This window comes from Chiloscyllium punctatum, chromosome 27, assembly GCF_047496795.1.
Source record: "Chiloscyllium punctatum isolate Juve2018m chromosome 27, sChiPun1.3, whole genome shotgun sequence".
Classification (NCBI taxonomy): Eukaryota; Metazoa; Chordata; class Chondrichthyes; order Orectolobiformes; family Hemiscylliidae; genus Chiloscyllium; species Chiloscyllium punctatum.
In genome coordinates this window covers 18,503,577-18,647,755 of record NC_092765.1, presented here as the reverse complement: position 1 = coordinate 18,647,755, position 144,179 = coordinate 18,503,577, and the positions used below count along the sequence as shown (strand labels likewise).

At 44.0% G+C, this 144,179-nt stretch overlaps 2 protein-coding genes across 2 annotated transcripts; one reads left to right on the top strand and one right to left on the bottom strand.

The window, feature by feature from the left end:
* The first annotated feature begins 38,621 nt into the window (after window positions 1-38,621).
* LOC140453502 (DNA-binding protein inhibitor ID-3-B-like) lies at window positions 38,622-41,851 on the top strand. Its single transcript, XM_072548238.1, has 3 exons — window positions 38,622-39,102; window positions 39,207-39,264; window positions 40,080-41,851. Exons 1-2 carry the CDS (start codon window positions 38,788-38,790, stop codon window positions 39,252-39,254), a joined length of 363 nt encoding a protein of 120 aa, XP_072404339.1. The 5' UTR covers window positions 38,622-38,787; the 3' UTR covers window positions 39,255-39,264; window positions 40,080-41,851.
* A 23,216-nt stretch (window positions 41,852-65,067) lies between these two features.
* On the bottom strand, window positions 65,068-133,730 carry LOC140453501 (beta/gamma crystallin domain-containing protein 2-like). The gene is made up of 21 exons (XM_072548237.1): window positions 133,622-133,730; window positions 125,060-126,054; window positions 120,625-122,530; window positions 112,311-112,358; window positions 103,527-103,645; window positions 101,655-101,829; window positions 96,979-97,118; window positions 93,736-93,862; window positions 92,524-92,559; window positions 90,790-90,926; window positions 88,145-88,271; window positions 87,224-87,366; window positions 85,011-85,137; window positions 82,286-82,318; window positions 81,751-81,863; window positions 77,747-77,876; window positions 75,479-75,618; window positions 73,358-73,481; window positions 72,747-72,905; window positions 70,039-70,201; window positions 65,068-67,744 (listed from the first exon to the last, which is right to left on the bottom strand). Exons 2-21 carry the CDS (start codon window positions 125,317-125,319, stop codon window positions 67,656-67,658), a joined length of 4,296 nt encoding a protein of 1,431 aa, XP_072404338.1. The 5' UTR covers window positions 125,320-126,054; window positions 133,622-133,730; the 3' UTR covers window positions 65,068-67,655.
* Between the last annotated feature and the right edge of the window lie 10,449 nt (window positions 133,731-144,179).

Below are 144,179 nucleotides of genomic sequence, written 5' to 3'. Positions count from 1 at the left end.
GCAAAGGACAGGAATCCTCTTTTTGGAGGATTGGCAGAGGAGGTCAGACACTGGCAGCTGGTCCAATGTCAAGACTGTAGTGCTGGAAAAGCACAGCAGGTCAGGCAGCATCTGAGGAGTAGGAAAATTGATGTTTCGGGCAAAATGTTGCCACCCGGATCAGTGGCATTTTCACAGTGCAGAGGAACAGCCAGCAGAGCTACAAAAAGGTCAATAACCTTCTCTGCTTTGTCAGAGTAAGTGCCGCAGTCTTCTTGCTGTACTTCACACTCACTCTTATCTCTGTTACTGCACCCAGCTCCCATCAAAGCTCAGAACCTGCCACCCTATAAAGCAGGCTCCCTCCACTTCAGCTGCAGTACCCACGGGATACATTAAGACAGAGTGGGAGAGTTAGGACAAAGAAAGTCAAATCAGGGCATTTTGCATATAGCACGCCCCCCCTACCCCTTTCCATCTTCCCACCGTCTCCCTACCTCTGCCCCCTTCTCTGGCTGCAGCAACAGTTCAATGAGTACCAGGCTCAAGTAGACCTCTGCGTCCAACCCTGCCCCATACATACTTTTCAAATGGACCTCTTCCCCGACAGCAATAATGTATGACTGGCCTATTTTCATCCCGGGCCCCCTCCCCCAGTGCAAAATGTCTCAGCTGCTCAACTTCCTCCTGGGACCTGTTTCAAAGGGTTCTGAAGAAGACTCATATTGGACTCGAAATGTTAACTCTGTTTCACTCTCTGCAGATGCTGCCAGACCTGCTGAGTTTCTCCAGCAGCTTCTGTTTTTACTCCTTCTAGACCTGTTAATTTCCATAGAAACCAGGCTCAATCTGGTGTAGCTGCAGGTTCACATCCAGTTTTCTCCATCTGGGTCACGTGATGGGGGTGGCCGGGGATCTGTCCTCATTTCACTGTGCAATCAATGCATAGGTGTCTCTGCAAAAATCCAACTTCACATTTTGCATATCATACTTAGCTTTGAACAGAATAGAATTAAACTGTAAGAAGAAACCACAATTGTCACTTGACCTTTGTTTAGACAGCTGTATAACATTAACATAACACCTGGACATAGCATTGACTGCTCATTATTAACGTGTTCATAAAGACTAGCCTATGCCTTGAGGAAAATGTACAGTCTAGGTCAACGGTTCATCTTAAACTCATAGCGCTAAGCTGAGCACTTAACAATTCTAGGTCAAGCTTCGCAGGACTCTGTGCATTTAAGTTAGTTATATAAATGCAGCCTAACAATTATATGCCTCTAACAATGTCAGATTGCCCTATTAGTTTCTTGCTAAGTCTAGAAATAATACCAGCAAATAGCGATTGTGCGCCTTGCATTTCCCTGTATTCATCAAAAGGTTTCCTCAATGCAATAACTCTTTTATTATACTCAAAATGCAGCAGCTGCCCACATATCCCATCGAAACGATAACAGATCCAACTGAGCAGCAGTCCGTCAGTACTGTACTGTGAGTGTTAGCCTCGATTATATGCTCCAGTCTGCAGTGGGGCTCAAACACACAATCTCCTAATGCTACCCAATGATACAGAGCTGACACTTTAGTTCATTGTCCACCACACCTATGTCATGGTTTGAAGTAGCAGAGACTTAGAGGGAACCTCATATTACACAGTTAGTTATTGTATTTCACCTGACCCTCCATTGCTAGGCTCACTGTCAATCAATAACACAAACAAGTTCTTTGCTCGGCATTAAACAGGCTGGAAATGATCTCTCTTCAATGAGCTGATGTTATCTGTAGCAACACCTGCAGTGTTACAATTGGCCTCAGTATTCCAGAGATACAGAGAAAAGAAGATGTTGGGATTGTGGGAGTGGGGGAGGGGCCAGTGGTATCAAGAATTCACACTTCTCAATCCTTTCAGTACCCTCTTAGTTACAATGCCAAGTCCAGGCATTGAAAGATGACATCCTGAGTATGATATCACAATCTGGCAAAACACTGGAAGCAGGTGGAAGAGGAGAAGAGTGGGTGGAATTTGAAATGATTGGAGAATGAAACTGAGAGCTTTGTAAAAATTGGGGAAATAGAACTGAAGAATTCCTAAGAAGGGTCACTCAGCCCGAAACGTTAACTCTGCTTTCTCTACACAGAGGCGAAAGTGGGTACTGCAGATGCTGGAGATTAGAGTCAAGATTTCTTCATTTCTGATGAAGGGCTTTTGCCCGAAGCGTTGATTTTCCTGCTCCTCGGATGCTGCCTGACCTGCTGAGTTTTTCCAGCAGGTTCTGCTTTTGTTTCTGATTTACAGCATCACAGTTATTTCAGTTTTTTGGAGAACTTTAGGATCTGGTACACACATTGATGACTACTCGAACGTGCACTGCCAGTTGAAATTTCCATAGTTTTGTTTTCTTTTGATAGAATTTGTCTTAATTCACTTGTTTCAACAGGGTAAGTGTTTAGCACTGCTATCTCATAGTGCCAGCGACCTGAGTCCAATTCCAACCTTGGGTGACTGTCTGTGTGAAGTTTGCACATTCTCCCTGTGTCTGCGTGGGTTTCCTTTGGGTGCTCCGGTTTCCTCCCACAATCCAAAGTTGTGCAGGTTAGGTGAATTGGCCATTCTAAATTGCCCACAGTGTTCAGGGATGTGTGGGTTAGGTACATTAGTGAGGGAAATATGGAAAAGCAATAAGGGTAGCGGAATGGGTCTGGGTGGAATACTCTTCAGAGGGTTGGTGTGGACTTTTTGGGCCAACTGGCATGTTTCTGCACTATGATTCTATGACAGGAACCAGGTATAGAACGGCTTCAGTTTTACAATACAAATGTCATTACTTGGGCATCTGATTGTACAGGGAATAACAAGTTATTGATAAACTCACACCAATTAACCAGCACTCACACACCATAGCTTAGAATTTCTGGTCAACCCAAGGCTGTTTGTCCTTTTCATTTTCTTGAATTGTAAGACTAATCAAAATAATAATTTGTCCCTTTGAATGATACTGTAAAATCCATATGTCTGAAGTTGTGTTTGATAATGCCCGAGAGTAAGAAAGCGGTTTCCAAGGAAAGACACCAATGAAGCGCTGAAGTGTCCTGGCTTAGCTATAGCACTTTAATTGGCTCTGAATTAGAAGATTATAGAGTGAAGTTCCACTTGAGGACTTGAGCACAAAATCAAGGCTGACCTTCAATGCAGTACTGAGGGAGTGTTGTAGGGTCTGAGGTACCATCTGTTGATGACACATTAAACTGAGGAAATGTCTGTTTTCTCAAGTGGATATAAAATGATCCTATGGCACCATTTGGAGAAACAGCAGAACTTTTCTGAGTGATCTTGTGAATACTTATCCCTCAACAAACTTTAAAACGGATGAACTGCTCTTTCCCACAATGCGGTTTGTGAGAGATCATTGTGAAAGATCACTGCTTCATTTCTTGTGTTAAGACAGTGACTTCATTTAACCGGAAAGCAAATTGAGACGTCCGATGATCATGAAAGGGGCTACAAAAATGCAAGTGGCTTGGTTTTCTCTTTAGCAAAGTGGGCAAAAAAATGACATAGGTCAACAAAGGAGAATTATCCCATTCAGATCTACAAAATGACGAAACAAGTTCATCTGACACCTGTATCTCCTCCAAGACCACTATGAGTTTCAGAATGAGCAACATTTCTGAATGCATTGCTGATATTACAGCAGGCATCATTCATTAGCTTCCAGAACACCCAGACCATCCAGAGAGTTGGTTAAAGCCTGTGGAGCTCTGGAATGGACAAATGCTGCAAACAAAAACACCAGCTCTGAGTAAAATGTCACCATGTCCTGCAATAAAAGAATATGGAGGCTCTTGTTCAACTTGGCAAATTCATAGCCAAACACTTTCCTTTTCAAAACAAAAAAACTCTGTAGAAAACTCACAACACATTGATGAGAGTTCCAGTTCAAGACTGCTATCTTCTCATGACACCAATGTGAAATTAATAGTAAAATGTCTGAAGGTCTCTCACAGGAAGATTGCTGGATAAAGGGTGACATTGAGCCACTTTGGAGATATCCAGACAGAAACTTGGTCAAAGGGTTAAATTTTGAGAAATGTCTTAAAATGGAGGAAGAGAGAGATTTGAGGTGCAGAGAGATTTCAGAGGGAATTCAAGATATTTTACACAGCAGTTTTACTGACCTGGGAGAAGGTCATATCTACACATTGTCTTCTTCAGGGATCATCACACAGTGTGTGACTGCCTTGTCCAGGCTTACGATACTCATACATTCGTCCTATTCAATATCTCTGTAGCTTGATTCTCAGTTTACATGGTAATAGGCTGGCGGTGATATTAATAGTGTAAATCCCTCTGATGCAATGCCAAGGATTTTTTTTTCTCCCTCAAATTTCAAAAGGAAATTTAAAGTAAAGATGACAGGGCTGTCAGTACACACAGGATAAACTGGACACGTGTCAGTTCCTGATTAGAACTGCGCTCAGAGAAATTAGAGAGGACGAATGCTTCACTGGTCAATCACCAGCGTAAACATGTTCATTAAATCGAGCCCATGTCAGCTGCTTGTAAGCCACAGGAGGAATAGAGATAGCCAGCAGATCGTGAGAGAAAGAGGCAAAGAGAGCTCATGCCACAGGAAGCCGATTATCAGAGGACAGTGCATGACTCTCCTGCCTAGCACTCCAAGGTGAGCTAGTGAGATAACAGGCTAAAAGGATGCAGCTGTCAGCAAGATGATGAAGCAAGTTTGAGAGCGACTGACTGCATTGATTCTCCGCTTATACACTTTTGAAAAAGCTCCCTTACTTCTCCTTGCTTGACAATGCAGCTTGTCTGTCTGTTAAAGGGACACTAATACTTTAATCAGTTATTAATAGTCACCACCAACCTCCACCCCACTCCATCCCCAACCTACAACCTTTATTTCACTCAGAGTGTCCACAGTGCCTCAGTGAGTCCCGCTCATCTCTGAGACCGGTGTAGGCTCAAGCCCAGTGCCAGAGGTTTAAGTAACTAACCCAAACTGACACTTCCAGTGCAGCACTGCAGCTACACTGTCAGAGGCCCAGTCTTTTGGATGAGGCAAAAAATTGACACCTCTCAGGTGGATATGAAAGACCCCCCCCATGTCAGTGTTGAATAAGCAGGAGATTCCCCACTATCCTGGACCAGATTTGGCTCTTAGTCCAAATGGATTCTCTGACAATTATCTTGTTACTGTTTGTGGGACCTTGTCTATTTATCCCATCCAATCCCCTCATGATTTTATAAACCTCTATAAGGTCACCCCTCAGCCTCTGATGCTCCAGGGAAAACAGCCCCAGCCTATTCAACCTCTCCCTATAGCTCAATTCCTCCAATCCTGACAACAATAAGTCTTTTCTGAACCCTTTGAAGTTTCACAACATCCTTCCAATAGGAAGGAGACCAGAATTGCACGCAATATTCCAAAAGTGGCCTTACTATCTTAACATTGTTATGTAAGGCCTTAAAGATGCTGGAGCAATCTTGTGGTTGTGTCACGGAGGTGTCCATTGCCGAGGATAAATATCACGGTGTGGGTGGAGTTGGGCACAAACGAATATACTGGAAGACACAATAGAGTGAGGCTTTCTGGAAGAAGCACAAAGAGCATGTGGAAATGAACACAAGAGACCTTGGAGTGCAGGTTCATAGCTCCTTGAAAGTGGAGTCACAGGTAGATAGGATAGTGAAGAAGGCATTTGGTATGCTTTCCTTTATTGGTCAGAGTAATGAGAACAGGAGTTGGGAGGTCATGTTGCAGCTGTACAGGACATTGGTTAGACCACTGTTGGAATATTGCATGCAATTCTGGCCTCCTTCCTATTGGAAAGATGTTGTAAAGCTTGAAAATGTTCAGAAAAGATTTACAAGGATGTTGCCAGGGTTGGAGGATTTGAGCTATAGGGAAAGGCTAAATAGGCTGGGGCTGTTTTCCCTTGAGCGTCGGAGGCTGAGGAGTGATCTTATAGAGGGTTATAAAATTAAAAGGAGCGTGGATAGAGTCAATAGACAAGATCTTTTCCCTGGGGTGGGGGAGTCCAGGACGAGAGGGCATAGTTTGAGGGTGAGGGGGAAAGATATAAACACGACCTAAGGGACAATTTTTTCTCACAGAGGGTGGTGTGTGTATGGAATGAGCTGCCAGAGGAAGTGGTGGAGGTAGGTAGAATTACAACATTTAAGAGGCATCTGGATGGGTTTATGAATAGGAAGGGGTCAGAGGGATATGGGCCAAATGCTGGCAAATGGGACTAGATTAGATTAGGATACTTGGTTGGCATGGACAAGTTTGACAGAAGGGTCTGTTTCTTGGCTGTACATCTCTATGACTCTCTGACTCTATGAATGAAAAAGGCTAGTTTTTACCTGAAGCAACTATAAGATCAGAGTATATCAAAGAGTACTGTATATCACAGTATTTTGTATTAATACATAGTAGGGTTGGTTTGAAGTTTAAGCATGAAGACAGTTCTTGACTGCTTTTTCCTTAATCAGTCTAAGGAATCCAGACACATCGGCTGAACCTTATGTTCTTGGCTAAGTAAGAGTTGTGTTGAGTTTTTGGAGGGATCCTCACAATGAGACACCATGTGGTAATTACCAAACTACCTACTTGCCCCATGGCATCCCTCACATCTGATTTTAGTACCATCTTACCACAGTGTTTCTGGACAATACTTCACTCACTGAGTATCCATCTAAAGACCAGCATTCCTTGCAGTGTGCCAACTTTAGAAGGCCACTGTACATTGGCAGAATAATGGCACAGCAGTCATACAGCCATACTGCCTATGACACAAGACCAGCATGGCTGACACTCCCTCACATGCAGCCCATTCTCTCACCCTAGTCATCGTTTGACCAACATGTCACATGCTTTGTCTGTCTTGAGATACATCCTGTCTAAACATCTTCTCTAAGCATCTGCAACTGTTTCCCAATGCCCTGGGCCACTTGCATCTTGTTACTGTGCAGCAGGGGAACTTCACATAGTAGACAAACATTCAGACCAACAAAAGCCTTTAATTACAGATAGCAAAAGAGAACACAAAAGGAAACAAATACAGACTGCAGTTCCCACCCAGAATGTGAACCAAATATTGACCATCCATGATACTGTCACCAACTGAAACAGATGTCAATCAGATCCTCTCAGCCCAGTAGCACCCGACACGTCAGAGCTCTATCATCCCTGTGGAGAGTTTTCTCCAGCTCAATGTCCTCATCCTTGTTCTTGGACAACTTCTCTCATTCTTCTAGCTCTTCAACATTTCCCATATCGCCTTGTTGCCTGTTCCAATTGGACCACAAACAATTTGTCAGGGTGGTGCTATGTCCAAACTGTATTGAATGTTCCCTTCAAAATGCTCCAAGCTGTGGAACTGCACCTTCAGCGGCCCTATTGCAGCATGGTGACTCAGTGGTTTGCACTGCTGCCTCACCCATGTTCCATTCCAGCTTCAGCGAGGTAAAAACAATGACTGCAGATGCTGGAAACCAGATTCTGGATTAGTGGTGCTGGAAGAGCACAGCAGTTCAGGTAACATCCAAGGAGCTTCGAAATCGACGTTTTGGGCAAAAGCCCTTCATCAGGAATAAAGGCAGTGAGTCTGAAGCGTGGAGAAATAAGCTAGAGGAGGGTGGGGGTGGGGAGAAAGTAGCATAGAGTACAATGGGTGAGTGGGGGAGGGGATGAAGGTGATAGGTCAGGGAGGATAGGATGGAGTGGATAGGTAGAAAGGAGATAGGCAGGTAGGACAAGTCCGGACAAGTCATGGGGACAGTGCTGAGCTGGAAGTTTAGAACTAGGGTGAGGTGGGGGAAGGGGAAATGAGGAAACTGTTGAAGTCCACATTGATGCCCTGGGGTTGAAGTGTTCCGAGGCGGAAGATGAGGCGTTCTTCCTCCAGGCGTCTGGTGGTGAGGAAGCGGCAGTGAAGGAGGCCCAGGGCCTCCATGTCCTTGGCAGAGTGGGAGGGGGAGTTGAAATGTTGGGCCATGGGGCGGTGTGGTTGATTGGTGCGGGTGTCCCAGAGATGTTCCCTAAAGCGCTCTGCTAGGAGGCGCCCAGTTTCCCCAATGTAGAGGAGACCCCATCGGGAGCAACGGATACAATAAATGATATTAATGGATGTGCAAGTAAAACTTTGATGGATGTGGAAGGCTCCCTTAGGGCCTTGGATAGAGGTGAGGGAGGAGGTGTGGGGGCAGATTTTACAGTTCCTGCGGTGGCAGGGGAAAGTGCCAGGATGGGACGGTGGGTTGTAGGGGGGCGTGGACCTGACCAGGTACTCACGGAGGGAACGGTCTTTGCGGAAGGTGGAAAGGGGTAGGGAGGGAAATATATCCCTGGTGGTGGGGTCTGTTTGGAGGTGGCGGAAATGGACGATTTGGTTTATGCGAAGGTTGGTAGGGTGGAAGGTGAGCACCAGGGGTGTTCTGTCCTTGTTACGGTTGGAGGGGTGGGGTCTGAGGGCGGAGGTGCAGGATGTGGACGAGATGCGTTGGAGGGCATCTTTCACCACGTGGGAAGGGAAATTGCGGTCTCTAAAGAAGAATGTCCTCCAACGCATCTCGTCCCGCAATTTCCCTTTCCACGTGGAGTTAATAAGACATTATCAAAGATATAATCCACCTAAACTGGCAGCTCTCCACTGCCTAGCAAGAAACTTGCCTTGCCAATGATAAAAAACATAAAAGATTGGAGTCAGGTACTTGCCATTGGACTTGCCAGGTGTCTCATCTGATTCTGCCACAAATCGTGCTGTAGCCCATGTCACTCAGACCCCTATAAAATTCTATCATTTGGTGTGGCATCAAACCACATGATAAAAGATTTCCCACATTACGGCATTGGCTGTGAAGCATGTTGGAATGTTCAAATGCCGTGAAAGGGGCTATACACGGGCAACTTAAATATTTTCTTTCTCTTCCAGTTTCACCTATTGAACTGGAATGGGTGTCCACTGGGCGTTGATTCAACTGAGGCTTAATGTATCTCTTTTCTGTTCCCCAATATTAGGACAACTATGGAATGTTCATTTCACTGCCTGTAGTTTATAATGAAAGGGCCACTCAACAAATCTCCAGAGCAACATGACTGAAAGCATGAGGCTGAGCTGAGAAGAAGTACAAATGCCAAGCTGCATTGCGTCACTTTGTGACACAGCTTGTTGATGTACAATGGGTTCCCAAGCGAGCATTGCATCCTGGGACATGATGACCCTCAGCAAAGCCACACTAATAATGATTTCTGGAAAGAGGAAATGGCACTAAAAAAAGATGGGCACATTTTCACAGACACTAGACAGGAAGTTTCTTTGGAGGAATAGAAAATACATTGGGAATCAACATTTTATATTTTGACAGAGCGATTCTGAGGCATTTCTTAAAGCTATGTCTGTTCAGCAAAATACTGGTGATGTGTTGTTGAATCAGACCAAGCAAACCTATTAATTGTAGGCAAGTGCTGTGCAATAAATAGGGATTCACTTTGTGCCATTGTAAACAGTCACTGACGAACCTTGCAATTGTTGGGTTAGAAGGTGCTTGGTTGTATTTGGAACTGTGTAAATAAGTGTTTTAAAAAATGTGTCCAATTAGATTCTTTGCCAATTGTTTCTGGAATACAGTAAAACTGATCACAGCCAAGATGCTTGATAGGCTTAAATACAGCATTGATCCAGAACTTGTTGGTTATAAGTTTCAGTCCTCAAACAATGGAAGAAGCTCTAAAGCACAAATACAGGCAATAGGATTAACAGAAATCCACTATATACTGTTAATTATTTTAAACAACATCCAAACCCCTTCAAGCTGAAGATGGAACAAGCTGTCTTGATGATGATAATGAAAACCAAAGCTAACCTAAGTAAGTAAAGCTGCCCTGGCCCCTGCAGACAACAGGGCTGCTCCCTCATTACGGTGAGATGACTGGTGGCGAGTTTAACCTGAGGGTCACGATGGTATGATTGAGGTTACTGTGACAGTCCCACCTTCTCAGTGCAGGAATTGAACCCATACAATTCATACAGTCATAGAAACCCTACAGTGTGAAAGCAGGCCATTAAGCCCATTGAGTCCATACCGACCCTTCTAAGAGCATCCCACCTGGATTCAGCCCCCTACTCCATCCCTGTGACCCAAATTTTCCATGGCTAATCCAGCTAAACATCCCTGGACACTATGGACAATTTATCATGCCAATCCATCTGATCTGCACATTTTAGGGCTGTGGGAGGAAACTGGAGCACCTACAGGAAACCCACACAGATGCAGGAAAAATGTGCAAATTTCACACAGTCGCCAGAGAGTGGAATCAGACCTAGATCCATGACACTGTGAGGCAACAGTGCAAACCACTGAGCCACCATGTTGCGCATTTGGTCTCACTCTACTTTGCAAACAAGTCATCCAAGCTAACTAACCCGATACAAACATCAACTGCGCCTGGAGGACTAGCAACTCAGTGAAAGAAGGTCTTTGGTCTGCCCGGAACTTGTTGGTCTCCCAGAGTAAGCAGTTGACCTTGACTGAGTGTTGCAGACTGACACCTTTCCAGGTTGAGGACTACGTGCTGAGGGATGCAGTAAAGCGTGGGTCAGTTGCTGCCAAGGCGAGGTGGGGAAAAACCACCAACCAAGGACTTTCTGCCAAAGTTAAATGGGGTTTGTTCAGTTATTAGATCCTCCTGGTGCCTCAAATGTATGTAAATATAACCTTGTACAAGTAAGAAATATCTTGGATTTGTTTGTTCCCCATATATAAAAACGATACAGAATCAAAGTGCTCTAGTGATTATGCATCCATATGGTAATTTTTTAATGAATAAAGTACATTTTTAGGTAAAAAAGAAACCCTGTGGCACTTTTGAAATGAGCAGTGGAATTATTCCTGGTGTTCTTGATAATTTTATATCCCTCAATCAACATCACACAACACAGAATCTCTGATCATTGCCACATTGTTGCTCATGGGAACTTGCTGTGTCCAAATTGGCTGCCTTGTTTCTTACATTACAACTGCGATGACATTTAAAAATATTTCATTGGCTGATAAAGTACTTTAGGACATGCCGAAGTTGTGAAAGACACCATTGAAATGCAAATCTGTTTTTAATGACAATGAGACGACGACCCTGCTATGTTCCTGAAGATACAAAGCACAACTGATGAATCAGCAATTGAACACTCTATGAGCATAGCCTGGCATTGACCATTCATGTTGGACGTGTTCAACGTGATACCAGCTCTCCTCATGTGAAACTCTAGGCAGCAGCTGCTGAGTTGTAGGAAGTGAGACAGGCCACTCTTTACACTGACAGTCACTGTCTGGTGACTTTGACTCTTCCCAGAGCAGAAGCGGGACTTTGGTGATGTATGCTGACTGACCACAGCTGCTGAAGTGGGAAACAGCTAGGCAGGACGTGGTCACATTACAGGCAGCACTTAAACTCATTTGAGACACTTGAGTAATAGTGACCCTTCATAAACAGCATTGTGTTTCCTGGCCTATTAAACTGTGCCTTTAAATATATTCCAGGATTCTCTTAATCAGAATGTTAGTACAGGGCTTTTCACATGCGTTGCAACATTCCATTGTGTTTGTTTTGAACCACATACATTTCAGGAGTACAGCTTTCATAAACATTATCCCTGTAACTCCCTGACTGGGTTTCAGATCCACAAATTTCAGATTTCCAGATGTTTAACATGGGCAACTTCTTAAATCTACACAAACATACACACGCTCACGGACTCACACACTTAAACTCATTTTCCGGCAAGATCTTTGAATGCTCATTAACTTTCTCTACCTTGCCCAATTGCACCATTAAAAACATTGGCTTTAGCCATACTGGAAGGTGAATTGAGAACTTCTGTATTCTGTTGTGCCTAGTTATGGAGTCATAGCGTCATGCAGCACGGAAACAGACCCTGTAGTTCAACTTGTCCATGCCAGCCAAGTTTCCCACTTTCCTGCATTTGGCCTATATCCCTCGAAACCTTTCCTATTCATGTGCCTATCAAAATGACTTTTAAATGTTGTAACTGTACCTGCATCTACCACTTCCTCTGGCAGCTTATTCCACATACGCACCACCCTCTTTGTGAAAAAGTCAGTTTTAAATCTTTCTCCTCTCACCTTAAAAATGTGTCCCCTAGTTTTGAACTCCCCCGCTCTAGGGAAAAGAATTCAGGATGGTTATACCCAGGAGATGAAATCTTTGCAAACTGAGCCCATTATGGAAGCCTCAGACATATCTTGGTCATCATTCTTTGTTTATGTTTCGAGTGAGAATTGAAATAAAATTTAGATCGAACACATGCAGCAGTGAACGTCCACCATATGTGCTTGTAGGAGCCCTGAGTTCTGTGATAGGGCTATAAATGAATGAGATGCAACAGACGCACCAAATGTCTTCAGAAAGAAATGATTGACCCTTGGTATGAGCCATTGGAAACCAGGAATCTTGGGTTAAATGAAGAGAGATCAATTCCTCTAGTGGGCAAATTCAGGAAAACAGGAGTATTCTTAAAGTTCGAGCGATGCCAATTCAGACCTGAGGTTGGTAAACAGAGCTTTCACAATGGCTAATGGCAATCTGGAATTCCTTCTCCAAAAATACTGGTGAGAAAGGGATTAACTGATGATTTCAAAAATGAGATTGGTAGTTTTTTTTCTTAGACAATGTTGTTAGTGAGTAGAGACCCAAAATGGACCAATGGAGTTAAATTTCAAAAAAGCCATGATCTAACTGATTGGCATAACAGACTTGACAATGTGGGAGGGCCAACCTGACCTCCAATTTTAATTCGCCACCCATTTTAATTCCCCTTCACACTCCCTTTCTGACATGACCATCCTTGGCGTGCTCTTTTGCCACAACGAATCAGACTGCAAATTGGAGGAACAACACCTCATTTTCTGCCTGGGCAGCCTACAGCACGGAGGACTCAATATTGAGTTCTCCAATTTCAAATAAGCTCCCTTCCCATCTCCCGACACCCTTCCCAGTTGCCCCACCCCGCACTTCTATTCCTCTCATTGACCCTTCCTTCCAGCCACTCACTGGATTCATTCGTTCCATCGACCAACCAGGTCTTACCCTGTACGTGTGTTCACCTCACCTCCACCCCTTCACCCTGCTCCCCAGCCCCTTTATCTGCAGCTCCCCTTACACCCACCCCAGACCTGAAGAAAAGTTACACCCAAAACGTTGACTTCTCCACCTCCTGATGCTGCCGGGCTTGCTGTGGTTCTCCAGCCTCTGGCTTGTCTATAATAGACTTGAGGCTGAGTGGCCTCCTTATTACCATGACGTCCAATGCCTCTGGTGGATTCAGATAAATTTAGCTCTCTAAATGAAGCACTAAAATGGACTTTATATCTGTCGGAGAAATTTGCCCAGTAGGTTAGAGATCACAAAACACAGCGAAATTGACAAACGGTTTATTGCAAGCGATATCGCTGGAGGAGAAAACAGACCAGCTGACACAGAACTGACAGTCTGCACAGAGAATTTGATTTCTCCTCCCAGAGCTAAGGATGAGACCAATGCTGCACAATGACACTGATTAAGAAATGGGAAACTACAATATTTCTGGATATGGAGTCATTTAGTTGCAAGGATGTTAATGGGAAAAGAGTTTAGCAGATGAATGTCCTGTTCCTTCACACAATGCAACCTCCTGTCAGTATCATGGTTCCAGTCATCTTCACAGGTAGGTGTTAAGTCTTTTCTGAAGTGGTGAGGTGCTTCCATTGTCCTGTGGTACCTGTCTGTCTGTCCTGCTCTTTGTGTGGCTTTGGTGTTGCTGGGTTGTGAAACTGCCCTTAGGGCTTTGAGACCTCTGTCATGTCCAGGGGAGCTTAAAGTGTATTCCATTGTCTGCGTGCCGTCTGACCCTGTTCGTGAGCTGCCCGGGCATTCTGGGTGTCCTGGTACAATTTGGCAAATTTGCTTTTGTGGGCCTATTGTGGGTTAGCAAATCTTTTCCCACACTTACCAAGCCTGAATCAATCCAAGAGAAGGGATGGAAGTTTATAATCTCCAAATCTAACCGCTATCCATAGAGTTCTATTTCAACTTGAGCTGAGCTTCCTGCCTGTCAATCACCAATTTTGCCTCCCTTAACATTTCCCATCTCTCTCCCTGCCTCAGCTCATCTGTTGGAATCATCACCTATGCTAAATATTATCTCTTAATTTGACTACTCCAATGTTTTTCTCTATTGTCTCCCATCTACTGCCTTCTCTAATCTTGAGTTCATCCAAAATGATGCTGGCTGCCTAACTTGCACCAACTCCCATTTGCTCAATCCCCGTGCTCACTGCTGACATTAGAATTCCTGTCTTTTCTCAAATCCCTCTCTATCAGTGCAATTGCCTCCAGCTCTACAACCTAACAAGATCTCTGCACTCCTGCAATTCTGGCCAGTTAGTGCAACCTCAGTGTTAATCACTGAATGATTAGTGGCTGTGGCTTCAGCTACTTAAACCATTTGCTCTGGATTCTCACCCTAAACATCTCTGCATCTCTATCTCAATTGCCTCTTGTAGATGCTCCTCACGGACTAACACATCTGTCTTAGTGGCCTTCCTTTATGACCTGGATCAAATGTACTCTCTCCTTATGAAGCTTAGTGTCAAACTTGATCTAATAAAAACCCTGTGAAACTGTTTGGGATGTTTTGCAATGGTAAGGATGGAATATAAATGTAAGGTATTATTTCTGTTGATGAGGCAGCTGAAATCAATTTACCAAAAGTCTACTACAAGCAGGAGCGGTCAGGAGAAGTACTTACGTGATGTATAGCCTCATGAGTCATGAAGAAACACAAAATGGGAAATGTGGACCACAGGCCCTTAACCAGTGTCTCAGTTGTGGTCCCTTGCAAGCTCCACTACATGGTTGTTTCTTTGGATGTTATTTCTAAATGAGACAAACATTTCATAAGTGTGAGCCAGCTATTTCTGTAAATGTCTGTCCTGAAGCCCACAGGGACTTAGTCCTCCAACAGATGGCATTTGGTGTTTGCCAATCCTGATCATTTGCATTATACTCACCTCTGGACTGGCAGCTTCTCTTTATGAGATCTGTCCCAGTCATGTGTGTATGTACCATTGTGATAAGTGACCCCCATACTGATTGTCTCTTTCAGAGGGGCTACGGCAAGAGTAATGGACTCTCCTTCTCATTTACTCCAATGGAGTTTGAGCTGCACTTTCTCAAATGGGGCAAAACCATACTGAAGTTAAAATTAATGTAGGAGAGACTGGTGTTGACCCTTAGCGCTTTTAAAATTTCACCCTTCAGCATACAAGTTCATAACCTTGAAGTTTCCAACAATTTTTAAAGTTGGGATTAAGACTGCTACTCATTGGTTTCATATTGAACCGACAGCCATTTTTCTGGCACTAACTCCTACAGAGCTGGGAGAGACTTGTCCATGTTGAGTTAGGGATACCATTGAGTTCAGAACTTTGAGACATGATCTTGATCAAAATCTTTAAAAAGGTAAAGGCATTTGATTCATGAAATAGAAACTAACGGCCCTATTGGAGGAGGTCATATCATGGGGGAATAACTCTGAAAATCAGAGCTCGACTACTTGGGGAATTATGTCAGGAATCGTTGTCCCAACAAAAGACAGTGGAAATCGCCCCAAAATGTTGTGGCTGCTGTAGGTCAATTGGAACTTCCATGACCTAAGTCGATGGATTCTGATAAGTGATGTTATCAAGATAAAGAAAGTTAAGACGGACTGTGGAGTAAGATGCAGATCAGCCATAATCTACAATGGTAACTTCAAGAGGCTCCTTTGACTTAATAAATGGTCTCTAAACGCTTTGCAGGAGCATAATCAAACAATATTTGACACCAAGGCACATGAGGAGATATGGTAGTCAAAAAGTGGAGTTTTTAAGGTAAGTCTTAAAGGAGGTGATTGTGATTTCAGGTGAAACCTCTAGAACGTAGGCCTTGGTTGGCTGATGGTACAGCTGTCAATATTGAAGTGAAGGATATTGGGATGTACTAGAGGCCCGAATTTTAGGAGCGCTTCAGGAATCTTAGGAGAATGATGGAACAGATTCAAGTTACACCTCTTGACGGCCCATTGGAAAACTTCCGTGTGCCAAACGTTTCTGGCCACCAGTAGAATTAATTTTAAAGGCGTAGCTGACTGCACAACATTGTACATAAGGCGCTGAGCCAGTGACAACATGTCCTAGTAGAATATCACAGCAGCTGCAGATGCTAGTTCATGCTGGTCTTGGAGACAATCTGAATACTATTAACTCGCATTACAGATCTGGATGGTGGGGGAGAGCGACGGGAAGGGTGGAGAGGGGGATGATCGGAGCAGCGGGTTGGGACATCCTAACCTCCCCCAGGAGGAGCACACAGCACACAGTCAGATTTCCCTTCCTGTATGACTTAACGGCTGAAAACTGGGTTGTGGGAGCTTCTTGCTGGCGCTGGGAAGATTATCGCGTCCATCATCAACATATGCTCTGCAGTGGAAAAGGATATTCCCCTGTCATCATCCAGGTGCTTGAGCAGGAATTAATTCTGGACAGTACCTTAAACAGGCAGGATCCCTTTCTTTTCCTACAAAGCACAGTTTTCTCAATTTGCAATGCAGTACTTTGCTGGAGATGGGTAGAACCTGATCCATAACTGTGGGTTTAAGTCCCATAGGGCATGTAATATTGGGGAACTCACCAATTGGAGAGCTGTGGGAATGCTGGCTGCTATCATTCTGATGAAACCTTAAACTGAAATTCTGCTGACCATCTCAGGTGGACAGGAATGGCAATATTTAAGAAAAGCAACTCCCCCTAATGTCCTGGCTGATATTTATCCCTTCACCAATTGTCTGACCTTTATCACAGTTCGGTTTGTGGGAGCTTGCTGTGTGTTGTGTTTCCTACATTGCAGTGTTACTGCACTTCAAATGATGCCTTGCAATTATATAACAAAGTTCACAACTTCAGGAAGTGCCTATTAAGTAGAAAACATCTGAAGTGTGGTGACCTATCTAGTGTAGAATTTCATAATGATTTCACTGTTTGCAAAGTACTTCATTTGGCTGAGACATCTGGTTGGAGAAACAAAAAATAAGGAGCATTCTGTCAAAATTAGAGCTGAACCTTTCAGAAGCAAAATTTGAAAACCCTTATCAATGCAAAAGATGATAAGAGATAGGATTCTTTTCCTCAACTAGCAATTGCTACTAAACCAATTGTAATTTTGGAACTGATATTGATGTTTTTTTTTAAAATGACAGCATTAAGGGATATAGGGCAGAGGTGAATATGAGTTGTTTAGGACACAGATCAGCCAATCACAGATCACAGATGGGCGGCATGGTGGCACAGTGGTTAGCACTGTTGCCTCACAGCGCCAGAGATCCGGGTTCAATTCCCGCCTCAGGCGACTAACTGTGTGGAGTTTGCACGTTCTCCCCATGTCTGCGTGGGTTTCCTCCGGGTGCTCAGGTTTCCTCCCACAGTCCAAAGATGTGCAGGTCAGGTGAATTGGCCATGCTAAATTGCCCGTAGTGTTAGGTAAGGGGTAAATGTAGGGGTATGGGTGGGTTGCGCTTCGGCGGGGCGGTGTGGACTTGTTGGGCCGAAGGGCCTGTTTCCACACTGTAAGTAATCTAATCTAATCTCACTGAATGCTGAAACAGGCCAAAGGAACGAAATGGTCTACTCCTGGCCTCATGACCTGAGGTCATGAAAGGCATAAAGAAATGTAAGGTTTCTTCCCTTTATTCTCATGGAGCAGTTTTATGGATTCTGTGTGATCTTGTTGTCTTGCTAAAGAGGTGACCCTCAGAATGACTGCAGGCAGACTGAGATTGAGAGGTGGGGGAAGTGCCAGGTTGGAGCCATTAGATATTTCCACCCCATCTGATAATCACCACATCATCTCGGGCCCAGTAATCAACAGACAACTACAACCAGCATTTACACAGCATTTTTTAGGCAGTGAAATACACCAAGATTTTTAATAGGAGTGTTCTAATCCCCGTGTTGCATCAAGCCAAAGAGGGAGATGTCAGGATTAGTGATTATACGCTTTGAGGAGCATATTAAAGAAGGGGAGCAATGTAGCGTGAGAGGCTTAAGGCAAAATTCCAGAGCTTAGGACAAAGGCATCGGCCGCCAATGGTGGAGAGGTAGAGAGTGGACGTGCCCAAGAGGCCAGAATTAGAGCACAGAATTAGAGAGGATTATAAAGCTGGCACAAGTTGCAGATTGTTTTTATATTCACTGGTGGGCATTGCCAGGTGTCCCAGCATCTCAAGCTCCTCTTGAAATGTTGGTGAGCTGCCTTCACGAACTGCTGCAGTCTACATGCTGTAGGTGACCCACAATTCCCTTTGGGAGGGAATTCCAAGATTTTGACCCAGTGACAGTGAAGGAATGATGAGTTACTTCCAAGTCAAGATGAGTGGCTTGGGGAGAAACATGCAGGTGGTGGTGTTCCCATGTCCTTGTCCTTCTAGATGGAAATGGTTGTGAGTTTGGAAGGTGCTGTCAAAAGATCTTTGGTGAATTTCTGCATCTTGTGAATAATATACTCTGCAGCTATTGAACATCAGCCAGGGATGCTTGTGGATTTTGTGGTGATCAAGTGGGTCACCTTGTCCTGGATGGTGACAAGTTTTTTAAGTGTTGTTGGAGCTGCACCCATCCAGGCAAACAAAGAGTACTTCATCACACTCCTGACTTGTGTTTTGTAGACAAACGTTGGGGAGATGAGTTACTCACTGCAGTATTCCTAGTCTCTGACTTGTTCTTGTAGCCATTGCATTTATATGGCAAGTCTAGTTGAATTTCTTATATTAGAAGACTTACCTGGTATACGCATAACTCAGCATCACACCAGGCAGTGCAGACACAGTTGAGCCAGCAAGGAGCTCAGCATCAAGCTGGGGAATGGACTTGCTTCATTAAACGTTGGTATTGCATGGGTCCCACTGTTTTGGTTGGCGTACATGTTATAAGACACTTTGATTCACAACCAAATAATGGTAAGAAGCATAAATATTGGACCACCTTTGTCTTCTACATCTTATAAACTGAGATTAACTTTCCCTTAGTGCTGGCTTGGATGGAATCATAAAGAAAAATGAAAGAATGTGTATTTTCAAAGCTCCTTTGACCATTTGCTTAAAGCCATTGAAGTATTTTTGAAGCATGGGTGTTTTTGAAACATGAAAAATGTAGGAACCAATTTGTCCATGCTGTTTTTTTTTAAAATTGTGGCCATGGGATCTTTCCCATCCACCTGCAAGGACATGATTTGGCACTTCATCTGAAAGCTGGCGCTTCCAACAGTGCAGCACTCCTTCACCGTGGCACTGAGAATATGGGAATGGGTGTGCACAATCAGGCTTTTTGATATCACCCACAATGGCCCAACAGGAAACCCCCTCCCATGTGCGATCATGCCACCCATCAACTTATTGTTGAGACAGAGTGCCATGCGACAAGCATGTGCGTGCAGCAGAGAGGAGAACTGACTGTATGCGCAACATGCCTCAGTTTTCCTGCTTCAGCCTGAAAACATGCAAGTAACTGGGAATGTCAACTCAGGAATCACTGGAAGGAATCCAGCATCTGCAATTATGCAAGCCTATGCACATTGGAATTTAATTTATGCAGTTTGAATTGAGTAAGAGGCTTGTTTTATTTCTTCCAGGAAAGTATTGTGCTGGAGTTTTTAAGACAGGATGATTACGTTGAACTGTACTTTGGCGGTGGGTGTGAATGATAATTTCTTAAACTAGGGAGGATTTTGAAGACTATTTCTCTTTTGTGATTGCAGGATTCTCAGCACTGCAGCTATTATGCACATTCCAAGATCTTTCCCACACACTGCACTCAAAAGATCCCCTCGTGACGGTAGGGTATATATGTTTTTTTGGGTCTAGGCGCCACTCTTTTCTTCATTGTGCAACTTTCATCTGGCGAGGGAGAAAAGGGACCCATTGTGCAACAGGGCATTTGAATGAAGGCGCTGTGGAAAAAAGAAGGGGGAGCCGCTTGCAAATTATAAACGGTGCTTGTTGATAGCTGATTGTCTTGAGTGCAGCTGCACAAAGCCTGAACAACAGGGGAAAGAAAAGAACTGCAGACTAACTGACGCCGGGCCTTCAATTCTCCCACCCAGGCTACAGCAACTCTAGCATTGTTTCCCTGCCCTTGTCCCTACCACCTGATCTGTAACTGTGTGGGAAGTAATGGAATCTGAAAGCTATTGAAAGTTATAGGAGCTGCACTGTTTACAGATTAAAATCACTGCAACTGCAAGTAGAAAGGGTTCATTTTTGTTTCAACGCAAGGACCCCAGTTCGAAGCTCTCTATGTAGCTCGGTGAATAATTGCATTGCCTGACATGGGAATAGGGAGATCCCAGGCATATCCTTGTGGTCTATGATGGTTTAACTGTTCTCAACTAAGTATTAACTGTGGGATGGGTGGAGGGTGTTGAGATCCTGAGGTCCTGAGTTAAAAATCGCACAACATCAGGTTATGGTCCAACAGGTTTGTTTGAAATCATAACCTTTTGGAGTGTCAGGATTTCAAATAAACTTGTTGGGCTATAACCTGGCGCATGTGATTTTTGACTTTGTCCACCCCAGTCCAACACTGGCACCACCACATCTGAGGTCCTTAAGCAGAGGTAGAGATGGTAAAAAAAAAAGCCAGTAATGACTATGGTTTCTGATGATTAGCAACATTATAACTTTCCCAGCTATGATCAAGGCCACTCGCTGGACCAATCACCAATCACCTTACACTCTATTCTCACAGATTTGGCCATCTCTGGCCACTTCCTTATAGTCCCCATCTTCAAACCCCCTTTTGTTTGTATTTCCCATTGGAAAATAATTCTATCCTAAACTCCCAGCTGTCTAGCATTTGGTCAACTCTTTTCCATGATATTTCTGCAGTTATTGATCTCCTCAGCCATGACCTTGAAGCCCTTTCCTCAAAAAGACTCTTAATCTCTCCCACTCTGGTTATTTTTCCCCTGTTCACAGGTGTGACAAGGTTAGGGTTAGGATTCAGACCTGCATATTGCTGACTGGGTCAGCATTTATTGCCCATCTCTGGCTGCCCTTGAGAAGATGGTGCTGAGCTGCCTTTTGGAGCCGCTGTTGTCCGTGTACTCCAGTAAGATCCTATTGTTTCTTAATTTGTTCTCAGGATGAGGGCATTGCAGCCAAATTGTCATTTCCTTGCCATCCCCCTGGTTACCCTTGTGAAGATGGTGATGAGCCTTCACCTTGAGCTGCTGCAGTCTGTGTGGTGTTGGTGCACCCACAGAGCTACTAAGAGGGAGTTCTAGGTTTCTGACCAGTGACAATAAAAGATTGACAAGATAGCTCCAAGTTCTTTGTTTGTGATTTAGAGCCAAGCGTAGAGGTGATAGTGCATCCATGCACATGTTACTGTTATTCTTACAGTTAGCGTACAGTTAGGTTTGCAAGGTGCCGTCAAAGATAATGTGAGAGTAACTGCAGTGTAACTTGTACATGGTTCACACTATTACTGCTGTGCAACTGTAGTGGAAGGACTGAATGTTTAAGGTCCAAAAAGCAGACTGCTTTCTCCTGGATGGAGTACTCTTGGCTCACCATACAAGCAAATGCTGCATTGCCTCGAATTCCTGATTTTTGCCTTCCAAGTAGTGGAGTAGTGTCAAGTCAAGAGTGTGAGCCATGTTCTACAGGATATCCAGCTTTTCGCCTGTTTTCGGAGCCATGTAATTCACAGGGCTGATACTGTTTTGTTTCCAGTCAATGGAAACCCTTCAGGATACTGATGGTGGAAAATTGGGTAGTGGAGTTGTTATGAAATGTCAAAGTTAGGTGGTTTGCTTCTGACTTGTTGAAGATGGTCATTGCTTGGAGCCATAGAATCATAGAGCTGGACAGCATGGAAACAGACCCTTCGGTCCAACTCATTCATGCCGACCAGTTACCTAAACTAATCTAATCCCATTTGCCAGCATTTGGCCCATATCCCCTAAACCCTTCCTATTCATATATCCATCCACATGCCTTTTAAATTTTGTAATTGTACCAGCATCCACCACTTCCTCTGGCAGCTCATTCCACACACGCACTACCCTCTACATGTAAAGGTTGCCCCTTAGGTCCCTTTTATATCTTTCCCCTCTCACCCTAAACTTATGCCCTGTAGATCTGGACTCACCTATCCCAGGGAAAAGAAAACTGTCTATTTATCTTATCCATGCCCCTCATGATTTTGTAAACCTCTGTAAGGTCACCCCTCAGCCTCTGGCAGAACAGAGAAAACAGCTCCAGCCTATTCATCTTAACAGTGATGCAGCAGCAATTCCCAGCAAAGACAGGATCCAGCTTTATTGAAACCAAGGGCATAGACTTCAATTGATCGGAAGATACAACCTCTTTACCCATTCATCATTAGATCTGATTGGACCATATCAAAACACTATTGGGTACTTCTCTTCTCTGTTTCAACTACTCAATGTTCCAGGATCATCCTGAGATGAGTCAATTTCTCTTCCTCACCGTCAACTATTCCATCATATCACACACAAAAATCTCCTGCAATCAATTTCTTCTCACCCTGCACCATTTTCTCTGGAATCCTCCAAGGGTCTATCCTTACTCCCCATCTGTATGCTATCCACTAGGAATATCATCGGAAAACAAAACAACAGAAACCATGGAGGAACTGAAGGAAATCAGAATTAGCAGGGAAACAGTGTTGGGGGAAATTGATGAGATTCGGGCCGATAAAGTCCTTGGGACTGATAATCTACATCCTGCAGTAGTTAACAAAGTGGTCTGCGAAATAGTGGATGCATTGGTCGCCAACTTTCAAGATTTCTAGACTCCGGATCAGTTCCTATGGTTTTGACATTTGCTAATGTAACCTTGCTATTTAAAACGGTGGTAGAGAGAAAACAGGGAAGTTTAGATCGGTTAGCCTAATAACAGTCATGGGGAACCCACTGTAAAGATTTAAAAGCAGAGAACTTGGAAAACAATGTCAGGAGGAGACAGAGTGAACATGGATTTATGAAAGGGAAATCATGCCTTTCAAATCTACTGGACTTTTTTAGAGGATGTAACTGGTCGAGTTGATAAGGGGAATCCAGTGGATGTGGTTTCCTTGCAATTTCAGATAAAGTCTAACATAAGACATAAACATGTAAAAATGAAGCACATGGGGTTGGAGGTTGTGTATTGACATGGATAGAGAACTGGTTGGCAGACAAGAAACAAAGAGTAGGAATAAATGTGTCTTTTTTCTGAGTGCCAGGTAGTACTAGTGGGGTACTGCAAGGATCAGTGCTTCTCTATATGTATTACAGGGATCCCCAGTTCATGAATGCCTGACCTGCAAGTACTCAGACTTATGAATGTGATCTCATACAGGGGTGTGATTTTAAGATCCAATGTAACAATATTTGCTGTATTTATGAACAGCTCCTTTACATTGTCCTATGTTGTGTTCCAACTTGCATTCAAGTCAACTTGTGAACAGACTCAAGAATTGCCTAAAATGATATATAGGTGGCAACTAATTATAATAGTTACTAATTATAATTATAAGCTGGTTGGGTGGGTGAACTGTGAGGATGTTGCAGAGATGCTTCAGTGTAATTTGGATAAGTTGAGTGAGTGTTCAAATACATGATTTGGAGGTGCCGGTTTTGGACTGGGGTGTACAAAGTTAAAAATCACACAACACCAGGTTATAGTCCAACAGGTTTAATTGGAAGCACTAGCTTTCGGAGCTCTTCTCCTTCATCAGATGGTTGTGGAGTACACAATTGTAAGACACAGAATTTATAGCAAAAATTTACAGTGTGATATAACTGAAATTATACATTGAAAAAAACCTTGATTGGTCGTTAAGTCTCTCATCTGTTAGAATGACCATGTTGGTTTCACTTCTTTCATATGTAAATCACAAAACGTTTTTTAAAAATTACACTCTCAGGTGAACTTTAACGATTGGTGTCAGCCAAATAATGTGTTGAAGGTGTTAGTCCCCTGTGTGCTGCTCTCTGTGCCATAATGTTTAGACTGATTCTAATCTAAAAAATGAATTAACAGAATCTTACATGGATTCATGCAGTTTTTGAGCAAAGTACAATGTAACTCTGCAGGTACAAATTCACCCCATAAACATATATGTATATGTGTGCATGTGTGTGTGCGTATGTGTGTGGGGGGTGTGGGTTGTGAGTGTCTGTGAGAGAGAGAGTGTGTGTGTGTGTGAATGTGTGTGTGTGTGATAAAGGAGGAGCCACCGTCATTCAGAATAGAACATATTACTGCAAGGAAGTGTACCAACAACTGAACAACCAGGAACACTACAGGTAACTACCAGCTGATCCGACCAAAGAGCACACCCATGAACTAGACGTACTGATCAGGACTTTGGATCCTTTTTCCACCAGTCATTGAAAATAAATAAGTGAGTGCAACAGGCCATGAAGAAGGCAAATGGCATATTGGCCTTCATAGCGAAAGGCTTCAAGTACAAGAGGGATGTCTTGTTATAATTGTACAGGGTCTAGGAGAGATCGCATCTGGAATATTGTGTGCAGTTTGTGTCTCCTTATCTCAGGATGGACACTCTGGTTACAGAGAGAAAGCAATTAAGATTTATCACATAGATTCATGGGATGGCTGGATCAATTGGGAAGAGAGCCTGAATTGGTTAGGTTTATATTCACCACAGTTTAGAAGAATGAGGGAAGAGTCCATAGAAACCTATAAAATTCTAACAGGACTACAAGATATCTGGTCAGCATAGACAAGTTGGACTGAGCTGTCTGTTTCTGTGCTATACATCCCTATGACTCTATGACTAGACTGGGTAAATGCTGGAAGGATGTTTCCAAAGTTTAGGAAGTCCAGAGATCCAGATGTCTGGCTGTATCCTAAATCACAAATCCTAGTTAACCATCACCAATGTTCCACCTAAGTCATGAGGTCTTGCAGCCAATCACCTACCTAGAAGGTTCCACAGAGGCTGATCACATGATGGACCTTTGAACTTAATTCACATAAAACCAGACATAAAATCATAAAGGGTCCATGCACTTAAAAAAAATAGGCTTCACAGTAGCAAAATGAAATTAGAAAATATGTTGCTATCAAAATGCAGTTACTGATGTATATTAGGTACAAGCCCAACAACATCTTGATTTATAATTCTTATCCTTGTTTTCAAATCACTTAATGGTCTCACCTCGCTGTCTATGTAATGTTCACTAGCCCCTTGTGTCAATCACCCCTATAAATCCTTTCTCGTCACCTTGCAATCCATGTGGAGATACATGTCCGAAGTCACCTGCTGATAATAAAAATAGAAGGTGCCGGAGAAATTCAGGAGGTCTGGCAGTATCTATGGAGAGCAAAACTGTGGATAGAATGTTGTGGGGTTTTGAGCAATGTGGAACATGGCAAGATGTGGCAGAATGGGTGACAGGTCCAGCAAGACTCATCTTGATGTTGACGTCATTTCTCTCCATGTTATATGCTTTTCACAAGCAACATTTGTGAGATTCTTAGGAGGCAAATGGCGAGATGCCAATTGACAGGGATTAATGCTTAGTAAACATCTTGTAATTGGCATAACTTGTGTCAGAAATATTCAGCCGCCCATTTTAGCAAATTCGCCAAACAAGCTTAACATTGGGAAAAACTGTCAAGGAGTGAGTACCTGGCCACTTGGTCCAAATGATCTCCATTGTTGGAAACTGGGCACCACCATCTGGTGTCTCACTCCATGACCAAGGTTGCCTTATGTCCACTGTTATTGGTATCCAACATGTGCCAACTTCTCTAAACCTTCATGGAACATCTCTAATCCACTTCCAGGATGCTTCTGTATTTCAATGCTGCAGCAGAGGCACTGTGCGCTCAGGGACATACATTTAGCTCATGGACCAGGCTGCATCGCTGGGCTGTTTGCTGGTTTTTACAGCACTCACTCATTCTGAACCTACCTGGATATTATAGCATTTCTGCCTTGCATTTCCTTGCCTTGCCTTTTTCAGTTTTACCCACCCAGCCAGAATTCATGGCACACATCATTGCTGTCCTGCCTTGCTGTTTAGCACAGATACAAAACCAGGAAGCTTGTCATAGTGTCAGCAGTCCTGAACGAAGTCAAGAGGGATAGCCTTTGCTTGAGACTCCCCAACATAGTAGGTCAAGAGTGGCCTCTGATTAACTGTCTAGGGCCTGTTGAGGTCAGTCAGAGTCAGAATGCTCTCTATATAAAGGTTAAGGATCTGAATGTCAGGCAGCCCATGACTTATCATGACTCTTTCTTCACTATTGTGGCCTGTTTTGATCCTGGAATGAAAGAGAAATGGGTATTAACAAGGTGAAATTGGATGGCACAGCTCTTGCTTTTGGTGTAAGTGGGGAGGTGTGCTGAGCAAGTGAATAGGCAGCATGGAGGCCATGCGAATTTAATAGTGTAGGAAGTTGGGATGGGTCACAGCAAGTGGGGCAGATGTTGCAGGCAGATGAGAGTGGTATAGTCTGAGCCTTTGTGGGAGTATGATACAGGAGCAGAGATACACTGAATAAGAACACAAGATCAGAGGAGTAGAAATTAGGCCATTCGGCCCATCAAGTCTTCCCCTGCTTTCGATCATGGCTGACACATTTTTCAACGTTATTTTCCTGCTTTCTCCCCATAATCTTTGATCCCCTTAGTAATCAAGGTATTATCTATCTCTGTTTTAAATATACTCAATGACCTACCCTCCACAATCCTCTCTGACCTATCACCTTCACCCCCACCTCAATCCACCTATTGCATTCACAGCTATCTTCTCCCCAGCCCCACCCTGCTCCCATTTACCTCTCCACCCCCCGAAGCTCCCAGTCTCATGCCTGATGAAGGGCGTTTGCCTGAAATGTCGATTTTCCTGCTCCTCGGATGCTGCCTGACCTGCTGTGCTTTTTCAGCAGCACTCTGATCCTCCATGGCAATAAATTCTTAACTCCCTGGGTCCTCATCTCTCCTGCCAATGTAAACATCTTCCAAATGTTCACTGTATACATGCCATCAGTATTCTGTAAGTTTCAATCAGATTCCCCCCACCTCATCCTTCTAAACTCTAACAAGTATAGTCCCTGAGTCCTCACATTAAGCTGCTAGGTATCAGAGAAAAAGTAGTGGCTGTTATCATGGCAGAATAGAGAAGGTCATTAACAGTGCTGGGCACTCTTCCAGGTGGCTCAGACTATATTAAGCCAAGCTGAAACCTGGGACGAGGCTGGCATGGTCTCGTGCTGTTGGGGAAGAGGACATCCTGCATTGGCACCACTCTGTCCACCACCTGGTCCCTGTCCACAAAGTGGGGGATGGGGGAGTGGGATAGGGGTAGGGTGGGGAGGGTGGGGAACGCATATCTGGGGCAAATGTCAGCTACCATGCAGGGCAACTCTGGACTAACAGTTATCCTCCGGTGCCCAACATGTTTTTCAAGGTGGCACAGGCACAGGGGATATTGGAGACTATCCACAATGTGTTGTTCCAGGAAATCAGATGTGACAGATAACATTGGGGTGGGGTAGGCAATTAATAAGTCAAGTTTCAGAAAGATAAGATGAGAAAACCTGGTTGCTTTGCAGCAAGAAACCTTCCAAAAATCTTCGACACAATTCAGACTCAGCCAAAAAACATAAGAGTCAAGATTAGAGTGGTGCTGAAAAAGCACAGCAGGTCAGGCAGCATCCAAGGAGCAGGAAAATCGACGTTTCAGGCAAACGCCCTTCACCAGGCATGAGGCTGGGAGCTTCGGGGGTGGAGAGGTAAATGGGAGGGGGGTGGGGCTGGGGAGAAGATAGCTGAGAATGCAATAGGTGGATTGAGGTGGGGGTGAAGGTGATAGGTCAGAGAGGAGGGTGGAGCAGGTAGGTGGGAAGGAAGATGGTCACGTCATGAGGATGGTGCTGAGTTGGAAGGTTGGAACTGGGGTAAAGTGGGGGAGAGGGGAAATGAGGAAACTGGTGAAGTCCACATTGATGTCATGGGGTTGGAGGGTCCCGAGGCGGAAGTTGAGGTGTTCTTCCTCCAGGCGTCGGGTGGTGAGGGAGTGGCAGTAGAGGAGGCCCAGGACCTGCGTGTCCTCAGCAGAGTGGGAGGGGGAGTTGAAATGTTCGGCCATGGGGCGGTGGGATTGATTGGTGTGAGTGTCCCGGAGATGTTCTCTGAAGCGATCTGTGAGTAGGTGTCCAGTCTCCCCAATGTAGAGGAGACCACATCGGGAGCAATGGATACAGTAAATGACATGATTAGATTAGATTACATTACATTGCATTACAGTGTGGAAACAGGCCCTTCAGCCCGACAAGTCCACACCGCCCCGCCAAAGCGCAACCCACCCATACCCCTACATTTACCCCTTACCTAACACTACGGGCAATTTAGCATGGCCAATTCACCTGACCTGCACATCTTTGGACTCTGGGAGGAAACCGGAGCACCCGGAGGAAACCCACGCAGACACGGGGAGAACATGCAAACTCCACATAGTCAGTCGCCTGAGGTGGGAATTGAACCCGGATCTCTGGCGCTGTGAGGCAGCAGTGCTAACCACTGTGCCACCGTGCCGCCCACAACATGTGTGGAAGTGCAGGTGAAACTTTGAAGGATATTGGAAGGCTCCTTTGGGGCCTTAGACGGAGGTGAGGGGGGAGGTATGGATGAAGATTTTGCAATTCTTGCGGTTGCAGGGGAAGGTGCTGGGCGGGGAAGTTGGATTGGTGGGGAGCGTGGACCTTACTTGGTAGTCACGGAGGGAATGGTCTTTACGGGAAGCGGATATGGGTGTGGAGAGAAATTTCTCTCTGGTGGTTGAGTTCATTTGTAGGTGGCAGAAATGGCGGAGCATGATGCAATGTAAATGGAGGTTGGTGGGGTGGAAGGTGAGGACCAGGTGGGTTCTGTCCTCGTTGCAGTTGGAGGAGTGGGGTTCAAGGGCGGAGGTGTGGGACGTGGATGAGATACGCTGGAGGCATCATCAACCACCTGGGCGGGGAAATTGCAGTCTTTAAAGAAGGAGGCCATCTGGTGTGTTCTGTGGTGGAACTGGTCCTCCTGGGAGCAGATGCGGCAGAGGCGGATGAATTGGGAATAAGGGATTGCATTTCTGCTGGAGGTAGGTTGGGAAGAGGTGTAATCCAGATAGCTGTGGGAGTTGGTGGGTTTGTAGAAAATGTCAGTGTTGAGTTGTTTATAGTCATAGAGATGTACAGTACGGAAAGAGACCCTTCGGTCCAACTCGTCCATGCCGACCAGATATCCCAACCCAATCTAGTCCCACCTGCCAGCACCTGGCCCATATCCCTCCAAACCCTTCCTATTCATATACCCATCCAGATGCCTTTTAAATGTTGCAATTGTACCAGCCTCCACCACTTCCTCTGGCAGTTCATTCCATACACGTACAACCTCTGTGCAAAAATGTTGCCCCTTTGATCCCTTTTAAATCTTTCCCCTTTCACCCTAAACCTATGTCCTTTAGTTCCGGACTCCCCCAACTCAGATAAAAGACCTTATCTATTTACCCTATCCATGCCCCTCATGATTTTATATACTCTGTTAAGGTCACCCCTCAGCCTCCAAACCTCCAGGAGAATAGCCCCAGCCTGTTCAGCCTCTTCCTATAGCTCAAATCCTCCAACTCTAGCATAATCCTTGTAAATCTCTTCTGAACCCTTTCAAATTTCAGAACTTCCTTCCGATAGGAAGGAGACCAGAATTGCATGCAATATTTCGACAGTGGCCTAACCAACATCCTGTACAGCCGCAACATGATCTACCAACATTCTGTATTCAATATGCTGACCAATAAAGGAAAGCATACCAAACACCTTCTTCACTATCCTATCTATCTGCAACGGGGACATGAGATAGCTTTGGCAAATAAAATTAAGGAGAATCCAAAGGGTTTTTACAAATATATTAAGGACAAAAGGGTAACTAAGGAGAGAATATGGCCCCTCAAAGATCAGCAAGGCGGCCTTTGTGTGGAGCCACAGAAAATAGGGGAGATACTAAATGAGTATTTTGCATCAGTATTTACTGTGGAAAAGGATATGGAAGATATAGACTTTAGGGAAATAGATGGTGACATCTTGCAAAAGTCCAGATTACAGAGGAGGAAGTGCTGGATGTCTTGAAATGGTTAAAGGTGGATAAATCCCTAGGACCTGATCAGGTGTATCCGAGAACTCTGTGGGAAGCTAGAGAAGTGATAGCTGGGCCTCTTGCTGAGATATTTGTATCATCAATAGTCACAGGTGAGGTGCCGGAAGACTGGAGGTTGGCAAACGTGGTGCCACTGTTTAAGAAGGGCGGTAAAGACAAGCCAGGGAACTATAGACCCGTGAGTCAAACCTCAGTGGTGGGTCAGTTGGTGGAGGGAATCCTGAGGGACAGGATGTACATGTATTTGGAAAGACAAGGTCTGATTAGGGATAGTCAACATGGCTTTGTGCATGGGAAATCATGTCTCACAAACTTGATTGAGTTTTTTGAAGAAGTAACAAAGAAGATTAATGAGGGCAGAGCAGTAGATGTGATCAAATGGACTTCAGTAAGGTGTTCGACAAGGTTCCCCATGGGAGACTGATTAGCAAGGTTAGATCTCATGGAATACAGGGAGAACTAGCCATTTGGATATAGAACTGGCTCAAAGGTAGAAGACAGAGGGTGGTGGTGGAGGGTTGTTTTTCAGACTGGAGCCTGTGACCAGTGGAGTGCCACAAGGATTGGTGCTGTGCCCTCTGCTTTTTGTCATTTACATAAATGATTTGGATGCGAGCATAAGAGGTACAGTTAATAAGTTTGCAGATGACACCAAAATTGGAGGTGTAGTGTACAGCGAAGAGGGTTAGCTCAGATTACAACAGGATCTGGACCGTGTATGGAATGAGCTGCCAGAGTATGTGGTGGAGGCTGGTAAATTGCAACACTTAAGAGGCATTTGGATGGGTATATGAATAGCACCTCACATTTATGTAAATTAAACACCATCTGCCACTTCTCAGCCCACTGGCCCATCTGGTCCAGATCCTGTTGTAATCTGAGATACCCTCCTTCACTGTCCACTACACCTCCAATTTTGGTGTCATCTGCAAACTTACTAACTCTACTTCTTATGCTCACATCCAAATCATTTATATAAATGACGAAAAGAAGTGAACCCAGCACCAAACCTTGTGGCACTCCACTGGTCACAGGCCTCCAGTCAGAAAAACAACCCTCCACCACCACCCTCTGTCTTCTACCTTTGAGCCAGTTCAGCATCCAAATGGCTAGTTCTCCCTGAATTCCATGAGATCTAACCTTGCTAACCAATCTCCTATGGAAAACCTTACTGAAGTCCATATGGATCACATCTATGACTCTTGCCTCATCAATCCTCTTTGTTACGTCTTCAAAAAACTCAATCAAGTTTGAGGGACATAATTTCCCAAGCACAAAGCCATGTTGACTATCCCTATTCAGTCCTTGCCTTTCCAAATACAAGTACATTCCTGTTCCTCAGGATTCCCTCCAACAACTTGCCCACCACTTTCTGCAGTCTTTCATCTAAATAATATTCAGCTCCTTTGTTCCTCCTACCAAAGTGCATGTGTCACATTTACCCACACTTTATTGCATATACCAATTTCTTCCCCACTCACTGAACATGTCTATATCCCTCTGCTCGCTCTGTCACACTTAGACATTTGTTTGGCATGACCATCTGGTTGTGTGTCATTCACAAACTTGGCAATAGTGCATTCAGTTCCCTCATCCAATATATAGGCACTCAATTTGTTACAGGCTACAATCCTGAAAATGTGCCCCCTTATCCCAAAATTCTCTCTCCTATCGATGTTAATATACTAACCTAAACTCCAATGGCTCTTATTTATTAAGTAGCCTTAAGTGTGGCGCCTTGTCAAACACCTTTTGGAAATCCAAACAGATTACATTTACTCGTTCCCTTTTAACTACAGTCCTTGTTATCTCCTCAAAGAATTCTAAAGAATTTGTCAGGCATAAATTTCTCCTTCGTGAAACCATGGTGATTCTGCTTGATTAGATTTTGTATTTCTAAGTGTTCCGCTATTACATTCTTTATAACAGATTAACATTTTTCATCGTTGATGGAGATGGAGAGGTCCCAAAAAACATAAGATTCAGTCCAGAGTTAATGTTTTGAGTCCAATATGATTCTTCTTCTAATCCCCAGTAATTCCTCTCGAGCTGGCAATGTGCTTCCTACATTACAACAGTAACTAAACCGCAAAAATATTCAACTGGCTTGAAATACTTTAGGACATCCTAGAGTTATGGAATGAACTTTATGACACTTCCTTTCTAACTTACGCTATTCCAGTGCTCAATGCATTCAGTGATTATTGATCATGAAAATACTGTATTCTCCCTGTTTAAGCACCTTGTCATTTCACAAATAAACAATTAAAAAGAAAACTTGTTCATATAAAAATCTGACATATATTAATTAATTACAAACAACTTAGGTGCTGAGCACCCACACATTGTGGTGGCTTTCACTTTCAATTTCAAGTTTCCGTCCGGAGAGGGTGTTGGATTGCTACGTGAGTCATTCTTCATATGTTTCCATGGCTGTATTTGGAAAGGTGCAGGAAGCTTTCCTACTGTCCTAGCCAACATTCCTCCGAAAGCCAAGAACACAAGCAAAGAATCACGTATAAAGAACAACCACTTCCATTTATACAGCACCATAATGTCCAAAGGTGCTTCATATGAGGAAAGTCAACATTGAGTGTATAAAGGAAACGTTAGGACAGGAGATTAAGAGCTTAGACAAAGTGTTGGATTGGTAGGGACATCTATAAACTGTGCTTCCAAAAGACCTTTTGTTTGAAAAGTATATTTTCAACTTAGTAATCATGGAGAATGACTCCCAGCACCTCAGTGACCGAAACTATAATGCTATATGATGTAGATAATATAAAAATGGTGCATATAAAGAGTATTCTAATAATGCTCAATAGCGTTAATTCTAATAATTGTATCATGATTTTAAACGTTTCATCCACTGAATTCCCTTCACATTCTATCCCCTCCCTAATTCTGCAATATTCTCCAACATCACAATCCTCAGGTATATCTGATTCTTATACAACTCCAAATTTAATTCTCTTGGGATTGAGCATGACTTTCTGCCACTCTGGGGTTGTGGGTCCTGATGTGATTAAACAGTCCAGTGCTGAAACTGTGCACACAGCTACAGTAGTATTTGTAAAGGCATAGAGTCATACATCATGGAAACAGGCCCTCTGGTGCAATTCATCCATGCCGACCAGGTTTCCTGAGCTGAACTCGCCCCATTTGCTTCTGTTTGGTCCATATTCCTGTAAGCCTTTCTTATCCATGTACCTCCCCAAAATGTCTTATAAATGTTGTAATTGGAGCCAGCTCTAACACTTCCTCTAGCAGGTCATTCCATACACACAACATCTTCTGTGTGAAAAAGTTGCTCCTCAGGTCCCTTTTAAATCTTTCCCCTCTCACCTATGCCCTCTAGTTTTGGAACCTTGGGGAAAAGACCTTGGCTATTCAAAAACAGAAATTGCTGGAAAAACTCAGTTGGTCTGGCTGCATCTCTGGAGAGAAACCAGAGTTAATGTGTCAGGTCCAGTGACCCTTCTTCAGAACCTTGGCTACTCACCTTATCAGAACCCTCATAATTTTACAAACCTTTATAAGGTCACCCCTCAGTTTCCTATGCTCTAGGGAAATAAGTCCAAAACTATCCAATTTCTCCTTATAACTCAAACCTTTCAGCCTCAGTAACATCCTTGTAAATCTTTTTTGCAACCTTTCCAGTTTAATAACATCTTTCATGTAGCAGGATGTCCAGAATTGTACGCAATACTCCAAAAGTGGCTGTATTAAAGTCTGTAGAACTGTAGCATGACATCCTAACTCCTTTACTCAATAAGTAATCAATAACGTACTCAGCAGGAAGGTGACTGGGATGCTCAGGCATTTACACATTCCTTTTGTATGTTGTTTATACCTGACCTCCATCTGGGCCTATCATAGAGTCATAGAGATGTACAGCATGGAAACAGACCCTTCGTTCCACCTCGTCCATGCCAACTAGATCCCCTAAATTAATCCAATCCCATGTGCCAGCATTTGGGCCATATCCCTCTAAACCCTTCCTAAACATATACCCATCCAGATGCCTGTTCAATGTTGAGATTATACCAATCTCCAACATTTCCTCTGGTAGCTTGTTCCCTATACGCACCGCCCTCTGAGTAAAAAGGTTGCCACTTAGATCTCTTTTAAATCTTTTTCCTCTCACTTTAAACCTATGTGCTTTAGTTTTTGATTCCCCCAGCCTGGAGAAAAGACCTTGATTATTAACCCTAACTATGCACTTTATGGTTTTATAAACCTCTATAATGTCACCCTGCAGCCTCTGATGCTCCAGGGAAAACAGCCCCAGCCTATTCAGCCTCTCCCTATAGCTCTAACTCTTCAACCCTGGCAACATCCTTGTAAATCTTTTCTGAACCCGTTCAAATTTAACAACATCCTTCCAACAGCAGGGAGACCAGAATTGAATGCAGTATTCAAAGTGTTTGGCATCTTCATGAATGATTCTTCTCCAGCTTGGGCAGCCATGACTAAAGATTGTCAGAAGTCACTGGGGACAGTAAGTGTATCCTCTGCCCTCCTGGTAACCGCTTGCCATGACAGAGCTCGGGGAAGCTGCATTCTGCTCACAACTCTCCAGCTCGTAAACAAACTGTTCACGTATTTCACCTTGTCCGTGGTTCCATGGGCAGTTACACAGCCTTCAGTTAAACCCTGCTCAGTTCACCCTTTCACATCACGTTTTGGATCCCTGGTCAGTGTGCATGGATTCTCTGTCATCCAACGCCACAGATTGAGAATCAATGTCTTAAATGAGGAGCGATAATTGGAGTGGCAAAGAAATTTGGGATGGGAATTCTAAGGCTTAGGGCAATGTTTCCAAAACTGTTTCCATTGTGAAAAATGGGCAGGGGGAGGAGATATTTATGATTGAGGGGTGGAAATGATTGCCTGTAACAGCAAGAGGGAGCAATGGTAGGCGAAGGATTGAGAGACCTGTGACAGCAGCGTGAGAGAGGGAAGGGAATGCTGTTTAATCTTCATGGATTTTGAGTGAAAAGCACCATCCTTCTTTTGAGATTGTTCAGGGTAGGATTCAGGCCTATATGATCTGGTAGTTAGGCCACGTTCATGATGAGCAATAATTGTGAGAGTTAAAGAAGCCTTGCAGCTGTTAGACTTGGAGCTCCACAGCTGTCTTTGTTATATCAGAGTATTTAACCTTAAATTTCTGGCTGGTAATGCACTCCCCCTCCCCCACCCCACCCCCAATAGGGAGCTGTGACCCACAGTTTGGGAAGCTCTGGCTTTGGGCCTAGTCGACTTAAGCTACAGCTGCCAATGGTTCAATAAAGAGATGCAGAAGAAGCTGGATTTGGAAGAATGCAGATATCTTAGATTATGGGACTGGAGGAATTTCAGAGATAGGGAGGGGTTAGGCCATGTGAACAGAACAAGTTAGATTATGAGCAGCACTTAGGACGGCCAGACGGCCATTTTTGTATCAGGCAATCTGGTTTATAGCAAATCTGGTCATTGCCTGGTAACCAATGACGTCACATCCAGTGTTTTGACCTGCAGTGCAGTTGCTCTCGTCAAACACCAAAACGAGTCAGTGCTCATTTATTACACAACCGATAGCAGCCTGTGTGACAGACATCCAAAAGTTAGGCATATTTTGGTACTTCTCTCGAATTCCCCTATCTCCAAAAACTGTGGACTCTCCAAGCGAGATGTTGTTACTATGTACATGTTGTTATCAAGACCAAACATGCTGATGCCATCTGATGCATTTTGGTAGAATCTGGCTCTGGTTACCAAAGTCTTAACGGAACTCAAACTTACAGAGAGTAGAATATAGGAGGTTGGCCAGTCCAGCATAAATAGATGGCAGAGTTGGAATTGCACAGCAGATCAATCCGTAACTAAAAAGCAACAGCACAGGCCTGTGGGCTAGAACAGGTTTTGCTGAAAGGGCTAGTTTATAGCAGCTGTGGTTAAATGGGGAGTTCTCAGAAAATGGTAGATTTATTGTCCTATTTAAGGCATGCACGTACAAAACCAGGGTGGACTGCAGTACTAAGAGAATGCTACACAATTTTAAGTGCTATCTTTCAGATGAGATTTTAAATGATGGTCCTGTCTGCTCTCTCGGGCAGGGGCATACATGGAAGCTATAGAACTATTTTGAAGACAGCAAGGGGCAGAGGGGAGGTGTTTTCTGGTGACTTGGACAATAGTCTCCCATCAAACAACTACTAAAACAAATTATTATCATATTGCTGTTGGTAGAAATTTGCTGCACAACTTGGGTCCTGTGTTTCCTACAATAGTGACGATGCTTTAGAAAATACTTCATTGGCGTAAAGGTTTTGGGGACATCCTGAGTGAGCGAGAGATGGGGCAGAACTTATAACTTTATTTTCACATGTTGGCCACTGTGTCAGTCACAAGTTAATGTTTGCAAGGTAAAAACAATGACTGCAGATGCTGGAAACCAGTTAATGTTTGCAGAAGAGTCGCAATCAACATGGACTGTTACCCATAATCCAAACCTGAACAAGCACCAGGCATTACCAAAGTCAGCAGAAATTTTGCTTTTATATCAGTGTTCTCTCTAAAAACTGTTTGAAGAAGGCGGACCTAGTACACGAATGAATCAAAACGATCATCAGATTGCCCTGTGATTGCAAAGCACCAAAAGTAAGCTTTATTGTTGGGGAGACCCAGGATCTCATGACTTTTACAACTTGCTCAGTCGCATAAGACTTGTCGCTTCTTTAAAAGAGAAAAGATGCAAATATGCAGGTGGCCTCGTAGTAAAATCATCCCCATTTGAGATGGGGGGGGGCGGGGAGACAAACACATTTCCTGACTGATCTGACACCTCTAACAAACAGTTTTGGAGTAATCCCAGAGCACAAGCTGATCACTGCAAACCAACACCCAACCCGGGCTTTGATTGACAGCGGGCGCCGGCCTCGTGGTTCGGCCTCCGGCCGCTGTTGATTGGGCACCGCGCTGACGGGCCGGCGCTTGATTGACAGCCAAGGTCCAAGCGCCTGGTTACAGTCGCCAAGGAAACCGCCGTGGCGGCGCCAGCGCTGGCTCTCATGAATGGGTGACGTCACGAGGCTGGCGCCAGGGAGTCTGGAGTTGAGTCTGCTGATTGCTTCTTGTTCCTGCCAATTCATCACCTGTCAAAACTAGCCCTGTTTGCCTTGAGAAAACGAATCTACCTAGATCAACACAGCTGGCAGGGACAGCCAGATGTGCAAAGATCAGATTTTTAAAAAAGTTATGACAAAGTGTGCAAAAGTTGAAACTTTTGAATCGTTCAAAACTTTTGCAGAAACTTGAAAACAAACTTTGCCAAAAAAGTTCCAACTTTACATGTACTACAAATAAAAAGCAACCTCATTTATTTATCTAAGCTATCAATGAAACTCCAATAAGCTCTTAACACGAGAGAAAAAACAGGCTTTCTAATATTTGGGAGAACGATTAGGCATGTCAGCCAGAGAAACAAATTTACGTTTTCTGAAAGTTGCAGGATTACTAAGTCATGGGTTGACAGTGTGCTTGTTAAACGGACCAGTAACGGATGCAAACTTATTGTCACGTTTGGTAAGTGCCGGCAGTTTTGCAGATTTGAACCGTTTGGAATGATGCAAAAACTGCGCTTAAAAACTGTCGCTTTGCACAGCTGCGTGAAACCGCCGCCTGCATTAGTCACATCGAGAACCTTTGCAAAAAACAAGTCGTTAAGTTTTTTTGCATTTCTGAAAAAGTAGCAGTAATGGTCAACTTCAGGGCTAACTGGGGTCACATTGAAAACGAAGATTAAAAATTTGAAGAAGCGCGGGGAGAGGGAAGCGTGTAGCTTTCCAAAATCAAAAAAAAAATGTCAGGGCAACTAAATTCAGCTCAGTTCAGTTATGAATCAGAAGGGGTTTTTTTTGCACTTTTAACTGCTGACAACTGTCAGCTCTTTCGGTTCGTGAAAAGCGAACTGATTGGAACTTTCCCGAACATGAATTCTCTCTTGTTGAAACAGAGAGGCTGACATGGGTTCAAGGCATTGCTTGATAGTTAACTTTTCCATTCTGATGCATGTGCATTCAAAACTCAATTGTAAAGGAATTCACACTAATCAGCGTCTACCACTATTTCTCTCTTTCCCAGCTGGCCCCGACTCTTGTTCCTTATTCCTTTTGGTGGCGCTGCTAATTCGTTAGACACTATCCAATCGAATGGAGTGTTCCTAAATCATCCCCACGCTTCTTCCCAAAGATGGCTTTTCACTGGGCCACAGGGGGAGGTGAGGTGGCGTTGCTTTACTTCGCAAAATGTGGGGGCGTGGCTGGCAACTGGGGCGAGATAAATAGGGGAAAGTCCAAAACATAGCATTTCTGTTTTTAGTGATACGGCTGGTTACAGTACTGCAGCTGTGCAGAGAGCTACACACAGGGAGAAATAAGAGTGTCATCTCCGAAATCCTCCTGCAAGCAGTCACTGAACAAGGAGGTTTCATTTTTCTACCCACCCACCCCAAGAGGAAATTTGAGAGGGAGATGAAAGCCATTAGCCCCATCCGATCTGTCAGAAGCTGTTACGAGGCGGTGTGCTGTTTGTCTGATCAGAGTTTGGCGATCTCACGGAGCAAGAACCCTTTGGAGGAGTCTATCAGCTTGATGTACGACATGAACGACTGCTACTGTAAACTGAAGGAGCTGGTCCCTAGCATTCCCCAAAACAAGAAAGTTAGCAAAATGGAAATCCTCCAGCACGTTATCGATTATATTTTTGATTTACAGATTGCATTGGAAGGTCAGCAACAAGATCCCGGCAATAATCCTGCATCAAGCGGCTCTCTCCTGACACTGCAGGTAATCCCAACTCTTCCCCACTCGTTTACAGGTGATAACAGTTTATCTTTTTGAAACTTAAGTTCTTCTCCCCTTATAACCTTTTGCCCTCTCTTTACCTTTAGCGATCGGAACTGTCCACTGAAGGAGATAGTTTGGGCTTCTGTCATTGATTAACCTACGGTAAGTACCTGGCATTACATGTTAGAACTAAGTGGGGCATACTTGTGGTTCTGTACGCGATGAGAGCTAAAGAAAATCATTAAAACTTAAGCGGATACTCAAGTTTGGAGTGGACAGGTTTAATTTAACTATAGGCGGGGATGTGGGTTTTTCACTAATAATTAAAGATTTGTGAATATAAAATCTTATTTTTAAATGGTCCAGTCCAACAACTTAATGTAATTCGATTTTAAAATCGAATAAGTTCAAACGAAAAGCAAAACGTTTTAGTTATGTGCAAGAAATCATACGAAGATGGAGCGAAGGAGAATGAATTAAATGCCGAGGGAAGTTGAAATTTGGCAGACAAACTTCAATATAGAAATTCGAAGGATTTTAAAAATAATCACTGGACTGTTTAACATCAGGAAGGGAGGTGTATAATTTATATCCTTACTGCATTAAACTCAAATGTTGGAGTTTTGCAGATCTTTATCTGGATATCCACCCCCCCCCCCCCCCGGCCGCAGGAAAGGCGCCACAGAACATTAATATTTTTGTGTTTTTTTTTTCTGCCTCGCAGTCATCTTGCCCTGGTAATTTTAGCTCCCATCTGCAAAGATTTAGGAACACAACTGTGCCAATTAAGTGTGTGTGTGTGGAGGGAATGGGTTGTATGTTTCAAAGCATGATCTCGCTCTCTCTCTCCCTCTGCTGATGTATTTATCAGTCAGGGCCAGTACAAGTTTAGTGAGTGGCGCCAGTGTGTCTGGCCCTGTTGTGTGCTGCTGTAGCACTCACTGACTGACACGCCTCTCTCCCATTCAATCCTGCAGGTGTGTGCTTCACAACTCGCCGCTCCAGCATTGCTCCAAGAGTATCCTGCCAACAATCAAGCGTCAAGAAGCCAAGATAAGATAAACCTCTCCTATCCGGTCTCCACTTTAAGCAAAGTCTTGGAACAGTTTTACATTCGTTTTAAGGACTCATCGTGTGAAAGAAGCAAGCCAGTACATATCTGGGAAATCCATTCCAATTAGCATCCAAATCATTGAATTTAACCCCTCAGTAGTTTTTAAAGCCACTAAAAGGACCAAAGACATTTAATGGAGTCATCTGATTTCTTTCTCAGTTTTTAATGGTAATTTGAATGAGGAATTATGAGGTTAACTCTGAAAGGTTGCTGGTTGATTTTAACCTGGTGAAAAGCAACAAATATCATACTGTTCTTCAAGTTGTGAATGCAGTGTATCTTCTTTTGAGGGGACCTGGACATGGGGACTCAGCTGGTCCCCAGAGTTAAATATTAGAATGGCCTTTGTAATCTCAGCTGGAAAAAAAATCACTGAAGAGCTTTATAGCCTTTATTGCAATATTCAAAGTTGTTCTTGTTCAGATTCACCATCTCCCGTAGCACAGGTGACCTTACCTTGGGATGCAAGGCAAGTGTCTTCATCTCCGAGTCAGTCCTTCTCAAAGCTTGAATCAGTATCTCTTGGTGTCGTCGTCCTGTAGTGCCTCCCTACAATCTGGACTCGTGTCACAAAATCAGTATCTCTCAGGGCCATTGTCCTCTAATGGGGCTCAGTGACTCTTAAAAGTGACTCTAGATTCTTTGTTGTGCACGGCCTGTTGTGTGCTGCATTTGAGATTATTGCAGAAATGTGTGCCTTTGCTAGTTGGAGGGAATCTTGGATGGGGACTTTTTTTAACCTATTAAGAGGGATTTGCTTTCTCATTGCATGGGTCAAAGATGGCCTGAGAATGTGTGAAGTCACTGTAGTAGTGCACGAAAACCATGTTCGAGCCACCAACAGCTGTGGGTGAACTGCTTGGTTCAGTCAATCCCTTAGGACCAATTAACCACCATTTTAAAGTTGGACCAGCAAATGCCAGGCAGTAGATGAATTGTGTTGCAATGCTTGACACTTCTTTTGATCACAGTTAATGAAAAATCTCAAAATTACTAGTGGGATCCTCCAACACAGGCTTCAACAAAATCTAGCTCCTCCATAGTCAGTTGGCATAATGCACTGAGTGCGTTATGGAGAAATTTACAGATTGAGAATTGCAGCCTTTAACCCAGTGATTTTCCAATATGCTTTATGATATTCAGCCCAGGAGATGGTAGAATACAGCAAGTATTTGGCATAATTGAGATGTTCAGTGTCTATAACTTTACAAACCAGAAATCCAAGGGCAGTCCAGTTTAAAAGGCTTGGTAGGTGCAGCCCCATAACTGTGAATCAGACTCTGTGTTCCATAAATGATTGAATCCAGTCTAGAATATTATCTTAATGCCGTTGGAACTTTAGCAATCAATACCTTGAATGAGACAAAAGTTTTTCTGAAGATGTTTATTCTAGTGGAAATGCACAATCTTGGAGGAGAAGTACCTCCCAAGTAGACGTTGCTTCACCAATCTGTAGAAGAGGGAGTGAAGCTCCCCAACCGTTGCGAACTCTATACTAGAGTATCTTTTGTATATTTGCAGGGAGAGGTGTTCCTGCAAATAGTTTATTTCTTCTGACTGTTTTAAAAGAACTTTTTATAAAAGTTTGCAGAAATGTACATTTTATACATAATTAAAAAGTTACATTTACAAAAACTAAGTGTGTAGTATCTGAGTTATGTGAGAAATGATGTGTGCTAAGTATAGCAGGCCTGGGTAAAACCGGTTCCCAGTCTCTGCCCATTGGGGGCTTTCCTTGTCTCTCATCATTACTGGGCTTGTTGGAAGTTGTTCTAAATGATAGCTCAGGTTAATCGATTCCCATTAACAACTAATATGACAAGCAGGATTGTAGAAGGTGAATTCAATGGGTGTTTTGCCTTTTCTATTTAGCAATTCTAATGTTTAACTTTTTTAAAATAGTTTATTTCAAAGGTTCTCCAAGTATTGGAGATTTCCAGCTTCACAAGAATGGCCTCACATTTTTAAGGAATTCATTCTACCTGTTCACAGCTCTTGTCAAAGTTTTTATAAGCCTCCAAAAGGGTCTCCCTGCAAATATTATAACATTCCAAGAGGCTCTTTTTTAAAAAAAACTTAATGTTCCTGGAGACTCAAACTCTCCCAGAGACATTGAAATATTAACATGCTCCTGGAGATTGTAAAGTTTTAGTACATTCCCAGAAATTGTGCAGAGTATTAACATGTGCTTGGAGATTATCTAAACTATTTAACACAGTCCCTTGATAATGAAATATTAACAGTGTAAAATACTGACAAACTTGCATGGAAAACAATTCCTGAAATTGTGTAAATAGCACACCCAGGGATTATGAACTGAACCCCCTTTTTTTTTGGACTAAGCATCATTGAGTTGTTTGGAGATTTTTTTTTCACCACAAGATCCCACATATTACTAAACTTGCCAAATTAACTACCTAATCCACCCTGAAGGTGGCCTACTTCTAATTCTAGCCCCATTTTATCACAGGCTGTTCCCATACAACTTGCTACTCGCTGGATATCTGCTGAAAGACCACTATCATTGGGAACCCAATCATCTTTGAAAGGTCACTGCATCTGAACAAAGGGTGACAATCTGGCATTGCCCTTGATTGGTAATGTTATGGCACACCATACTCTCTGCTCATGGCATTCAGCTGGCAGGACTGATACCCATGCACACAACCTCATTCTCTCAGACACCAGGCTACACAACGTACTCATTCTCAGCTACATCCCAGCCAAACATACTGTCAAAATCACTGCTGTTCTGTTTCCAATAACCTGTGTTGATCCATATCTTGCTCTTGCCCAATGGGGGAACATCACATACAGAGCTGAAAATGTGTTGCTGGAAAAGCACAGCAGGTCAGGCAGCATTCAAGGAACAGGACAATCAACATTTGGGGCATAATCCCTTCTTCAGGCTTATGCCTGAAATGTCGATTCTTCTGTTCCTTGAATGCTGCCTGACCTGCTGCGCTTTTCCAGCAACACATTTTCAGCTCTGATCTCCAGCATCTGCAGTCCTCACTTTCTCCTCGAACATCACATACAGGCAAGCAATCAGAACTATTTTAAACATATGCTTTTATTTACAGACACCAACCGTGAAAACAAACAAGAGTAGAGGCTGTAGTTTGTCCCCACAATGCAAAGCAAATGCTGGCACCATGACTAGGAGCAGTGTCCATAACGGTCTGCTCCAGCTAGTTCCATGGACCAAAACTGGGTCAGGATGAGTCAGGTGTTCTGTGGCTTTTAGAGGCTGCTGCAGCTGAGCTCTACCATGGACAAGGGGAGCTTCTATCTCCCAGTGTCCTCATCCTTGGAGCACTGCCACCATTACCCATTTGCTCAGCATCTATCATATCTCCTCGTCTGCTTAAATCATGCCAAGTGCAGTACGCCAGGATAATGAAGGCCTCTCTCTCCCAGGCCAGTCTAAGCAGTAAAACTGTACCTCCAGGTGTCTTCTTGTTTGCTCCATCATGGCAGAGGCAGCATTGTATTTGTGTTACACCCCAGTTACAGGGTTGTGCAATAGTGGCATGGTGATCACAGTGGGTACCCCTAGTACCTCTGTAGCCATCCTTTGGACCTTTAAACACAGAAGGAAAATGGGAGTACTGCAGGATATAGAAGTAGTGGCAGCTGCCAGGGTAGAGGGCACACAGATCACCCGAACTTGCATCGAATGGAACCCTTTCTTCTTGACGAATTCTGTAGCGCTATGATAGGCTCTCAGTGCCATGTGTGTGGAGTGGATGGCATCCTGCACCAGCTTTGTTTTCAAATCCTGTTGCCCAGCATTGACCTCATCATCAGAATGAAATGGACCATTGTGAACTTGCATAGATGGGATCAGTCTCTGTCTTAATTTGGGGGCGGCACAGTGGCTCAGTGGTTAGCCTCATGGCACCAGGGTCCCAGGTTTGATTCCAGCCTTGGGCGACTGCCTGTGTAGAGTTTGCGCATTCTCCCTGTGTCTGCGTGGGTTTCTTCCTGGTGCTCTGGTTTCCTCCCACAGTCCAAAAATGTGCAGGTCAGGTGAATTGGCTATGCTACATTGCCCATAGTGTTAGGTGCATTAGAGGGAAATGGTGGGTTACTCTTCGGAGGGTGGGTGTGGACTGCTCGGGCTGAAGGGCCTGTTTCCACACTGAAGGGAATCTAATCTTAATGCCTTTGTGGGTACATGACTGAAAGATCCCACACAGATCCCCCATTGCTCCCTGGAAGAAAGCAGTAACATAGATGGTCAAAGTAGCTATTACCGGGTGAGGATGGCTTCTCATTCCTACCCATCTCTAACCTCCAGCTCTAGCATCCAGTGTAGTTCTACTCCAAATATCCTGTGTCAACACAGAGCCTCGCTAATCCCCAGGATACGGACTCAGGTGAAAAACTAAGGACCTCCTGCAGACCCAACAAATCTGTGGGGTCCTATCGCTGTGACCTCTATCTGGATTGGGGGCTCTATGACACTCTGCTCCTGCTCCTGACTTTGCCAACAGTAATTTTTTAAATTCTCTCATGGGATGTGGGCATCACTGGCTTCAAACATTTATTGCCTGTCCTTTGTTGTCCTTGAGAAGGTGGGGATGAGCTGCCTTCTTGAACGACTGCAGTCCATGAGCTGTAGGTAGATCTACAATGCCCTTAGAGAGGAAGTTTCTGGGATTTCTAGTTCAGGGTAGTGAGTGGCTTGGAGAGGAACTTGCAGGTGGTGGTGTTCCCATGTATCTGCTGCCCTTGTCAATCTAGATGGAAGTAGTTGTGGGTTTGAATGGTGCTGTTTAAAGATCTTCGGTGAATTTCTGCAGCGCATCTTGTAGATAATACACAGTTGCTACTAAGCATTGGTGTGGAGGGAATGGATGCTTATGGATGTGGTGCCAATCAAACGGGCTGCTTTGTCCTGGATGGTGTCAAGCTTCTTGAATGTTGTTGGAACTGCACCCATTTAGGCAAGTGGGGAGTAATCCTGACTTGTACGCTGTAGATGGTGGACAGGCTTTAGGGAGTCTGGAGGTGAGTTACTCACAGTAATCCTAAACTGTGACCTGTCTTTGTAGCCACTGTGTCTACATGGTGAGTACAGTTGAGTTTCTGGTCAATGGTAGCCCTAAGGATGTTGATTGTGGGGCATTCAGTGATGGTAACACCATTGATTGACAAGGGACAGTGGTTAAATTGTTATTGCAGATGGTCATTTGTGTGGTGCCACTTGTCAGCCCAAGCCTGGATATTGTCTAGATCTGGTTGCATTTGAACATGGACTGCGTCAGTGTATGAGAAGTTGCAAATGGGGCTGAATATTGTGCAATCATCGGCGAGCATTCCCACTTCCGACTTTATGATGAAGGAAATGTCATTGCTGAAGCTGGTTAGGCCGTGGACACTACCCTGAGGAACTCCTGCACTGATGTCCGGGAGCTAAGATCACTGACTTCCAACAACGACTTCCAACATCTTCCTATGTGCCATGTGTGACTCCCTCCAGTGGAGAGTTTGCCCCCTGATAGTCATTGATTCCAGTTTTGTTCAGGGTCCTTGATGCCACAAATTGTCTAATGCTGCTTCACTGTGATTGCCCTCTCCATCTGCCTTTGCCTTCTTTAAAAGGCGACTTCGGTGAGTGACATCCCACTAGTGACTAGCTGCATTGACTCTTGGTGAAAATGACCAAAGCTCGAAACAAAGAGAGGGAAACAGGCTCTTAGCTTTCAGAATGGTAAGTGGTGGCATACATTACAGGTAAGGATTACACACACCTCTCCACACAGGGAGACATGCCGCACTCTGGTAACGAGGCTCATGCCTCTATCATTCATTCAATTTTAGCCTCAGCATGGGCACTAACTTGGTAATGTTGCTGTGGCTTAGTGAGCAACATATTACATGAGAAAGTGAATGCACGCTGCACTCGGTGACTCCATTGCATCCCAGACTCATAACAACCATGCAACATATCATTGAATTCATTCAAGTCCATCCTAATACTTACATGACAGATGATGAAGATAATGTCTCTGCCTTCGTCAATGCATTTAGAGCCATAGAGACGCACAGCATGGAAACAAACCCTTTGATCCAACATGTCAGTGCTTGACCAGATATTCCAACCCAATCTAGTCCCACCTGCCAGCTCTTGGCCCATGTCCCTCCAAACCCTTCCTATTCATATGTCCATCAGATGCCTTTTAAATGTTGCAATTGTATCAGCCTCCACCATTTCCTCTGGCAACTCATTCCATACATGCACCACCCTCTGCATGAAAACGTTGCCCCTTGGGTCCCTTTAATATCTTTTCCCTCTCACTCTAAACCTATGCCCTTTAGTTCTGGACTTTTACACCCCAGGGAAAAGACAGTGTCTATTTACCCTATCCATGTCCCTCATAATTTTATAAACCACTATAAGGTCACCCCTCAGCCTCCAATGCTCCAGGGAAAACAGCCCCAGCCTGTTCAGCCTCTCCTTATAGCTCAAACTCCAACCCTGGCAACAGCCTGGTAAATTTTTTCTGAATCCTTTCAAGTTTCAGAACATCCTTCCGATAGGAAGCAGACCAGAATTGCACGCAATATTCCAAGTTTGGCTCACTTCTGTACCGCACACCTCTCTTTTTAAGTCACCGCCACTAACTTCTGCATCATTGAGGTGCCGATGTTCAATTTGCAAGCACCAATTACATGATGTGAATTGCCTTTGACCCAAATTTGAACCCGAAGCATATTCACCCTGCAAGCTTTGCCATTGAACGATGAAATGATTGGAAATTAAGTGGAGCTGCAATTTGCAAACACGTGTTTATGTATTTACCCCTTCAATTCCTGTCATCCAGCAGATGTGGATTCTCTGCTTTCGTCCATCAAACTGACACCAGGTCTGCCCACTCTGGGCTTTGTCCTAGCTATTTTCCCATTACTGTCATTGTCTGCTGAACAGCAAGTGTTGGCAGGAAACACAGCTCATAATGGACAATTGTATATGTTTCCGAAGAACACTCGTGCCCCCTTTTATACTGCTCCACTTTGACAGTCCATTTTCACCCCTCTAGCATAGAAAGTGTTAATGCACTTGCAGAAATTAATGTTCGTACATTCTCAGAGATTGTGTAAAGTTTAAAGACACAGTCAGAGATTAGGTAAAATATGTCACTCTCAGAGATTATATAACGTGTTAATACATTCCCTGAAGTCGTATAAAACATTAACACATTTCCAGAAATTATGTAAAATATAGAGACAGTCTCAGAGATTATATAAAGTGTTGGGTGGAATTTTCAATGCCATTGAGCAATGTGGGCAATGAAGGGAAATGTGGGAGAATGCAGTCTATAAAAATCTGAATCCCAACATTGAGAGAAAATGCCTAGTAGTTCCCATAAGTTTTCAGCGAATTGATAGTAACCTCATTATAAGCAGCATACACTTTATTGACATGCATTTCTATCTTATTGGTTAATATTGCCATGTTGATTTGCAACTGATGATTCTCCATTGCACTGGTGAGAACTAGATGGAGCTGATTCCCATATTGAAAGACAGAGCAGTTCCCTGGTGGATATAGCTAGCTGGTTCCTTCGCTGGGTTCCATTTTCAGCTCCAGCATCTCATGGTACACTCCATGGGCAGCAACCCCCTCCAGTCTTCTTCCACAGATGGCAAAATATCAGCCTCACCTCACCATCAAGGTCAATTTCATAATACACTTCGCTACTGCCCATTGGAGCTTCCCAACACTTTGCAATGTTCCAGCCAGGTCATTCTGTACACAGAGACTCATACCCAGCTCATGTATCAGCGTAACATGCATCTCATGCCAGCAGCTTGCTCTCAGTATTCATTCACTTTGTGCTTACTTGGATGTACGCAGCATCTTTGTTTTGTCCTTTCACACAGACAGAAAGCCAGGTAGCCTGTCATGTTTGCCAGCACTGAACAGTCCAGGGGGCAGCCATGTTGCTGTATGGAACTGTGTTATCTCAAAGTCACAGCTAAGGTATATGCTAGCAGCTGATGTGGCAAACACATTGAATGTGGTTTAACCAGATAACCATGTCTGAAAGTCGAATGGGTGTAGTTCATAGTGGACTGAAGGAATGGTCATTCTGGGGGTGCTGCGCTCTCAAAGTCTCAGATGACTGAACGGCTTCAAGAATTAACCAGGGACCAGTGTTGAATCTCTCAACTGACAGCCCACACATGCATCAAGGATGTAAAATGTAATTTGTCCAAGATCACATCTCTTCATCATTTTTCTCCCACAATGAAGTGAGTGGCACAGCCCAGGCAGTATCATCTTCCCGTATTACTGGCTTTCCCCAGATGCAGGGCACTGTAGACAGTACACACATCACATCAACTACCATAACAGGAAAGAATTCCAAATGGTCAATGTCCAACTCATCAGTGATCATCACAGCCAGATATCAGAGGCCTGAACTGGTATGCTGGAAGCTGACACAATGCCTATATTCTTGATAACTCTCCAGTTCCTGTCTCATTCCTATGGGTTTTAGGAAGCCAGAACTATCCTCCATTCATGGATCATGACTCCTTTCTGGAACCTGACTGAGGTCAAACACAGATACAATGGAGCTCACTGATCCACCAGGGCCATTGTGGATCAGACAATAAGGCTCCTGAAGAGAAGGCTCTGATGCTTTGATCAATTTGGTTGGCTCTTTTAGTACACTCCAGATACAGTATGCTTCTTACCCTGGTATACAATGCTCTGCACAACCTAGAGCAGGCGAAGAGGGGTTGTGATGGACTTTGAAGAGCTGGGAGAGCAGGAGCAGTCTTCCAAAGAGGACGATGAGGACATTGACTGGAGGAATGATCATTTTAAAGAGGATAGTATAAGACAGTGTTGGGTGCAACAATTCTGATAGAACGTCATTGATACTCACTTCCAAGAGATACTAATTGAGTGTAAACATCATTCAGTTCATTTATATTTTTAGTTGTCGTGAAGGCAAGCAACCTTTGTTTTGAGGTAAAAATAAATGCTCCTGGTTTGTTTTTGGCTTTTCTTCATCCTTTCTGCTGTTAGCATTAACAACTGCATGAATGCTTCATAACATCTTTCTGCTCCCAAATTCAGAAATTACAACTAGATGCTAGGGAAAGGTTAACAGTCATTCAGAGACCAGTCTTAAGATTTATGGCACTGAGGAAAGTTAGGTAGTGAGGGTTCCTTCATGATTATATATCCAGGAGCTGTGTACTGAGCTCTCCTATGACCCTCCTCAGTTTGAGAGACATCCTGATAGACCCTGTCACCCTCCCATCATCATTTAGTACCTGTGATTTCACATACACTGCTGGATGACCAGGCACTGCTTCATTCTGGATTAGTGGTGCTGGAAGAGCACAGCAGTTCAGGCAGCATCCAAGTAGCTTCGAAATCGACGTTTCGGCTTTTGCCCGAAACGTCGATTTCGAAGCTACTTGGATGCTGCCTGAACTGCTGTGCTCTTCCAGCACCACTAATCCAGAATCTGGTTTCCAGCATCTGCAGTCATTGTTTTTACCCAGGCAATGCTTCAGCACATTTCATTTCAACATCTAAAATAACTGAGGCTGCTCTCACAGCATCTTTTCCCTCCAGAACCATGTGCTATGAGGCAGAGTTTGGATGTTAATGGAGCATTGGACGAGTATGGACTCTTGAATGAGTATGGACTCCCTTGTAAGACACGTAGTTGGGATGAACATTTGTCCCCAGAAAAGTGGGCATGCGTGTACACACACAATCACACACACACACACACAATCACACACACACACAAACACACAGACACACAGACACACAAACACACACAAAAACACGCACACACACACAGACACACACGCACACACACGCACAATCACACACACACACACACACACACACACAAAGTGTGGAATTTAATGGAGTCAAGGACCTAACACAAGACATTCACATTACCCTTAGCCTCAGAGATTTCCTCATTAAAGTGCTAGGTTTTGGCTGTACTCATGACTGTAAGAGTTGACAGATGTCTGAAGTATGCTGCTGTCCAGACTGCTTCTCAGAGATGAGCAATGTTTCAGCAAATATAACTTTCATCCCCCTCAGGATGTATGGGAGGAGGCTGCTTAACTCTGACATGGTAGCCCAGTGACCAAATCCAACAGCTAAAATGATACTTGAACAAACATGTGATGATTATATATACACCCACGGATGTGTAACTCTCCTTACAATGCTGTCTCACCTGTGCTACTTCTGCACCCTCAGAGCATTCAATTTTCTTGTTCTCCCATGAGACCTTGTATTGGAAATGAGCCTGGTCAGGTGATCAAAGTTTCAGTGGGGGAGTACTTTCAGTACAGTGATCATAATTGCATAAGTTTAAGATCATTATGGATCAGCATAAGTCTGATTCTCAAGTGAAAACTAATTATATCAGCATTAGACACGAACTGGAGAAATGAGATTGTGGGTGGATGTTTGAGAGTAAATCCACATCTGAGGTGTGGGAGTCCTTTAAAGGCCAGTTCATCAGAGTTCAGGACCAGAAAGAAAAGGATGGCAACCTTCTGGGAACCCTGGATGACAAGAGATATTGAAAGTTTAGTCAAAAATTACAAAGAATGAAATGTAAGGTTTAGGAAACTGAAATCAGACAAGGCTCTTTAGGAATATAGATGTAGCAGGAAAGAACTTAAACAAGGAATTAGGAGAACGAGAAGGCACCATGAAGTGTCCTTGGCAAGTAGGATTAAGGAGAATCCTAAGGTATACATATATTAGGAGCAAGAGGGCAGCTAGGGAAAGGGTGGGTTCACTGAAGGACAAAGGAGGGAATTTATGTTGCTGCTATATAAAACTTCTGATAGGCCATGTTTGAAGTATTGTATACAGTTCTGGTTGCCACACTATATGAAAGATGTGGAGAGTTGGAGAGGGCGCAAAAGAGGTTTACTAGAATGCTGGTTGGACTGGAGTGTATTAGCTATAAGGAAATGTTGGACAAATGTGGATTATTTTCATTAGAGCATCAAAGGCTGAGGGGTGACCTGATAGAATGAAATAAAATTATGAGAGGCATGGACAGAGTGAATAGTCAGATTCACTTTCCTATGGTGGAAATGTCAAATACTAGAGGGCATAGGTTTGAGGTGAAAAGGGGAAAGTTTCAAGGAGATGTGCAAGGTGAGTTTTTTTACATAGCATGGTCAGTGCCCGGAATGTGCTACCAGCTGGGGTGGAAGAAGCAGATATGATAGCAACATTTAGAAGCAGTTAGACAGACACATGCACAGGCAGGGAATAGAGGGATACAGACCATGTGCAGTTGGATGAGATTAGTTCAGATTGGCGTCATGAGCAATGCAGACATGGTGGGCTGAAGGGCCTGTGGCTTTGCTGTACTTTACTAGGTACAGTCCCAAGTTCTTAGGAATCATACAGTGTGGAAGTAGGCCCTTCGCCCCAACAAGTCCACACCGACCCTCCAAAGAGTAACCCACCCAGACCCATTTCCCTAACCTATTATCCTATGTTTATCCCTGACTAATGCCTAAACACTATGGGCAATTTAGCACGGCCAATTCATCTAACTTAAACGTCTTTAGATTGAGGGAGGAAACCAGAGCACCTGGAGGTCCCTTGCCCCTCCACAGAACACACCAGATGGCCTCCTTCTTTAGAGACCATAATTTCCCTTCCCACTTGGTTAAAGATGCCCTCCAATGCATCTCGTCCACATCCCGCACCTCCGCCCTCAGACCCCACCCCTCCAACCGTAACAAGGACAGAATCCCCCTGGTGCTCACCTTCCACCCTACCAACCTTCGCATAAACCAAATCATCCGCTGACATTTCCGCCACCTCCAAACAGACCCCACCACCAGGGATATATTTCCCTCCCCACCCTATTCCACCTTCCGCAAAGACCGTTCCCTCTGTGACTACCTGGTCAGGTCCACGCCCCCCAACAACCCACCCTCCCGTTCTGGCACCTTCCCCTGCCACCGCAGGAATTGCAAAATCTGCATCCACACCTTCCCCCTCACCTCCATCCAAGGCCCCAAAGGAGCCTTCCACATCCATCAAAGTTTTACCTGCACGCCCACCAATGTCATTTATTGTTTCCATTGCTCCCAAAGTGGTCTCCTCTACCTTGGGGAGACTGGACACCTCCTAGCAGAGCGCTTTAGGGAACATCTCCGGGACACCCGCACCAATCAACCACACCGCCCTGTGGCCCAACATTTCAACTCCCCCTCCCACTCTGCCGAGGACATGGAGGTCCTGGGCCTCCTTCACCGCCGCTCCCTCACCACCAGACGCCTGGAGGAAGAACGCCTCATCTTCCGCCTTGGAACACTTCAACCCCAGTGCATCAATGTGGACTTCAACAGTTTCCTCATTTCCCCTTTCCCCACCTCACCCCAGTCCCAAACTTCCAGCTCAACACTGTCCCCATGACCTGTCCTACCTGCCTATCTTCCTTTCCACCTATCCACTCCACCCTCCTCTCTGACCTATCACCTTCATTCCCACCCCCATTCACCCATTTTACTCTTTGCTACCTTCCCTCACCCTCCTCCCTGATCTATCACCTCCATCCCCACCCCCATTTACCTATTGTACTCTATGCTACTTTCTCCCCACCCCCACCCTCCTCTCATTTATCTCTCCACCCTTCAGGCTCTCTGCCTGTATTTCGGATGAAGGGCTTTTGCCCGATACGTCGATTTTCCTGCTCCTCGGATGCTGTCTGACCTGCTGTGCTTTTCCAGCACCACTCTAATCCAGAATCTGGTTTCCAGCATCTGCAGTCATTATTTTTACCTTGCTGTTGACACTGAGCATCAAAGGCTATAGTGAAAGTGTGTCGGTCTTTGTGCAATTCCAGTAGCCACACTGCCTTCTGCTGGACATGACTCTCCACTGCAGTTATTAACTTGCCAGAGGTTGGCAGATACTGACATATTCCCAGAGATTGGGTAAAACATTGTTTCCAGAGATTGCGTAAAATAGTACCACAATCCCAGAGACTCTATGATATTGCCACACTCTTGGGGACTCCTGAAAATATTAGAACACTTACTGAGACTCACTGAAATGTAACACAATCCAGAAACCCTATCCCTCTAAACTTTAACTCACGCCTGACAGTCTTTGAATATTAACACACTCTTGAACACTCCACAAAATATTACCACAATTCTGGAAATTTCATGGAATATTGCTATTTCTGTGGAACATTGAGAAACTCTGAGGACCCACTGCTAGCAATCTTGGGGACTCCCTGCAGTTGCTTCTGATGAGAGCTGCTTTTGAGATTCTTGCAACAATAATTTGTTCCACGCACTCACCAAGACCCTGAATGACAGTTTTTAAAGGTATAGCCTAATGCACAGGAATCTTCCTTCAAAAAGGTGGTTTTTTTGGCTTGTCTCAAAGCAAATGATCAAAGGGTTTCAACAACGTCTTTTAGAAAAATAAAGGGGGATCTTATAGGAGCATGTAAAATTATGAAGGAGATAGATAAGATCGATGTAGATAGGCTCTTTGCATTGGTGGGTGAAACTAGGACAAGAGGGCACAGCCTCAAAATAAGGCCGAACAGATTTAGGGTTGAATTGAGAAGGAACCTCTTCACCCAGAGGGTTGTGAATCTATGGACTTCCCTACTCAGTGAAGTAATTGATGTTTCCTGATTGAATGTTTTTAAAGCTAAGATAGATACTTTTTTGAACAGTAAAGGAATTAAAGGTTATGGTGAGAGGGTGGGTGACTGGAGCTGAAGCCACAAAAAGGTCAGCCATGATCTTATTGAATGGCGGAGGAGGCTCGAAGGGCCAGATGGCCTTCCCCTGATCCTAGTTCTTATGTTCTTAATGCTTCTCCATTTTCTCACTAGTTTCGGCATTCTCTCACTTCAGTTGAAAGACTTTGAGTTATTTTAAATGCTGTAACTACATCTGGTAATCTCAGCAAATTACAAGCTTCGATGTTGTAGGATCCAAAAAAAGGATTCAATTCTACTTCCGGATGTCATATTCTTCAATCAGTGTCCCGAAATTCCAGAGTAAGTGTGGGGAAATATTACAATGCTGAACGTAGAAGCATATGAAAACTCTCAGGGATTCATCCCATTTGTTCTGCTTTGGAAAATCCAACCTACTGTCAATCTACAACCACAACATGCATTTATTTGGACCCTTAATGCGGTAAAACACCCCAAGCAACTTTATGAGTTGTTGATATACTGTGCTTGTGGGCAAGTTGAAAGTAGTTGAAGGGGCTGTATCGATGTGTACTGCTACTCAAAGAATACCAGCCATTGATATCTCCTGGATTCCAAAAACCCTGACACTGCTCCAAACCTGAGATGAAGCCTACATTAGAGAAAGCAAATTGGTGTTGTTCCAATGGAGTGAATTAATATGAGCAAGGTGCTCTGTTTGACTAAAATCAAGACACAGTGTTGGGAGATCTCAGCAGTCCCGGTAGAGTCTGTAGAGAAAGAGAAAGAGTAATAGCAGACTGAGCTGCTTCCTGTTGAACAGAGAGAAAGGTTCTGTCCTGATTTTTGTTCCCAGGTTGGGAGTGCAGAATCAGGAGAAATCCTAGCTTTGCGAACCCAACCATTAAAACATGATGTCCACACTTCCGATATTCAATCCATGTGGACTTGGGAATCAGTAAGGTGACCCAGGAAGACTCTGACAGGCAACCTGAGAGGTTCCCAAGGTGGGCTTGGTGAATATCCAGCCCAGGACCTTTAGCACTGTATTTAAAGTTTGAAAACAAAAGACTGAAAACTGAAAGCATCCACCCAAACGCAGCCCCTACCCCTCGATGCCTCCCCATATTAACATGCGCATTTGCACCTCCATCATCAGACCTTCATACCCGTATACCACTCTACACCCACCTAACCCTCCCAATATCCCCATGCCAACGTCTGGCACTGTGACATTCCATGTGCCTCATATCCCCCTGCCAATGTATGTCCATCTTGCAAGCCCTCTTAATCTCAACCTGACCCCAATCTTCTGGGTTGCCATTTATAGTTCCATGCGATGAGCGTCACTGTCAACTCATATCTCTCACTCACTATCCTTTGCCGTTCTCTCTCCATAATAATTCATCCACCATCCAGCATGGGTATTGATCAGGAGACATCATGACATTGAAGAAGGTTACCCTGACAACTGGTGATGTCACTATTGGAAAAAAAGCTCATTGATATAAAACTAACACCCAATAATGAGAAATTGAAAATCCCTTATGAAAACAAATAACTCCAAATCTTACGTCAACAAATGTCTAATCCAGGTACTAAATACTTTATTTCATTTCAGATTTCTATTCAATGAGGAAATGCATCTTTCCATCAATAGAAACCCTATTATGAACATGAAGCACAGGAAACAGTCATGCAGCACAAAACGACCATCATTTTATATAAACAGACACACTGCAGCACCTCCCATCTTATTTTAACTTCACATTTTATCGACAGATATTGACAACTTTGCAAGTCTCAATGAGTTTATGTACCATTTACACATTGGCATTCCTTTACTGCCTACCCACTACCAAAGGGGCACCTACCTCTCCAAAAGAGGAGAAGTATAAAACATTCCTCCCTCCCTTACCCCGCCCCAGTCATTCCAAACATGCAACCTTATGCTTTCAGCCCATTTCCTATGCCCTATATCCTAATGCTGACTGAGTACCTTCTTACACCCACCACCCTTTACCCCTTCACCAACCAAGCCAACTCATTAAGTACCCTGGAGAAGTGCAGCTCCAACCATACTTATTTAAAGATCACACAACACTAGGTTATAGTCCAACAGGTTTACTTGGAAGCATTAGCTTTCAGAGAAGGAGCAGCGCACTGAAAGCTAGTGCTTCCAAATAAACCTGTTGGACTATAACCTGGTGTTGCGCGATTTTTTAAACTTTGTACACCCCAGTCCAACACCAGCACATCCTCAATAATACTTAAGATGTAACTCAGTTGATGACTATTACATATACCACCTTCAGTTAGAGGCTGTCCAAAGAAAGTTCACTACATTGATTCCAGATTTGGGGTGTGTGTGGGGTGGGGGTGGGGGTGGGGGGTACTTTCTTATGAGTGAACTTATAGATGTATGACATTCTGAAGGGGCCTTAACAGGATAGATATGGAGAGGTTAATTCCCCTTGTGGGAGAGTCTACAGCACAATCTCAGAGTAAGGGGTTGCCCAGTTAGGACAAAGGTGAGAAGAATTTTTTTTTCTTAGAGGGTAGTGAATTCCTTACTTTTAATTCTTTCATCAAGGCTGATTAATAAACAGTAAGGGAGTCAAGGGTTATGAGGAAAAGGCAGGAAAATGGAATTGAGGATTATCAGATCAGCTGTGAGCTCATTCAATGGGTGGAGCAGGTTTGATGGAGCAAATGGCCAACTTCTGCACCTACCTTCAACTATCACCTCCTCCACCAGTGACATTCAGTCATAGTAATGTGTACCACCTACAAGAAGCACTGCAGAAGCTCACCAAACCTCCTTACCCAGCACCAACCAAACCCATAACAACGAGAATAACCAGCGTAGGACACAAAGAGGATCACCACCACCCGCAAGGTCCTCTCCAAATCACTCACCATCCTAACTTGGAAATATGTTGTTGTGCCTTCACTGTCACTGGGTCAAAATCCTGGAACTCCCTCCCTAATGGCGTTATAGTTCAAGTTGGTAGCTCACTACCACCTTCTCAAGGGCAATTAGGGATGGACGATAAATGTTGACCCATCCAGCAATGCCAATATCCCATGAATTTATACAGAAAAATCCACAAGTCCCTGTGCACATTGGAAAGAAAACAGCTCTCTTACTTAAATTGCTATTATGCAAACCACACTCTATCGAGAAAAGCAGAAAAACATTTTTTGTGACTTTGGGACATTTATTGACTGGTCAACACTTGTTAACAATTGTTGGTACATTGTACAGTTCCAAGGTGGTTTTTGCACCATTTATGTACAATGTTCTCTGTAGTTAGCGGTCTCGAAGGATCTCTGAGTCCCACTTCCATGGTGTGCTGGGACCATACCTGCAGGGAAACCTCAGCTTTCCACAGGGGTAAAAACAATAACTGCAGATGCTGAAAACCAAATACTGGATTAGTGGTGCTGGAAGAGCACAGCAGTTCAGGCAGCATCCAAGGAGCAGCGAAATCGACGTTTCGGTCAAAAGCCCTTCATCAGGAATAACCCTGGCTATCCACAACAAATCCATGAGAACAGACCAGCCCTTATCCAATCCCATCTCCACACTCCGGCTTCCAAAATCCCACTTCAGCGCCACCGGGAACTGTGTCTGTGTGAAATATGCCCCTTCTCCACCTCCCATGAAAATGTAAAGTGCCCTGAGCATGGGGACAGGAATTGGGATCGCTGACTTCCTCCAGCGTTTTCACTGCAATGGAGACACTCTCTGTCCTGGCGAAAACTGGGATCTGGAGAAACGCTGACCTCTGGCTCAGTTCGGCCATTCAGCTGAAAGCAGCACAGGTCACCCTCCAGCTCCCCCAATTCCTGTCCAGGTCCAGTTGCTGTTTGTGGGTGACCCTACTGTGTACAGGTTGGCGCACATGAACACCAGCAGCGACCACACACCCAAGGAAGATGGCGGGTGATGCGTGTTAGGACAGCTCTGTGACAAGGTGCTTTGTAGCTGCATGTCAGTCCAAACGAAGGAAATGTATAATTGATTAAGAATAACCAAAACTTGGTTGCCTGTGTCATTTAGGGATGTCCAAAACAGAATAGAAAATAGCACTGCCTTCCTTTAGCCAGGTGCCTCCATAAATCCTTACCTCTTCGTTTCTCACCAATTGGGTGCTTATGACAATACAGAAGGTCAGTGTAACAGAAGTTCCCTGGTCTGATTCTTGGGTTGAGGGGATTGTCCTATGTGAAGAGATTAAAGTGGAACAATCTCCACTCTATAGAGTTCAGAGCAATGAGAGGTCATATCACTGAAAGATATCAAATTCTTCATGGATTTGGGAGGTGTTTCCCCAGACTGGGCAGTCCAGAATTACAGAACAGAGCTTCAGACTAAGAGGTCAGTCATTTAGAAATGAATTAAGGAAATATTTTTACACTGACCGTTGGAATTCTGTACCTCGGCACACCGTGTAAGGTCAGTCGTAGGAATCTATTCAAAATAGGCTAAAGGAATGTTGGGATAATGCAGGAAGAGGGAATTGAATTAAAAGCCATGAACATATCGGAAGGCCCAATGCTGCCTCCATTTCTTATATTTGTTACTTATCGACTTAACTCTTTCAGTTGGGGTTTGATTCCCACAGCAGTAACTGCACAAGCGACTGTAGCTTTATCTCAACTGCAGTTTCTGAATTCTACAACAAAAATGACAAGCCACACGGTAATAGTGTCTCTCGCATCGAGGCAAATTCCTAAGGAGCTCACTGGTTAAATACAAAGTGACATTGAGCCACAGAAAGGGACGTGAGATATTAAACAATTGGTCCAATAGATATATTGTAAGATGTAGCTTAAAGACAGAGAGGTATCTTCCTGGTGTTGGAAATTGAATAAAGATTCGTGCACTTTGTGTCTTTCACTGTGTCTCACACCTGCACACACACACCATGGGTGCTGGGGAAAAAATAAGCACTACCGCAGTTAGGCGGGAGTGTGGGGGTAAAAGAAAAAAAAAGAAGAAAAAAAAGGGGGCAAAAAAAAGAAGGGTACAAAAAGAAAAAAAAAATAAAGACAGAGAGGTAGTAAGGTTTCGAAGGGACACAGTGTTTGGGACCAAGCTGAAGACACAGGAATACTAAAGGAATTAAATTGGGCCTGCACAAGGTTGGATGAATGGAGGAGCACAGAGATCCCGGAGGATTGTGAAGCTGGAGGGGATACAGAGGTCAGAACAGATTTACAGTTTGGAAATAGCGGAGCAGGAGTCACTGCAGGTCAATGAGCACAAACACAACAGTGAACGTAAGCTGGTGGCTAGACAGGATACTCACAGCAGAGTGCTCGATCAGATCAACTTGTGGGAGATTGGCCACAACAGCATTGGAAAAGCTCAGAAACACTCTGTAACTGAAGTCACAAGGGATCTTAGAGGCTGAAACGAATACATGGGGTATGTGCCCTCAGAAAGTTATGACAAAGGGTCACTGGAGCTGAAATATTAACTCTGCTTTCTCTCCACAGAGACAGCCAGACTTGCTGAACTTTTCCAGCAATGTCTGCTTTTGTTTCCGATTTACGAAATAAATGTTCTAGTTTCCGTTGCATGATGTGGAGTTTTAATGTGGATATCTGCTGCCATCTTGTGGACAATATGGGATAAATTTGACCCCATTTTATTTAGAGTCAGTGATGCACAGCACAGAACCAGACCCTTTGGTCCAACTTGTCCATGCGGACCAGATATCCCAACCCAATCTAGTCCCACCTGCCAGCATCTGGTCCATATCCCTCCAAACCTTTCCTATTCATTAACCTATCCAGATGCCTTTTAAATGTTGTAATTGTACCAGCCTCTACCACTTCCTCTGGCAGCTCATTCCATACACGTACCACCCTCTGTGTGAAAACATTGTCCCTTGGGTCCCTTTTAAAGCTTTCTTCTCTAATCCGAAACCTATGCCCTCTAGTTCTGAACTCTCCCACCCCAGGGAAAAGACCTCGTCTATTTATCGTATCTATGCCCCTCATGATGTTGTAAACCTCTATAAGGTCACCCCTCAGCCTCCGACGCTCCAGGGAAAACAACTCCAGCCTGTTCAACCTCTCCCTATAGCACAAATCCTCCAACCCTGGCAACATCCTTGTAAATCTTTTCTGAACCCTTTCAACATCCCTCTTATAGGAGGGAGAACAAAATTGCACACAATATTCCAACAGCGGCCTAACCAATGTCCTGTACAGCATCAACATGTCCTCCCAACTCCTATACTCAATGCTCTGACCAATAAAGGAAAGCATACCAAACGCCTTCTTCACTATCCTATCTAGCTGTGACCCTTATTTTGAGGAGCTATGTACCTCTACTCCAAGTTCTCTTTGTTCAGCAACTCTCCCCAAGACTTTACCATTAAGTGTATAAGTCCTGCCTTGAGTTGCCTTTCCAAAATGCAGCATCTCACATTTATCTAAATTCTCAGCCCATTGGCCCATCTAATCAAGATCCCATTGTGCCCTGAGGTAACCTTCTTCGCTGTCCACTAACCTTCAGATTTGGTGTCATCTGCAAATTTACTAACTGAACCTCCTATGTTCACATCTAACTCATTTATATAATGACACAAAATAGTGGATTCCCTCCAACAACTTGCCCACCATCGATGTCAGGCTCACCAGTCTATAGTTCTGTGGCTTTTCCTTACCACCTTTCTTAAATAGTGGGAAATGTTAGTCAACCTCCAGTGACTCATCTGTGACTATCGATGATACAAATATCTCAGCAAGAGGCCCAGCAATCACTTGCCTAGCTTCCCACAGAGTTCTCGGGTACTCTTGATCAGGTCTGGGGATTTATCCATGTTATGCATTTTATAACATGCAGCACTTCCTCCTCTGTAATATAGACATTTTTCAAGATATCACCATCTATTTCCCCACATTCTATATCTTCCATGTCCTTTTCCACACCAAACACTGATGCAAAATACTTGTTTAGTATGTCTCCCATCTCCTGTGGCTCCACACAAAGACTGCCTTGCTGATCTTTGAGATGCCCTATTCTCTCCCCAGTAACCCTTTTGTCCTTAATGCATTTGTAAACATCCTTTGGATTCCCCAGAACCCTATTTGCCAATGCTATATCATGTCCTCTTTTTGCCCTCCTGATTTCCCTCTTAAATATACTCCTACTGCCCTTATACTCTTCTAAGGATTCAGTCGATCTCTCCTGTCTGTACCTGACATATGCTTCATTCTTTTCTTTAACCAAAAACTCAATTTCTCTAGTCATCCAGCATTCCCTACGCCTACCAGCCTTGCCTTTCACCCAAACAGGAATATACTGTCTCTGGACCCTCGTCTCATTATTGAAGGCTTCCCATTTTCCAGCTGTCCCTTTACCTGTGAACATCTGCCCCCAATCAGCTTTTGAAAATTCTTGGGTGAAAGTGAGGACTGTTGATGCTGGAGATCAGAGTCAAAAGTGTGGTGCTGGAAAAGTACAGTCGGTCTGGCAGCATCTGAGGAGCAGGAGAATCGATGTTTCCAGCATAGGTCTTTCTGGTGAAGACCTTATGTCCAAAACATCAACTCTCCTGCTCCTCAGATGCTGCCTGACTGGCTATGTTTCTCCAGCACCACACTCTCGACTTCTGAAAATTCTTGCCTAATACCGTCAAAATTGGCCTCCCTTCAATTTAGAACTTCAACTTTTAGATCCGGTCTATCCTTTTCCATCACTATTTCAAAACTAATAGAATTATGGTCACTGGCGCTTAAGTGCTCCCCTACTGACACCTCAGTCACTTGCTCTGACTTATTTCCCAAGAGTAGGTCAAATTTTGCACTTTCTCTAGTAAGTACATCCATGGGGGCATGGTGGCTCAATGCTGACTCAGGGCACTGCTGCCTCACAGCTCCAGGGACCCAGGTTTGATTCCAGCCTTGGGAGACTGTGCGGAGTTTGCACGTTCTCCCAGTGTCTGTGTCAGTTTCCTCCGGGTGCTCTGGTTTCTTCCCACAGTCCAAAGATGTGCAGGTCAGGTGAATTGGCCATGCTAAATTGCCTATAGTGTTCTGGGATATGTAGGTGCATTAGTCATGAGCAAATGTAGAGTAATAGGGTAGGGGAATGGGTCTGGGTGGGATATCCCTCGGGGGGTCAGTGTGGACTTGTTGCACCGAAGGGCCTGTTTCTAGACTGTAGGCATTCTGTGATGACATACTGAATCAGAAAATTTTTTTGTTCACATGTAAATTTCCCTCCAAACTGAAACCTTAACACTATGGCAGTCCCAGTCTATGTTTGGAAAGTTAAAATCCCCCACCATAACCACCCTATTATTCTTACAGATAGCTGAGATCTCCTTACAAGTCTGTTTCTCAATTTCCCTCTGACTATTAGGGGGTCTATAATACAATCCCAATAAGGTGAGCATCCCTTTCTTATTTCTCAGTTCCATCCAAATAACTTCCCTGGATGTATTCCTAGGAATATCTTCCCAAAGTACAGCTGTAACACTATCCCTTCTCAAAAACACTGCTCCCCCTCCTCTCTTGCCTCCCTTTCTATCCTTCCTATAGTATTTGTATCTTGGAACATTAAGCTGCCATTCCTGTCCATCCCTGAGCAACATTTCTGTAATTGCTATGATATCCCAGTCCCATGTTCCTAACCATGCCCTGAATTCATCTGCCTTTCCTGTTAGTTCCCTTGCATTGAAATAAATGCAGTTTAATCTAACAGTCCCATCTTGTTCTCTGCTTTGTCCCTGCCTGCCCTGACTGTTTGACTCGCTCCTTTTCCCAACTGTACCAGTCTCAGATTAATCTCTTTCCTCACTATCTCCCTGGATTCCCCCGCCCCACTCATTTAAATCCTTCCGAGCAGCTCTAGCAAATCCCACTGCCAGTATATTAGTCCCCTTCCAATTCAGATGCAATCGTCCTTCTTGTACAGGTCACATCTACCCCAGAAAAGATTCTAATGATCCAAAAATGTGAACCCTTCTCCCCTACACCAGCTCCTCAGCCATGCATTCATCTGCTCTATCCCCCTATTCCTGCCCTCACTAGCTTGTAGCACTGGGAGTAATCCAAATATTATTACTCTAGAGGACCTCCTTTTTAAATTCCTTCCTAACTTTCTATATTCTCCCTTCAGAATCTCATCCTTTTCCCTTCCTATGTTGTTAGTTCCAACATGTAACAATGACCACCTGCTAGTCCATCTCCCCTTTGAGAACATTCTGCACCCTCTCTGAGATATCCCTGATCCTGGGCAACACTCCATTCTGATTTCTCTCAGCTGGCCTCAGAAATGTCTACCTGTGCCTCGGACTTACTCTTCATCTTTTTTAGGAAGTCTTTAGGTTATAGGGACACCCGTAGTGATATTAGGAAGCATGTCCCAGGACTTCCATCCAGTGACACAGAAGGAATGGTGATATGGAACCAAGCAAGGGTGGTGTGTGACCTGGGGAGGAACTTGGGGGTGGTGTCTTTCCCATGTGTCTGCTGCCTTTGTCCTTCTGAATGGTAGTGGAGATTGGTGTGGAATGTGCTGTCAGAACAGCCTTGGTGAGTTACTGAAGGGTGTCTTGTAGATGGTAAACACTGCTGTTATTGTGTGTCAGTGATGAAACAAATGAATGGTGAAGGTGGAGGATGTCGTACCAGTCAGGCAGCTGCTTTGTCCTGGATGGCATTGATTTCCTTGAATGTTATTGGAGTTGCACCCATCCAGGCAAAGACTTGTGAGCTTTATAGAAGTTGGACGTATTCTGGAGAGTCAGGAGGTGAGTCACTCGCCACAGGATTCCTGCCTGCTGACTTGTTCTTGTAGCCACAGCATTTATATGGCAAGTCCACTTCAGATTCTGATCAATGGTACCCTCAGGATGTTGGTAGTTGGAGATCTAAAGCTGGTCACGTCATTCCCTGACAAGCAGTGATGGTTATTGGAGACAGTCATTGCATGACATTTGTGAGGTGTGATTGATGGTTGCCGCTGATGAGTCGAAACCCGGACAGTGTCCAAAATTTGTCCCATATGGACTACATGGGGGGGTCATACTGGAGTCAAACACTCAAATGCAAACCCCGACATAGACTGGAAACAGAACCCAGGCCTATGCTATCAGAAGTTAAACAGAGGCCACTACCTGCACGCGAGTGGGTGCAAAAGATCCCATAGCACAGTTTGAAGAACAGCAGAATGTTTTTTTCCCCTTCAGTATCCTGGACCTCACAGCTACTATTATAAAATCAGACAATCTAATCATTTAACACACTGTAGAATCATATTGTGTGCAAACTGCTTGCTCTTTCCAACATCACTGCTATATCCACACTTTCAAAAATTGGCAGGGAACAGTTTGGGAGCCCCTGCAGTTGTGAAAGGTGCTATATAAATACAAGTATGTCTTTCTTCACCATGAAAACCACTGTGCTGCTTTCTTCCTGCTCCTGCACAGAATCTAATGTTGATCTTGCTTTTTGTACACCATCTTTGCAGCTGTAATATTATATTCCTCACTCTATTCAATGATCTTTATGTCCTTGTATGGTATGATCTGCCTGTACTGCTCACAAACAGAACTTTCCACTTTGTTTCGGTACATGCAACAATAATAAATCAAAATGGTGTTGGGACTCAGCTCTCCATATTTCCTGTTCTTTGTGATAGGGTAGCAGAGAAGATTGCATAGGGGAGGCTGTAACTGCAAAGGTATCAGTCACACACTCCCTCACACACACTCCCTCACACGGTCACACACACACTCCCTTACACACACGCACATAGTCACACACAGTCACAGAGTCCCTCACACACACGCACATAGTCACAGACTCACACACACTCCCTCACACACTCTCACACTCCCTCACACACACACTCCCTCACACACACTCATACAGTCACAGAGTCCCTCACACACACGCACATAGTCACACACTCCCTCACATAGTCACACACTCCCTCACACAGTCACACATTCCCTCACACGCACACTCCCTCACTCCTCCCCCTCACCAACTGCATTGCTGCATTGCCCCAGGGTTGAATGAATTATGAGGTAAAACCAAATTGGATTTAGATGGCAGAAAGAATCAGACCACAACCGCAAGATTAAAAAAGAACCCATTTTATATAGAACACTAAATTTACCCATCTTTACACAGAATTCCTGATCCTTTTCATATAAAATTTATTGTGCTTATAAAACTCTACAATCAAAGCTATTACTTGGTGTCTCCATTATGTAAAACACTTGGTGGGTGCCATGCTTATGTCCCAGCATCACAAATCATATTAGAACTTGAATATTTTGGATAATTTCAAAATGTTAACAAACTCCGATATGTGGAGGGCTTTGCTTAAAGAGCAGCAGCACCACACATTCACCTTTCTGTATTCCACTGGCACTGACACGGAGGAGAGCGGGAGTGGTACAGTCTCACAGGGGGGATTGGGGGAGGTGGATGTGGTACAGTCTCACGGGGGGTGTGGGGGGGAGGTGGGAGTGGTACAGTCTCACAGGGGGGTGGGGGGGAGGTGGGAGTGGTACAGTCTCGCTGGCACTGACAGTCTCATGGAGGGGGTCAGGAGTGGTACAATCTCACTGACACTGAGTCTTTTGGGGGGAGGGAGGAATACAGTTGCACTGACTCTATCTTGGGTGGGGGTGATAACAGTTGCACTGATACTGACTCTCTCCTGGTTGGGGGGAGGGGTACAGTTGCACTGACATTTCCCCCAGGGATACAATGCTGAGTTGAAGCTAAGTTCAGAAAGGAAGCTCACTTTGTTGATTGCTGGGATGTAGAAATTGCCTAAGGTTGAATAAGTTGGAGGGTCTACTGGAGAGTGAGGAATATCCAGTTAAGGCTTAAAATTCTGAGAAGGACTGAAGGCATACACTGGAAGTCCAAAGATGTGCAGGCGAGGTGGATTAGCCATGGGAAATGCAGGATTACAGGGATAGTTGGGGGGGATGCTCTCTGGAGGATCAGTGTGGATTTCATGGGCCAAATGGCCTTTTTCCTCACTGTAGGGATTTTATGATTATTGGAGAACCCAAGCCTAATGGGAAAAGTTTAAAAATGAGAGAGATCCCACTTCAGAATGAGATGAGAAGGAATGTTTACTCTCATTAGCCTTTGGAATTCTTTAGTCAGGGAGCAGTGGAGGCTGGGTCACGACCTCAAAACGGAGTTAGACCAATTTTTGACAACAGTGGAATCAAAGGTTATTGGGGGTCAAGCAGAAAGTGGAGCTAAAGCTATTCTCAGATGCGACATGATCTTGTTGAATGGTATGAGTAGGCTGAAGGGCCTATTCCTGTTGGTATATCTGATGATATGATGAATTCAGAGTTGTAAATCCTAAATGGGATTGGGAACTGGAATCAAGCGAACCTCAGAAACACAGGAATAAAAATGAAACTTGAGCCTTTGTGAATGTCAGTGCTGTGAACTCCCTGTACATGCCAGTGTCTCCTAGACAAAGAGAATAGACTGAACCCGTGAAGCTACCAAACAGAAAGGTTGGAGCTACTTCAGATTCTGGATTAGAGTGGTGCTGGAAAAGCACAGCCGTTCAGGTAGTATCCGAGGAGCACAAAAATCGATGTTTCAGGCAAAAGCCCTTCATCAGGAATACAGGCAGAGTGCCTGAAGGGTGGAGAGATAAATGAGAGGAGGGTGGGGGTGGGGAGAAAGTAGCATAGAGTACAATAGGTGAATGGGTGTGGGATTGAAGGTGATAGGTCAGAGAGGAGGGTGGAGTGGATAGGTGGAAAGGAAGATAGGCAGGTAGGACAAGTCATGGGGACAGTGCTGAGCTGGAAGGCTGGAGCTGGGGTGAGGTGGGGGAAGGGGAAATGAGGAAACTGGTGAAGTCTATACTGATGCCCTGGGGTTGAAGTGTTCCGAGGCGGAAGATGAGGCGTTCTTCCTCCAGGCGTCGGGTGGTGAGGGAGCTGTGGTGAAGGAGGCCCAGGACCTCCGTGTCCTCGGTTGAGTGGGAGGGGTAGTTAAAATGTTGGGCCACAGGGCGGTGTGGTACCCGAGTTCACTTCCCGCCACACACCTTCAGGATCTGAAATCTGACCAGAGAAAACCCCACCAGCCCACCTCTGAAATTCTTATCGTGTAAACCCTTTCCCTTCCCAATCTTGTACAAAACTCAGACACTACACCGACATGACTACAGCCCGACTGCACTTAAATTGCAATGAGGTGTTTCTTTTGTGAAAGAAAAAGAGTTCCCTCTAACTCCAGACCACTTTGTCCCATTCCTTCCCCCTGGAATTCTGAGTCGGTATTCCCAAACACTCAATGAATTAACATGCTTATATAGAAAAACACTCAGGGGCCTCCGCTGTGAACGTATTGCCCCCCTCTGACCTTCTTACCTTTGACCTACATCCTCAGCCCTCCCCCCGCCCCATTCTCTGAGGCTCTCTACGCGTAAAGTGGAGAACAAGAGTCAATGCGGTAGCAATGGGGCATCACACACATTGGCATCCAGTGGGTATGGAAGCTGCCTCTGAGAAGACAGTTGTTTGTAAGAGGGTAATCCCCAATGTTACAGCGAGGAGTTGTTCAGTTCCCGGTAAGCAGTGAACGTGGCTGATCGGGGAGGTGGGTAGGTGAGGGGGTGTGGTGGCGGTTTCTCCATGGGTGTATGTGTGTGTGTGTGTGTCAGGGTGCTCCTTTCGCAGTTTCTGTTTTCAAAGCATCTGAATCTCCCACTGCTGGAGCGGATTCTCCTCGTCGTGTTTGCAGATAATCGCACTGTCCCGATCGTAAGACTTGCCACCTAAAAGTGAAGGAGACAGGAATCATGTCAGCGGCTGGACTAACATGGTGAGCCCATCACGACAAACCAAGGGGGCTTCACCGCCCGGCCCCCAAACTCCAATGGCACCACCCCCTTTTATTGGCATCCACCACATATTGCCCATCCCTCGTTTTAGTTTAGAGGGAATTGCCCTGTTGCCAATCACCATGTTCACTCACTGCTCCATCCACCCATTTCTTCCCCCACGTGATTCGAGGGAAAATGGAGATATTTCTCCCTCCCTCTCAGTTCACTAGCGTGTGATTCCCCAAGTCTGTGCTGATTCCACCCCAGAGTCAGTAGTTCAAAGGTTGTGAGGTGACTGTCATCTCAGTTACCACGCTATTCCGAGACTCAAAAATGAAGTATCTGCCCTTTTCACTTCAAGTCTTTTAAAAAAAAAATTCATTCATGGGATGAGGGCATCTCTGGGTAAGCCAGCATTCATTGCCCATCCCTAATAGCCCACAGAGCATTTAAGAGTCAACCACATTGCTCTGGGTCTGGAGTCACATGTAGGTCAGACCAGGTAAGGATAGGAGATTTCCTTCCCTAAAGGACATTAGTGAAACCGGATGGGTTTTTCAAACAATCAGCAATGGTTTCATGGTCACCATTAGTCATTTAATTCCAGATTATGGTTTGAATTCAAATTCTCCTTCCCCATTAACTGCTACCCCACAGTTACAACAGTGGAATAAAATCCTTTGTGGAACGGAAGGCAATATGGTCAAGTATTTGGCATTAGCAGCAGCTTGGCACAATGTTAATACAGTGAGGATTGCAGCCAAGGACAGAGACACCCTGTGGCTGTCCATCCACTGCAACTAAAGGAGGGAAAGTCACTATCGCTCCCCCAAAGACCATGGGCAGCTCGAGAGAGACAGAGGTAACTGGATGGTGAGATTAACCTGATGGACAGCATGCCTCGGGAGGGGGTGGGCAAGGTTTTAGATTAGATTACTTACAGTGTGGAAACAAGTCCACACCGACCCTCCGAAGAGCAACCCACCCAGACCTTAACACCTAACACTACGGGAAATTTAGCATGGCCAATTCACCTAACCTGCACATCTTTTGGACTGTGGGAGGAAACCGGAGCACCCAGAGGAAACCCACACAGACATGGGGAGAATGTGCAAACTCCACACAGAGAGTCGCCCGAGGTGTGAATTGAACCCAGGTCTCTGACACTGTGAAGCAGCAGTGCTAATCACTGTGCCACCGTGCTGCCCCGGTGTGAGAAGGTTTGGTCTGCGTTTGATCTCAATCCATCAGGGAATCGAACCTGTGCTGTAGGCATCACAAATTAACCAGTCCAGCCAAATGAGCTAGCCAATCCGCCAGTGAGCAGGTCCAGTCAATGACCAGCCTATCCTGGCGCCTGGGATCCAGTATGCCTTTGTAACATGCAAATTAGCTGAGTGAGCAGGAACAGCAACCTATAGCATGCCTCCACTTGGATCAGATCCTGCAGCATTGGTTTAGCTACTGAGGCACCTGCTGACACTTCAATCTGTGGGTGTCCTCATCAATCTCACATGGGGTTCTTCACTTGGAAGACCGGTCACTGGAGAACAGCATAAGGGGTGTGTACAACCATGTGGCACCTTTAACATCAGGCACTTCACAGGAGGATGATCTTGAGAACTTACTTCAGGATTCAGTAAGGATTTGTAAGATGAGAGTTGTGCAATCTGGTTGTAACTGGGCAGGGAGCTAATATAGTCGAGTGTGCGATGCTGAAAAAGCTCAGCTGGTCAGGCAGCATCCGAGGACGAGGAGAATCGGCGTTTCAGGCGAAGCCCTTCATCAACATCTGCAATCCTCACTTTCTCCAGGGAGCTAATATAGGTCAACAAGCATAGAGGTGATGGATGAACAGGATTTGGTTTGAGTTAGGACATGAACAGCAGAGTTTGGATGTACTCCAGATTACGGAGATGGGAGGTTGGTCAGGGGAGCATAATCAAATCTGGGGGTAACAGAGGCTCAAAGTGGATGGGTACAATAGGGACTGAGCTGGGTGACATTACAGAGATGGAAATAGGTGATGGAGGAGAAGTGACTGGAAGCTCATCTTGTGCTCAAATAGTTTACAAACACGATCCAGTGTCTGGTTGAGCCTTGGAGCGCTGCCTGGATGAGGAATGAAGCCTGTGCCTGGTGAGGTAGCAAAGATCAAAAACAATGGCATCAAGTTTCTCGAAATGCAGGAACATTGATGCAAGTAGGCAGCTGGGGTTGAAGGCAGCGGCTTGGAAAACACTCACCTTTGATGTCGAGTACATGCCCCTTGTACAAGAGGCTCTGGATTGTTCCACTCCTTTCAAATGTCCAGCAATGCCTTGGTACCCGCTTCTCAGACCAAAGCACAACCTTTGTGCCAGTCTCACTCAATGCGCCAATGGTTTGGAGGCTCAGTTCTGGAGCAAACTGTGACGACAAGTGAGGGTAAAATACATGAAACGGGATATGTAACAAGACACTACATCAGATGACAGAACTTCATTTTCCACGCTTCACAAGGTATTGACTCTTTCTGGGGTATGGGCTCCAACATTACCAAGTTGCCATTTTTTGGTAAACAGCCTTTCTCAATATTGCAGGTTTAGCAGGTGAATGTCACTGGACTACCTGACGTGGAGAACATCACAGTTGAACACAGTCAGGTTCTCCACCAACTGTCAGCTGTGGCTCAGTTGTCAGCTGAGTTGCTTCTCTGCGTGGAGTGTGGGTTCATGCCACTCCACGTGGTACTGAATGGGTGCAGTATTGTTGGATGAACCATCAACTGAAAGCCTTGAAGAGGTGTCCTGTAGCTGCAAGCTATTAACATATATCAAAAATCAGTGTTTCTAGTCCTAAACCCCATTTCATTGAATGTCTCCACCCAGTCTGCAAAACCGCCATTGATCAGAGCTCTCAGTTTTCCATCCTGTAACCAACTTTGTGACCATGTTGATTTTATCCATGGGCTTGAGCAAACAACTTGTTGCTTGCAACTTTATCAAGTTCCTTTCCCAGTCCATATGCACGTTAATTACAATACACTCATCTATAAACACCATTTCATTAAAAAAATTAAGATCCTCATGTGGGGCAGTCATAATGCCCCTGCCTCTGGACCAGGAGATCACAGTTCAAGTCCCACTCATGCTAGAGATGTGTCATGAAGACTCTGAACTGGTCGATTGAAAATATCGATCAGCGCAAACTGTTTTTTTAAGATGAGGAAATCTCAATTAAATTAAATCACAATTAGTCAAATATGACGAGCCCTTAACAAATCCATGCTGACTCTCCTTAATTAGCTCAGGTTTGTCAAAGTGGCTGTCGGTTTTCTGCCGGATCATTGCTTCCAAAAGCTTCCCAATCACTGATGTAAAGACAGCCTGGTCTGTAGTCACTGGATTTATCTTTCTCCTCTTGCTGTGAACAACAGTTGCAATCTTACAGCCCTATGGAACCCCCTTTGAAACCTCTTCCTAAGTAAATATTGATACAAACGTTCAGTTGGTATCTGCTGTTGGGCTCTGTCACTATGGAGGACTCAGTACTGTGAGCAGATCTGGGCACTCCACCTGAGTACAGGTAGACTGACCTTGCAGGGAATAAGATGTACATTTACAAGAATGAAACCTGGACTTTAAGGGTTGAGTTATGAAGAGAGATTATACACTGAGGCCAGTTTTCTGTGGAGCTTAGAAGGGTATTGGGTGATTGAAGTCTTCAAGAATTAACAGGAAAAGACAGGGTAGATAAAAATAACTTATTTCCACTGGATCTCAGAGGCATAGTCTGTGAATGAGGGCCAGACCATTCAGGAGAGATGTTACAAAGCTAAAACAAAAAGTGTGGTCAATGCTCTGAACTCTTTTCCACAAATGGTAGTGGATACAGGATCAGTTGGTAATTTAAAATTTAAGCTAGATAAATCTTTCTTAAGCTAAGATAAGAAGGGATATGGGCCAAAGGAGGTAGATGGAGTTTGGTCACAAATCAGCCCCGATCTCACTGAATGCAGGAACAGGCTGGAGGGACTGAATGGCTTGCTCCTGTTCCTAGGTTTCCTACAACATGATCGCCATCTATTCAGCCCAATCATTACTCAGACAAGCCTTTCCTGTGATTAGAAGAACTTCATGACTGTGGTCATCATTGACAATGCCAGCATTATAATTCATTGCAAATGGTAGTCAATGTACTAGCACCATGTGGGTGTGGGTCTGTAGTCACATATAGACCAGACCAGGTAATTAACTGATTTGTGAGAAAATGTCAGTTTTATAATCATCACTACTGAAACTCACTTTTTATTCCAGATTTTCTAAAATGATGTGAAATTTCATTCTGCCTTTGTTGGATACAACCACATCATTAAGCCAGGCCCCTGGAATACTCAGTCAGTAATACATCTATTATGCCCCCATTGCCCAAACTTGTCTGGAAAAGACCATTAATTCTGTTCTATTATCCACGAATCTATTCCTGTCCTGTTGATTTGCCCTTACTTTCTGTTGACACTGTCAGAAGCTGGATTCTCCTGTGTATTGTCAAGCCAACATCTCTACTCCTCTTTTCCTCTTTCATTTAGAGTTCTCTGTGTCCTTCTCCATTCTTTTCTCTTCACCGAGGTGAATCTAGAGTGTACTCAGACAGAGTTTCAGGTCCGCCCACTACTGCACTACATTTCAACTTGAGACCAGGCTAGATCTCGCCCCAGTTTGCAGACGTCTGTCTTCCTCCGGTTGTGAAGGCCATTTGGAGGGTGCTCAAGTTAAAGAGAGCTTTTTGTGGGCAAAACCATCAGAGCCTGTTCGTGTCCCACGAGCAACAAGGTGAAACCATCAGTCTCGGTTTGTCTGTATCTAGCGAGGCGGCTACATTGCCTGCACGCACCCAGCCATCTTAACCTCTCCCTAACATCACCCCACGACCACTCGAATGTCACTAGTCTCTTGCACAGCACATCTCTTACTTTGGGTTTCAGCAGCCCCTTCTCATAGAACCAGAGCTGCTCCAGTTCCTTATTCTCTGCAGCGACAATGACCCGTCCAGACTTCACATCCTCCTGACACAGAGTGACCGACAGGAGGTCATTTGTCTCTTTGTTCTTGATGTGGAAAAATGCTGGCTTCTGTAAAGTCAAAGACATTTTGGTGTTACCCTCAAGAGTGGTTAGCAAGGCAGAGTTGTGATGATTCTCTGTATTTCCCCCACCACATTTGTATGAATTGTCAGGCAACAAGAGTGAGAGAACTCAGATGAGAGTGGTACCACACACACTTCAAAAGGGACAACTGACATACTGAGTCCCCGAGCAAGGAACGGCACAGGTAGGAGAAGAAATGAGCAGCGAGTTATATTTGGGAGATGAAAAGATTTTATTAATAGGAGGAAGAAAAGGAAGGGGAAGTGCAGATGTCCCACAAGTTGTCCTCATATTCCTCGGAGTTGGTGGACAGGGATCAGAGGGGCTACAGACTTACAGGATCATGGTTGAGGTTGAGATTGGAGTTTGGAGGTTGGATTATGGGGCTAAACATATTTAACCGCTCAGTTACAAGAAGCATGGTGTCCGGCACTAACCTGTGAGACCGGTGCTAAGGATCCAATCCTCAAGAAGCCGCTGTACTTGGGCCAGTTAGAAATCTCAACGGGCTCCAGGAGCACTTGGCGACCTCGGAAGTTGCTGTGCTCATACAGCACCCAGCTACAGATGGCAAAGAGAAACTGAATGAGCATCAGTGACAGTGGGCAAGATAATGCCAGTCCTTTAACCTTTGGGGTTCTGTGAAGCCTGAACTTGGTTTGGGCTAGGAATGCCTGGAAATCTTACATCATGATGTCTCACAGGTGTGAGGTGTTACCTCGAGGGGTTTGGTGTCTCTGCCCACTATATTGTGACAGGGAGTAATACTCTAAATGACAGTGTACACAAGTGGGTGTGTGGAATAGCCTCATACTGTTTGACTAATCGCACTTTGAGACTGTTCTAACTATACAGATCAAGGCCAGGATTTCTGAACTTCCCGCAACGTTCTGAACCTCATGACATTGAAGAGTTAACTGCAAGCTTCCCAAGAGAAAATACACACCAATATTAACTAAAATTATGTTTTTTTCTCCCATTTTAGTTAAACTACTTTGCCCTTCAGATCTAAATATTCTGGAGCTGGAGAAAAGAAAGACTGAATGGATGATTTTTGACTCTTTTCAATCAGACATGGAAGACCCTGTTCACTCTCTTATTGGTCCTGGGAAGACAGGACACTTTATTTTATTCATTCGTGGGATCTGGGCATCATTGGCCAGGCCAATATTTTATACCTACCCCTAAATGCCCAGAAGGCCGTTAAATGTCAATCACATTGTGGGTCTGGAGTCACATGTAGGCCTCAGACCAGGTAAGGGTTCCTTCCCTGAAGGACATTAGTGAACCAGATGGGTTTTCCTGACGTACAGCAATTGTTTCGTGGTCATCATTAGACTCGACTTGGAGGTGCCGGTGTTGGACTGGGGTGGACAAAGTTAACAATCACACAACACCAGGTTATTGTCCAACAGGTTTATTTGGAAGCACCAGCTTTTGAAGCACTGCCTGTCAAAGCAACCACTTGATGAGGGAGCAGCGCTCCAAAAGCTAGTCCTTCCAAATAAACCTGTTGGACTATAGCTTTGTCATGTGATTTTTAACATCATTAGACTCCTAATTCTAGATATCTACTGAATTAAAATTCCACCATCTGCCATAGCAGGATTCAAACTCAGGTCCCCAGAACATTACCGGGGTTTCTGAATTAACAGTCAAGTGATAATACCACTGGCCATCACCTCTCCTACCAAGGAGCCAATAAGAGCATGGAGCCAAGATGATTGGAGGCAGGATGACACCTCCAGGAATGCATCCACCAAGAGGAATTGGAGACAGGGGCAAATTGCTCGACTTACCAGTGTCAAAGATCATTAGTAATCAAATCAAATAAAATGCTTTCAAGTTAAAAAATTCTTTGCTGTGCTATTAAAAACTGAATTAACCATATGTTTGTGGTTTTATTTCTCAATTGTCTAATGAGTCTCTTGGTCAAATGTTTAAGATGACAACAAACACTGTTCTCCAAGTTGCCATTGCCTCCTATGTCGGCTCTTCAAGTGTAATAAAGGGTCACTTAGATCCGACAGACCCATTGGATGTCCCTGACTGGGGAATCCCTATCCTTCAGCCAATGCCTGCCAACTCAGACTGAAGTCTCTATGAGTGACACCCTTACTCAGCTTTGTAACACTGTCTGATCTGATCAACAGGAATAAACAGTGTGTAAATTCCAGGATGCAAGGGGTCAGCCATTCAGGGGGTCGTTAAAAGAGGGGAGGGGGGGAAGCTGTTAATGCTGACACCATAGCCCGTGGGCAGGATGGGAATTAACGGGTCATTCCTATCAGTTCAACTTGAAAATGGTCAATTTTACAAAACTGATATTCTGTTAATATCCTCCACTGTCTGTATTTTAGTGGAGAAATAATCCTGCTATACTTTGGAATATTTTGGTGTAGTTTTGACCATGTATTTGGCAACTCTGTTCACTATAGTTGATGAGTAAATATCCACATCCAAGTAAAAAGCTGACAATATCTGTCCTGGAAAGTAACCACTTTCGAAAGACAATCAAATTAAAAGGAGTTGGTCATTAAACCTCATTGCACACTTACACACCACCATTGACACGGAGGGACAGAACCAGATTATTGTAACCGTCAGAGACCAGATTCTTCAATTCAGAGTCGAGTTCAATCTCTTTTCCTTCAAAGTTCTCCAAACTGTATAAAGTGATTGAAGGCTCAGAGTAGACCTGTGCAAAACAGATGGTAAACCAATAGACCATATTCTAGCTCCACCATTACTGGCTCTGTTCCAATCCCTTCCCTTTCAATTCTGCTTTTCTAGCACATCTTTCAACTTGTTTCTTGTGAGCGATGCAGATTTTTAAAAGAACATCCTAAAACACAAGGAAGAGCTTGCCATGGATAGATTTTTTTAAAAGCACCTCTGGAGCTGGTGGGATTTGAATCTGGGTCTTCTGATCCAAGGCTGTGGACACTACCACTGCACCACAGGAGCCTGCAGGAACTGCATTTACATAGCGACCTCAGTAGTCTGAAAGCCCTTCGCAGGCAGATTCCTGATGAAGGGCTTATGCCTGAAACATCGATCCGCCTGCTCCTTGGATGCTGCCTGACCTGCTGTGCTTTTCCAGCACCACACACTTGACCCTTCACAGGCAATCAGGTACTCTGGAAATACAGCCACTGTTGGTCAAGTTGCTGTGGACTATTCAAGTGGGCTAATCCCATTGGAAGTCTCTGCTTACTCTATGTGGCAGTGAAAGCAAGAGGACAGAAATGTCCAAAGCTTGCTTCAGAAACTGAACGTTGAAATATTTTCAGCAAATGCGGAAGCCAATCTTCACTTAGTGGGGGGACCCCTCCAAATGTATTAAGTGGAATGGCTCGAAGGTAAGCAGGAAGGTGTGTGCTAGTGACTGACAGAGTTTATGTGCTTACCCCCTCCCCCAAAGAAATAGGTTTGACAGTGAGAGGGTGGGCTGGTGAAGGGGACCGTAACAATGAGCCCCATGCTCAATCTATTCCATTTGCTCATCCACTTTCTATGGTAGCAGGCTCCACATTCTCCCTGCTCCCTGTGTAAAGACGTTTCTCCCAAATTTCACGTTGGATTTAATTTTGGGCTACTCTATAATTTATACCAAAAAAAGTGTGGTGCTGGAAAAGCACAGTGGGTCAGGCAGCTTCCAAGCAGCAGGAGAATCAACATTTCAAGCATATGCTCTTTATCAGGAACGATCACATTCCTGAAGAAGGGCTTATGCATGAAATGTTGACTCTCCTGCTCCTCGGATGCTGCCTGACCAGCCGTGCTTTTCCAACATCACACATTTTGACTCTGATCTCCAGCATTTGCAGTTTTCATTTTCTCCTACTGTATAATTTATGACTGCTAGTGTCTGACGCCTCTCCACATCCACCTTCTCAAACCCTTGCATTATATAAATGACGTTACTCCCTGGAGAGAGAGGTATTATTCTGGATTATTCAGCTTGTCAGTTCATAACATCACAGTGCCTGGTTGCTTCTTGCTGGCTTTGGGCCTGGGAAGCTTGGGTTGCTTAGCGGATGCCTAGCTCCAATCAGGCTGATCACAAGGGTTTGAACATCCAGGAGAGTTGTGTAGGTCACAGATGGATTGGGGGGGTGGGGGGGGGAACGGAGCATTTCTTTGTGGATGCTCCTGCTTCCCATGTGGTGTCTTACAGTGTATTCAGAGAGTCTGAATTGTTGTGCCAATGCATACTCCTGTGTGCGCTGTAGCCCGAAGCTATTGCGAGGACCCAACTTTCTCTCTGACACATGGCTGACCCGCAATCTCTTCCTACCTCAAAATTCTAAACTCATAACTTACTGAACTGGATCCTCAGCCAAACGAGACTGAACTCAGTCACTGCTGAATACCTGGCGAAAGATGTAAGTTCCTCATAAAATGATAGGGTCCCAATCTGAATTTACACAGGAGGCTTCTCCTGGAGCCAATGGTAAAACCAGTGGGTGATGGAGAACAAACAGAAAGCTCACTGTTCTGATTTTAACTCCCATTCTACCTAATTACCTCCAAGAGGAGGAGGAGGATGTTAAAGTGGTCCCTCAAAGAGCAGCTCTGTCTATACCAGTAAATTTAATCTAATGTCTTTCACCAACTGAACCATTTGGTCAGAATAATGAACCAGCTCCTCCAATAGTCATGAACCACAGCTGGTATTTACATAGCACATGAAATACAGTGAAATGTCCCGAGGTACTGCATTGGAACATGAGCAAATTTCAACATCAAGTCACATGAGGTGTTAGGTCAGGCAGCCCAAACTTTGATCGAGGAAGCTACAGTTGCCAATAGTGGAGACTTACATGCGGTATGGCCATCACACTTCGGATATGGGCAGTCACCCTGCAGCCCATCGATGGGAGGTCTGGATAATCTCCCTCACCAACCACAAAGACTCTCCCATTGTAATCCTGGCCCTCATATAGTGCCCAACTGAAAGACAATACATGCTTGGGTTGGTGAACAGTGCATTGTGCTGGAACGTAGAGCTATGGCTATTAGCTGGGTCGCAAGAACAGAACGACACTGAACAGACCATTCAGCCCGTCAAGTCAATGTTGTGACTTATGCTCCAAGTGAGCCTACTATTAACATTCTTAACCTAACCCTACTAACATGTCCTTTTTCTCCTTATATATTAAGGGAAGCTAGATAAGTGTAGAACAAGTCAACAAAAAATGAAAATTGGACTTTAAAGGATCTGGGAAGAGGGTGTGTTTCAGTTGTAGAGTCTTGTTCAGAGACCATTTAGAGTACTGCTTTAATCAGGGTCTTCAAGCCCAGCAGCAGGTACAGCACAGAGATGATCATAAAAAAAAACAGAAATTGCTGGAGATACTCAGCAGGTCTGGCAACATCTGTGGAGAGAAAACAGAATCCTGAGACATTTCTTCTGAACATCCTCCAACATCAATGGTTTTTGTCTTATTCCACTATGGGACATCGAGACCAAATGTGTTGCATGAGGGCATTTAATTTCACAGAATAAACTCATATTCCCATGACTGGATTAGTGGTGCTGGAAGAGCACAGCAGTTCAGGCAGCATCCAACGAGCAGCGGAATCGACGTTTCGGGCAAAAGCCCTTCATCTGGAATAAAGGCAGTGAGCCTGAAGCATGGAGAGATAAGCTAGAGGAGGGTGGGGGTGGGGAGAGAGTAGCATAGAGTACAATGGGTGAGTGGGGGAGGAGATGAAGGTGATAGGTCAAGGAGGAGAGGGTGGAGTGGATAGGTGGAAAAGAAGATAGGCAGGTCGGACAAGTCTGGACAAGTCAAGGAGACAGTGCTGAGCTGGAAGTTTGAAACTAGGATGAGGTGGGGGAAGGGGAAATGAGAAAGCTGTTGAAGTCCACATTGATGCCCTGGGGTTGAAGTGTTCCGAGGCGGAAGATAAGGCGTTCTTCCTCCAGGTGTCTGGTGGTGAGGGAGCGGCGGTGAAGGAGGCCCAGGACCTCCATGTCCTCGGCAGAGTGGGAGGGGGAGTTGAAATGTTGGGCCACAGGGCGGTTTGGTTGATTGGTGCGGGTGTCTCGGAGATGTTCCCTAAAGCGCTCTGCTAGGAGGCGCCCAGACTCCCCAATGTAGAGGAGACCACATCGGGAGCAACGGATACAATAAATGATATTAGTGGATGTGCAAGTAAAACTTTGATGGATGTGGCAGGCTCCTTTAGGGCCTTGGATAGAGGTGAAGGATGAGGTGTGGGCGCAGGTTTTACAGTTCCTGCGGTGGCAGGGGAAAGTGCCAGAATGGGAGGGTGGGTCGTAGGGGGGTGTTTTTACCTCATATTCCCATGAGTCTGGGAGAAAGAAGTGTGTTCTGATTGAGATGTAAAAAACGATAAATGGATATATATTTCTCCAGAACCAGAGCAAAAAATCTTAAAAATGGAGCCAAGCCTTTCAGAAATCTTTTTTATGTAAAAGATCATGAAAATCTAGAACTCTCACACCGAGATTGATGGATGGACCAATTGGAGTTTTCAAGATAAAATGCAACACATTTTTCTGTGAGATCAGACATTAAGGAACATGTAGCAACATTAACTAAATCGAGCTGAGCTATATTTAACCCAGATATCATTAAAACGCGGAACAGTTGAGGCACTGAATGACACACTTATATTCTGAAACCTATAAAAGAACAGAAACCAGCATGAAAGATTTGATCTAAAATTGTTTAATTCATCACATCTCCATGACACTGGATTCCTTTGGCTATAAATTTTGTGATCATGATCTTATTCTCCACAACCACCTGGCAGGTGGGACCAGATTGGGTTGGGATATCTGGTCGGCGTGGACAAGTTGGGCCAAAGGGTCTGTTTCCATGCTGTACATCTCTATGACCCTATGTTCTGAAAAAATTGGAAGCTTATTGCTCATGGCACGGTGGCACAGTGGTTAGCACTGCTGCCTCACAGCGCCAGAGACCGGGGTTCAATTCCCGCCTCAGGCGACTGACTGTGTGGAGTTTGCACGTTCTCCCCGTGTCTGCGTGGGTTTCCTCCGGGTGCTCCGGTTTCCTCCCACAGTCCAAAAGATGTGCAGGTCAGGTGAATTGGCCATTGCTAAATTGCCCGTAGTGTTAGGTAAGGGGTAGATGTAGATGTAGGGGTAGGGGTATGGGTGGGTTACGCTTCGGCGGGGCGGTGTGGACTTGTTGGGCCGAAGGGCCTGTTTCCACACTGTAAGTAATCTAATCTAAAAAAAAACATGCAGAGCTTTAGGATGTCACTGTGCGGCGCTAGTGAGCAGAGATGCAGATGGCTGCCCACTGCTGGCGAAGTGGTGGAAAGTCAGACAGGGAGTTCTTGCAACAAAGCAACGTAACAAAGGACTGAGACCAGAAATCCATGTCCCATTCTCAGACAGAAATAGCACCCCCCTCCAGTATTCTCCCTAATAATCATTAAAAGTCTGTAATAGTTGCACTGCCTCTGTTAGCTTAATGAAAGTGGTAACTCACTGTGTGTTTGCAATTGAACAGGATGATGTTGCTGCATGATTGGTGCCTTTTAACTTGCTATAAATACTTAGGGATAATAATTAAAAGGTTGACTGCACATGCTGATGACATTAAATGCGTATTCTCATCCTTTTTATATTGTGATTCACTTTGGGAATTTAAAATGTACACATTTTTAATCTTTGTATTTAAAACATTTTGCTGTCTCTCTCCTCAATCTTCTTCAAACCAATCTTTCTTTCTCTTTCTCGTTCTCTTCTGTATCTGATATGACACTAAACTGAACCATTTTCTGGTGGCAGGATGGCTTAGTGGTTAACACTGCTGCCTCACAGCAGCAGGGACTCGGGCTTGATTCCACCCTCGGGGCAACTGTGTGGGGTTTGCACATTCTCTCCATGTCTGCATGTGTTTCCTCTGGGTGCTCCAGTTTCCTTCCACAGTCCAAAGGTGTGCAGATTAGGTGGATTGGCAATGTTAAATTGCCCCATTGCATCCAGGGATGTATAAAATGAGTGGACTGACCATGGGAATTACAGAGATAGTGTGAGTCTGGATGGGATGCTTTTCGGAGGGGCAGTATGTACTCAGTGGGTTGAATGGCCCACTTCCATAATGTGGGGATTCTAGCTTAATTCAACCTATTTCTCAGTCTTTCCACCATATAATTTCAGTCATTAATGTTCATTGATTAAAACACCCATGCAGTTGCACTGATCACTGAGAAGTTTCTGATTCGCTGTTGCCTTCAATATAACTCCATCAGTTCACACTTTCTGTGACCTAACGGTAAATAATGTTTGAGCTGAAGTATGGAGGGCTAAGTGTGACACAGCCACTATTATATTGTTTATTTATGGAACTGGTCTCAGATAACAATTGGGGATGGTAGGGTGATTGTGGATGTAAAAAGGTAAGGCTTGCATTTATGTAGTGCCTTTGTCAACCTCAGGACTTCTCCAACTATATTAAAGCCAGTTAAGTACTATTTTTGAAGTGTAGTCAATGCTGTAATGTAATTTGTACAAAGCAAGCTCCCATAAATATCAAAGTGACATCTCTGAAAAATGGTCCCTGGACCAGAAACATTAACTCTGCTTTCTCTCCACAAATGCTGCCAGACCTGCTGAATTGCAGTATCAATTTCTGTTTTTGTTTCAGGTTTTCTGTGCCCGCAGTTTATTGGTTTATAACATCAAAGTGATAACAGCCAGATAAATCTAGTTTAGGGATGTTGATTGAAACGTACCATTTGTCAGGCCATCAGGTCTGCCTCCTCAGTTTACACATACCACACTGACGGTATGCAATATGTTGCAACAATAAACTGCATTTACCTGCCACTTAGGACCCTGCAAGACTGCATCTTAAAATCTTTTGGGAGCTCCATCTTGTTCCCTTCAAGCATCATGCAGCGTCCACAGAATTCCACCTCTGCATAGGCCTTTATCTTTATTGTGAAAGAAAATAATTTAAATTTAAATTCCAGGAAAAAGGAACTTTTGTCAATCATCTTATCCATATCCTCTGGCATTGACTATTTCACCCCCTTAACCTTATCAAAACACTTCAAGATTTTTAATCCCTTTATCAGATCCCTATTTAGCTTTCCCAGCTTGAGGCAGAATAGCATCAGGCTCACTGTGGAACTAAAGTTCCTTATCTGTGGTACCAGATTAGTCAATCTCTCTAAGTCTTGCCACCCGACCTAAACAGCGATGGGCAGCATTAGACACAATACTCTAGCTAGAATCTAGCCAATGTTTTAGAAAGGCTCATAATACCTTCTATGTTCTTTCTCACCGAGTTTCAGTGATAAAGCTAACTCAAGTTCGCTTACAAAATAAATAAATTGCAGAGAATTATACTTACCTTCAATTGGAGTTGTGGATTGCTTGGCTCCACCTGAACACACAAAACACAAGATGGAGTCACATTGTTGGTCAGCCAATGTTTATGCCATGACCTAATCCCTACCCTCAGCTCTCCGGGACATACACTGTGAAACAGGTTCGGTCAGGGTCCCTCTCAACGTGTTTGCTTGCAAACCACCACCATCCCCCTCCCCCACCCCCACCCCCCCCATGTCTTCAACATTCCATACAGCTCCCTACTGCACAACATAATTGATTTTCTGAATAAAGTGCAGTAATACAATGAAAAATACATTTGCCGAGACATTTGCATCATTACTTAATTTGAAATTGAATTCATTAGTTGAAAATGTAGTACCCCTGTCCAGAAGCAGACTGATGGAGACCCACTGAATAAAGTGCAGTGGAGAACTGATTCAGTCACACTTGTGATGGAACAAAGCAGTTGATTACTTTTTCACATTGCCCATAGAAGGAGTTGTCTGAGCAGGTGTTGTCTTGATCATGGGAGCCCAGTGTGGTCAGTATTGAACAAAGATCTGCCAGGTCCTGGCTTGTGCCCAGTGTGTATCCCCACTCGAAAAAAAGATGCTTGTTCTGATTTGACCACATTACTCTCCATCAAAGGAAATTTTAAATCTCTCAGCCCTTCATCCCCATTTACTATTTAGGCCCAGGGTTATCATTATAAATGTTTCATGTTTATTTAGTTTCAAATATGTTTTTGGAAAATATTGAAGTCTGGTTTTAGCGTATCATTTTTAATCGTTTCTCCATCAGCCTCAGCAAAATGGAGCACTGAGGATGTCACCTAGACAGGGGACGAAACGTCTGCAACACAAATTCCCAGCTCAGCGAACAGAACAACAACAAGGAACATGTCCCTTTATCGTGAGATTGAATTTGCACAGGAGTACAGTGGAAAATGCAGCAATGATTGAACTGAATGGCAAAATGATTTGGGAGTGTTGTATGGTCCCACCATATGATTTAATAAAATAAAACGCCAATTTTAAAACCCAAGAAAGAAGGTTTTTCACATCCTGTTGGATTACAGTGTATGTTCCTTCTAAAAAATGTTAATGATGATTTACTTGCCCCTTGAGCAATATCTTGAACACCTTGCCACTGTCCCAAAGGTTTCTCAATAGAGGTCAGTGCAACTCTGAGTGGAAAGTATCTCACGTACATATAGCCCCGTCTGAAACAAGTTCCAGTGGCAAATAGATATACAAATACACTGTCACTTGTATAGAAGCAATTTTTGAGGAGAATGTTAACGTGTTTCCTCAAGACTTGATTCTCATAGTTTTTCTTTCTCCTTTCTTCAGTCCCAAAGGTGTTTATGGCAGCAGACACCTGGTTGCTTTCCCTGGCTCAATCTCCTACATCTCGGCTATAAGTGTTGACTGTACTCTCAACACTTAAAAGAAACATCAAGATATTCGAGTTCCCACCTACCATCTACTTGCCTCTGTAAAGGGCCACCAATTAGAAATCAGCAAGAGAAACCCTCATCAATTCCTGTTTTTCTCTCTCTCTCTGCTTTGTCAGGCCAAGAAAAAGCTGCTAACTCCAGTTGAACTTTGACATTTTTAACCAACCTGTCCAGATGTGTTATGACACAGCACTGGTGCAGGTGGGACTCAAACCCAGGTCTACTGGCTCAGAGCAACAGACACTACCACTGCACCACAACAGTCCTCCAGTTGAATGTATTTTTTTTCCTTTTAGACACCCATGTGGCCACTCCCCTGTTTTTTTTTGTGGACAAGGTCCAGGCTGCAGCAGTAGCAGTAGCTGCTTGTGCAGCTGAACACAGTTCAAACTAAAGGAAAAACAAACACACACTAAACAAAACCAAAAAGAAACAAATACTTCCTGATGAATGTATTTCTGGAAGGATCATCACATGACCACCTGCTTCCAATCACATCACCCTACCCACCCACTATTTGTCAACTGACCTGTCACTCTTCAGTTGCCCCCCCCCCCCCCCCCAACTTTTCCACAGCCAATTGAATGATTTGGAGGAAGTTCTTGGCTGATCTGATTGTAACCTCAAATGGATATTCCTTAGTTCACCATTGCTTACCAAGAATCTGTCCAGCTCTGCCTTAAAAATATGAAAATATTTTGCTTTCATTGCCCTTCTAGGAACAGAGTTTCAAAGACTTGTAATTCTCAAAAACAACTTCACCTCATCTGATTGAAGTTCGAGATCTCATTTTTAAATTGACCCCTAGTTCTAGATTCTCCTGTGAGAGGAAACATCCTCTCTACATCTGGCCTGTCAAGAACTCTCAGGGTTTTATATGCTTCAATCAAGTTGCCACTTACTCTCCTGGACTCCGATGGTTACAAGGCTAGCCTGTCCAACCTTTTCCATAAGGCAACCTGCCCAATCCAGGTTCCAGGTATTAGTGTGGTGCTGCTCTCTACCTGTAGAGTAATCTAACCTCCCCACCCCGCCCCCCAACAACCGCCACCTCCGCCCCCCCCCCGCCACACACACACACACACACACACACACATCCTGGGCTGGTGATGGAACTTCAGATGCTGCATTGATGAAGAACTTGGACATCAGTTGGAGAGTGCATTTTCCAGAGTATGGCAGCAGCTAAGAACACAGCAGTTTCTTCATCAAGGTATTAGTGGAAGGGACAGGCACATTATTAAGATTGTAAGAGGACACGGTATTGAGGTAAATTTCTGCTTACCAGTAAGATAGGGTGCAGGGAGCTAATCTTACAATTCTGGGCACCCCAGTCCTGAGGATTCCGGTAAATTCCTTTCTCGACAATGTACTGAGCTCCGGAATAATTGACACCTTCGTAAGCCACCCATCTGAAAGAGGAAATGATGAATATTTACCAGCAAGGCAGCAGCTCAATTCAGATTTGAAAATAGGAATCGCAGCTCAATTCCTGGGAAATGTAAAGCATTTTCTAGGCATTGAGCCCAGCTACTGTCAACTCAAGGTCTTAAGTTATTCACTTTTATATTAAGCTTATTTGCTTTTCCTGGAGGATATTCTCCCTCGGGATTTGGTCCTCCTTATACTTCACCCAAGATGCCTTCCTTCAGCATGGGCACAGGCAGCTGTTTGACTGTGGAGCCTTTTGCAGGTAACACCTGAACACATCGGTGTCACACCCGTTGGAAAAAAAACAGGTCATCCTCAGTGAGCAGTCAGCAGTGACAAAACTCCGCATCTCCCAGGTGTATCTGAGGTATTAGAGACAGATTTCAGCACTCAATTGAACTTAGATCGCTAGAGATCAAATCTGATACAATCCCTGTCAATAATGACCAATTCCAAATAGAGAGAAGTTAATCATTGCTCCTGGACATTCAGTGGTACCGCTATCCTTATGTCCCCCGTTATCAACATCCTGCAGGTTACCATCATCCAGAAACTCAACTGGACCAGCCATATTAATACAGTGGTGGCAAGAGCAGGTCAGAGCTAAGTTCAACCATGGGACTTCCCACCCAGAACCTAATTTCCAAATGGCAAGTAACAAGCCTCCTGACTCCCTGTCCATCCTCAGCAAGGCACAAGTATGAGTGAGATGGAATACTCCCCACTTGCCTACATGAGGGCAGCTCCAATAGCAGTGAAAAAAACTCAACACCATCCAGGATGAAGCAGCCCACCTGATTGTTTGTGGATGTGGTGCCCCTCATTCCCCGCTCAGTAGCAGCGGTGTGTAACCAGATGGACTTAGACATTACCTTACAAACATATGACCACTTCCATCCACATAGACAAGGGCTGCATACACACAGGAGCACTAACAGCTGCAAGTTCCCTGCAAGCCACACACTATCCTGACTTGGGGAAAATAAATGACCTTTCCTTCTGTGTCACTGGGTTAAAATTTCAGAATTCCCTCCCTAACTGTACTGTGGCTGTACACCAAATGGATTGCAACGAAGGTTCAAGAAGGCACCTTCTCAAGGAGAACGGGGAGTGACCCAGCTAGTGAAGCCCACATCCCATGAATGGAAAAGAAAAGGCTACAGCTTGCTAAGTGTACCGTAAACACTAGGGAGCGCTAGATTTCACAAAGTAGGTAGAATGTTCCTGTTTTTGGGATAAATCTGAAAGCAGAAGAGTTTTAGATTAGATTAGATTAGATTACTTACAGGTTGGAAACAGGCCCTTCGGCCCAACAGGTCCACATCGACCCATCAAAGCGCAACCCACCCAGACCCATTCCCCTACATTTACCCCTACCCCTAACACTACTGGCAATTTAGCATGGCCAATTCATCTAACCTGCACATTTTTGGATTGTGGGAGGAAACCGGAGCACCCAGAGGAAACCCACGCAGACAAGGGGAGAATGTGCAAACTCCACACAGAGAGTCGCCTGAGGCAGGAATTGAACCCGGGAGTTTTGTGGGAAGAAAGCCATAGCCTACTTTAATCATTAAAACCCGTCAGATATTACGACAATCTGATAGTGAATAGCTGCTGGCTAGATTTCTCCTGGAGTTATGACGCTAGAGCAAGTCCCACCCTCCCAAAGCTGCCAGCCAGAGGCTGGCATCTGCGGAATTTGGCCATTGCCTCCAGGCTCTTTCCAGACCTGCTTGGAATGCAAGTGACTGCAGCTGAGGTGGTAGGAGATCCTCAAGTAAGTCTTTAATTGACCACTTTAAGAACATTATTTGACGGAGGAGTGGAAAGTTCAACCATGGACCTTCCCACCCAGCACCTAATTTCCAAATGGCAGGAAAAGGGGGAGTAGTTCCCCAGTACCAACACACTGCCCGTCCTGCCACTTCACAAGTTCCACTTATAAATATTAAAGAAAACACTGGTGCTTGTAAAGTAAAAGGAAATGGTAGCCAAAATATACATTATAATAGCAGCTCCTTTGTATAGTGCCTACTTGCAGTCCACGCTAGTTCTGTCACTTACACTCCACTCATAACTTTCATGGATTGTATGTTGGTTTTGACATTAACCAGCTCCAGGTCTGGGATGGACTCAGTGATCATAATTGGATCACTCTCTTCATCGTCAATTCTGTTGTTCAGAGCAATCACGGGGTTGAAAAACTCCTTTTGGAAAAAGAAAGGAAGATATGAAACAAGGTGACTTGGAACCACTTTCTGATCAACAGCTGCCACTTACTTAAATAAAGAAATGATCACTTTGGCTTTTTGCAAATTCATTCCACCTCTCTGCTCTTGTGCTCCCACTGATATGACTGGCAGTAGAAGATTAGTTGTCAATCTACTGTCGCTGCCTGGAGTGTTAACCATTTGCTTTGCCATGTGGATACTACAATGGGGCATCAGGGTACATTATGGGTAAATGCCACTCATCCCTCCCACAGCACATGCGTAGCAGCAGCAGTTCACCCCAATCACTTCACTAAACAGTGCAGTCTTTACAAGCAGAAATCTTGGTTGATTTTTGCCATTTCCAAACCCAAGATCACCAAGATCAACTACATCATGCCTCGTAGAATAACACTCCTCCAAAAGAGCCCTGCAACCCACCATGCCTATGCTGGCTTTTTGGAAGAGCTATCCAATTTGTCCATCTCCCTTTGAACTTTCCTAACAGCTCAGCACATTTTATGATCTCAGGAATCGGTATGACATCCTGGCGAATGTTGCCAGTGTGTCCACCACCAGCAGAGCATTACTCCAGGAGGTGGTGCCACCATCTGGTCAAGATGAAAGACTGCATTTTGACTACTAGTAGTGACTGGTCTCCAACATAGAAATGCTTACCTCCCTTCATTTATTACATCATGTGGGGGGAGGTGGAGAAGCTTAACTCTGTGCCTTCGCTTTACAAGAAATATCCGTCTTGTTTCCCAATACTTACTGCCCGGATGAGGCGCAGTGACTTCAAATCCTCATCACAGCCACTCCATGTCCTCCAGTCCATGAACTCGCCTTCTTCCAAGAGATACTGATGACCCCTGAACCCTTCCTTAGAGTAGCCAACCCATCTGCAAGAATATGTGAATGACAAAACACAGCAAGTCAGGATTAAGCATTTAAAAAGCAGTGGCTTCATCAATAAACAACCACCCAACATCGTTGCCTAAAAGAATTGAGGGAGCTTTACTCAGTATCTAACACCGCGCTGTTCCTGTTCTGGGAGTGTTTTAGATTACATTACAGTGTGGAGACAGGCCCTTCGGCCCAACAAGTCCACACCGACCCGCCGAAGCGCAACCCACCCATACCCCTACATTTACCCCTTACCTAACACTACGGGCAATTTAGCATGGCCAGTTCACCTGACCTGCACATCTTTGTGACTGTGGGAGGAAACCGGAGCACCCGGAGGAAACTCACGCAGACACGGGGAGAACGTGCAAACTCCACACAGTCAATCGCCTGAGGCAGGACTGTTGAGGACAATATCGAGGGAGTTTTACTTTCAGTTCAAAAGCGTGGAATGAAAAGAAAGTACTTGCATTTCTGTTGCAAATTCTGTGACCTCAGAGCAACCCAAAGCTCCTCAGAGCTAAAGAAGTATATTCAAAATGTAGTTGCTGTTATAATATCAGAAAGGTAGATGCCAGTTTGTGCACAGCAAGCTCCCACAACGAGCAACTGAAATAAGGGACAAGTTCAGCTCTTTTTTGTTAGGGTGAGAGTTAAATGTTGCACAGGGATAATTATTGCTCCAGGACATCAGAAAGAACTTCTCTACTTTTCAAATGGTATAGAGGATACTTTGCATCTGTCCAACTTGCTAAACGGAGTTGAAGCTCCATGTCTGATCAGTAAGTAGCCTCTCAGACAGCAGCACTTGATCTCTACTGCACTGGAGATGTCAATCTTCAGACTCCAGGTGAGAGTGCAGTTCCCACCAGCCATAGCGAACATGTCATTTTATCAGCAGTAGAAAGATTTATGGAAGTCCATCACACTGTCTGTATACAATGGATAACTTCATGAATATACGACTCAGAAACAGGCCATTTGACCCAACCAGTCCATGCCAGCAGTTATGCTTCACTCAAACCCCCTCCTTCATCTAAACCTATCATTGTAATTCCCTATCCCTTCTCCCTTGACTACTAGTCTAGCTTCCCTTTAAATACATCTATACTATTGACCTCAATCACACCATGTGGCAGTGTGTTACTCACATATTGGGAGTGTATACATACAGAAACGGATACTGGGGAGGTGATAGCCTAGTGGTTTTATCGTTGAGATTAATTATCCCTAAACTCAATAAAAGCAATCCGGAATGATGACTATGAAAACATTGTTGGGAACGTCCTTTGGGGAAGAAATCTGCCATCCTTACCTGGTCTGATCTATATGTGACTCCAGACCCACAGTAATGTGGTTGACCGTCAACTGCCTTCTGAAAAGGGCCGAGCAAGCCACTCAGTTGTATCAGTTGCTACAAAGTCTCAAAAAAAAATCAATGTGGGTCAACCTACAGCACAAAGACTGCAGTAGTTCAGGAGGGCAGCTCACTATCACCTTGTCAAGAGTAACTAGGGCAAGAAATGCTGGCCAGCCATGAGTAAATTGAAAACAAAAACCCCCAATGTAAAGTGCTCCTGACCCAAGAAAGGGTGTCAGTGCAGTGGGTAGGGGGTCAGTGTAGCAGGAAGGGGGTCAGAATAGCAAGATGGGGGCAATCAGTGTATTGGGTAGGGGGTCAGTACAGCAGGGGGAGAGAGTGCATTGGGTAGGGGGTCAGTACAGCAGGGAGGGAGAGTGCATTGGGTAAGGGGTCAGGGCAGTGGGAAGGGGTCAGTGCAGCAGGAAGGGGGGGAAAAAGTGCATTGGGTAGGGGATCAGTACAGCGGGGGGGAAGAGTGCATTAGGTAGGGGGTCAGTACAGCGGGGGGGGAAGAGTGCATTGGGTAGGGGGTCAGGGCAGTGGGAAGGGGGTCAGTGCAGCGGGAAGTGGGGGGAAGAGTGCATTGGGTAGGGGGTCAGTACAGCAGGGGGAGAAGAGTACATTGGGTAGGGGGTCAGTACAGCTGGGGGGGGAAGAGTGCATTGGGTAGGGGGTCAGGCAGTGGGTAGGGAATCAGTGCAGCGGTAAGGCGGGGAAAGAGTGCATTGATTAGGGGGTCAGTAGAGCTGGGGGGGGGAAGAGTGCATTGGGTAGGGGGTCAGGCAGTGAGTAGGGAATCAGTGTCGTGGGAAGGCAGTCAGTGCAGTGGGAAGGGGGGAAAGAATGCATTGGGTAGGGGGTCAGGCAGTGAGTAGGGAATCAGTGTAGTGGGAAGGGGGTCAGTGCAGTGGATAGGGGGTTAATGCAGTGGGTAGGGGATCAGTGTAGTGGGAAAGAGGTCAGTGCAGCAGGAAGGGGGGGGGTAAAGAGTGCATTGGGTAGGGGGGGCAGTGCAGTGGGAAGGGGAGAAGATTGCCTGGAAATCCCAGCCCTGCCCCTCGCTATTCCTTCCTCAAAGAGAACAGTCCTGACTATCACTGGAAAGATGTGTCATCAAGCTACATGAACCCTTTCTGTGCTGAGATACTCACATTCCCCCATGTACTTTAATGGAACCAGCATTAGAGAGGGCAGCACCAGTGTTGGGATATCTGGACAGGAAGTCTGAGGAGTCATTGTACACATCTCTGCTTCTCCCAGCAAAGTACATCTTCTCAAAAATGGTGACCTGGAACAAAACAACAGATTTTTAAAAATCAGGTGAAGTATGAGGTTCCATTGTGCAAGGAAGCAGCAAGTTTGGCAAGGGTACCTGGCTGTATACAAGTGCTCCTAAAGGGTCTGTGCACCTGGTCAATGGGCAGCGTATCTGGGTAAATTAATGTGGTTATGGTATTGCAGGAATAATTGAACAATCTGGACTAATAACCAAGATGATGTGAGGTCAAAACAAAGCTTGAGAAGTTAAATTCACTTTTAAAAGTCTAGATGTGAAAATTTGATATGAGCAAAAGTGACCACAATGCAGTCAGTTTCTAATTAAATCGCAATTTATTTCATAAATGCCTCGTTAGGGAAAGAAATCTACAAGGTAAAAACAATGACTGCAGAGTTGGAAACCAGATTCTGGATTAGTGGTGCTGGAAGAGCACAGCAGTTCAGGCAGCATCCAAGAAGCTTCGAAGCTCCTTGGATGCTGCCTGGACTGCTATGCTCCTCCAGCACCACTGATCCAAAGAAATCTACAGACTCTTACTCAGTCTTAACCAATGTGAAATTACTATTCTTTATCAATATGGTAGGGGGCTTATGAGGTGCACTGGTATTGTCCCTCCTCGAGCCTGGAGGGTCTGGGTTCAGGTGTTACATGCTTCAGAGGTGTGCAATAACATCTCTGAATAGGTTGATTGGAAAATATCAATATCAACATGGTTACATCTTCACTACCTTCTGAAATGATCTAGCAAGATCTGCAGTTATATCAAATTGGTACAGTGCAGTGGTTTAGGACTATGGATCACTATCACCAGCTTTACTGCAGCAAATACTATCATAGAATCCTGACAGTGTGGAAACAGGCCATTCAGCCCATCAGGTCCACACCCAACTCTTTGTCGAGCATCTTACCTAGACCTACTCCCTATCCTATAACCCTGCATTTCTGATGGCTAATCCAGCTAGCCTGCATTTTGCTGAACATTCTGGGTAATTTAGCGTGGCTAATCCAACTAACCTCACATCTTTGGACTGTGGAAGGAAACCGGAGCACCTGGAGGTAACCCACGCAGACACGGGGAGAATATGTGCAAGTTCCACACAGACAGTCGTCTGACAGTGGAATCGTATCCAGTCCCCTGGCGCTGTGAGGCGGTACTCTTAACCACTGAGCCACTGTGCCATCCCAAATGGTGAATTTGTGATGATAAATAAATTCACCAATCACCAAATGGCAATAATGAATACATTCCTGATTGGGGGCAAGGAGGTTGGTGGTGGAGAGGGAAGGGAAACAAAGGGCAGAGATTCCCTTTGCCTGCACTCTCAGTTTTACAGGAATTTTTTTTGTGGATTACAGAACAATCTTGATTATCTGAATGAGACAGGTGGGGAATATTTTGTTCGGATAACTGATAATGATTTTAAGGAACCTTGAGATCTTGTTCGGATAATCTGAAATTTGGTTAATTGATGTTTGGGTAACCAAGGTTGTTCTGTAATCCAGAAAATGCAACACTTTATCCCCAAAAGGTTCACTCGCAAAAAAATGCCTCGATCCAACCAACCCACAATGAAAAATCCATCAATTCCATTTGGTGTTTGCTTACCATTGGTTCATTAGGCTTCTCCACCCTGGGCGGACCCTGAAAAGAAATCACACATGACACTCAATTCTTGACAGCTCCACCTGAAACACTAGATCTGTTAGATCTTCTATCTGCAGCCTTTGTTCTGGTCTTAGCACACAAGGAGGGAGTCGGTTAACTCAGTTGGCTACATAACTGGTTTATGATGCAAAGTGACGTCAACAGTTTGCACGGGTTGAGGTTACCACGAAGGACTCTCCTTCTCAGCCTGTCCCCTCGCCTAAGGCATAATGATCTTCAGGTTAAACAACTACTACTTGTCTCTATCTAATCAGGGAGCAGCTTGATTGTCTGGGGAGATTATGACAACTTTTATCTTTAGGGTCATCATTTTCTTAACATCCAAATCCCTCCTGCCCCAACATCAGCCTTCATCAAATGACGCCATGACTGAGGAGTTCCATCATAGCTCCTCTCAATCTCCTCTTTTTCTGAGGCTGGCCTCTGCTCAAATATACCTGATGGGATATAATTCAGGCATTGCAGCTTCCTCCCTGTTGCTGACATCAAGGGAACAAACGCGGTGGATGGAAGGTGTGGAATAGGGGATTCCTCCACTGGGACTGCATCCGAAAACATACATGCCCTATCCTCAGTGTTCTGGAGAAGACAGCCAGTATTGCCACCCCTCTTCACATCTCTTAAATGAACATAGAACATTACAGCGCAGTACAGGACCTTCAGCCTTGTTTTGCTGACCTATGAAACACTATCACAATTTCATCCATATGTCTATCCAATGACCATTTAAATGCCCTTAAAGTTGGCAAGTCTACTACAGTTGCAGGTGGTGCATTCCACACCCCTACTACTCTGAGTAAAGAAACTACCTCTCAGACCTGTCCTAATCTATCACCCCTCAATTTAAAGCTATGCACCCTCGTGCTAACCATCGCCATCTGAGGAAAAAGACTCTCACTATCCACCCTATCTAACCCTCTGATTATGTGTCTCAATTAAGTCACCTGTCAATCTGCTTCTCTTCAACAAAAAACAGCCTCATGTCCCTCAGCCTTTCCTCGTAAGACCTTCCCTCCATACCAGGCAACATCCTAGTAAATCTCCTCTGAACCCTTTCCAAAGCTTCCATATCCTTCCTATAAATGCCGTGACCAGAACAATACTTCGGTAGTGTAATGATATTTTTACTTTGCCTTGGGTGTGTTTGCTTACCATTTGTAGAGGTATCAGGGATCCCACTTGTGGTTTCTCTGCTTCCCATTCCTCTAGTGTTCGATAGCCACCCACTTCCAGAATACTTTGCTGGCCTTCAAAGAAAGGCTCAGAGTAAACAAACCACCTGTAGAGATAGAGAGACACTACATGGAGCTTCTAAAATCAATATGAAAGTTCTCATCCAATGATCAAAATCTTCTCTTTAATCCCCACCCTCTCCTGGACTCCTGAAGACTGTCCCCTCACAATCAGCAAATACACATGGGCAGTGGGCAAATTTGCCCATTAGTGTTTCTGAAACATGTAGGAAAGTTACAGCAATGACCAATTATAGGAAAGTTGTCCGCTTAGGTCAGAGGCAGAATCTTGGAGTTGCTATTTGTGAGGAACAGGGGTAGGTCGTGGTTTGGCTGGGGGAGGTGAGGCAGAGGAGGAGAGAGGGAAAGAGAGGGGGCGTTAAGAGGGGGAGGAGAAAGGGAAAGGGAAGTGGGCAGAGAATGTATTGTAGAGATCAAGGCCTCGGCTGATCAAGATAGTGGCTGTAAGGAGGTGGGAAAAGGAAGCTGCAAGGAACAGGGAGGAGGCTGCTGAAGAAAGGGAGAGAATAGCTTTAGACTCATCAGCAAAGGAATATACAGCTCACAGAGAATAGGGACAATCTGAAATTATTAAGGTAATGAATTCTTTGTCAATGAAATATGGAATCTTTATCTTGAGGATGTGTATGTTGAGGAGCTACTATAAATGGAACATTTGTTATTGCAATGAACATGGTGTGAAATATTACATTTCATACAGAGATTGAGAAATGGATGCAGTAGAGGGATAATAACTGCCTGGTTAAATCTTCCAATGTTTTGTGTATGTAATGGAAACATATCAGCTGTGATCTCAGCTGTCGTTGGAAGGTGTGCCTAGGAATGGCTTTTTGTGAGTAGGTGCATTTTGTAAAGACTGTTTCTTTTCATTTTTCTGTAGTTTTCATTGTAGACTGAAATGAGAAAAGGACTATTTTAAAAACTAAGCATTGTGCAAGGGATTGTTGCTTATAAAAGCAAGCTACCAGCATTCATTGTAATTGTTATTTACACTTGTTTGTTTAAGCAAAAGGTTAAAGGTTACTGCAGATGAGCTCGAGCCAGATCCCTTGTATGAAAGGAGGTTCAATTGGCAACAAATAGCTGATTGGTCTGTGAATGGTGACCAGTTATTGATGACAAAAGACATTCTGCCTGCCAACAGCTATGTGATTGGCTCCCAGGGAATTGGAAAGCTGCTATCGTGAGGTATGATAATGTGTCAGTTATTTTGAAGAAATGTTTGATGATGACTTATGCATGTTATATTGAGCCAATGTAAATGCTGTGGTATATAACTTCCATGGAGGGTTGATATTTATTGTGGAAGTTGATGAATTTTTCTAATTCTGTTTCTGACAGAGCCCCAGTGCACAAAAACAGAAGATACTGTTACAACATGACTGCGCTGCCTGATAAGTAAGTTCCTGAGAATGAAAAAGGAGCTCCTGAAAATCAAAAAGAAGTTCTCGAGAAAATCTCAAGGAGACCCATCTAAAATTAAAAAATTGGGCCTTGATTACAACTCTCTAAGATCTCGGTATTTCCATCACTCTGCCATTTGTGGGCTTATCTTCAGCTGTCAGAGAACTAATCTCTAAAATTTCCTTCATAAACCTCTGCAACGTCTTCTCTTCATTAAGCTGTTCCTTAAATTCTACTGTCAGAAAGTTTCTGCCAACCTAGTAGTTCACATCACTGCCAATCACAGTATTTAACATTTGGAGGACCGTTCATTGACTGCGGACAAACTTTCTACTCCTCACTCAGGCAGAGGCTGCTAGCTCTGGAAACAAAACAGATTGGCAGATAGCTCTGGAGGTCATAGTGGGTCAGGCAGCATCCATGGAGAGAGACAGAGCAAGCTAAGGTTTCAAGTCCTTAGTCTCAAGTCAAAACTCTTCATCAGAGCTAAAGTGAAGGCTAATAGCTCAGTATGAAAGCAGCACAAATGGCAGCAGTGATTAGGACCGGACATACACATAGTCCAATGATTTAAGTTCCAGATTCTAGAGAGGGCTGTCTTACAGCAAGTTAGAGCAATGAAGCCCAAGGCTGATGGAGAGAATGGGACATGGGGGTGTTGATTGGGAGGCTGGGATGGGGAGGAATGAAGCAACCATAGGTGATGGCTTTAATAATCAGAGTTACCAGAGTGTCCTGGTTGGTATTTTATCCTTGAGTGAACACAACAACAAAACAGATTACCTGGTCATTATTGTGCATGTCTCTTTATAAGAACTGGCTGTAGACAAACTGATTCTACACCTTCTACATTGCAACAGTGACCAAAATAGAAAGCTTAACAGAATGTCCCAAAATTCATTTCGAGACCAAAAAACTTCAGATGCTGGAATCCAACGTAGGTAAGCAGGAGGCTGGGATAGCATGGTGGCTCAGTGGTTAGGGTCAATATTAGAGTGGTGCTGGAAAAGCACAGCAGATCAGGTAGCATCTGAAGAGCAGGAAAATCAATGTTTCAGGCAAAAACCCTTCATTAGGAAGGGCTCAGTGGTTAACCCTGCTGCCTCCCAGCACCACGGACTTGGATTCAAATCCAGCCTTGGGCGACTGTCTGTGTGGGGTTTGCACATTCTTTCTGTGTCTGCGTGGGTTTCCTCCGGTGCTTCAGTTTTCTCCCACAGTCCAAAGATGTGCAGGTTAGGTGAACTGGCCATGCTAAATTGCCCGTAGTGTGCAGGGATGTGCAGGTTAGGTGCATTAGTCAGGGGTAAATGTAGAGTAATAGGCTGGGGAATGCATGTGGGTGAAATACTCTTCGGTGGGTTGGCGTGGACCTTTGAGCCAAATGGCCTGTCGGCATTCTATGAGAACACAGCAAGCCAGGCAGGATCAGGAGGTGGAGAAATCATTGTTTCAGATGTAAAATTCATTAGCAACTGGAGGCTTTGAAAGGTTCTACAAGTATGAACTCTTTCCTTTGCTAACAATAACCACATAAAGTCTCATTATGGCATTCAGACGTGTGGGGATGGAGTCCTGCTCACCACTTTCATATAGGACACTGCAAGGCATAAGGGATGGGAGAGGATATCAACAAAGAATGAGCATTCCATCCTACATTACATTCACAGTTAAACCGCCCAAGCCATTGAAAGTCCTCCAATGAGACCCTTTAACAACAGTGTGCTGAGAGACTCACAGTCCAGAACTGACAACGACGGAGGTTGTTCTTGGTGGATATCCAAATATCCGAATATCCTCGGATTCACAGTGGAACGTCAGCTTCTTCCCCTCACCATCGGCCTCTGGGAACAAAGATATTTCTGGTATGGTGTAGTCCTGATAAAGAGCAACACAAAGAAACGATCAGGCCATGGGATTACTCTGATTACGGAAGCTCAATCAGTGTGGAGGCACTGTTAGTGAATCACCTCCTTGTAGACTTCACTCTGGCTTCAATACTACATGCAGCTGTGTATGCTGCTTGCACTGGTTTACAGAACCATAGAAACAGGAAGAGGTTACTCAGCCTCATTTCACTCCAGAATTCTAATGGCCAGCAGAGAGAGGTGAGCTTCCTCTCGACACTGACTGTCATCCAGCTGTTCAAACCTATTGCCAGCTCATTAAGTCAATGCTAATCTGAATCTGTGCTCCATCTGCCTTGGTTTCCGAATGTGCTAAATAAAAATCTGTCAATCTCTGATCTGAAATTTTCAATTGACACTCAGTCTCTTCAACCTTTTTGTGTGGGTTGGGCATGTAGTTTACAGATGGTAGGGATTATTCCTGATTTTCACTATTCTCAGTGACAATCAGCCCTGCCTGGGCATGCTTTAAAATCAGAACATGCAGGTGAAGGTTTTGGTGCTGGGTCCGGGTTACCCCTTTACATATTAAAGCTTAGGACAGAGAATATCATGGTGCAGTGGGGAAAGACCACTGCAGAAGATCTTTCTGCCAAAGTTAAATGGGGGCTCATTCAATGATTGGATGCTCCCGATGCCATAAATATATGAACCAAGGAACCTCAATTATCTGACATTCAATTATCCGAATATTGGATTATCCAGCTAAACTATGTTATCTGGCATTTGACTATCCGGAATTCGATTAATCAAGCGAAATATTCCCCGCCTGTGTCCTTCAGAAAATTGAGGTTCCTCTTTAAAAATAATCTTGTATAAGTAAGAAATGTCTTGGGTTTATATGCTGGATAGAGTCAAACTCCAATGTTTGTTTGTTACTTCACTGTGGCATTCACACATTTGTACAGAACAGAACTGCTTTGGTGACCATGTATGTATTTAAAGCTATCTTTATGAATAAAGCAAATTTTTGCAACTGAAAATAATCTCTTTACACAGGGTAGCTTGGGTAGCAATCAGCTGGCTGACTGGCTTGCAATGCAGAGTGATGCTAACAGTGCAGGTTTAATTTCCACACCAACCAAGGTTACCTTGAAGATCCCAACTTCTCAACCATGCCCCCTCACCTGAGGTGTGGTGACCTCATGTTAAACCACCACCAGTCACCTCTCGCTGATGAGAGAGCAGCTCCGTGGTTCTCTGTGACTGCACCTTCTGCAGTTAGGTGCCAAGCTCCTGTAAGTTCCTTTGGAACATTTCACAAAATTTATAAGTTATCTACAAGTGCAAGTTGTCATCATTGTTACCTCACACCAGTCATTTGGGGATTTGATTTTTTTAGATACCCAAATTCACATTCTATTTTAAAGAGCAGGTGGCTTTTAATCGCTTTTGCACAGTTCTTCAACAGAGCCCTGTGCTGGCAGACTGGATATTGGGACAGAGAAACCAAAAGAAGTTACTTGAGTACTTTTGCGCCAGACTAGGGTTAGGATTCAAATCACAGTTTGGGGACCAAAATGAAGGGACATTTACGTTATTTACGTGTCAGTCAATGTGCTGAATAATGTCTTAGCTCAACCTCATAATTATAGGTCAGTCCCACGTTCAAGCGTACCAAGCTCTCTCAGCATCACAGTTTCCCATTCCCTCGTCAGTTTCACTGGTGGGTGGAATAGTCAGGATGTATCAACCAGGCGAAAGTGAGGACTGCAGATGCTGGAGATTAGAGTCTAGATTAGAGTGGTGCTGGGAAAGCACAGCAGGTCAGGCAGTATCCGCGGAGTAGGAAATTCAACGTTTCGGGCAGAAGCCTTTCATCAGGGCTTCCTGCTGAAGGGCTTTTGCCTGAAACATCGATATTCCTGCTCCTCAGATGCTGCCTAACCTGCTGTACTTTTCCAGCACCACTCTAACCTAGACTCTAGGATGCATGAACCGTCATAGTCAGTTTTTCTACCATTCAGTTCGATCATACCCCATGTGTGTCTTAACTCCATTTATTTACCTTATTTTACATCCTTTGACCAACAGAAATCCATTAGTTAAAGTCTTGAAAATTTCAGTTGGCACTCAATACCTACAGCATTTGGGGAGAGTGTTCTGGTTTAGCATGAGCCTGTGTGTGAAATAGCATTTCCTGATTTGACTCCTAACTTACTTTGCTTTTGTCACACACTCCGACTTATTTCTAGCGGAAAACCTTCTCGAATCTCTGTGTTTATCTAATCTCTGTGTTTATCTAATCTCTGTGTTTATCTAATTCTGTTCTAATCTCTGTGCTTATCTAATCTCTGTGTTTATCTAATCTCTGTGTTTATCTAATTCTGTTCTAATCTCTGTGTTTATCTAATCTCTGTGTTTATCTAATCTCTGTGTTTATCTAATTCTGTTCTAATCTCTGTGTTTATCTAATTCTGTTCTAATCTCTGTTCTTATCTAATTCTGTTCTAATCTGTGCTTATCTAATTCTGTTCTAATCTCTGTGTTTATCTAATTCTGTTCTAATCTCTGTGCTTATCTAATCTCTGTGTTTATCTAATTCTGTTCTAATCTCTGTGTTTATCTAATCTCTGTGCTTATCTAATTCTGTTCTAATCTCTGTGCTTATCTAATCTCTGTGTTTATCTAATTCTGTTCTAATCTCTGTGTTTATCTAATTCTGTTCTAATCTCTGTGTTTATCTAATTCTGTTCTAATCTCTGTGCTTATCTAATTCTGTTCTAATCTCTGTGTTTATCTAATTCTGTTCTAATCTCTGTGCTTATCTAATTCTGTTCTAATCTCTGTGCTTATCTAATTCTGTTCTAATCTCTGTGCTTATCTAATTCTGTTCTAATCTCTGTGTTTATCTAATCTCTGTGTTTATCTAATTCTGTTCTAATCTCTGTGCTTATCTAATCTCTGTGTTTATCTAATTCTGTTCTAATCTCTGTTCTTATCTAATTCTGTTCTAATCTCTGTGCTTATCTAATTCTGTTCTAATCTCTGTGCTTATCTAATCTCTGTGCTTATCTAATTCTGTTCTAATCTCTGTGTTTATCTAATCTCTGTGTTTATCTAATTCTGTTCTAATCTCTGTCCTTATCTAATCTCTGTGCTTATCTAATTCTGTTCTAATCTCTGTGCTTATCTAATTCTGTTCTTGTAACCATCCTCAATTTTAATTGCTCCACCATTGTCTGCCATGCTGCCTAGGCCTTAGATTCAGGAATTCCCTCCCTCTCCTGCCCTTTTCTTTCACTGAAGACAGTCCCCAAAACCTCTGCCTTTGACCAAACTTTTGGTCACCTGTCTTACTATCTCCTAATGTAGTTCAGTGTCAAACTTTGTTTCGATAATTGCTCCTGTGAAGCCCCTCTGGGTCTTTTACTACATTAAAGAGGGCAAAGAAATGAAAGTTACTGATGTTGTTGTTGTTATTAGGAATTGTTTATTTTTGCTTTCATAGGAAGTGGAGGGTCTATTATGCACATCACCCTTTAGATCGGGATCCCTTTTAATATAAAGTTAAGATTTTCTGCCCAGTCCACAATCAAACCTGAAACTCTGAACAAATGCAGTTTGCTGTATACAATCATTCCAAGATTTCCACTACTTATAATTGATTTTGTTGGGGATCTCTGAAAGCAACATACATATTGTTACACTGGCAATCCAGAGAATGCAAGTTCAAGTTCCACCAGGGCTGTTTGAGAGTCTGATTTCAGTTTAAAGTATCTGGAGTGGTGGTCAAAGTTAAAAATCTCACAATACCACGTTATCGTCCAACAGGTTTTTTTTCGGAAGTACTAGCTTTTGGAGCGCTACTCCTTGATCAGGTGGTTCATCAACTACCTGATGAAGGAGCAGCGCTCCGAAAGCTAGTGCTTCCAAATAAACCTGTTGGACTATAACCTGGTGTTGTGAGATTTTTAACTTTGTCCACCCCAGTCCAACACCGGCCCCTCACATCATGGAGTGGCAGTATGTGTGAAAGTTACCACAAAGCCATTGGATTGTTGAAAATACCTTAACTGACTCAGGTGTGTCCCTTTAGGGAAGATAACCTGCCAACCATACCCGGCTGAGGTTTATGCGCACCACCAGCCCCCCACACTGATGTGGCTGAATGGCAACTGAAGTGGCCTAGCAAGCTGTTCAGTTGAATCAGTTGATGCAAAGAATAGACATACCACAGTGATTCAAGGCAGTGTCTCCCCACCATTAATTAAGGCTTTGTCAATTATTAGGACATGTGCATACATGTGCATAATGGGGCATATTTTAAATTACTGTCAACCACCATCTATTTCAACAGGGTGTGATACATTAATCCAATGATTTGTGGGCAGTCCAACTCAGAAATGAAGAGATCAGATATACTATACTTACCTCCCAGTGAAAATGATGTGTAAATAATCTTATCTTCAAATAAAGGACCCACATTATTGTTTCACCAATCCATTTCCTGACCATTAAGTAAAAAAAGATGCACAAAGGAAATTGTTTCCAATGCTTTGCTTACCCTGACTACTCTTTTGAGGGAGCCAATGACGATGGGTTTGGTAGGAGATGGTTTGGAGTCAGTTTCTTCAGTCTCTTCTTCAACTTCCTCTCTCCAGGGATCCGCCAACTTCACGTCCTGCTCTTCAAATATGAACTTCTTCCCTTTATAATCTGGCTTCTCATAGAACACCCAGCTAAAGCAGATCAGGAGAAGATTAAGGGACTTTTTTAGAAGTTTCCTTTTACACTTGGATGAACTCTTTGTGATCGGATCGTGATAATTGCAATCACTTGGGTGGACAGTATTTCGTTCGGATAATTGATATTCGGATAATCGAGGCTCCACTGTACAAGCATTTCCTAGGGTGGAACCTTGGGTTTTTTTTGAGCTTCAGGTGTAGAGGCTGGCTTAAAGTTGGGTGGTGCTTCCAATTAGTGGTGGGGGCAGATCAGGTTTCCTTGCGTGATTGTGTTCTCAGCTCATGGCATATAAAGCAAACTTTGTTTTAACCAGCACCTTAATTAAACAGCACACTTGATAAACCGACAATGATTATATACCTCAAATACCGCTATGTTCAAGTATTTATAGAGTCATAGAGATGTACAGCATGGAAACAGACCCTTCAGTCCAAGTCAACCATGCTGACAAGACATCGTCAATAATTCTAGTACCATTTGCCAGCATTTGGCCCATATCCCTCTAAACCTTTCTTATTCATATACCAATCTAGAGGCCTTTTAAATATTGTACACGTACCCGCCTCCACCATTTCCTTTGGCAGCTCATTCATTACACACACCACCCAGTGTGTGAAAATGTTGCTCCTTAGGTCCCTTTTAAATCTTTTTCTCCTCTCACCTTAAACCTATGCTATAAATAAAGTACAACAGTGATGTGTATACCCCCTACATTATGTTTTGCAATATGTTTTTACATTGACTTTAGGAGGTGTGTTGATGTTTTTACATAGATTTTGTGAGTGATGTCAATGTCTCAAAGCTTTGTTTCGGAATGGTTTACTGTGATTACATGTACCTCGTGATTATCCAGAATATTTGATCAACCAGCACGCAGCTGCTCCCATAGGTATGGGTTAATAAAAAGTGCTCTGCTTGCAAGGGGTAAAGGTCAGATTTTAAGGGAAGGTGGGCAAGAAGTTCAGCAATGCCACGCCACCCCCCCCCCCCCCCCCCCCTCCACCTGGACACTCTGCCCTACCTCATTACACTGATACTGCCTCCACACATCTGCCAGGATTAATACTTAAAACATAAAAGGAGCTAAAAGTCTCAGCAGCCCATCACTCATCACCTCCCTGACCAGGCGAACGTACCTGACTGACAGCTTTTCCATAAAGGTTTGCAGCAAACAAGGGCTGAGAAAGATGGTTTTGGGATGAATTCCTCTCAGGTATCTCAACTGGTGGAAATGCTTTCTTTCAACTCAACATTTTCCTTAAAATCTCAAAAGCATCGATTAAAGGTGCAGGAGCATGAATGGTGAATTCAATCTCCTGACTGGAGGATTAGAGCTATATTTTAACCCTCTCCACCCTTGTCATTCAATCTGTGCATTTTCTAACGTGGTAGTGAGGGGAATCAATGCCACCTCACTGACCCTTTTGCAAAATGGAAAGCAATGCAGTTCCAGATCAGAAAAGCCAACAATTCTGCCGATTATTCTGGGGCCTTAGAGACTAATTGACACTAGAAAAATGGGTGTCAAATGCCCCAATTTAACCTCCTTAACCAATCAAAAATAATTTATTTTACAGCAAGGTACAGGAGTAACAAGAGAAAAGTCTTTAGAACCGGGATATAATCAGTTAAACACATTCCAAAACATCCTATAGCAATGAGCAATTGTGAAGTGTTTGCATTGACTTACCATCCTCGAATAACTCTTACTGAAATGACAGCAGGAAATGACCATGACAAGCAATCAGGCACATCACAAATAATTTCTCTCTGAAAACCAGTGAAGTTTGGCTTGTCGTAAATGATTATCTAAATTGCAAGAGAAGGTAAATTGAAAAGTAAACAGTCATGAGCTGACCTGCTCCACAGAAAGGACCAATTACAGACGTCATCAACCACCTTAAGCTGTAAAGCTTTGATTACCACAAACCACAAGGAATTATATAAAATGATGGCACATAAACAAGCTACTTAACCCAACTAGTCTATAATGATGCTTATAGTCTATACAAGCTGTTATTCTCATTTTAAACTTCACCATATCAGCGTGTCTTGCTATTACTTTCTGGCTCATGTATTTATTTGGCTTCATCTTAAATGCCTTACCGATCTTACACGGTATTAGACATGAGGCTTAAAATGTTGTGAACGGAAGCAGTTAACCAGAGGACTGGGATAGTTTTAGATGTCAGAAAAGGACAACAAAAACACAAAGGGAAGAAAATGAATGACAATATACCAGAAAGAAATAGAAAAGTGGATGGCGAGAGCTTTTACAATTTTGCAAAATGGAAGAGTGACAATCAAATGCAAACATCCTTGGAGACTGAGACAAGAGAAATTGTAATGGTAAATAAGGAAAAGACAGAGACATCGGACAATATCTGTATTTGTTTTTACAGTAAAAGAAACAAGAAAAGTAAGGCAAAATAATGTGGCACCAACAAACTAATGAGAATAAGAAAATTAAAGTGATTAATATCAGTTGAAATAAATGCAGAGAAAGTAGAAGTTATGAGCTGATAAAACCCATGGTTCCACAACGTGGTTGGAGAGACAGTAGATACATGTTTGTAATTTAGCAAAATTTCCCAGATCTTCAAATGTTCCCAGTAGGATACAAGGCAGCAAATGTAATGCTAGGTATTCAAGAAACGGGAAAAGGGTGAGATATAAGCCAGTTAACCTGACATCATTCATGCAAAAGAAATGCTGGAATCCAATAACAACAAGGTTAATAAACACTTAAATATCATGATATGATTAGCCAGAGTCAACATGGTTTTAGAAAGGAAAATTGCATTTGACATATCTGGTAAGTCTATCAGTGTATTTTGAGGATTTAATCAATGGATATGTAAAGGGGTTCTAGTCAATGTACTATATATGGAATTCCAAAGGTTTTCCGTAAGGAGCCATACGAGATGTTGCACACAACAGTTTAATATGGTTAGCAGAAATATATGAGCAAACAGAGAAAAAAGGCCAGAAATCAGAGGGGAAGAATAAATAGTGCATTTTCAAGTTTGCACGTTATTGTTGGGTGACACCTGGATCACACCAGGGTAATTGTTACTGCATTTCCAATTCATGTGAATACCTTAAAGATGAAGGGAGCAAGATCAATGGATCCAAGTTTTCTGAAGACACAAAACTAGGGAGAAAATCCAATCAGGATTTTTTAATAATGATAAACCTACAAAATTCTTGTTTAGAAACATCAATTCAGCATGCAGGTACAGCAAGCAGTTAGGAAGTCAAAAATCCTGCTCAGCTGCACTACGAGTGGATTGAAGTACAAGACATTTTAACAGAGCATAGGTGAGACTACACATGAACTACTTACAGATCTGGCCTCTATATCTCAGGAAGAATCTATTTTTCTTGGAGCTTGTCATAGAGAATTACAGTACAGAAAAATGCCCTTTGGTCAAGTACGAGCACATAGCTATTCTAATCCTATTTTCTGGTAGTTGGCCCATAGCCTTGGCGTCACAGGTACACATCTTAACACTTCTTGCATGTTATGAGCATCTCTGCCTGTACTAGAGGGTGGGCAGGATTAAGGTACTGAGCTCAATGACCAACCATGATCATATCAAATGGCAGAACAGACTCGAGGAGTCAAATGGCCTACTCCTGCTTCTGTCTTTATGTTTCTGTTTTCCCATTACAGACCATCCTCTGAGTGAAAAAGAATTCCTCACATCCCTTCAAAACCTCCTGCCCCTTCCCATAAATCTCTGCCCCCTGGTTACAGATGCCTCCACCAAGGGGAAATGCTCCTTCCCCATTGGATTCCTTTTCCAATGGGAGCAGTTTCTCCATATCTACTCTGCCAAGCCTCACATTATTTTAACAATTTCTATATTAGCCTTCTCCTCTACAAGGAGTACAATCCCAACTTCTCCAATCCAGCTTCATATCTGAAGTTTCACATCTTTGAAAACATTCTCATAAACCTTGTCTGCACTTTGTCCGATGTGTTCAAGTCCTTCCTGAAATGTGGCTCCAGAACTGTTTATAATACTGCAGCTGTGGTCTAACCTATGTCTTATCAAAGCTCAGCATGACCTTCTTGCTCTTGTGCTCTGCGCCCCTATTCATAACAAAGCCTAAGATACTACATGCTTTAATTAACTCTTCTCCCCAATTGTCCTGCCACCTACAATGATCCGTTTATAATACACAGGTCTCTTTTCTCCTGTACATCTTCAGAGTAGGACTGTATACTATCTGCACACGTACTGTCTTCCAAAATGCATCACCTTACACTTTTCCGGATTGAATTTTATCTGCACCTGTCTGCCCACTCCACCAATTTGTCAATGTCCATTTTAATTTCTACACAGTCTTCTTCACAGGTACAGCAATCAATTAGGAAGTCAAATAACCTGCTCAGCTTCACTACAAGTGGATTGAAGTACAAAAACATTTTAGCAGGGCATAGTTGAGACTACACCTGAAATATAGCTTATTGATCTTTACAATGCTTTCAAGTTTTGTACCATCTGCAAATTTTGAAACTGGGTTTGGAACACCAAGATCTGGATCATTAATACTTATCAGGAAAAGCTTGTGTCCCAATACCAATCTCTATAGAATTCCACTACAAACCTTCCTCCAGCCTTAACTGTTGATCATGACTCTGTGTCTTATTACTCAGCCAAGTTTGCATCAGTGTTACCACTGTCCATGAGTCTGCACCTTCCTCCCAAGTATGTTGCATGGCATTGTATCAAATGCCTTTGGAAAATCCTCATAATATTCTGATCAGTGAGCAGAAGGATCTTATTCTGTAATCAAAGGCAAAAATTGGGGGCAGCACTCAGCAAGTCAGGCAGCCTGTATGGAGAACGAAGCATGGTTCATGTGTCAGACCTATGGCAGTTTTGATGCCAGGCCATCAACCCAAGAGCTGAATTCAATTTCTCTTTTCACAGATGCTGGTGCAGCTGCTGCCTGTTTGCAGCATTTTCTCTTTTTATTTCAGATTTCTAACATCCTTGGTATTTCTGCTTTCATTTTCAGCCTTCGCCCAATTTTGTTTGCTTGATTTAATTGGCACCTCCAGTTAGAGTCATAGAGTCACAGAGATGTACAGCACAAAAACAGACCCTTTGGTCCAACCCATCCATGCCGACCAGATATCCTAATCTAATCTAGTCCCATTTGCCAACACCCAGCCCATATCCCTCTTATCACTTCCTATTCAGATACCCATCCAGATGCCTTTTAAATGCTGTAATTGTACCATTTCCTCTGGCAGCTCATTCTATACACGCACCACCCTCTGTGTGAAAGGTTGCCCCTTAGGTCCCTTTTATATCTTACCCGCCACCTTCAACCTATGCCCTCTAGTTCTGGACACACACACCCCCCACCACCCAGGGAAAGGACTTAGTCTATTTATCCTATCCATGCTCCTCATGATTTTGTAAACCTCTATAAAGTCACCCCTCAGCCTCCGACGCTCCAGTGAAAATAGCCCCAACCTATTCAGTCTCTCCCTGTAGCTCAAATCCTCCAACCTTGGCAACATCCTGGTAAATCTTTTCTGAATCCTTTCAGTTTCACAACATTCTTCAGATAGGAAGGAAACCAGAATTCGCACACAATATCCCAAAAACGGTCAAACCAATGTCCTATACAGCTGCAACACGACCTCCAAACTCCTGTAGTCAATATTCTGACTAATAAAGGAAAGCAAATCAAATGCCTTCTTTATTATCCTATCTACCTTCTTATGGTCTTACTTATGACTCCACTTTCAAGGAGCTATGAACCTGCAGTCCAAGGTCTCTTTGTAGAGCAACACTCTCGAGGACCTTACCATTAAGTGTATAAGTCCTGATAAGATTTGCTTTCCCAAAATGCAGCACCTTGCATTTATCTAAATTAAACTCCATCTGCCACTTCTCAGCCCATTGGCCCATCTGAGCAAGATCCCGTTGTAATCTTCGCTGTCCACTACACTTTCAATTTTGGTGTCATCTGCAAAATTGCTAACTATACCTCCTATGTTCACATCCAAATAATTTCTTTTGACTTGAGGGATCTATGTTGTCCTGTTGAATGTTTGATGCAGCTGTGTGATATATGTGCCACATTCCTGGGAATACATCAATGCAGTGGTGTGATTGTGTTGGAGGTCTACTAATTTTCTTTTAAGCGTCACCTGACATTAATCGGAAAGGACGAAACTGAAGTTCCTTTTCAAGGCTGCTTTGGTTATATAAGGAATTTGCTGTGGCTGTGAAAGAATTAAAACATTACCTGATTGACAATCAAGAAACTTGTTTTGCTATAATGAGAGCTGTCACTGCCAATATTTCCTAGTGTGAGATATATGCAAATAATCCAATCTTTTTACATCAAATTATTGACTAGAAACAAGCCATTTGGTTCAACCTGTCCATGCTACAATTTATGTTCCTCAGATGTGTCCTCCCACCTTACTTTATCTCACCATGTCAACATATCCTAACATTCCTTTCTTCCTCACACATTTAGCCTCCTTTGAAATACAATTGTGCTGTTTGCTTCAACTCCTCCATATGTTAGCACATTCCCCATTATTGCCACACTCTGCCTCAGGGCCTTTCTCTTGGATGTCATGTTGCTTCATGAGTGGTTGGCTTATATTTATGGCCATGAGTGGAAATATCCATTTTACATCTACCCTATCAAACCTATTCAGAGCAGAGAGTTCCCACAGCTCAGCTCTCAGCCTTTTTCCGAGAGAAAAGTGTGACATCTGTCTGCAATTTCCTTTTGATGTTGCTCAGTGTCTGAACCTCAGCCGTCCCTTCTCCATGAAGCCTCCGGGAAATTTCCTTCCATAAGTAGTCTTGCCAGAATAACTAGACATTGTTAAGAGAGAGAGACAACATTTTTCTGTTCTTGTGAACAGGCAATAAACAGAGGGAAAATTAAAAGACAGGGGCAGGAGCAGTCTTTCAGCTCTTCAAGTGTCTTCCACTGTTTAATATGATCGTGGCTGATCATCCAATTCAGTCCCCTGTTCCTGCATTCTCTCCATACTCTTTTGATCCCTTTAGCCCTAAGAATTATAACTAACTCCTTCTTGAAAACATTCACTGTTTAGGGCTCAACTAATTCCAGGGAGCAGAGAATACCACAGGCTCACCACTCCCTGGGTGAGGACATTTTTCCTTCTTTCAGTCCTGTATGGCTTGCCCGTTATCCTTAGCTCTTGGTTCTTAAGTTCATAAGTTCGTAAGATATAGGAGTAGAATTAGGCCATTCAGCCCATCGTCACCATTCGATCATGGCTGATATGCTCCTCACCCACCTTTTCCTGCTTTCTCTCCAAATCTCTTCAACTCATTACCAATTTAAAACCTGTCTAAGTCCTCCTTAAATTTACTCACTGGTTATTGGGAGCATCTTTGTTGTGTCAACCTTGTCTAGTCCTTTTAGATTTGATATGTTTCTATGAGCTCCCCCTCAATCTTCCAACACCTATCAATACAGCCCTAACTGATGCAGTTTCTCTTCATACTGTAATCCTGCCATTTGAGGAATCAGTCTGGCAAACCTTTGTTGCACTTCCTCCACAACCAGAACATCCTTTCTTCTTTTGACCTTTCAGAATATATTAGTGAGGTCATTCAGAGCCACTAGCCTTCCCTGGAACATGCTTCTTGGGTTTCACAATATTGGCTGTATTCTGCCAAAGGTACTGTTTATACACTTCTGTCCATTCTTCTACCTTTGTTTGTTTCTGGAGATGCTCGTCGGTTGCTTTTTACAGAAGGAAACTGAATGATGAAACAGTAAATATTCCAGTTTTGACACAATTTTGAGAACCTCCGCATGACATCAGAGGTTTTGAACACACACCAGAGTCCACACTGTGATGGTTGTTTGATAATTAAACAATTGGGATGTAAATGAAAGCAAAATACTGCGGTTGCTAGAAATCTGAAATAGAAAATGCTGGACAAATCTAACACACGTGGCAGCATCTGTGGAGAGACAGAAACAGAGTTAACATTTCAAGTCCAATATGATTCTTCATCAGCACTGAAAAGTCTTTTTTCACTGGGCGGGGTGGGGGGGGGGGGGTGGATTTGGGAGTCTGGAACTCATTGCCTGAAATGTTGGTTGAGTCACAGATGTTTGAAACTATTAAGCAGACCTTAGAAAGTCACTTGTGTTGCCATCGCCCTCAAAGGCTCTGAGCTGCATAATGGGGTTAATGTATTCAGATCTTTGTTGACGGGCAGAAACAGGATGTGCAAATGGCTTTACTGTATTCTGTGCTGTAAACAGCAACAAGTTGTTTCTTATTTTTACTTAGCCAAATCCGAGTTGCCTCAGGGCTGAAGAAGGATTTCAGGCCTACTCAGTTTTCTCATACAACTTAGAGTCATAGAGATGTACAGTACGGAAAGAGACCCTTTGGTCCAACTCGTCCATGCTGACCAGATATCCCAACCCAATCTAGTCCCACCTGCCAGCATCCGGCCCATATCCCTCCAAACCCTTCCTATTCACACACCCATCCAGATGCCTCTTAAATGTTGCAATTGTACCAACCTCCACCACTTCCTCTGGCAGCTTATTCCATACACATACCACCCTCTGAGTAAAAAGGTTGCCCCTTAGGTCCCTTTTATATCTTTCCCCTATACCTCTAGTTCTGGACTCACCGACCCCAGGGAAAATACTTTGTCTATTTATCCTATCCATACTTCTCATGATTTTATAAACCTCTATAAGGTCACCCCTCAGCCTCTGACACTCCAGGGAAACAGCCCCAGCCTATTCAACCTCTCCCTACAGCTCAAATCCTCCAACCCGGGCAACATCCTTATAAATCTTTTCTGAACCTTTTCAAGTTTCACAACATCTTTCCGATAGGAAGGAGACCAGAACTGGACGCAATATTCCAACTGTGGCCTAACCAATGTCCTGTACAGCCGCAACATGACCTCCCAACTCCTGTACTCAATACTCTGACCGATAAAGGAAAGCATACCAAATGCCTTCTACACTATCCTATCTACCTGCTACTCCACTTTCAAGGAACTATGATCCTGCACTCTAAAGTCTCTTTGTTCAGCAACAGCTCCCCAAGACCTTACCATTAAGTGTATAAATCCTGCTAAGACTTGCTTTCCTAAAATGCAGCACCTCACGTGAAGAATTTACAAGAGCAAGGGGATGTGATGGATGGCAATTATAGGAAGGGGTAAAGTCGCAGGTACAGTCACATAGGTGGGTTAACTCCAAGAAAGGTAAGAGAGGTAGGCAGTTAGTGCAGGAGTCTTCTGTGGCTTTCCCCATTTCAAACAAGTTGCCAAACTTTCATCTCATTAACTCTCTACCACAGCCCTGTGGCATCCCTAATGTCTGATTCCAAACCAATCTATCCCCAGAGCACCTCGCCACTCAGTCAATATCCCAGAATTCACCAGCACCATTTCACCCAAGATCTTTGTGAATTCAGACAAGTGCTGTCAATCCCCAACCGCACTGTGCAGTCCCTGGACATGGTAGGTATGGTGTAAAAGTGGCACCCCACCCTGCAGGCAGGGTCCTGAAGCTCCTGCTGGATGGCACGATGCAAAGGCTGGACTTTGCCTTCCCCAGGACTGGGAGTGGAAGCCATGACACCAGACCATGCCAATATGTGATGAGGTTGCCACCTAGATTAAAGCAGTCTCAGCTAGCTGGAGGAATGCAAGACCCACATGCAGAAAGATGGGGGCAGAGGGCAAATATCACTTGACAAGTAATTCCAGGCTAATTTTCTGGTCGAAATAAAAACTGAAATGATGCCAATCTTGATTTAAATAAAAGGTTTTGTGAACTATGGAAGGAAGGGGAGACAAATGGGAGAGGGTAAGAAGAGAAGAGCAGGTACCTAAGGAAGAAAAAAGTCAAGTAGAAGACAGGGTGATGATTCTGGGATTCAACACAATGAGAATGGAGAAAGATGGTATCACTAGAGCCCAGAGGGTTGTCAGAAGGTATTGCTGTGGGCCATTGACTCTTGGAGCATCAATAATAGGAAATGAAAACTACTGGAACAAACAAAGAGGTTTAAGGTTACCTTAAGTATGAATTACATTTGAATATAACAGCATCTCATAAGACTCCTTTAAGAGCACCTTCAAACCCATGACCATTGGCATCTAGAAAGACAAAGATAGCAGATACCTGGGAATACCACCACTTACAAGTTCCTCTCCAAGTCAGACACCATTCTGACTTGGAAATATATTGACTTTCCTCCATTATTACTGGGCCAAGATCCTGTTACATCCCTTCCCAATGTGGATGTATCCAAACCACATGGACTGTCGTGGTTCAAGATGACAGCTCACCACCATCCTCTCAAAGGCAATCAGGGATAAGCAATAAATGCTGGCCCAACCCAGCAACACCTACATTCATGCACAAATAAATCAAAAGTTGTAAGAAAGTGATTTATAATTCTTACCTTGCCGGGTCGTTTATTAATCTTTCCTTGATCCGTTGGTGTCTTTTTCTGCAAAGCAAAATATAAGTTATTTCTTTTATTAATTAGAACTGTTTTGCAATCAATTACAAAAATACTTGTCAATTGGGAAGTGAATGTTCACATAGGGTGTGACAGTAGCACACATAATTAAAGCATTTGTTCAGGTGTAAAAGCATAATAGCTCTCCCAGAAAACTGACTACACATAGAAAATGAAAAGAACATCATTACTTTTGCTTCAATCAGTTACATCAATACACCCCATAAGCCCAATGATGGTAAAGTATGGAAATCATAAGGCGATCATTGGGATTATTTCATTAATACAAAGTGGCAGTGACAATGGAAAGTGACTGATGTCTTTGTAGGAGTTGCTCATCTCAGGAGGGAGTAAGATGCTGAAAATGATCATGATAAAAAGAGGGTAAAGAAGGAATAGCAAAGGATTCCCATTCCAGATTTCATATTTAACTCCTGCCAGAAAGTACACAGGTATTTTGCAACATGCTGCATACTGCAGAGAAAGTAACACTATGCTTGGTGGCGATACGTTTCTTCGACAAGGGGTCTGTCAATACTTATTGTTGAGGTGGATATCTGAAGGATGGCCACTTAGATGAGGTACAGGAGGGTAACCAACTATTATGGAGCTATAACCCTGTCAAGAATTGACATCAGATGCCGCTGCCCTTATGCACCCAATCTTGCATTTATCATTAAACTTAACTAAAAAACAACTGAATCAGGTGAAGGCGTGGTGTGTACTGGGTGGCTAATTCATTACTGCCTGCCCTACAGCCTCATCAGAACTGAAAGCTTCACAAATTACTTTCAGAATGGAGGGAAGAAAACTGGAATGGAAAAGAGTGGTAAAACATGGGTCAGGATTTTGAAATGGTTTTTAAAACACATTGTGCCACTTTCTGTCTGAGATCTAACATTTCCTCAAGATGTTTGACATGACCCACATCCACAAGCTATTCCCTTGACACCCTGTGGTTCAGGAAATAACACAATGTGGATTGAGCGCCTACTCCCTGTTGTCATGACATTGCTGGCACTATCGCAAGGAGTCTGTTTTTCTGAACTAGTGGAATTTTAATGGAAGGCAGTTTCTGATTAGGTTGCATTACTGCCTATCAGAATTACTGCAGTGATCAGAGGTTTAGTGGACCATGGGTAAACCATGTTTGGGAGACAGAGCTCATTGTAGGATAAATACAAAAATGTGTTCTCTACTTCACTTGTCCTAATAAAATTGTGCAGAAGTCTCATCTGTGCTCTTTTCGAAAAGTAAGTGAATGTTAAACAATGTGACTGCAAAGTTGCCAATTTTGAAAACTGGAAAGTTGTTAAGGAAAAGAATCATATTATGGAATTTAAAATGTCTTCAGATGCAGTAGAGTACATTATCCACATGATTAAGTGGAATAATATTGATCTGATTGTGTGAAATGTTTTCATTGCTTTTACTTACCCCTTGAGGTACAGCTTAGCCCTCTGTTTGTATGTGATCAAATACTCTAACAGATTCTTCTCATCATCAAAACCATCAAGGGGAACATGCACCTGTTGACTTGTGAAGAGCTTTATAAAGACTTCAAAGTCTAGATAAATGGGTTGGGAGTGCGTAGGGTTATGTCAGTGAGGAATTGCAGGTTCTTGGGCCTCACACTCACCTTCAGAGCTTGGCTGATGTTTCAACTCACTCACTGCCTTGTGCTTGAGGAAGTCCTCAACTCCGCCAGGTAAAATAACCTTGGCAGGCACTGCCAGGTAGGAGGTAGGATCTCAACATTAGGAAATTCCCTAACTCTGGCCTCAAAGATGAGAGTGCGGCTCAAAGTCATTTGTTATCATCTCTCGATCCTTCGGTGGCTTTGGGCCTTCTGTTTTTGTGAACTCCTTCACTTGGTTATCCACAAACTCACCCACCCTTCAACTCCCTTACAGTGATTTCATTCTTATTCATCAACTCCCTCCGTTTCATTACTCACTTCTCCTGCCCTGTTAATTTCCTTTCAAGATGAGTATCAGTTATTTATTGTCACAGATATAGAGAAAAGTGTTTTGTTGCCACAGTCTGGCGCCAATTTGAATTATAAAAAGAATAAAAGGAAGTTACACAAATGGAGTTCATCTTCTGTACAAGGGTCCTTCAACCACAGCTTTCGGGCTTCTGCAAGGTCTCTACAAAATGTCCGGGACCTCAAGGAGTCCTAACTCCGGGCACAGCAATGCCAACCCTGCCAAGAGTCCATGCTTCATGCACACTGCAACCAGGAGTCCTCACTCTGGGCACCATCCCTACGGGAGCCAGGGGCCTACCGAGCACCACACAAACAACAGTCCACCCAGTCCACACTTCTTCTGAGATGCTTCTGTATGTGTGGACCGCTACAGAAATGCAAGGTCTCAATGGGTTTCCTTCCCTCTACATATTCAGCAATATTAAATCCATTGAAGACATTTCATTGACAAAACCAACCCACATTACAGTAGCATGTCTATGATTTCATCGAGTTGATTTTAGCCCTGCTTCAGTGTCGTTGCTGCACACAGAGTTCGCTCGTGCAGAAAGCCAGTTCTGCAGCAACAGTGGTTTGGTGACATATTTTTACAAATCAATGCAGTGCATATTGAAAAAACCAAACATTCTCCAAATTCCATTAACCTGTACTCAGCGCTAACTTGGCTTCCCAAAGGGTTTTTATCATTAAACAATAATATACTTATAGATACATACTGCACAATGACACACAATCATTGATTTCATTTATCACAGAATCCCTACAGTGTGGAAGAAGGCTATTTGGCCCTGTGAGTCCATACCGACCCTCCAAAGAACATCCCATCCAGACCTACCCACCTATCCTAACTCTTTAACCCTGCATTTCCCATGGCTAAACCACCTAACCTGCATATTTTTGGACTGTGGGAGGAAACTGGAGCATTGGAGGAAACCCACAATTTACATGCAAGACACCACTGTACTTGTAGTTTGGATAAATTGGAAACATTGCTCAGGTTTGGTCTAACTACTATGTCTTAAAAATCACACTGTTTTCATTGAACAATTGGCAAAATTTTCATCGCCTGGATGAGCAGATGAATCATGTAGCTTCATCTGTTATAAAAGGAAAGATTTTATGCACTTTCTGGTCATGTGTTTTCTCTGTCTCATTTCATCGTAACAAAATCGCCAACAATGTCCTCAGCCTTCACAAAGTCTCAGAAAATACAGAAATTAAGTTAGATTAGATTCCGTACAGTGTGGAAACAGGCCCTTCAGTCCAACAAGTCCACATCGACCCTCCGAAGAATAACCTATCCAGACCCATTTCCCTCTGACTAATGTGCCTAACACAATGGGCAATTTAGCATGGCCAATTCACCTGACCTGCACACCTTTTGATCTATGGGACGAAACCAGAACACCTGGAGGAAACCCACACAGACATGGGGAGAATTTGCAAACTCCACACAGACAGTTAACCGAGGCTGGAATTGAACCTGGGTCTCTGGCAGTGTGAGGCGGCAGTGCTAACCACCAAGTCACCGTACTGTCCTTTGCTCACTGAGACCATGGGTTCCAGAAACAGGGGCCAGTGGCTAAGGAGAGCGGGCCATTTAGGACTGAGACAAGGAGAAAGTTCACCCAGAGAATGGTGAGCCTGTGGAAGTGTACAGAAAGTGGTTGAGGTCAAAGTATTGAACAGTCAAGAAAGAGTTAGGGCTTCGAGAATCTTAGTTCTAAGCACTAAAGGGATTAAAGGTTATGGGGAGAAAGCAGGTACAGGAATACTGAGTTGGATGATCAGCCATTATCATATTTAATGGCAGAGCTGACTCAGAGCTGAACACCCTACTCTTGCTCGTGTTTTTATGAGATGGTAACGCTGGCTGGGATGTGGGCGTCATTGGAGTAGGTCAACCTCATCATCTCATCTATGTACACACTCTTACTTTGGAAGCAGAAAATGAGCATCAAAAGGCTGGTTGGTAGAAGATGGCATCACTACTAAGTCTAATTCTGTTTTCATCTAGTGCCCAGAGAGGTTTCTAACAAAAGTAACAGAAAAGCACAGGAAACCCAAACTGATTTCTTCCCACCAGTTCATTTGATTGATTATTGTGACATGTATCGAGATAAAGTTACAAGTATTGTTTTGCATGCTATCCAGACAAATCATACCTTACATAAGTACAACAAGAAAATAGAACATAATGCAGAATATAGTGTTACAGCTACAGTGAAAGTGTAGAGAAAGATCAACTCCAATAAATGAAAGGGTGGTTCATACGTCTGATAATAGCATTGAAGCTATTCTTAAGTCTGTTGGAACGTGTTTTAAACTTTTGTATCTTCTGTCTGATGGAAGAGAGTATAGGTTTGGTTTTGTGCATGGGAAAAGTAATTTAATTTTTTGAAGATGTAACCAAAATGATAAACGAGGGCAGAGTGGTAGATGTTGTCTACACAGACTTTAGTAAAGCCTTTGACAAGGTAGGCTGATAAGTAGAGTTAGACCACATGGGACTCAAGGAGAGCTTGCCAATTGGATACAAAACTAGCATGATGGTATGAGACAGAGGATTGTGGTAGAGGGTTGTTTATTGACCAGCAGTGTTACATAGAGATCGATAATGGTCCAATGTTGTTTGTCATTTATATAAATAGCTTAGATGAGAATTTTGGAGGTATGGTTTGGAAGTTTGTGAATGACACCAAAATTGCTGATACAGTTGATAGTGAAAAAGGTTATCTAAGATTACAAAAGGATCTTGATCACTTGGCCCAATGGGCTGAGGAGTGGCAGACAGTTTAATTTGGATGAATGCAAAGCAAAATAAACAAGGGCAGGGCTTATACAGTTAATGGTAGGGCTCCAGGTAGTATTGTCAACCAGGGACGTTGTATCACAGGTAGAAGGCATTTAGCACACTTGCCTTCATTGCTCAGACCATTGAGTATGGGAGTTGGGATGTCATGCTGAAGTTGCACAGGGTGTTGGTAAGGCCACTTTTGGGATACTGTGTACAGTTTTGGTTGTCCTGTTATAGGAAGGACACTACTTAATCAGAAAGGGTTCAGAAAAGATTTATCAGGATGTTGCCAGGACAGGAGGGTTTGAGTTATAAGGGGAGGCTGAATAGCTTGGGCCTTTTTTCACTGGAGTGTAGGAGGTTGAGGGTTGACTTTATAGAGGTTTATAAAATCATGAGGGGCAGAGAAAAGGTGAACAGCAAAAGTCTTTTCCTTAGGGTGGGGGCATTCAAAACTAGGGGGCAGATTTTTAAGGTGAGAGGAGAAAGATTTAAAAGGGACGTGAGGGGACGCTTTTTCACACAGAGGGTGGTTCATATGTGGAATGAACTGCCAGAGGAAGTGGTAGATGCAGGTACAGTTATAACATTCAAAAGACATTTGGACTACAGGAATAGCAAAGGTTTAGAGGGATTGGGCCAATTGCAAGCGAGTGAGACTAGTCTAGTTTGGGAACTTAGTCGGCATGGACAAGTTAGACCTGAGGATCTGTTTCTGTACGACTCTATGACTCAATAACAATCTCCAAAACACAGAAGCTGAATTATCAGCTGTTAGAATTATGTGATGCTGTTCTTCAAATTCTTTGAACATTTTCACTTATTAATTAGACAAATATTGGAGGTGGGGATTATGAGCGGTTTGACTGAAGTTGAGAATCATCCAACCGGGTAAAGGAAGAGTTCATTCATTTCCCAATTTGTGGGGAATGGGAGAAGGCAGAAGGCTGCAAGGAAAGATGTGTCAGGTGACCAATGGGGTAATTAGTGACAGGGGGGTAATTGGCAACAGAAAGCCATGAGATTAAACCTCCTGGAATATGTTCAATTAAAGTTGACCACCTGATGTGAAAGGCATTGTTGTTTCTTGTTTGAAGGAGGGGATACCCCCAGACACTTCCCAACACACCCCTCTCAACTGACTCGAGTTAGGTAACAACACAAGTGCAAAATGAAAGAGCAGTCACCCTGATATTTTGATTGTATCAATGGATTGTCAGTTTGGGTGATACTTCCCAGAGGCAAACAAAACTCTATGTCACAACCTAAAATATTTAATCGGAATTCGTTTCATTCCACGTACATGTCTGAAATAAAGTCTGCCAATTTAGACATTCCAGAAATTTCCATCATGGTTGAAGAATAATTTAATGCTAGAAGTTCAACTATAATCAACACTCCAGTGCACAGTTTGATTGGAGTGCACCTGACATGGGAGAGGCTGAACAGGCTGGGGCTGTTTTCCCTGAAGCATCAGAGGCTGAGGGGTGACCTGATAGAGGTTTATAAAATTATGAGGGGCATGGATAGGGTAAATAGACAAAGTCTTCTCCCTGGGGTGGGTGAGTCCATGACTCAACTATTCTTATGTGAAGGGAGGGGGATCTTGAGAGTAGGTTTGAAAATTGCCATGTTGAGATTGTACAGGACATTGGTGAGGCCACTTTTAGAGTACTGTGTGCAGTTCTGGTCGCCCTGCTGTAGGAAAGAATGTTATTAAATTGGAGAAGGTTCAGAAGAGATTTACCAGGATCTTGCCAGGATTGGAGGGTTTGGGTTGTAAGGAGAGGCTGGGATTTATTTCACTGGAGCTTCGGCGATTGAGGGGTGCCCTTATACAGGTTTACAAAATCATAAAGGGCACAGATAAGAAGAATAGTAAAGGTCTTTCCCCAAGGGTGGTGGAGTTTAAAACTAGGGAACATATTTTTAAGATAGAGTCATAGAGATGTACAGCATGGAAAATGACCCTTCGGTCCAACCCGTCTATGCTGACCAGATATCCCAAACCAATCTAGTCCCACCTGCCAGCACCTGGCCCATATCCCTCCAAACCCTTCGTATTCATATACTCATGCAAATGCCTTTTAAATGTTGCAATTGGACTAGCCTCCACCACATCCTCTGGCAGCTCAGTCCATCCACACCCCACCCTCCGTGTGAAAAAGTTGCCCCTTTTATATCTTTCCCCTCTCACCCTAAACCTATGCCCTGTAGTTCTGGACTCCCCGAACCCAGGCAAAAGACTTTGTCTATTTATCCTATCCATGCCCCTCATGATTTTGTAAACCTCTGTAAGGTCACCCCTCAGCCTCCGACGCTCCAGGGAAAAACAGTCCCAGCCTGTTCAGCCTCTCCCTATAGCTCAAATCCTCCAATCTTGGCAACATCCATGCAAATCTTTTCTGAATGCTTTCAAGTTTCACAACATCTTTCCGATAGGAAAGAAACCAGAATTGCACGCAATATTCCAACAGTGACCTAACCAATGTCCTGTACAGCCGCAACATGACATCCCAACTCCTGTACTCAATACTCTGACCAATAAAGGAAAGCATATCAAATGCCTACTTCAATAGCCTATCCACCTGCGACTCCACTTTCAAGGAGCTATGAACCTGCACTCCAAGGCCTTGTTCAGCAACATGCCCTACAACCATATCATTAAGTGTATAAGTCCTGCTAAGATTTGCTTTTCCAAAATGCAGCACCTCACATTTATCTGAATTAAACTCCATCTGCCACTTCTCAGCCCATTAGCCCATCTGGTCAAGATCCTGTTGTAATCTGAGGTAACCTTCTTGGTGATAGGAGAAAGATTTAAAAGGGACCTGAGGGGCAATTTTTTTTACACTGAGGATGTGTGGAATAAACTGCCAGAGGAAGTGATGGATGCAGATACAGTTAGAATATTTAAAAGACATTTGGATAAGTACATGAATAGGAAAGACTTAGAAGGATATGGGCCAAATAGAGACAAGTGGGACTCGTTTAATTAGGGAAACTTGGTCGATGTGGACAAGTTGGACTGAAGGGTCTGTTTCCATGATGTATGACTCCATGACTCTATGGCTATGACTCTATAGTTAAAAGAAATGCGATCTCGGATGATGGCATTATTCAAGGTTAGATTTTAGTTCCCTTTCCAGAGAAAAACTTGGATGAATAACCTTTTCAGGCAGTACCAAAGTATTTGAGTAACTGGTTGTTTCAGAATTTGTATATCAGACAGTTTGTGTCAGAATCTAATTCTTTACAGAGCAGTTATTTGAGCATGAGAGTAGAAAAACTAGCAAAGCTTGCTGAATTTACCAAAATAAAAAGAGTGTGAAGGGGGATGCCAGAGGACAAATGTAGATTAGGGTTAGGAATAGTTGGATGTTAGGAAAACACTTAGGATGCCTGGAGGGTGATCAGGAACGAGAACTATCAGTAAAAGGGAGGATGAGGTGAAACTTCACACTTACCCATACATCTGGAAAAGCCGTGACTTTTTTTGGAGCTTCGTTGGTAATCGTGTGCTGGCCAAAATCAGAAGATATTCTGCGGGACTGAAGATTCTTGTTATTGTCTGTCAGACTGGAGTATCCAGGCATCAGCCTTTCAGAAATGCTGGTTGGTAGGCTGGACCTTCGAGTGTCCTCCACATTACCATCAATCATACCAGCAAGGAATGTTGGCTTAGGGAGCTGGTCAGGGGTCAATGTTGTCATGGTGACACCATCATGTGACAAACTTCTTTGTAAGTGATTTGGAGATCTGGTCGAAAGACTTATTGGATTTGCACTCGATGATTTCAGGTCCAATGATCTGCTAGAGAAAGACTCTGTTGACTTCTTAATGTTGTAGTACAACAAGCTGCCGCTGAGTCGAGACCACCTGCTTTCTGCTCCGAAAGGTTCTTTGTTTTCCAAATCTGCATTGCATTTCAAGTTGGTCATTCCGAGGAGATCTGATTGGGAGATAATGCCATTGTCTGCTGAAGTGTGCCGGGTCCCAATTCTGGGTTTATCCTCCAGCTGTGTCTTCATCATCTCCATGGGGGTGAGAATTTCCTTTCTCAGAGTCTTTGAGAAATTGATCTGAGGGGCTGGTGAAACAGGTTGTGGGGGCATGCTTGGCAAGATTTTTCCATCGAGAGCATCTTTCAGCTGCTGTGGTTTCTGACTGTCTGATGAAGAAGGTAGGGAATTCTTTGGATTGGTTTGATCCTCTTCTATGGGAGGCAGTGTGGAAAAAGAAGAGGAGAGGGAATGTGCCCTCTGGTTCCTAGGACTTTTGTTACGGCTCAAGAGCATGGGGGAGTCCAAGTTACGAATGGTGTCTACAAACCCATCTATTTCTGATAGATTATCAGTGTCGTCAGTGATTTCGGTGGACCATTTCTCTGTTTGATTTGGAATGAAAACATTATTAGGAGACAGGTCATTTTCTAAAATGTGGTTTCTAGAAGTTTGGAGTTGTTCAACATTTTCCTCTTGTCCAGCCTTCATGGGTGTGAATTTGAGAGTCTGTGCTCGAGACTCACCATCAAGTACTATGGAGCTTCCTGCCTGTTTGGAGTTTTCCACAGAATAATTGACAAGGGCTCCTGTAGAATGGAGAACAGGCTTTTCTGCGGTGTCTGTCATGAAAGAGTCTGCAGTACATTTTACAGAGTTTTGAAGTGACCCAATTTCAGGACTTGCGGAAGTAAGTTTAATTGGCTGTCGCTCAGGAAGCTGATCCGATTTCAAAGTGGCAGGAGCCCTTTCCTCACTTGTGGGAGCGGGCAGTGTAGTCGAAACCAGACCATTGTGATCAGGGTTCTGTGCGTTGAGAGCACGTCCAGAGGACTTCACAGTCTGTAACACATCGCCTTGGCCAAACGGAGGCTCGTTGCTGGGCTGCTGAGCTGAAACGCTTCCATTTCTCCCTCCGTAGCCTGCTGAATTCATGGGGCTTCGGCTGTCAGTATTTACTGTATTGCTGCTTTCTGTTGGATTGCCCGGCAGAGGGAGATCACCACCAGTCACAACACCGTCTCCCTGTGCAGTGGATTTCTGAGAATCAGTGTGCTTCGGATTTGTGGTGCTCCTTTGCAAGGAGCTACCTGACGGTCCTGATGTAGCTCTCTCGGTGGCACGGAACCCCCCGTTATTCTGGAGTTGCGCTGCACCGTTTGTAATCTGTGAGGAATCAGGGCTCCTCACAATTTCAGAAGGCGCGTGTACGGAGAGGCAGTCAGTAGTTTCAGTTCGTAGTTGGCTCCTGGTACTTGTTGACTCACTGTTCTCACCTACCAATTTTTCCGTATTGTCTAGGCGACTTTCTAAGACTTGTGCTGGCTGGAGGGACCTTGGCAAACTTGTCAACCTCGGAAGACTTGTTTTGCTGAAGAAACAAAAAGATGAATATTCGTTTTTAAGATATGTTTTGCTAAAGAGCTTCAGAATACAAACACTATGCCTCAAAACGACTCTTTTTATTTTAAAAAAAGTCCTAAACTGAGATGTTGTGAAACTTGAAAGGGTTCAGAAAAGATTTACATGGATATTGCTAGGGTTGGAGGATTTGAGCTACAGGGAGAGGCTGAATAGGCTGGGGCTGTTTTCCCTGGAGTGTCGGAGGCTGAGGGGTGACCTTATAGAGGTTTACAAAATTATGAGGGGGCATGGATAGGATAAACAGGCAAAGTCTTTTCCTGGTTGAAAAATGTGTTGCTGGAAAAGCGCAGCAGGTCAGGCAGCATCCAAGGGGCAGGAGAATCGATGTTTCGGGCATAAGCCCTTCTTCAGGAATGAGGAGGGTGTGCCAAGCAGGCTAAGATAAAAGGTAGGGAGGAGGGACTTGGGGGTGGGGCAGAGAGGTCATCTCCTCTGCCCTGAAGGTCTTACTTCTCCGCCCCCAACCCCTCTCCAGCCTGTCACCCTCACCTTAACCTCCTTCCACCTATCACATTCCCAACGCCCCTCCCCTAAGTCCCTCCTCCCTACCTTTTATCTTACCCTGCTTGGCACACCTTCCTCATTCCTGAAGAAGGGCTCATGCCCGAAATGTCGATTCTTCTGCTCCTTGGATGCTGCCTGACCTGCTGCGCTTTTCCAGCAACACATTTTTCAGCTCTGATCTCCAGCCTCTGCAGTCCTCACTTTCTCAAAGTCTTTTCCCTGGGGTCGGGGAGTCCAGAACGAGAGGGCATAGGTTTAGGGTGAGAGAGGAAAGATATAAAAGAGACCTAAGGGGCAACTTTTTCACACAAGGGTGGTACGTGTATGGAATGAGCTGCCAGAGGAAGTGGTGGAGGCTGGTACAATTGCAACATTTAAGAGGCATTTGGATGGGTATATGAACAGGAAGGGTTTGGAGGGATATGGGCCGGGTGCTGGCAGGTGGGACTAGATTGGGTTGGGATATCTGGTCAGCATGGACGGGTTGGACCGAAGGTTCTGTTTCCTGCTGTACATCTCTATGACTCTATGGAACTAAAGTGACTGTGTGTGTAAACTGCTGTATGAAATTAAACTCGACAACTTTAATTGAAAGTACCAAACAGCTTCACATTCAACAGCCCCTCAGCTATTTTGTGCACAGATCCTCAGACCCTCCGTCTCTCCTTTGCCTCACGCAGTGACCCTCAGCTCCTGACAGGCGATAACCACTCAAACTAACTGACACTGACACAAAATAGAACAAAGATCTGTCAGAAAACCAAATAGCTGGAGGAACTCAGCAGGTCTGTGCAGGGAAAGCAGAGGCTGCCGGCTGCCAGACCTGCTGAATTTCTCCAGAAGTTTCTGCTTTTGTTTCAAGATTCTCTGGCAGCTGCCCCTGAAGGAAAAACCAGTAAAACACTGCAAACGAAGTCGACTGGTCCAACTTGTTTTGTCTATGTCAGAGCAGTGCTCCTGTATGACCAGCACATTCTTTTCCAAGTTGGACGCTGGTTTTCTCCATCTGACAGTGCAGAGGTGTATTTCTCAGTATCTGCAGTATTTGCTTTTCTTGGCTTGTATGTTGCTGTCAGTTTATTATTATCACAGCACTGACACTTCCTCAGTCCCTAAACCTGAAAATACTCCAGTCATAAATGATCAAAGTGACAGATCACAGCGATGGTCATATCATTAGTACAAACCTTTGGCTTGTAACAAAAGCTGACAGAGGTAGAATGTCAAACATTTACAGGAGTAAAAATACTAAATAAAATATTTCCTAAAACTAGGATTATTGTTTCCGGTTGAATCGGGAGTGTGTATGTGTGTTTGGGTGTTTGTGTGCGTGTTTGTGCCTGTGTGTGTTTTTTTGTCTGTGTGTGAGTCTCAGTTGTGTGCGCGTGTTCCTGTCTGTGTTGTGTGTCGTTTTGTGTCTGTGTTGTGTGTGTTTTGTGTTTGTGTGTCTGTGTTGTTTGTGTGTCTATGTTTGTTTGTGTGTGTGTGACTGTGTTGTGTTTGTGTGTGGGTCTGTTTGTCTCTGTGTGTGTGTGTCGCTTTGTGTCTGTGTTGTGTGTGTTTTGTGTTTGTGTGTCTGTGTTGTTTGTGTGTCTACGTTTGTTTGTGTGTGTGTGACTGTGTTGTGTTTGTGTGTGGGTCTGTTTGTCTGTGTGTGTGTGTCGCTTTGTGTTTGTGTTGTGTGTGTGTTTTGTGTCTGTGTTGTGTGTGTCGCTTTGTGTCTGTGTTGTGTGTGTTTTGTGTCTGTGTTGTTTGTGTGTCTATGTTTGTTTGTGTGTGTGTGACTGTTGTGTTTGTGTGTGGGTCTGTTTGTCTCTGTGTATGTGTGTGTCGCTTTGTGTCTGTGTTGTGTGTGTTTTGTGTTTGTGTGTCTGTGTTGTTTGTGTGTCTACGTTTGTTTGTGTGTGTGTGACTGTGTTGTGTTTGTGTGTGGGTCTGTTTGTCTCTGTGTGTGTGTGTGTGTCGCACTCACCTGTCAGTCTGAAGGTTGTAGGGTTTCTGGAGGAAGCGGCTGTAGCCTGGATCCCTCGGGCTGAGACGGGGTTGAAAAGTTGTGATGTGTTCGCTTGGATGTTGCGAGAGTTCTCCTACTCTGAATCCTGGACCGGAATAGTAACTGATTCTGAGAGGTGTGTTCAGAGCAGCCGCCGCATTCCCCTGACATTCCACAGTGTGGGCAAAGGGAACCTGCCGAACAGGTCTACCCTGATCCGATAGGCGTCGCTCAGTCATATTGGCCTGACTTGGTCGCACTCTCCCTGGGACAGATGTCTCCTGCTGGTCTAACCCTACTGCATCCTGCTCCCCCTTCCTGCCCCCACAGCCTTCCTCTTTGGTCAGTGTGATGATAATGTCGTATTTAGTCTTTGCAGGTTTGGCGGGTGCTGTTTTATCCCGGGCTTGTTTCTCCACCGACAGCAATTCACAGCCACCCCCCAGACTCTGCTCAGGGACTGACTTGGCAACAGCGCCAGGAGGGTTGACCGTGGATTCCTGGGGCTTGGGTTTCACAGGCAGTGGGGGGTTGGGACTGCCAGCCGTCCCTTTGTCTAGGAAGGTATTTAAAATATCCTCAGCCCAGTCAGGGAGTTTCTGTTCTGCAGCAGTCACGATTGCAGGACTGGTTTGGAGTTGGCTGTCGGGGATATTGGGACACTGATTGTTTCCAGGGCGTGACTTCAGCCTTTCAGTTTCCGAAACTCGGTTCTGACACTGCCTAGTCTCCTTTGCACTCTCTCCACCCTGACTACGTGGATGCCCTCCTGGTCTTTTGCTGACCTCAGATTGTCCCAGTTCCTCCTGGGAAGCTCGGGTCAGCCTTGATGCGATGGCACTGGGCAAGGAGGTTAAGGAGCCCAGGAAGTTGGCACTTCTCTCTTTGAGCTTCTGGCCACCCAAACCACCAAACCCACTCAAAATACTCCCCCCGCCTCGCAGATCGGATTCCGAAAGGCTGAAGTAGTGTTTCTGTACATGACAAAAGAAAAACACACACAAAAGTACTTAATTAGATATGCATTTTAAACAAACACAATTGACTTGAAGGAATTGTCAGTCTCAGTATGGTGTGAATTTTCTGTTGATTTTCAATAGAGCTGTCACATCCAATGACTTAGCATTTTAGGTGTGTCACTCCAGTGTTTATCAGCGTAGATATTAACCGTTTCATTCCCAAATTATATTAAACACTTTCAGAAATTCGTGTTTACCATAAAATCCCTTTTCTCATGTTTGCATCCTTCACAGCCTCTCTCCTCTCGATTTCTAGGTTGCCTCCAGTTTTCTGATCCTCTGGGATACCCCCCTCCCTCGTGAATTCCCAATGTTCCTCACTTCAGCTTTCCCATCAGTTACCTGGATTCAAAGGAATAGTTTCCCTCAACTTTCCCTCCTTTAAACCAATATGCTTAAATCTACTTCATTGACCAAGTTTCTTGTCATCTCACAGAACCATAGAATCCCTAGGGTGGGGGAAAAGGCCATTCAGCCCATTGAGTCTGCACTGACCCTCTGAAGAGGTTCCCACCCAATCTCCCACAGCTAATCCACCTAACCGGCTCACCTCTGGACAGCGGGAGAAAACTGGAACACCCAAAGGAAACCCAAGCAGTCATGGCGAGAATGTGCAAACTCCACACAGGCAGTTGCCCGCGGGTGGAATCGAACCTGGGTCCCTGGCACTGTGAGGCAGCAGTGCTAACCACTGAGCCACCGTGCTGCCCAAATTTGTCTACCACAGTCCTGAATAAATTCAAAGATTCAGCTGCCACTGCTGGCTGAGGAAGAGAGTGCCAAAGATGAGAAAGCTATGAAAGAAGAAACATCTTCTCTATCTCTGTTTTAAGTGGGAGCCCCATGACTTAAACCGTGCCCCTCATCCGCGATTCACAGGGGGAAACATGCCGAGGTTAGAACGTGGATTCCAGTGTTGTGTTTGGAGTTTTGCAAGGAACCTCTGACTTTAGTGATGTTACCCTCACATTCGGCTACCTCAGCCTTCCACTGGCTGCAGAGAGCTGGACTGAGGGGCAAACAGGAGGTAAGGGAATCTCAAGGGCTGAGGGCTGTGATGGTGTGGCGGCTTGTGTATAAGAAAGAGGAGTGGAAAGAAAAAGAATAGAGAACTCTGGGATAATGACCAGCCCATTCAAGAGATATTTTGCACTGCACATAAATCTAAGTGTGTCTTTATTTGATTTTAGTTAAGATGTCAGGGAGCTGAGTGGGGATGAGAACATGAAAACTCCATTGAAGACAAGCAGGAGGCTGGAAGAACACAGGGAGCCAGGCAGCATCAGGAGGTGGAGAAGTCAACATTGCAGGTGGAAACCTTCTTCAGGACTGGGGGTGGGTGTAAGTGGAGCTGCAGATAAAGAGGGTTGGGGGGAGGGAGGGAGGAGTGGGGTGTTGAGGTAGAGATATGTGAACACTGGTGGAGGGTATGACATGTTTGGTTGATGGGAGGAATGAATCCGGTTGGTAGCTGGAAGGAAAGTCGATCAGAGTTATGGAAGGGAAGGGGAGGGGCTGGGAAGGGTGCCAGGGGATAGGAAGGGGGGGGGTTATTTGAAATTGGAGAATTCAATGTTGAGTCCTTCGGGTTGTAGGCTGCCCAGGCGGAAGATGGGGTGTTATTCCTCCAATTTGTGGTCAGACTCACTGAGGCAATGGAGGGGGCCAAGGATGGTCATGTCAAAATGGGGTGGGAAGGGCAATTAAAATGGGCGGTGATTGGGAGGTCAGGTTGGCCCCTGCGGGCTCAGCTGAGATGCTCGGCGAAACAGTCTGAGTTTATGTTTGGTCTCCTCGTTGTAGGGAACACCTGATGCAGTAAACTAGGCTGGAGAAGAGGCAGGTGAACCTCTGTCTCACCTGGAAAGACTGTTTGGGGCTCTGGATGGAGGTGGCGGGTGTGGTGTACTGGCAGGTTTAACATCGTTTATGACTGCAGGGGAAGGTATTTGGGAAGTTTGGGGGGTTGGCGGGGTGAATGGTGCGAACCAAGGATTGGGGAAGGGAATGGTCCTTAGGGAGGGTAGAGAGTGGTGGGGAGGGGAAGATGTTCTTGGTGGTGGGGTCTAGTTGGAGTTGGCAAGTGTGTTTAACGATGATGGAGACTGGTGGGGTGGTAGGTGAGGACAAGGAGAACTCTGTCTTTATTGCGTTCGGGGGAAGGTTTAGTGCATTGGAACAGGGAATGGAGGTGATGCAGTGGAGGACTGTCTGGATGACAGAGAGGGGAAAAGCACATTGTTCAACATAGGTGGACATCTGGGATGTTTGGGATGTTTGGAAGTGGAACATCTCCTTGTATGAGTAGATGCGACAGAGGCGGAGGAATCGGGAGAACCAGATGAATAGACAATAGACAATAGACAATAGATGCAGGAGTAGGCCATACTGCCCTTCGAGCCTGCACCACCATTCAATATGATCATGGCTGATCATCCTTAATCAGTATCCTGTTCCTAGGTAAAAACAATGACTGCAGATGCTGGAAACCAGATTTTGGATTAGTGGTGCTGGAAGAGCACAGCAGTTCAGGCTGCATCTGAGGAGTAGTAAAATCGACGTTTCGGGCAAAAGCCCCTCATTAACCCAGGAATGCTCTGAAATGTTACAGTCCTGAAAAAAAGCTTCAACACAACAGTTCTTGCAGGATACTGGGTGGGAGGAGGTCCAGGTAGTTGCGAGAGTCTGTGGGTTTATAGTAAATGTCTGTCTGGAGACTGTCACCGGAGATAGAAATGGAGAGGTCAAGCAAGGAGAGGGAGGTGTCCAGAATGAACCAAGTGAATTTGAGGGTGGGGTGCAAGTTGTGGGCCAAGTTGATGAACCGCTCCAGTTCAGCCTGGGTGCAGGATGCTGCACCATTGACTCCGTCTACACTTCCCGCTGCCTTGGGAAAGCAGGCGACATAATCAATGAGCCATCCCACACAGTCATACTCTTTTTTACCCTCTTCCATTCGGCAGAATATACAAATGTTTGAAAACATGTACCAACTGATGTGAGAACAGCTTCTTCCCTGCTGTTATCAGACTTTTGAACGGACCTTTCTGTTTGTAATTTTTATTAATGATTTTTATTAATGACTTAGATGAGGGAGTCGAAGGGTGGGTCAGTAAATTTGCAGATGATACAAAGATAGGTGGAGTTGTGGACAGTGAGGAGGGCTGTTGTCGGCTGCAGAGGGACTTAGATATGATGCAGAGCTGGGCTGAGGAGTGGCAGATGGAGTTCAACCCTGCCGAGTGTGAGGTTGTCCATTTTGGAAGAACAAATAAGAATGCGGAATACAGGGTTAATGGTAGGGTTCTTGGTCAGGTGGAGGAACAGAGGGATCTTGGGGTCTATGTACATAGATCTTTGAAGGTTGCCACTCAGGTGGATAGAGTTTGTAAGAAGGCCTATGGAGTATTATCGTTCATTAGCAGAGGGATTGAATTCAAGAGTCGTGAAGTGATGTTGCAGCTGTACAGGACTTTGGTTAGGCCACAGTTGGAGTACTGTGTGCAGTTCTGGTCGCCTCACTTTAGGAAAGATGTGGAAGCTTCGGAGAGGGTGCAGAGAAGATTTACCAGGATGTTGCCTGGAATGGAGAGTAGGTCGTACGAGGATAGGTTGAGAGTTCTCGGCCTTTTCTCGTTGGAACGGCGAAGGATGAGGGGTGACTTGATAGAGGTTTATAAGATGATCAGAGGAATAGATAGAGTAGACAGTCAGAAACTTTTTCCCCGGGTACAACAGAGTGTTACAAGGGGGCATAAATTTAAGGTGAAGGGTGGAAGGTATAGGGGAGATGTCAGGGGTGGGTTCTTTACCCAGAGAGTGGTGGGGGCATGGAATGCGCTGCCCGTGGGAGTGGTAGAGTCAGAATCATTGGCGACCTTTAAGCGGCATTTGGATAGGTACATGGATGGGTGCTTAATCTAGGATAGAAGTTCGGCACAACATCGTGGGCCGAAGGGCCTGTTCTGTGCTGTATTGTTCTATGTTCTATGTTCTATTAGATAGGGTAAAAACAATGACTGCAGATGCTGAAAACCAAATACTGGATTAGTGGTGCTGGAAGAGCACAGCAGTTCAGGCAGCATCCAAGGAGCAGCGAAATCGACGTTTCGGGCAAAAGCCCTTCATCAGGAATAAAGGCAGTGAGCCTGAAGCGTGGAGAGATAAGCTAGAGGAGGGTGGGGGTGGGGAGAAAGTAGCATAGAGTACAATGGGTGAGTGGGGGAGGAGATGAAGGTGATAGGTCAAGGAGGAGAGGGTGGAGTGGATAGGTGGAAAAGAAGATAGGCAGGTCGGACAAGTCCGGACAAGTCAAGGAGACAGTTACTGAGCTGGAAGTTTGAAACTAGGATGAGGTGGGGGAAGGGGAAATGAGGAAGCTGTTGAAGTCCACATTGATGCCCTGGGGTTGAAGTGTTCCGAGGCGGAAGATGAGGCGTTCTTCCTCCAGGCATCTGGTGATGAGGGAGCGGCGGTGAAGGAGGCCCAGGACCTCCATGTCCTCGGCAGAGTGGGAGGGGGAGTTGAAATGTTGGGCCACGGAGCGGTTTGGTTGATTGGTGTGGGTGTCTCGGAGATGTTCCCTAAAGTGCTCTGCTAGGAGGCGCCCAGTCTCCCCAATGTAGAGGAGACCACATCGGGAGCAACGGATACAATAAATGATATTAGTGGATGTGCAGGTGAAACTTTGATGGATGTGGAAGGCTCCTTTAGGGCCTTGGATAGAGGTGAGGGAGGAGGTGTGGGCGCAGGTTTTACAGTTCCTGCGGTGGCAGGGGAAAGTACCAGAATGGGAGGGTGGGTCGTAGGGGGGTGTGGACCTGACCAGGTAGTCACGGAGGGAACGGTCTTTGCGGAAGGCGGAAAGGGGTGGGGAGGGAAATATATCCCTGGTGGTGGGGACTTTTTGGAGGTGGCGGAAATGTCGGCGGATGATTTGGTTGATGCGAAGGTTTGTAGGGTGGAAGGTGAGCACCAGGGGCGTTCTGTCCTTGTTACGGTTGGAGGGGTGGGGTCTGAGGGCGGAGATGCGGGATGTGGACGAGATCAATCCACTTTCATACATTAGAGTTCATCTTCCTCTGCACCTTGTCTGTAGCTGTAACAGTATATTCTGCATTCTGCTCTCTACCCCTGATGTACTTATGTAAGGTACGATTTGTCTGGGTAGTACACAGAACAATACTTTTCACTGTATCTCGATACATGTGACAATAATAAATCAAATCAAATCCACAATATTTCCTACTTGCTCGGCAAGTGAGTAGAAATCAAAGCTTTATGGCTCAGCCAATTTGTGGTCAGTCCAATTCGTTATAAACATGTTAGTTTCCTATATCTGTTGTGCTGAAGCTTTTTTTCAGGACTATAACATTTCAGAGCATTCCTGGGTTGCCATAGGGACGAGAATGCAGGGACAGATATATTCAGATATAAAGACAGAAGATCTTGGAAATATATACAGAGAAACAGAGTTAATGTTTCAGCTTAGCGAACTTTCAAAGATCACAGATCTGAAATGTTGACCCTTCTTCTCTCTCAACAAAAGCGACCAAGCCTGCAAAGTATTTTCCATACTTTCTGTTTTTATTTGATGTTTCTAGAATCTTTGGTACTTTGTTTTTCTACAGAAAGAAAAGCTCAAGAGTACGACTTAGTGTGCTTTGTCGTATTTCCCACACAATATTTCATGTCCCAAAGCAAAGGAAAATGCTCGTCTATATACAGAGCCTGTCATAAAAGTACTGTAGCTACAAAAGTGGCTCAGAAACTGGGAATTCTGTAGCAAGTAAATCACATCCTTACATCCCGAAGTATGTCACCCACAAGGTAAAAGTCAGAAGTATGATGGAATGCTCTCCACTTATCTAAACGAATGCCGCTCCAACTACACTCAGGAAGCTCAAAACCATCAATGATAAAGCAGTCCTGTTTGATTTACATTGCATTAAGAACATTAAAATTAAAATCCTTCCATTACCAGTTTATAAAGTCCACAACAGCAACTCTCCAAGGCTCTGTTAACAACAGCTTCAAAACTGCAACCCCTATTATAAATGGACAAAGGCTACAAGTATTTGGAACAACACCAATTCCAAGTCATACACCATCTTGACGTGGAACCACATCACCATTCCTTCACAGCCACTCGGTCAAAAACCCAGAACTCCCTTTCCAACAGAACTGGAAGCATGCATGCAACAAGTGAACGGCAACAGTTCAGGTGGCAGGACTTATACGCTTAATGGTAAGGTCCTAAGTTGCTGAACAAAGAGACATCGGAGTGCAGGTTCATAGTTCCTTGAAAGTAGAGTCGCAGGTAGATAGGATAGTGAATACGACATTTTGTTCATCGGTCAGAGTATTGAGTACAGGAGTTGGGAGGTCATGTTGCGGCTGCACAGGACATTAGTGAGGCCACTTTTGGAATATTACGTGCAATTCTGGTCTCCTTCCTATTGGAAGGATGATGTGAAACTTGAAAAGGTTCAGAAAAGATTTACAAGGATGTTGCCAGAGTTGGAAGATTTGAGCTATAGTGAGACGTTGAATAGGCTGGGGCTGTTTTCCCTGGAGCATTGGAGGCTGAGTGGTGACCTTATAGAGGTTTATAATATCATGAGGGACATGGATAGGGTAAATAGACAAGGCATTTTCCTGGGGGTGGGGAAGTCCAGAACTAGAGGGCATAGTTTGAGGGTAAGAGGGGAAACATACAAAAAGGGACCTAAGGGGCAACTTTTTCACACAGAGGGTGGCGTGTGTGTGGAATGATCTGCCGAGGAAGTGGTAGAGGCTGGTACAATTACAACATTTAAAAAGGCATCTGGATGGGTATATGATTAGGAAGGCTTCAGAGGGATATGGGCCAGGTGCTGGCAAATGGGACTAGATTAATTTAGGATATCAGGTCGGCATGGACAAGTTGGATCAAAGGGTCTGTTTCTGTGCTGAACATTTCTATGACTCTATGATCAGCCACTGCCCATGAATAAAGTTAAAATAAAAATCAAACTTTTTTTTAATCTCAGCTTTAATGATGCTTTTTTCAAGAAAAGTGATGTTAGTTGAGCTATAAACACTGTTGAGAAATTTTCAGGGCACCCCTCTGCTTTTCTTCAAATAACAAGATCTTTTATACCCATTTGACAGGTTGTCACAAGTGTAAGTCAACATTCTTAGAATGCAGCATTCCCAAATTACATCGCTGAAATATCAATTGGAATTAGGAGCTGATATCTCTGCATTGAGACTTCAGCTGAAAACATTCTGACTCAGAGGTGAGCCACAGATGAGCAGACACAGAAAAATAAAGCGAAAAGGAAAAATAATTATAGCAGAGCTATTGTCACAAACCTTTGAGCCTCAGCAAATCTGTAACACAATCATGTTAATGACAATGATACACAAAAGCATTCCTATGTGACGGTTAAAAATAGCACCTGTTCTTCCAGTTGGGTTCTGTCCATATTTTTTAAAAATCCTGTTTTTTATTTACATTCTGTCTTTAAAATGCACTTACCCGCAATGTTCGGCAGAGTATTTCTCATCAATATGGCAGCTTCTGCATCGTGTCAAAAAAGTCCTTTGATAAAGTGTGCAGTGTGTGAGTGTGGGGAACTTTGTCCTGTCCTAGAGTGGCATAACTATAATGACAGGTTTACTCCAAGTACCTGCATCCCATTGGCTGCACTCAGTAAACCCTGGTTAGGTGTGTTTGGTTTCTGCTTAGTTAGCAATTTCAAAAGCTGGACTGAACTGAAGATTCGACGAAATAATTTTGAAAAGCAAGATGCTTTTACACCCATATATCTGCTATTGGCTCAAAGCGGGTGCCTCCCAAGATTAGCCGGTTTTTAGTTGTTAATCTTACAGGTTCCCTGTGAATAGACAGATTAATTTGTACTCCTTAATCAACCTTCATTTTAATTTGTCAGAAGGTTGTGTGTGAAATTCTATAGGTTACCATCAAGCGACCTGGAGTTTTTCTAGCATAGTGGTAGTGTCCCCACCTGTGCACCAAGAGGCCTGAATTCAAGTCCCACCTGCTCCAGAGGTGTGTAATAATATCTTTGAAAGGGCAGATTAGAAAAAATATCTAGCGTTGGGCAACCTGACTGAGACACCTTCAACATTTGTGTGCACGGAGTGAATTACAGCACAGAATCAGGCAATTTAGCCAAATGTATGATCTGCAGGAACCTCTTCCTACTCACCCTCATCTCACTGACTCCCTTTGTGTGTCTATATGGATTCCCATCAAGTACAGACATCCATTTTTTTCCACTGGCTGTTACAGTTGGTTAAACTAATAAAGCTCATTGACCCCATGCACTCCCCACCCTATTCTCTATTGTGTTATTCCATGAGGAATAAGTAACAGCAGATATGGATGAGAGTCAAACCCAGGGTCACCAGAAAAAGGAAAGGAAACAATCCTATACTACAGAAATCTGATTGATTTTGTGATTTTGCTCCTGACACCGTAGTGTGATCAATAGTCATTGCCACTGGGTGGAGCCAATGAGCACAGCAAGTCAACAGCAGAATTGGAGTAACAGATTACAGGAGGAGGACATTTGGCTCTGCGTGTGTCAGTCAGCTGGCTGTGAGAAAAAGCTGTCCAAATTATTAGGATATTTTTCAGAGGGTCGGTACAGACTCAATAGGTCAAGTGGCCTCTTTCTGCACTATAGGGATTCTATGAGTGAGGGGTAAATCTGTCCTGGGGTACATGACACCAATTTCTCAACAGCAAATCAAAAGAAGCAAAGATTTGGAGGAGTGCCGCATGATCCAGGATTGGTGACAAACTGAAGTTCTACCTGCCTTTTCAAGTCAGTGGTGAAGATTCTTGGAACTGTTTGAAGAGCAGAGAGTCATACAGTGCGGAAACAGAACCTATGGTCCATGCCGAACATAATCTCAAACTCAACTAATCCCACCTGCCTGCTCCTGGCCCATATCTCTCCAAACTGTTCCTATTCATGTACTTATCCAAATGCGTTTTAAACATTGTAATTGTGCCCACATCCGCCACTTCCTCAGGAAGTTCATTCCACATACGAACCACTCTCTGTGTAAAAGATTTGCCCCTCATGTCTTTAAAATCTCTCTCTTCTCACCTTAAAAATATGCTTCCTAGTCTCGAAACCACCCTTCCTAGGGAAAAGACATATACGATTAACCATATCTATATCTCTCATGATACCAGGCCCTCTCAACCTCCTACAGTCCAGTGAAAAAAGTCCCAACCTATTCAGCCTTTCTTGATAACTCAAACCTTCCACACCCAGCAACATCCTGGTAAATCTTTTCTGAACCCTCTCCAGCTTAATAACATCCTTTCTATAACTGGGTGACCAGAACTGGAGCTGAAAGTGTGTTGCTGGAAAAGCGCAGCAGGTCAGGCAGCATCCAAGGAGCAGGAAAATCGACGTTTCAGGCATTGGCCCTTCTTCGGGCCTATGCCCGAAACGTCGATTCTCCTGCTCCTTGGATACTGCCTGACCTGCTGCGCTTTTCCAGCAACACATTTTCAGCTCTGATCTCCAGCATCTGCAGTCCTCACTTTCTCCTGACCAGAACTGGACGCAATACTTCAGAAGAGGCATCACCAATGTCCTGAACAATCTCAACGTGACTTCCCAACTCCTACACTGTCGTGGAACAATATTTTGCTCCACCTCCAAAAACAGATTATCCGGTCATCTATCATAAAGCACAAAACTGTCTACATTTGAAAAGTGTATTATAAACTTTTGGCTGTTTTGGTGCTTTCTAAGGCTGGGAAAGTTGCTAATTAAATGCAAGTCCACTCTTCCTTGGATATTTTCAAAGAAATGCTCATGTGAATATCTTCAGAAACAAAAACAGAAATTGCTGGAAAAGCTCAGCAGGTCTAGAGAGAAACCAGAGTTGATATGTTCATGTGAATTTGTTATTGTCCCGACCAAACATTCCCTTAGAGTGTCACAGTGAATAAATCCTGGGTTTGACCATTCCAGTCACAGAATATGAGTGGAGGTATCTATTAATGTCAGAGCATAAACACAGCAGCAAAGACATCATCAAATGGATTTCAGGGCTCAGCAGAGTGGGATTAATACAACTTTCATCTCCTCCTTTCTTCCCTTTCTCTGTCTCCAAAACCCAAAAGCTGGATTTTGAGATGTTTTCTGTCTCTGAAGAATGAAAAATGTTAGACAGCAGCAATGGAACTCATACTATCCCAGCATCCATTGCAGTTGGGAGCGTAGTCTATTAAAATTAGAGACAGATCTCTGTGATTGTTTAAAATGTTGGACCGTACCAACAGGATGGTACCAAGTTCTATCATCTCAGGCACTTGCTACCAGTGACTCCTGCAAATAACTCACAGGATTCAGTAAATAGAAGACATTCCAATAGTCTTTTTACTGGCCTCTTATCTTCCTCTGCAAAGTGGAACTCATCCATGTCCGCGCCCAAAATCACCCCAACCCCACTCACTGATGATTGTCAAACTACATTGGCTCTCAGCTCAGCAACATGTTGACAGACTATTCAAGATTCTCCTTACTAAGAGCTTCCAAGATCTATACTCTCCTCTAAATCAGTCCTGGAAAAGCACAGGAGGTCAGGCAGCATCCGAGGAACAGGCAAATCGTAAAAGAAGGGCTTTTGCCTGAAACGTCGATTCTCCTGCTCCTCAGATGCTGCCTGACCTGTGGTCCTTTTCCAGCACACACTCTCGACTCTGATCTCTAGCATCTCGAAGCCCTCACTTTCTTTAATTCAGTCCTCTCTACAATTCGGATCTCTGCCTATTCACAATGCTTTGGCTGCTTAGAACCTGAACACTGGAATTCCTTCCCGAAATCCATCCCTCATGATATTTCTTAAAACTTTGGTGAAATGTTTGGTCACCAGTCCTAATAACTCAGTGTGATTCACTGAGAATATGTGTTCAACAAATGCTCCTGTGACATCTTGCAACCTCCATTATATTGAAAAATGCTACGTAAATGTGAATTGACATTATTGTTGGCAGGATTGGACATAGTTGTGACGTCATTCAAGAGCAAATATTGTGCGGGCACTCTCCACCTAAGACCATACACAGAAAATAGCCACTTGGCTGGAGACCACGTCATCCCTAACCACTTAAGTAGGCTGGCAGCTTTGACCTTCAGAGGCTGTCTGTGAGGACCAAAGAATGAAATAAAATAAACTTTGCCACAGAAATAAGTCACATCAGGAAGTGGAAAGGCAGAGGGTAACCTTTCCACAGTAAACAGTGTTCTTTAATCACACAAACTACAAAGAGTACGTCCATCCCCATATACAAACACACACACACACACATGGATACGGACTGCACACATGCATGCATAGATCCATATGTTTACACATAGGTAAACAAACCATACCTTCTCATTATTCTAAATGCACAGGATTTTCAAGCAAATGATAGGAATCAGAGTTAAAGTATCCTGGATTCTTCATTTGAATTGCCCAGCAAGAGATAGCGACTGTGAGTTAAAGGCAGGTATCAAACCAAGTATGTGCTGCTGATTATTGTTGTATTGGAGGAGGAAGTAAGTTTAATTCATTCTTAAGCTTTTGTTGGTAGTTACGGAGGACATACACACCATTCATTTCTCAACATTGGTCGTACTGTTTTACTCTGGGGAATGTGCCTGGGATTTAGCTTTGATCAAGATGTAGACAATTAATAGAAGCCGAACAAATTAACCTGGCGATCACTCTCACCTTGTCAGTTCCATTTGAGGTGTCGTCAGACAATCTCAAATCTGTGTGATTGAGCGCACACGGCCAGCTCTCCCTGTGCTGCTCAGCTGGAAGAAAAGAGCAAATATCTCCTCGAGACAATGAATTCTTTGTCAATAAATCAACCATTTCCTAATGTCTCCAAGGTTTCTGCTCTCCTCTGGCTCTGGCCTCTTGCGTAGTATAGAGTTGCCTTGCCCCAGTACTGACAGCCTGTGCCTTCAGCTGCCTCGATTCTAAGCTCTTGAATTTCTTCCCTAAATCTCTCCTTACACGAGATGGTATCATATTTTGCTTCATATAAACACTGCTGGAAGCTCCGTGGGGCACTTGGTAAAGGAAATTTGTTGTTTGCTACTAGCAGTACACTCTATAATCTCTGTCCTTTCAGCTGTCCTTTCACTATCCTGTCCTAATGGCTGGGCTACAGTTACACTTAAACTGACAGCGTCACCACTCCCATGCCCTGGGACCTCTGATGGCAAAACCCATCTGAGAGTGTAAAACTGTGGACCTGCAGTAGGCCAGAGCTGGGAAACCAGAGCAACCTTGGAGGGTTAAAGAAGGTTATAGAGATAGGAAGGGACAAAGAAAGGTGAGAATTTCAAATCCAATTGTTGTCAATCAGAAGTCAGTGTCAGTAAATAGACACAGGAGTAAACAATGAACAGGACTCAGCGCAAGTCAGGACAAAACCAGCAATGTTGAATGATTATATTCATGAAGAATTGTATGTGGGAAGCTTACCGTTCCAACACGTTCTTAGTCAATTCTAAATGGTAACAAAGGCATGGACAAGAGTTCCAGTTTGTGAACTGAAGCAGAGCCACAGCAAGGGAATGTAACAGAGAGACAGGCAAATGCCAGGCAATGATTATCTCCACAAACAGGACACTTCAACCATCCCCACTGGATGTTCAATGAGACAGCCATTGTGAAAAATGCATCACCATCTACATTCTGGGCCAGGCCCAGAAAATACAGGTCGCAGGTGGAGAGCTTTGCAAAGTACTTCACCTCCTAAAACCCCAAAGCCTGTCCATCATTGACAAAGCAGGAGTCAGGAGTGTGATGGAATACTCTCCTTTTTACTGGATGGGTGCAGTTCAAACAACACTCAACACTTGACAACAACTGGGACAAAGGTTACAACCCTAAACATTCACTCCTTCTACCATAGGCACACAGTGGCAGCAGCGTGTACCATCTACAACGTGCATTGCAGCAAATGGCTAAAACACATTTAAGCACATCCTAACAGTTAGGACCTAACTGCACGGTCTCTATCACTAAGAAGAACAAGGAGAGAAGATATTATCTGCAAGTGACACACCATCCTGACTTGAAGCTCCATCACCTTCCTTCGGTGTCACTGGGTCAAAGTCCCAGAACTCCCTCCCTAACAGCAATGTTGGGCGTATTTACACCAAAAGGACTGCAGAGGTTCAAGGTAACAGCTCACCACATCCTTGTCCAGAGCAATAAGTATTCGCCTTTCCGACATCAACATTAAATTGGGGATAATGGTATCTTAGCACTGACATGGATATGTGGTCAGACAGTCAACACTGGATCAAATATAACCAAATTTTGGTGAACAGTCTGGTTCAGCCTGGGACAGTTGGAACTGGTGGGACAGTGAAATGGATCAAGTCAATGGCCAAGGAACAGAGTTTATTATGGGAACCAAAGATAATGGCTTTGGTCTTCACAAAACATCGGTTCATCAAAGCCTAGGAATGAGAAAAACTTCAGAGTTGGTGCAAAGGTTGAGGGAGGTGTCTTTTGAGGCAGAGTTAGCAGACAAGTATCATCCTGCATCAAAATCATAATTATTTAGCTTATTAACCTGTCATCATTCTTTATGAGAACTGCAAAACTATTCCCTGGCTTATGATTTTGAGTTTTCAAGCATATATCAAGTCCCTTCAGAATTACTAATTCTGCTTGCACCACCCTTTCAGGAAGTGCATTCTAGATCAAAATGTTTCTCATCTCTCTTTTTCTGATTCTTTTGCCAATTTCCATCTCGTTGTCTCCAGTTACCCTCTCAGCCACCTGAAATAGTTTTGTTTTCCTTATTTACTTAGTCAAAACCCTTTGTAATTGAGCTTTCTTATAGCATCACATCCCTCAGATTGATGGTCTGCACCCATGTGCCTCATACTAAAAAGAGAGAGTATTATCCACTGAGCCCTGGTTAATGGTAATATTGAAAGTTCTTGACCCGCAGAGAATAGTGCATTCAGAAGTAAAACTTTAATGTCAGTTCAGAACAGCATTCAACACCTGAGAAGAACTCTTGAGATCTTATAACCAACGTATCATAGTTCCTAAGGTCCACTGAAGTGAATCCTTAATGGCCACTGGGTTCTGATACCAAGAGTAGACACTTACAAGTTAAACAGCTAAAATATCAAATTTTAGTAAAGTCAAGCTTCACGTCTTCCATCAAGACCCTATTGACTCTAAGTGAATCATTTGGCTGACATTTAGAATATCTTGCAGCATAATATTCAGCATTAATCCTACTGTCAATTAAGATTGATGTGGCAGCAATATCACAGATTATGTTGATTAATAAAAGGATTTTACAACAAATTTCAGGACAAAATTCCCACCCTCTCCCATTGACAAACTATGCATTTTGGGCTATGGGAGTGGTTTGACCTTTTCCATTTTGCGGTATGTGCTGATTTGTGCACATTTACAAGAATAGGTAAGTGCTGTGAATTATTATGCAAGAAGAACATCTCCAAGTGTAACATCTGTCACGAAGCCAAGTAAGGACAAGGGTTAACATTGCTCTAAGAGCATCGAGGAACTGCCAACAATTCTACCTGGAATCTTTTGCTAGTCAACTTATTAAACTGTGTGGTCCCATGAAGGTTGGGTATGAAATATTGTTAAGGTAAAAACAATGACTGCAGATGCTGAAAATCAAATACTGGATTAGTGGCTTTATTCCTGATGAAGGGCTTTTGCCCGAAACGTTGATTTCGCTGCTCGTTGGATGCTGCCTGAACTGCTGTGCTCTTCCAGCACCACTAATCCAGTATGAAATATTGTTGTTGTGTGACCAATTTGTTCTCTGTGCAATGCAGATGTCATTGTTCATGCTTTCAAAACATAGAGAACATTGATTATAGAATCTCATATCTTAACATTCTCCCTTCTGGACTCTGGCCCTAGGTTCAAATCCTACACTAAGACTTGAACTGGACTGACATCACAGTGCAGTATGGAGGAGGGTGCTGCACTGTCAAAGGTGCAGATTTTCAGAGGAAACATTAAATTATGGTTCTCTGTGCTTGTTTGTGTAAAGTTAAAATTGTTGAGATTGGGGGTCAATTAAACATTTCAGAATGGAGATTGATAGATTTTTGTTAGACAAAGTTATGAAGGGTAATACAGTGGAGATAGTTGGATACAACCAAGACACCGATTTTATTGAATGGAGGAACACATTCATAGGCTCCCCTTCTCTTCCTATATTTCCATTTCATGAATACAAGACAGATACAAAATGTGTTCAGTTTCCTATCTAGAATACCTCCCTCACACAACATCACTAAACCATTAGATTAGATTAGATTCCCTACAGTATGGAAACAGGCCCTTTGGCCCAACAAGTCCACACTGACCCTCTGATGAGCAATCTACCTTGACCCATTCCCCTACATTTACCCCTGACTAATGCACCTAACATTATGGACAATTTAGCATGGCCAATTCACCTGACCTGCACATTTTTGGACTGTGGGAGGAAACTGGAGCACTGGGAGGAAACCCACGCAATTAAACTTATGGATGCCAGAGATCGGAAACAAACAATAAAAGAATTGAGAAACTGGAGAAATTCAACAAGGAGAGCAAACAGAGTTATATCTTTTATGTCCAGTTAAGGGTCATTCTGCTTTTTCTCCACAGATTCTGCTGAGCTTGTTGAATGTCTGCAGCAATTTCTGCTTTTTATTGGTCCTTTCCCACTGGTCCTTTTCACATATTTTGTGAGGATCTTGCTGTATGCAGGGCCTCTATGTTTGTTTGCATAATGGTCACTGGAAATTTGATAATTTAGTGTGTATCTATCACCTCACAAACTTACACAGTGAACATAGGGGTAGGAATACGAGAGTGAATAAAAGCTTTTCTTTAGATGGCTAAGGTCCTGCCTGTCTACTCAATGACACTAACAATCCCAGAACCACTGGGAGAAGGGCAGGTCAGTTTTGCAGCAACCTGGCCACCATTCTCCCTGTAACCAAGCCAACAGTTACTGAGACCCAATAGCCAACAGAGTGACGGGGGATATCGAAAGCAGGTTGGGGACGTTTGACACTGAGTTACAAGCTTGACTGTGTTGAGTTGGAAACCTGGTAGGGGAGATGATAGGCCAAGAGCAGGTAAGCTCCAATCCTGGGATTGAGATTGTGAAGGGATAGGGGCAGACAGGATTAGTACTGAGTGCCTTGTGAGGACAGGAAGAGGAATAGGGCTGGATTCTGAGGTCCAATCACCAGAGAAAATGGGGTTCACAGCACTGGGTGGGAGTAGAGGGAGTAAAAGTGGATGCAACATTGTCCTTCAGTCATTGTCTGCTATCAGGTTTTCTCTACAGTTTCTCTCTCAGTCACGAGGTTGTGAGCTCAGGTTCTGCTCCAGAAAATGGAGCACGTACTTAGTGTGGTTAGTGTGGTTCTCAGGGAAGGACGTACTGTCAGAGATACCACCTTCCAAGGCTTGTCCTCTCAATTATGAGAAAGCAGAATGGGCTTCGAATAAGCAGGTAGCAATACCATCACCTTCTCAAGAGCAATTAGGAATGGACAATAAATGCTGGCCCAGTCACCGATGCCCATATCCCATGACTGAATGACAAAAAAAGCTCTGGTTATGCCTTTTACTAAAGGTTTGATCAGGTCAATTTTTTTTGGAGATGGTAGTTTTCCACCCCACAAGTGCAAGGCATTCTATTTGCCTCTAAGCAGCCAAAGCCTGGATTTTGTCCAGGTCTTGCTGTATATCGACACAGGCAATGTAGCTTTAATATTTGAGGATTGTGAATGGTACTGAAAATTCTGTGATCAGAGAATGTACCCATTAATGATCTTACTTTGGAAGGAAGGTCAATGATGAAGCAGCTGAAGATGGTTAGGCCTCAAACATGAACTGGAGGAACTCCTGCAGATGTCCTGGAGCTGAGATAATTGACTTCCAACCATCACAACTATCTCCCTTTCTGCTGATTAAGACTTTTCAACAATGGAATTGTGATAAATTTGTAAAAAAAAAATCAGAAAGAATGAACTGATGGTATGGTCATTGGTCCAGTAATCTAGAATCCAAGATAATACGCTGGGTACCCAAGTTTGATTTCCACTGTAGTGTAATATGAACTCAAAAAAATCTGAAATGTAAAGACACAAAAAACTTTGCCAGTTGTCATAAAAGCCCATCTGATTCAGTCTGTTCCTTGGGAAGGAAATTCACTATCCTTACCTGGTCCAGCCTCCACGTGACTCCAGACTCACACCGATATAGTTGAAATTTCAGTTCTATCAAATTGCCAGAAATCCTCAAAGGAACGAAGTTGGATGGACTGCCTGGCACAGCGAATAGCATTGGCAAACATAACCCTGTCACAACCTGGAGTTAGTGCCAAAATTGAGCAGGTTAGCTCACTGAATAGTCAATCAACAGCCTGACAATCACAAAACCAAATCTTACGGACAATGTTCAGACACCACCATCACCATCCCTGACCATGTCCTGAAACTGGCAGGGTAGAGCCAGCAGAAGTGGTGGCACTGTGGCATACGGTCAGAAGGGAATTGTTATGAGAGTCCTTAATATTGATTCAGACCCCATGAAGTTTCATGGCATTGGCTCAAACATTAGCAAAGAAACCTCTCAGTTATTACCACCAGCCACTCCCCCTTAGTTGACAAATCATTACTCTAATTTGAACACCACTTGGTGGTATCAAAGGTGCAGAATGTACTCTGGGTGGGGGCTTCAATGCCTATCACAAAGATAGTGGCTCGGTAACAGCACTAATGGCCAAGGTGGTCAAGACCTGAAGAACATTGCTCTTAATTGGCTCTGTGGCAGATTCTGAGAGAACCAACAAGAGAGAAAAATGTACTTGACCTCCATCCTCACCAATCCACCTGCTGTAGATGCACATCTCCATGACAATATCTGTCAGAGTGTCCACCACACAGTCTTTGTGGAGACAAAGTCTGGCCTTCACATTGAGAATTCCTTACATTATGTTACGCGAAACTGCCACTGTGCTAAATGGG

Excerpts from the sequence above, each read along its gene's own strand:
- LOC140453502 (XM_072548238.1), top strand. The coding sequence starts at position 38,788 with ATGAAAGCCATTAGCCCCATCCGATCTGTCAGAAGCTGTTACGAGGCG. Across the intron at positions 39,103-39,206 it reads GCTCTCTCCTGACACTGCAG|CGATCGGAACTGTCCACTGA; the intron begins GTAATCCCAACT and ends CTTTACCTTTAG.
- LOC140453501 (XM_072548237.1), bottom strand. The coding sequence starts at position 125,319 with ATGACTGAGCGACGCCTATCGGATCAGGGTAGACCTGTTCGGCAGGTT. Across the intron at positions 103,646-112,310 it reads TTAATAAACGACCCGGCAAG|ATAATCATTTACGACAAGCC; the intron begins GTAAGAATTATA and ends CTTGCAATTTAG. Across the intron at positions 81,864-82,285 it reads ATCCACAACTCCAATTGAAG|ATAAAGGCCTATGCAGAGGT; the intron begins GTAAGTATAATT and ends TTCACAATAAAG.